This window comes from Styela clava, chromosome 1 (genome assembly GCF_964204865.1).
Source record: "Styela clava chromosome 1, kaStyClav1.hap1.2, whole genome shotgun sequence".
Lineage (NCBI taxonomy): Eukaryota > Metazoa > Chordata > Ascidiacea > Stolidobranchia > Styelidae > Styela > Styela clava.
This window is the reverse complement of record NC_135250.1, coordinates 3,331,229-3,469,948: the sequence shown is the minus strand read 5'-3', so window position 1 is coordinate 3,469,948 and position 138,720 is coordinate 3,331,229. Positions and strand designations below refer to the sequence as shown.

The 138,720-nt window shown below is 34.8% G+C and overlaps 7 protein-coding genes across 12 annotated transcripts; 2 read left to right on the top strand and 5 right to left on the bottom strand.

The window, feature by feature from the left end:
• Window positions 1-41,315: 41,315 nt before the first annotated feature.
• Window positions 41,316-60,678, bottom strand: LOC120344439 (uncharacterized). Its single transcript, XM_039413671.2, has 12 exons — window positions 60,518-60,678; window positions 58,831-58,879; window positions 58,504-58,597; window positions 53,913-53,990; window positions 53,264-53,340; window positions 52,500-52,763; window positions 51,063-51,206; window positions 50,551-50,651; window positions 49,703-49,918; window positions 47,140-48,682; window positions 46,247-46,406; window positions 41,316-45,857 (listed from the first exon to the last, which is right to left on the bottom strand). The coding sequence occupies exons 1-12, from the start codon at window positions 60,592-60,594 to the stop codon at window positions 45,820-45,822; spliced, it is 2,841 nt and encodes a 946-aa protein (XP_039269605.2). The 5' UTR covers window positions 60,595-60,678; the 3' UTR covers window positions 41,316-45,819.
• A 3,320-nt stretch (window positions 60,679-63,998) lies between these two features.
• LOC120344601 (uncharacterized) lies at window positions 63,999-68,967 on the bottom strand. Its single transcript, XM_039413899.2, has 3 exons — window positions 68,502-68,967; window positions 67,535-67,696; window positions 63,999-67,021 (listed from the first exon to the last, which is right to left on the bottom strand). The coding sequence occupies exons 1-3, from the start codon at window positions 68,519-68,521 to the stop codon at window positions 66,397-66,399; spliced, it is 807 nt and encodes a 268-aa protein (XP_039269833.2). The 5' UTR covers window positions 68,522-68,967; the 3' UTR covers window positions 63,999-66,396.
• A 1,081-nt stretch (window positions 68,968-70,048) lies between these two features.
• LOC120348558 (uncharacterized) lies at window positions 70,049-84,616 on the bottom strand. Its single transcript, XM_078116606.1, has 15 exons — window positions 84,470-84,616; window positions 83,204-83,243; window positions 82,642-82,708; window positions 81,769-81,854; window positions 80,942-81,040; window positions 80,068-80,140; window positions 79,500-79,603; window positions 78,705-78,818; window positions 78,205-78,306; window positions 77,279-77,368; window positions 76,518-76,718; window positions 75,144-75,284; window positions 74,657-74,760; window positions 73,598-73,801; window positions 70,049-72,773 (listed from the first exon to the last, which is right to left on the bottom strand). The coding sequence occupies exons 1-15, from the start codon at window positions 84,544-84,546 to the stop codon at window positions 72,071-72,073; spliced, it is 2,205 nt and encodes a 734-aa protein (XP_077972732.1). The 5' UTR covers window positions 84,547-84,616; the 3' UTR covers window positions 70,049-72,070.
• Window positions 84,617-86,730: 2,114 nt separating this feature from the next.
• Window positions 86,731-101,054, bottom strand: LOC120348466 (uncharacterized). 2 transcript variants are annotated; one of them, XM_078116596.1, is made up of 12 exons: window positions 100,864-101,054; window positions 100,281-100,332; window positions 99,396-99,480; window positions 98,384-98,463; window positions 97,505-97,603; window positions 96,628-96,705; window positions 94,829-94,939; window positions 93,688-93,900; window positions 92,413-92,550; window positions 91,632-91,732; window positions 91,073-91,273; window positions 86,731-90,523 (listed from the first exon to the last, which is right to left on the bottom strand). In XM_078116596.1, the coding sequence occupies exons 1-12, from the start codon at window positions 100,917-100,919 to the stop codon at window positions 89,344-89,346; spliced, it is 2,394 nt and encodes a 797-aa protein (XP_077972722.1). In that variant the 5' UTR covers window positions 100,920-101,054; the 3' UTR covers window positions 86,731-89,343. The 2 variants fall into 2 exon arrangements, with proteins under 2 accessions (XP_077972722.1, XP_039274525.2); XM_039418591.2 differs by having other exon boundaries at window positions 98,384-98,460.
• A 3,298-nt stretch (window positions 101,055-104,352) lies between these two features.
• Window positions 104,353-108,019, top strand: LOC120341553 (atlastin-3-like). Its single transcript, XM_078114259.1, has 9 exons — window positions 104,353-104,422; window positions 104,699-104,889; window positions 105,461-105,532; window positions 105,862-106,002; window positions 106,263-106,418; window positions 106,716-106,772; window positions 107,023-107,224; window positions 107,522-107,706; window positions 107,960-108,019. Exons 1-9 carry the CDS (start codon window positions 104,353-104,355, stop codon window positions 108,017-108,019), a joined length of 1,134 nt encoding a protein of 377 aa, XP_077970385.1.
• LOC144427400 (uncharacterized) lies at window positions 107,526-122,465 on the top strand. 2 transcript variants are annotated; one of them, XM_078116588.1, is made up of 21 exons: window positions 107,526-107,706; window positions 107,960-108,031; window positions 108,422-108,622; window positions 109,075-109,149; window positions 109,426-109,644; window positions 109,924-109,995; window positions 110,294-110,401; window positions 110,918-110,998; window positions 111,275-111,346; window positions 111,825-111,925; window positions 112,449-112,575; window positions 113,055-113,120; window positions 113,935-114,038; window positions 114,190-114,298; window positions 115,599-115,652; window positions 116,017-116,126; window positions 116,636-116,750; window positions 117,420-117,491; window positions 117,861-118,058; window positions 118,486-118,557; window positions 118,973-122,465. In XM_078116588.1, exons 2-21 carry the CDS (start codon window positions 108,023-108,025, stop codon window positions 119,240-119,242), a joined length of 2,235 nt encoding a protein of 744 aa, XP_077972714.1. In that variant the 5' UTR covers window positions 107,526-107,706; window positions 107,960-108,022; the 3' UTR covers window positions 119,243-122,465. The 2 variants fall into 2 exon arrangements, with proteins under 2 accessions (XP_077972714.1, XP_077972710.1); XM_078116584.1 differs by having other exon boundaries at window positions 107,960-108,141.
• Window positions 122,294-137,673, bottom strand: LOC120341562 (uncharacterized). 4 transcript variants are annotated; one of them, XM_078116574.1, is made up of 11 exons: window positions 137,498-137,673; window positions 136,221-136,257; window positions 135,444-135,531; window positions 134,112-134,252; window positions 133,189-133,323; window positions 132,993-133,081; window positions 132,293-132,535; window positions 129,279-129,431; window positions 128,822-128,925; window positions 127,938-128,159; window positions 122,294-127,618 (listed from the first exon to the last, which is right to left on the bottom strand). In XM_078116574.1, exons 1-11 carry the CDS (start codon window positions 137,623-137,625, stop codon window positions 125,341-125,343), a joined length of 3,618 nt encoding a protein of 1,205 aa, XP_077972700.1. In that variant the 5' UTR covers window positions 137,626-137,673; the 3' UTR covers window positions 122,294-125,340. The 4 variants fall into 4 exon arrangements, with proteins under 4 accessions (XP_077972700.1, XP_077972695.1, XP_077972697.1 ...); XM_078116569.1 differs by having other exon boundaries at window positions 133,189-133,330; window positions 134,113-134,252; XM_078116571.1 differs by having other exon boundaries at window positions 133,189-133,330; window positions 134,113-134,252; window positions 135,444-135,528.
• Window positions 137,674-138,720: the final 1,047 nt, after the last annotated feature.

Sequence of the window (138,720 nt, the reverse complement as noted above, 5' to 3'; positions counted from 1 at the left end):
ATGAGTAACGTTCACCGCAGATGATGGCTAGTATAATATTTGGCATATCGAAATTTGTGTATTACATTTAGTGACAAACATACAACATGTTAGTGAGGTCGATCAAACAAGAATCCTGAATCCCATCAATGCCGGTATTTTAACAGAACGAAAGATCTCCTGAACACTTAACGCAGGCCACGCAAGTTCTCTCGGAATCTCACGCACGGTCGTCACTCAACCGTATAACCAGTCTTGAGGCGGGCAATCATATTTTGTGACGACGACCTGCTGGCATGTCTTCTTCCTTTTTGCAGCTTCTGTTTTGAAATTTGTATCATATATCCGTACCGGTACCGTGATCTATGGGTGGATGAAATGGACTATGAAGTTAAATATTGTGAACTACTTGTGTAACAGACAATAAAATCAGCCAGTTGCCGTAAATTATTGTAATTTCTAACGGTAACTATTGCTTCATTGAGATAGTCTTTTTGCGTGGGTTGTGGGTTATTGCTGCGTTTCAGTGAAACAATAACTGGCCAGAGTGGGCATAGGCTTATGTGGGTGGTGTGTTTAATATTATTTCTTACCTTTCAGAGTTTTTTAGTATACAACGTGATTACTGAAATAGAAAGGACAATGTGGTTTTCGTCTGTTGAAATTGAGGCACTTGTTGCAACACCGTGTTTGTGGATTACTCTCAGAGTGTCACGACACAAACTAAAACAGCAGCGTGAAAAATTATTTCGAACAAGGTGTGTACAAAGTATGGAAGTTTATAAAAACTACAGAATCCTATAAGTACAGTTAATGACAGGTTTACTGGTGAGACAGCAAAATTTTCCATCATACTCTTAATCAAGGCTACCAAAATCAATAATTTACATTATAGAAAATTCATTCAGAATATACCCAGTACCAGTACATTTCGAAATGGCTGACGGTTAAAGTGTTGTCTTCCGAGCTAGGATTTTAAAGATCATTGAACGTACTTGGACTTTGCTGCCTATGTCCTAGACCGGTGGTTCTCAACCTTTTTTCTTCCGTGGCCCATTTTTATTGCCCAAAAATTCTTGTGGCCCGTTAACTTTTTATTACAAAAAAAATCAAGATCTTTCTGTGAAAATGGACACTTTCACGTTTATAATTACAATGATAATTACCACTCAGTAACAGAAAACAGCATCGGCATTGATTGCTGTTACAATTGAAAATAAATATTGTGATATGAATAAATCTATCTGTGGCCCAGCAGTGGGCCGCGCCCCACTGGTTGAGAATGAGTGTTCTAGACCAGTGTTTTTCAACCTTGATTACCGTGGTATACCTTTTACAATTTTTCAAGAGCTATGTATACCTTACAAATACCAATGTTTATCCAAGCCCTTGCCTAAATAAACATTTTTAAATTTCAAGCACAGATTGTACTGCAATATCATCATGCAATCATAGTGTCCGCAAGTTATAAACGTTGTAATTCGACAGCCTTATCGTCAACGGGAATAATGTTCAACGTAAATCAAGCAACATGCATGGCAGCCAAAATCACCAACCCAGAAACGTGCCTGCATTATCTATATAATTTGTGATGTAACAATATGCTTAAGTCAGTTATTTGCGTAAATAACAATTTAAATTTCATGTGCGCCCCATTTGCATTGTTGTTTCCGCATGAATGTTTTATAATTTATTATATTACAGTTTAGAATCCCCGACTTAGGCTGTATACCCCTCGTATACCCTTTATCCGTTGTATACCCAAATTATGGTCCGGTATACACTTGGGTATACTGTATACCCGGTTGAAGAGCACTGTTCCAGACAGACTGAGCAGGCCATACCTTTTAATTTGGTATTTATAGGTGAATTCAGTCAATATTACGGGAAGTGTAAGAACTGATAGTCAGATTGAGAATGAATGCCGAATGGTATGACATATAGTCAAATTCCCCCCAAAAAAAGGTTTCCATGTAAAGGAAAGATCAAAATACTGGAGGACAACCCTTGGAGATTGATTACAGAAAAATATCCTTATTGAGAGTCTGAGAGCTAAGGCAATCGCGGGCATACCGGGTACGGCGTCAGTCAAAAGCTACCTTTGTAGGTTGAAAAGTTGTGATTTTTCTGCAAATCAGTTTTACAACGTAATATGACTTTCGTAGCAATGATTATTAGCATATGAATTAATTTTCAGATCCTGCTGAAACATCCTCTCTTTCCATGCAAAGTTTTCCAGTCTATTCATGTGATACGAAAAATTGTTAGGTAAGTTGTGTTCAATTATTCATCTTATGTCAGTTATTCTGTTAACTGCATATAACGTTAATCGATACCTATTTTAATTTGATACAGGTCAAATAATTGCATCTTCCGATCCATTTGCAACAGATTTTACATTGCATGAAGAGCGAGGGGATCAAAGCGCTGGTAAGTTTTTGTGAAATAAGATAGTTAGATAACTTAAAAAACTGAAATTGGCATTTTAGAATTCGACTTGTATAAAGGACATTTACAGAGGTTCTATTAGTGTTTTTTTTAATACGGCAAAAAATATTGTCATTTACTAGGTTCTGTCTTCCATTTGCAACATACGAGACCCGCTTTTTTTCTGGATATTTGGATTTTAATGACTGTATTCCCTCCATCTGCCCGGACTCTTTAAAGTATGGCGCAATGAATACAAAGTCGCTAATCTCTAATTATATTTATTAAATCAATCGGCATATTTTGCATTTCAAATCAAAACATTTAAAAATGATAATATTGAAATCAAGCACTAGGCATAAAAAGTAATTAGTAAACATTCTTTACAGCAGCAACAGGGTGAAAATATCTGGACACATAGTACCGTTATCGATACTCTTATTGAACTATAAATGGAACTTTAACAAATAGTAACATTAAAACGATTTCATCCGCCTCAGAAAGAACACGGAAAAAATTGAAATTATTAGTTTTTGATGCATTAATAACTGCCGAAATTTTGAAAATGTTTAGTCCAGTAGTTAACAGAAAGGCAAATATACAAAACATAAACACTTTTGACTATAACAATAAAATAGCATACGATTTCGTGTCCATCTAAAGCGGTGCAAAAATCGTATAATCATATATATACGTTCATTAGAAAATGTTAAATTTCTATATAAAATCGTAAATGGATTTTACATAAAGGAGATGGTTACAAACAGAGCCCTTCTTCTTTTAATCACGTATGTGTTTATTCACATCTATTATGCTGATCGCTGTTTAATTTTCTGCATGACCCAACCCATGGGGGTAGGGAATTTGTTGACGCAAAATAAGACCGGAATGTCCATACACTGTCGTGTGTTCTGTGTCATTATTAGGATTGTGTATTTTGAATCGGATATTCGAATCGAATAGTAAGTTATTCAAATCGAATTTTCCGCCCATGGTCGAGGTGAATTTTCCAATGTTTTTCTTTTATTAAAGTCATGTTTTTTCAACGCAATTCTGACATATGACTTTTTTTTGTAGCGAGTTATTGATAAAACTGAGAGCTCCTAGTTATCTCTGTGAAAAGACTGTAGATAAACTGAGTGATGTATTCTTTGTTTTCAGTCATTCATTTGTTGACAGAACCAATTACAATAAAAAGTCGCATACAGTTATATATCTCCCAAGGTTCCATTACATTTGAACCCACGTACATTTGAACCCATGACAATTGCACCTGTATGCTATTGCACCTATGGAATTTTTTTTGTTTCACGGATAGTTAAACCCATACTAACCCTAACCCATGGGTTTTAGCACCCGCATATAGATTGAACTCTTGGATATACGCGTGGGTTCAAATGTACATGGGTTCAAATGTACGGTCACCATCTCCCAAGTATTCGAGATTTGATTCAAAAAAACATTCGATTCTAAAAATCATCAGGTATTCGGAAATGCCCCTCTACTCAATATATGGATTTAAATGTTGGGTGAGAGTGGGAAAAATTGAAACAAGTGTGGTTGGTTCCATCAAAGCTTAGGTGACTGGGCTAAAGTTATATGAGGGCACACATGTCGGGTAATATGCGATTTCTTCTGGCGAGATGAGGCACGCCGTTCATGTATGCTGTTCCCAGATTGTCAAACACATCGCATCCGTCTAGAATGTTGTAGATTTGCTCATCTGTGAATGTGAAATGTAGAAGAGCTTCATTGCAGTCATTAACAACTTCGTCGTCCGCAAGCACCACATTATGATTCACGATTGCCATCAACAATTTGATAATATTTATCACGGTGTTTCCATCGAACAGTTGCAGAAACCATGGGTGGTTCCTGATGAAATACTTGACCAAGCGAAACTTTACTTTCCTCATGAAATTCTGATCATTTTCATAACTCTTTAGCAGATTTTTCTGAAATTCTTCCTTCAAGTTACCGAGTTGGTCCGTGATATCCTCGTTCCCGCTAACAAGGTGCATTTCCCAATACAAATTTCCATCGGTGTATCTAAAATGCAGAAAAGCTTCATTGCATGCTTTAACTTTTCCGGCTTCTTGACTTTTCATCAAGTTTTTTATAACAGTCAATATGCGCACAACCTGATCGTTGTTCGCATCATTTCTTTGGTTACCTTGATTTTCAACATTTTGTGAGTTGTTATTAAACTCGACTGTCGTGAAAAGGTGCAGAAGTTTTGGATGATTTAAGATAGCGTGTTCGATAAGCTCTGAGTTTTCAAACAATTTCAAGGCATCTTCGCTGAATAGGTACTCTACAAAATCATAAAATAATCTTGAAGCAATGGGATGGGAGCATTTCCACAGCAAATTCAAAAACGATGCATAACTTTGAGCGGTATTCTTCAAATTAAAGGACTCGGTTTCCCAGCTTTTCCAAATTCCGTATCCAGTAAACACGCTTTGCAAGAAGCAAGTGATAGTATAAAATACAGAGAAGGGTAGTAGACGTTTGGCAACACTATACGAGCAGAAGAAAGAATCATGCACATGCAGAGAATGAGCGATATAAGAAAAGTCTTCTTCTGGTAGTCTACACTCTGAATGATGAAAATCGTTTGCCAGTTTATTTGAAACAAAACAGAAGATAATTGAGGTTGTCAAGCTGAAAGCCAAAAGAACGAAATTCCGTATTGAATAGTACCACCATATGTTCACAAGTAAATTACTTTTGTATGTCCAAAGTCGTAGATACACATCTCTAATTTTATTTGCCCTTTCCCGGTCTTCGCCATCCTTATTGAGAAATAACGAGACACCCTTCAGCTCATTCAACGATGTATGGAGACCATTTATCGTTTCTTCAGCTTTGGAATAAGTGCGAAATGCATCAACAATTTCTGGTTTGTGAAGCCATAGCACAGCGGATAGATTAATTACGAGACACAGTGCGAGAGACAATATTCCTGAATCCATTATGTACCAACTCATAGTGTTAGTACAGTAGATATTGACAAAATTTGCCTCGGTAGCCGTGAAAGTTATAGAATTTGTCTGATTTGGTGGTTCTCTTGGTAGACATCCTATTTGTGGTGGAGACACAAAGTAAAGCATAGTAAGAGAAGATATTATGCTCGCCACAAAGCAGCCTCCCCGAAATTTTTCCCACCACGGTTTCATGCTACATTGATCCATCAAATCTTGCAGTATAAAAACAGCACTGCTTAAAGCCGGAGATGCCATATTAAATGCTTTGTAGATGGTAAAATATTCAACTAGGTGATTTCCCTATGAAGCAAATTCAAAACTTTCACGTAAACAGACGCGTCTGGCATCGCGATTGGCGCCCCGTGCTTAGCGTTAGGAATACGGTTAATATCGAATCTCTGAGTGAGTTCGCAAGTTTGAATACAGAGCGCGATGATTTTATGCGAAAGGATTGCTGAATTGCAGGGTTGGTTACAGCTTCCTCCACCATCGAGTCGATGCACGTAAAACAAATAACTTTAAAACTATTCTCATACCTAACATGGACTGGTAGCCGTAGTTCGCCATTTGTTTATTTACAGCTTTATCGACTTTCCTATCCCCCTGGGCCTGGATGAATCTTATTATTGAGAAGATATTATATACGTTCCCCGCTCTCTGTCTCATCCAGCATTGGAGAGACAGCGAGTCACTATTCAATAGCTCCGTGACATCTCTGTGAAAAGACTGTAGTCCCCTAGCCGCCAGAGAGAATTGACGTTAAAATTAAAGAAAATTACAGTAAAATCACACACCGACAATTACAACAATAGGAGACTAAAATACCCGATTTTTTAAATTTCAATTATATATTAAAACCTCCGGTGCCTCTACTCAATAACCGGCTATGGTTTTCCGCCACTTTCCTTGTCCCAGTAGAAGTATGTTCCTACTTTTGTAATTTCATTCTTACTCTCTGAATGATAACATAAAATCATTTCTAAATACTAACGCAAACTCCCAAGTGAATAAGTAATCTGGTACTGATAGTCATCGTGATATACGAACGGATATCGACAGTAGTATAACACGGATATATTTACTTTGAATAATTGGAAGTAGGCTTGCACGTAATTGACAAAAATCAATTCCGTAATTACGGCCAAATCGATTACGTAATGACCCCGTAATTGCGATATTTTTTCACGCATTTAAACCTATCATAACAACCAATTTAATCCACTTCTATTCCGAATGGGACATCGAAGTTTGGTGTCCATATTCCCGGCAGTACTATACGCCGGCGACAGATATTAAAGACAAATATCAAGAAGTGAATTCAAAATGATTTTATTCTGATTTTTATCTTTTGTATTAGCTTTGATTTATTTCAACCACTTTATCACCAAATTTTATGCGATCAATTCTATCATTACCAACACTGGTAATATATTTAAGAAACGATAGTTCACTTTTTTAAAATCGTATTAACGTATTAATACGACTTTCGTATTAAATAAAAATTCCGGGTTGCTAATTTATTAATCAACTACAAGCGTATTCTCTCGTTTGATTATACTTTCGCTTGCCTCGCTACGAAGACTTGTTATTTCACCGTTTTTTTTTTACAATATCCGACTTTACTACTTAGTTAGCATTTTATAATAATTACTGATGCCGACTTATTGACGATATTCCGAATTCCATGCTTCATTTTACATTAATTCATCTCGCGGCCTAAAAGTTATAACATTATTTGCGATAAATTTTGATCAAATATTAATTATTTGCGCATTATTTAAAATACCGTACTTTTATGACATGCTTCTTCCGAAAATACAAAGTTATATCGCAAAACAATGCATTTTGTGACATTTATTATGAAAATATTAATTTATTTTTCTAACTCAAGTCGACAATCCTATTCGCCAAGATTGACACAAGTTTGGTCGAGTGCCGGTGGTATTCGAGTCGACGATAAATCAAAATAAGTTGCCGCATTTGGTAAAGACAGGTAATCCTATTTGGCCGACATATTGCGAGGCATTGTGAAAAAAAAAAATATTGAGCAATGCCAAGTCCGGACAGATATATAACGATAAAATCGGTAACAGAACATCAAGATTTTGTAATAGAAAATGGATCTCTGGTCGGCACGCGGAGGAATTTTGTCCTTAAATTTAGTCGATTTTGGCACGCGAGCCGAAAAAGGTTGCCCACCCCTGCACTAGACTAACACTGACAGTCCCCGAGCTCGTAATAGAACGAAAACAAAGAAAATCGAAATAAAATTATTGCCTAACAAACACCTGGTACGCATACTTCGAGAGTACCGGTAATTCTATCGGCCAGAACGTTTTCGACCCAAACTACAAGAAAGAGTATGAAATATTAGGTCAAAATTATTGTTTGGGTTAAACTTTTGCAATAGACAACACCAGACATTCCAAACTGGAATTTAGATCAAAGTTAGTATTTATTAAAAAATCATTTCTCCCGAAAATGCCTATTTTGAGTATTGAAATTTGACATTTTTGTTGTCAAACTGTGTTCCTGTTAAAAAGAATAAAGTCAGATTATTGTCGTATGGTCTCCATGTTGAGTAGATATATATAGAATGTTTAATTTAAATCAAATTTAATACCATGGGATGGAGTACGACACTAGCAACGGATGGCAATGTCCGAAGAAACTATGCCTTTGTCTAGGTGAATTTACAATTTATTCGAACCCGTCTCCCACCTCCGATTTAAAATATTCTTTTATCTTGACTGCGGATTCAGTCCCCAGGCTGGCAGGCTGATGAAAACTCCGGCCACGATTTCAGCTCCAAACTCCCGAGGAAATCAAAATTTGCACAATAAAACTTTTGGCGCATGTGAGTGTTTTTGCAGACTGTTAGGAGTGCCAAGTCAACTTGATTATTTGGAGCTCCCGAAGTATGTTCATCAAGATGGCGCACAACCTGAGCATAGTATGTGTACCAGGTTAGTTTACAGGTTGTGCGCCATCTTGGTGCACATACTTCGGGATCACCGAATATTTTAAAATTACTGTAGATAATTACAATTATCAAAATGTCTGAAGTCTGAAAATTCGATTCGAGCAAAATCAAAATACGACACCAATACAACTCTGCCTTCCATAGCATTCCCCACGGAAAGCGTGTCTTTTGATACCTTTAAAAATGAACTTATGATAATTATTCTTACTGCCATTCCCAGTCAGGCAACATTATCAAGGCTTTTTCTGTTTTATAGTGCTTTAGCTTTATCTAAATCTATTTTGCATTTTATCTTGAGGCGTTTCTAGCCAAATATCATTGATGGTAGTTGGTAGGGGGATAAATAGACTGTTTAACCTATCCTAGAATCCCATTTCTTGGTGATTTTTCAAAATCTCATCAACAAAATATCTATTTCATAGATAATTTATTGCAGATTCGAGAAGTACATAACCCAAAATCAAAAATGTTGTTAATCAAATTATTACGTTTCGATATCAATAATAGATCTAAAAAATCTTAAAGAAATATTTTATAGCACATTAGGGTTGGGCATTTTCGAATACCTGATGATTTCAGAATCGAATCAAATATTTTTTTTCGAACAGAATCTCGAATATTTGAAAGATATAAAATTATATGTAACTTTTTTATTGTATTAAATCCTCCAGAGACATAAATTACTGAAAACATAGAATCAACACTCAGGCAGGTTGCTGAGCGTTCACACACAATACAAACATGTTTCATCAACTCACTACAAAAAAAGGAGTCATAGGTCATAATTGCGTTGAAAAAAGTATGCTTCAATAAAAAAGATATTAAGAAATTCACTTCGACCATTGGCGAAAATTATAAAAAACAAGATGGTGGCGATTCGAAATTTTTCTCTGAACCGATTCGAATAATTAAATAGATTGCAATTAGGTAAAGCCTTCCACACGGGTTTGATCAGCCAACAAATATATATTTTGGCGGATATGTCCAGATTGAAATCGATATACGTGACAACAACAGTTTCAAGATCTTTGGCTACCGAAAATGAATATATTGGGCAAGTAAAACCGAACGTGGCGGCTTATGGTCCTTTGCAAAATTGTAGTTTCTAACCTGAGGTTTCACTTGCTTATTTGATACTTCAGAGTTTCAATTAGAATGAGGGTGTTAAGACTTTTTGCTCGCGTTACATAATTGAAATATCATATAAAAAATACAAGCTGAACCGGTAAGAACGATCTAAGTGGTTCTCAACCTTTTTAAGACGCGCCCCATTTTTAAAATTTGTTAAGTCTCGCGCCCCACCTCAAAAATAATTAGTTTCAGGCCCCCCTCAAAAAATTGTCTACGCGCCTCACCGTTTGAGAACCACTGATCTAACGGATAGTACGAGTACTTTGCATCGATAAATCAAGCAAAAGATGACAATGTAGGATTAGCACATGCGGAAATAAAGCTATATATTGATTTCAATTTATATGGATAACTATTTCTAGTTGTCAGAAAACTCAATCTTTCTTATTAAAAACTACTTAGATCATACATCAGAAATAAACTAGCATTTCGATTTTGAATATGATCGGTCAGCTTCAATATTTTTGTAGTGTCCAGGTTCACCATGAGATTTGGGGGGGCAAAGTTTCTTTCTTGATACAATATGCTCAAGAAAATCAGGGAAGTCATTAGAACTAATAGGACGGGAACTACAATATAGGAAGTTCATGAACGTAATGAAAGGATCATAAACTTTTTTACCTTTTTCATTACCTTGTTTACAACATCCACAATTGCACGATTTAACTATGGGTATGATAATAAAGACTAATTCCAACCCAAGTGTGATAGAGAAAAATACAAAAAAGGGCCTGAGTCCCTTTGCAATTGAATAGGAACAGAAGTAGTGCTGGTGATTGCTAAGAAACTGAGATACTTCACAGAAATCTTCCTCGGCGATGCTCCTCATACATCCACTTTGTGCCATATATAGTTCCTAATAAACATCCGGCAGTTAACGCGAGCATCAAACTACAACGAAAGATGTACCACATGTTTGGTGTCATTTTGATATTACATGGACAACAGTAGCACAACTTGCTCTCGCGATGATACCTCCATATTTTCAAACAAACATTTTGTAAACGCGTTTCGTTTTCGGTAAGATCTCTGCTTCCATCGAATAACTAACTCTTCCTTTACCTCTTCTTTCAAATCTTCTAAGGTTTTGATACGATCTCCCCACTTTGATTCCGTGAGTTTATTCAACTCAACTTCAATATGTTTGTAAGTGTTGAAAGCACGCTTCACTTCGGGAATTGCATTCCAGAAATGAGCAGTTATGAACAATACAACCACGGCACAGACTGGGAGAATCCCATATATAGTAATCAATTTGACCTCATGAGCACAATATGTGTTGACGAAATCCGACGCAGAAAAGGCAGACTCGCTGTTATTCGAATTCACCGGCGAACAGTGAGGTATGCTTGTTTGAGTGACCAAGTACATCATGAATAGTGAAGATGCAACACTCAATATTGCGAAAAACCCACGCCATTCTTCCCACCACGGACTCAAACCAAATTGAGCCATGAGGCCATTGAAAAAGAAATGATGAAGTTGTGCAACTGCAACCATCATTATAAACACTATCAACTCTGATATAAGACTGAAATGAGAAATATATTCGCGAATGATTGAATGTACTAAACTATACAGCTATCTCCATATCATTCACTTCTGACATGCAATAGAAAGAACTATTCATCCCTCTGAGAGATCCCTCTAATTAACGGTAAGGGTCATGTTTACGACAACATGATTGGGGCACGTCTACAAATAAAATGTAAAATCTTTATTCAAACTTTGAAAATTTTGTCGCGATATAAGAAGCAAGAATCTCGAAGCTGTTAAATCTGACTATCTTATAGTAGACAATGAGTAAATATATCAGCGATGGGCTTTTTATTTTCTGTCCTTTTCTCTCAACGTGTAAGGAAAATTATACTGCCTTTTTAACTTTTTGAGCCCTAAACTCAGACAGAAAGAGTAGCAATAGCATAGCTTCAGCAAACCACAGAATATTCATAAGTTTACCTATGTGACAGTGATTGACAATGTCAGTTGAAACAATTCAATAGCAGAATACAAGAGAGCGAGGCTCAAATATATGGACACGAAGCAGTATGCAATCTATCCCAGGAGATTGCCGTCGGCGGCTTCGTAACTGACGCAAACGTTAAGCCAAAACGTACAGCAAATTTCACTACTAACGCAAACTTAGCTGTCATAAACGGTCGCAATTTTGATGACGTCATCGCAAAAAGAAAATGAATCCCATAGAGCCCACAGTAATTTTTACACATACAGACGTTTTCTGAGTGTGGAAACCTACCTGTTATTGGTGATTTCTATGCAAAATTCACCTCTTCCTAAAAGCGGAGACAACCGAGAAAAATATTATGTGAATTGCTCAAAGCAGCATGCGCATACCTAAAAACGAAAGCAAAACTATAATCGAAGCGCAGACAACGATAGTTGGAAAGAATGCAAAAGCCAACTTTTGATTCTTCACGAGCATTCATGGAAGCCTAGCTATGTGGACCGGTACTACCGTAAATGTATCATATACCTCAATTCTTACATTTCGCCAGAAATAAGAACAAAATGGCGTAGGCAGATTAACTACTATACAGCAAAACAGCTTTAACTCTTGATAGACTTAGTTGCCAAACTGCATATAACCTAATGACAGAGCAAATTCTAAGCAGAGGCATATATAACCACAATTACTGTACGTGACTTACACTTGTATGCTTGATAAATTAGTAATCCAATGTTAGTCAGTTGCGTGACTCGCAATGTTGTCTTGTTTGGTTAGTTCAGAATAAGGAAAATTCTGCAAACAAATATATCTTGGTAACTAGACAGTAATCAAAGTACAATACCATTATATTGACTTTTGTACAAAGCTTATGGCAGACGCATGTAAATTAAATCTCAATTTCAATGTTATTCTCGGGCTTATTTGGCAAGATTTCCAATTTGATGGAAATTTTATTTTTTATTTTATGACTTTTCAGATATTTACAAATTTAATGACAGTAATACTCGGTATATTTTTCATGAACAAGCTGTGTTCAGATCAGGATCTTGAAGGCGGGAAATAGTTTGCCGACTCAGTCAGAGGCATTGATAATGTTAACTCCTGCTCCAGATTGACAAAAATTAGCATTCGCATTCAATATTACAAAATTTATTGTATGAATTTTTTTTCCTTCCAAGTTCGACTTCCAACTTTTTCAAGTCTGCAACTGTAACTCCGAATCCGGGGAGTTTCAAATGTCTATCCCATTTCCAGGAACTTGAAAATATGCTTCATGCACTGGCGACCAGCAAATTTGCTCCAAGTACATATTAAATATGACAAATTATTTATTATCTTAATGCTTAGGTTAATGCAAACAACAATTGCATAATTTTTATGTTATCAGTAAAATAAACACCAAGATGGCGGACACCGGAACGTAGTATGTGTACCAGGTTAGGCCGAGATTTCAGGTACAAATACTACGGGAGTCATCTGGCTAGTCCCCGTAATAGAACTCTTGATGGAACAAAATAAGAAAAATTGAAATAAAATTATGGCTTAACCCTAACCTGGTATACATAATACGTTCAGGTGTCCACCATCTTGGTTCACATACTCCGAGAGTACCCATTTTCATAATGTAGTCCTTTATGTAAGTGTATTTTGACGGGCGGAGCGAGGTGAATAAATTCAAACGATTCCGGTCTTTTTATAAGTATTCAAACTTCCTCAACACTACCTAACGTCAAATACCTATATGAAAATATTTACAAATGTATTTGCATTGCACATTATTTACATTGAAATGATTTTAAATGATATTCTTTCATGATCAAGCTGTGTTCAGATCAGGACCTTGAAGGCGGGGAATAGTTGATCGACTCAGAGGCATTCATAATATTAACTACTGCTCCAGATTGACAAAAATTAGTATTTGTATCCAATACGGTATTACAAAATTTGCTGTATGAATTTTTTTTCCTAATTTTCCAAATACAACTTCTAACTTTTCAAGTCTGCAACTATAACTCCCAATCTGGGGAGTTTCAAATTTCGATCCCAGTTACAGAAACTTGAAAATATGACACACGTACTGGCGACTCGCAAATTTGCGCAAAGTTCATATTGAATAAAGTATTAAAATTGACAAATTATTTATTAGCTTAATGGTTATTATTGTAAATCAATTTGCTCCTGATCAATTTGTGCCATAAATCTTGATGGTTTTCCAAACCCAGAGTTTTTTTCCAGCATATAGACTTTTCCTTACAAACAATCATTAGACATGCAACTGATTTAAAGCGGCAGTAAACCAAGCTCTCTCCTGAATGGTCAACGATGTTAATTCATAGCAATGATGTCGTACATATCTTCTCTCGCTGGAATTTTTGGTTAATGTTCGAGTATTCGGTAAGGTGCTTAACTCGCAAACAACAATAACATAATATTTATGTTATCAATAAAATAACCCAATGCTAGCCAGTCTTGTTTGGTTGGTTTATGATAAGGACGATTCTTGGAAACAGATATTACTTTTAATACAAAGCTAATGTTCGGATGTAAAATAGGGTTGTCATAATTTCAGGTACAAATACTACGGGAGTCACTTGGCTAGCCCCCGAACTCGTAATAGAACTAAACTAAGGAAAATTGGAATAAAATTATGGCATAGACCTAACCCTAACCAGGTACACATACTACGTGCTACTACAAGTACTACACATACCAAATACTTCCGGTGTCCGCCATCTTGGTTCACATACTTCCGGAGTACCCATTGTCATAATGCAGCCTTTTATTTAAGTTTATTTTGACGAACTGAGGGAGGTGAATAAATTCTAACAAAGACTCGAAAACAAACTACTAATTTAAGGTAATGTTTTGACGTCGTTCAAACCTAGTGATAAATGACATGACTTTACAAAGCATTTTTGAAAAATTTAATATTAATTTTTATTAGTCTGATCAAATCCATCGGAATGCTTTACTTTGAATTTAGACGCCGATGTTTGAATTGGTGGTTATAAACATGGCGCTGTGAAACATTTCATTGGTGGTTAAAAAACCTTTCATTGGTGGTTATAACCCATGGCGTCAAAGTTACCGTTGTAGATCAATATATCCCTGTAAACAAAATCTACTTTATTTTTTCATAAATCTCGATAGTTTACCAAACCCAAAGAATTTCTTTCCATCATATGGCCCAACTCTTACAAATAATCAATACACATGAAAATGTTTATTATTTATCACCTTCCATAACTACGCTAATTAAAACTTTAACTTTAACGGTTATAGAATCGAAATTCAGTCGCTTAACTTGGCAGGGTTGTGGCAACAATATTTTTGATTTTGGTCAAATTGGAACAAAAAGAGCTGACGATATAACATACGATCCATTGAACTACCTATGCATAGACAGAACCTGACAGACACTCATTTGACAACAAAATATTTTTAGTCAAACTATATTGATTATAGAAGTTTATTGCACGCAAAATATTTTGCTTATTGAAAATACTATTGCACAAGTTTATTAAACTCAAAAATTCTAAAAACAATACTATTATTGCTCATGCGAGATTATATAAAAGTCAGTAACCAGAAAGCTAATTGAAAATACAAAAAAATTTTAAAAGAATTTCATTGCAATTTGGTCATTGGCGAGAAATCATTTTCGAATCCTGATCTTTACTGCATTTGTTAAATAAAACACACAATAATCAAACTTAGAGAAAACATAGTGATTTGTTTTTAAACATTAAATCGTCAAACTATTAGTTAAAGAAAAAGAATTTTTTTAACCTACACGTTATGTTAACGTTATATCAACGTTATGTTAGGTCAATTTGAACCTGCTGCAGTAACAACTGGTTTTGTTCTTCCTAGTTATTTCCCGAAGGCAAGTTTGCTGCATTAGGTTGGACATTCTCATTTGACGATGCGGCCTGTGACTCGTGGTGACTTCCCATAGGTAAGTTTATCAGGTCGGACATTCCGATTGGACGATGTGACCTGTAGTTACTACTTGGGTGCGGGTGTGCTTTGCTCAGATTCTTAAGCTTTTCACAACTTTGCAGTCTCGTGTAGATTTCATCTTTTGTGAATTTAAAATGTAGAAGAGCTTCATTGCAGTCCTTAACAACTTCGTCGTCCGCAAGCTCAACGCCATTTCCCACGATCGCCATCAATAGTTCAATTATCTTTGCTACGGTATTTCCATCAAACCGGCTCAGAAACCATGGGTGCTTTCTAATAAAATATTCAATCAAGTCAAACTTTCTTCTGCCCATAAAATTCTGAGTATCTATGTATTCTTTTATCAGATTTTTCTTGAATTCTTTTTTCAAGTTACCTAGTTGGCCACTAAGAACAATGTTCTCGCTAACAAGGTGTTCGAACATATTGTTCATTTCCCAATACAAATTTTCATCGGTGAATATAAAATGCAGAAGAGCTTCATTGCAAGCTTTAATATTTTCGATATCTGCAGTTGCCAATAAGTCTTTTATAACAGACACTATGAGCTTAACTTGATCGGTCGCACCGTACGTGTTTTCTTGGTTAGCTTGAATTCCTACGTTCTGAGCGTTGACTTCAACGGTCGCATCGCCTGTGTTTTCTTGATTTTCTGCGTTCTGAGCGTTGACTTCAGCTGTCGCATCGCCTGTGGATTTGATCACGTGCGCTGCGATCCACAGGCGCGTCGCTAAAATTCCCCCGAAAAAAGCCCTAGTGTTATATTTCGTAAGAAAAATGAATTACCCCTGCCTCACTTTCGGGGACACACGGTATGCGCAATGTTCCCGATCAAACCTCGCAACAAGATAAGCAAATAAACTGAATTTAATCTACATGAAAAAACAGAAACTTATAACATTTTGTATTGAAGGAAAAAACATTAGTGAATTATTTCAATTTTGAAACACGTGATATTCTAGGTTTATTGATACGGAAGGGAACACTGGAATTCTCGAATCCTAGGATTTCTAACGGATCAAATAGTGTGCCCAATAGCAAATTTATTACGTAGGCATTACGTCATGCACTCAAAATGTTATGTGATATCTTAACAACAAGACATCACATACATTTTCAAATAGTAATAGTTACATGTATCTAACTTATTATCACATTCGACTGCAGTCTGATAGTTAGTCACGAGTCATGGGGAACACAAATATACAACATCGCTCGTTTCACCAAAGTGTAGGCCAAATGCACCTGGGGGAATTTTGGAGATTTTGTCGACAAAATAAGAATAATATTACAATTTTAGCTTTCATATGACTATATTACCGGCCAACTGAGAAGACTCGCTTGATAATCATATGAATATACCTCAGTTCTTACAGAGTTTCAATTAACACATAGGTAAAATTATGAGAATTAGAGTAGATTAATATTATTGCAACTGAGGGCGAGGACTGACGTTTTTCGTCGGCGGTGAACTTATGAGAGAAAAGTATTGTTGCGCTGTGTTTTGAGTGAGTTGCTTTCCACGAGCGGAGATTTCAAGTCGTAAATTGGAAGAGTATAATGGCTGAATTGATAATTATTAATATATTCTTTTAAAATAGTATTGTATATAGAACAACATGGCATCTTCAGCATTGAGGTCTACTGAATTACTTCACATAAACGATTTGATGGATGATTGTAAGCTGAAACCATGGTGGGAAGCGTTACGCTCAACTCTCTTCTTAGCTGGGGTTTCCGCAGCTATAGTTATGGAATTCTTACTGTTTCCTCCCAAAATTGCGTGCCTACCTAAAAACAGCAATGAAACTATCTTGTATGAATTCGAATTTGATTTTGTCAATTTATATTGTTTGAACGAAGTCAGCTGGCTCATATTGTATGCGGGTATCGTTGCGCTTTGGGCTTGTTTGGGAACAAACTTGGTAGCCTCTATATGGTTATACAAACCAAAAGTCATAGATGCTTTTCGGACATTCACAGAGGCAAAAAAAATTATCAGAAGCATGCATATGACTTTGAATGATCTCAAAGAAATTGGAGTTGTTCCGAACGATAATGATAATGAAAGTGCAAGAAAAATTAGAAAAACACTGCACCAGTTGTGGACATGTAACAGCAAGCTAAACATTTGGAAATGGTATGCGATTCCCAGAGTTATTCTTTTTTTGACCACATTAGGAGTAGGAATATGGTACATCCTAATCGGGGTTAACCTGTATAAGGATTCCCATCACGTCAGTTGCTCTTTACATGATCAGAAATTCCTGGACGTTACTATAGTATACAGCATCGAGATTTTTTCTGTATCTACCGTGTCGCCAAACAGCTGCATCCATTTGTATTTTTTTATGCATGCTCATGTTTCGGCCAAGCTATATGCACCGCGTGCGCCCTTGTGAAATGTTGCAGGCGTTGGCGAAAATCGAAATTGAAGAAATCTAATAGTAGTGCACTGTTCCTAAATGGGCTCTACAAAGATTCGCATCCTATTGCATCAAGATTGTTTTACGACTTAGTGAAGTTTCTGTTCAGTGAAGAGGCCGTGAAACATTTCGAAGATGAGAATTCAAGATTGCTAGATCATGCAATCAATAATGACCCTGAACTTCTAAAGTTCTATCAAAAATATAGAAAAGGGAATAGGTCAAATGACGTAGATGAGATGGGCGCGGGAAATAAAATAATTAGAAGGTTCGAATCCATATTAGGAATTGGTCGCGGTGCTGAAAACGGCCATATCACCACCACAACCAGAACCCCTGCCACCGTTGCCTGTGCCTCTGCCATCGCCGGTACCACTACCGCCAGCACCCCCACCCTACTACCATCGCCGGAAGCACTACCACCGCTGACGGCACCACTACTACCATCGCTGACGACACCAAATAACAACAAACCCAATATCAACGGTTCAAGTATATGTAATGCACCGGAAAACATTAAACAGGCATGCAATGAAGCTCTTTCCTATTTCGTGTTTGATGATGAGGCGACCTATCAAAACCTGAAAGACCATGGTTTTCTCAGTAATTTGACCAAAGCATATAAACCAGGGGTCGGCAACCTACGACCGGCTATATTCTATTCGAGAGTGGTAGTGAACGAGAATGTCAAAGTGTAATTTAGTAAACGGTGTTCACTAGAATTTTCTAGTTTTATTATTTTTAATATGGTGAAAAAATTACTCATATTTTTCTATGTAGGAAAATATTTGTAGGAGACTGATTACTCCTCACAATAGACGAACAATAATATTTTCCTATATATATAGTGATGTTAATCATAATAATCATAAAGTCAAAATATTCTCCAAAGAGATTATAAAGTTCTGTGTAACATTAGTGATTGTATTCTTATTTAAAATATGAATTGGAAATTAGTATTCACAAAGATTTTCCGCCAATGACTCAATTGTAATGAAATACTTTTCTTAAATACCCGACATTGACTGATAACCGGACGAGAGGCCGTGTTTCGCCATATGATTAAGCCGTCTTGCCGGTTTTCCTCTTCCCCGGAATAAATATGTAAATCCTATCCTATCCTAATATCTTTCAATTAGCTTGCTGCTAACTCACTATTATAGTATTACATATGAGAAATAATCGTATTGTGAATATGAAATTTTTTTTGAGTGTAATAAACTTCTGTAATCAATATAGTTGAGTGTACTTATTTTTCTGTTGATTACGTGTCTGCCAGGTTCAGTCTATGTATGGGTATTTCAATTGGTTAATTGGTATTCCCGTAGTATGTGTACCAGGTTAGGGTTAGGCCATAATTTAATTCCGATTTTCCTTATTTTTGTTCTATAACGAGTTCGGGGATTGTCTATGTTAGTCAAGTGAATATAGCCCCTGCCCATAGGCTTTAGTCCCTTTACACAACTTGATGTAAAGTAGTCGAACAAAATTAGATACCTCTATATTGGTACACATACTTCCCAAGCGCCGGTCAATTGTTATCTTATCAGCTCCCTTTACGCCCAACATTAAAGATATGGTTGCCACGAGCCCACGACCCTGCCAAGTTTATCCTCAGCCGTTTAGGTATCGTAGTTATGGAAAGTGATAAAAAAAAATAAACATTTTCACGTTCAAGAGATGGTCTCCATATGCTGGAAAGAAAGACTTTTTGTCTGGCAAGCTAGCGAGGTTCAGGAAAGCAAGACGGTAGGCGCCCAGTAGAGATCCCCGCCAATACAAAAGAATCCGCCAGCAATATTGTGCAAAGAAAATAGGGTACTCCCGAAGGATGTGTACCGTTTTCCTTGTTTTAGTTCTATTACGAGATCGGGGGCTGTCAGTGTTAGCCAAGTGAATATATCCCCCTGTTCACAGGTTTCAGTCCTTTACATAAATTGATGCAAAATAGGTCAACAAAATTAGTTACCTCCATATTGGTACTCATACTTCAGGAGCGCCGAAAATTGTACCAAATATGCCAGTTCATTTAGAGAGCTGTTCATATCGTAGTCATCTTTGCGCGAAAGTTATCCTGTGAGTGATAATTGGAACATGTTCGAAAAAATTCCTAGAGATTTTTTCTCAGATTATGGAATATCGAGACGAAAGACGGCTTGTTCAAAAGAGTATTTTATTCCGCATAGGGCAGCATTCTCGGAATTTCAATTTTCGACTTGGCTGACGATCAAATAACTAAATATTATGAAAATATGAAAAATTTCAAACGATCGGCATGTTTTTCCGCTGCTGCCATGGAAACGGAACATTAATTTAGACTTTCGGTACGCACGTGAATAGGGTTGCAATCCCGCAGAAGTCGAAAATAATTTTATGAATGGCTTTGAGCCTATAAAACATGCTATGTCTCCAAGGTCCTGATCTGAACACAGATTGTTTGTGAACGGATACCGAGTATTGTTATTACTGTATTTATAAATATCTTCGGAAGCATAAAAATTTTTGCTCTTTTGAAATCTCTCATATTAATATTTGACGTTGGGTATTAAGCTTTAAGCTGAAACATCGGAGTTACATCTATTTAGCAACGTCACTGTACACATTTATTTCCATATTCAACATTCCGATATTGTCCGATGTGGCCGAGAGTAACATTCAAATTGGGGTATATTTTACATGCGACTGCCATTGAATTTACAATAAAAGTCAATAATGGTCGTGTATGGTGGCCCATCGTTGTCACGTGTAAAATTTAAAAAAAAAATGAAAAAATAAAATGAAAAAGCGAAAATAAAAAAATAGTTGTGAAAAAACATGAAAATAATTGAAAAATAAAAAATAAAAAAAAATTTAAATTAAAAAAAAAAATTGAAAAATAAAACAAACAAAAAAATTAAAAAAAAAATTAAAATTAAAAAAAAAAAAAAAAAAAATTTGAAAAAAAAATTGGATAAAAAGAAAATAAAAAGGTTGACAACGATGGTCCGCCTCGTGGCCCATCGTTGTCACGCGTTTTTATTTTTAGAAAATTTGATGCTGCTTGGGACCAACGTTGTCAGACTTAATCCTACACGCACAAATGTGTTTCCTGGGTTTCTAACTCACTACTGATTTTCATGACCAATATCCAATAAATTCAACATGAAAATGTTCTACAAATTCTCCATTCTACAAGTTCAACCACAAGCAATATATTTATAATAAGGATAAGAGAATATAGAATTGGATACGAAAATTTGTTTTTACGTGTAGAAGGTAATTTAATTGGAAAATGCTGCTTAACTGCTCAGACACTCGTGCGATGCCGGTACGGTATCGTCTGACCGTACCGGTACCCATGCAATCACTCGTGAAAGAATGGGAGATGATGAGTGATTGTATGGCTACCGGTACGGTCTGACGCAAAGCGACTATAACCGACTACCGGTATTTGGTAAGACGGTACGGTACCGGCATCGCGAGTGTCCAGACAACTGAGTAGTTAAGCAGCATTCTCCAATTAAATTACCTTATACACGTAAAAACAAATTTTCCGAATTTTCGTATTCAATTCTATATTCTCTTATCATTATTATAAATATATTACTTCTTGTTGAACTTGTAGCATGGAGAATTTATAGAACATTTTCATATTGAATATTGCTCAAGAAAATCAGTAGTGAGTTTGAAACCCAGGGAACACATTTGTGCGCGTAGGATTATGCCTGACAACGTTGGTCCCAAGCAGAAGCAAATTTTCTAAAAATAAAAACGCGTGACAACGATGGGCCACGAGGCGGACCATCGTTGTCAACCTTTTTATTTTCTTTTTATTCAATTTTTTTTTTTTAATTTTTTTTTTTTTAATTTTTTTTTTTTTTTTTTTCGTTTTTATTTATTTATTTTTTTTTAATTTTAATTTTTTTTTTAATTATTTTTATGTTTTTTTACAAAAAAAATTTTATTATCGGTTTTTTATTTTTATTTTCAATTTTACGCGTGACAACGATGGGCCACCATAGTCGTGTGCTCGATCAATGCTTAATTACCGCGATAAATACGGTATGTTTGCGAAAATATTTCTCATCATGAATTGACCAAATAAGACAACATTGCGAGTTTCGCACCTGACTAGAATTGTGTTTACAATAAAAATGGCAGGTTATGTAATTGTGGATATATTTTTGCAATTACAAACGATCGGCATGTTTTTTCGCTGCTGCCATGGAAACGGATAATCAATTCGGACTTTTGGCGAAACTCACATAAATAGGGTGACAGCATAACCCACGTTATAAATTTCATCCAGATCGGTACAGATGCTATATCTAAACACACAGACAGACACAACGACTGAGAATAAGCGTCTCCTAGAGCGGAGATCCGATAAAAAGTAGATTTTGAGTACATGTACATGTTTTATAACCACCAATGAGAGCATCCGCCTAATTTCGAAGTAAATCATTATCATCATATCATGGGTTGGCCAGACTAATACATATTAATAGTGAATTGTTTGAGAAGTAAAAATCTTCTAAAAATTTTTGTAATTGGTTACTAGGTTTTTATGCCTTTGAAAAATTGGAATGCAATTCCTGAAATTTGAAACTCCCCGGTTGCGTGAGTTGCCAGACTTCGAAAAGTTGTAAGACGGAGTCAAGAGATTAACCTAACAATACAATTATAGCGGTGTCTCAATTATGAGTATCGGTATTGGGATTACATAGAGCAGTAATTTAGCCTCATAGCTATAGCTTGTAAATGTCGAAACACAAATAAAAACTATACCCTAAAAACGGACGTTTGTTTGATAAATTACAGAAGTCGTGAATCCACTGAACATCAGGTAAAGTGAACCGTCATGCACTTTCAGGCGCTACACTCATCCAGCCCGCTAATATCCCGCCGATCCTAATTTGGCCCGCGGCCAATGAAGCTTGGAAACCCCTGATCTATATCATGACTTGTTGAAATAAATGACCGTGGGTCCCACAGGGTATGTTTTGGAAATGACTAGATTCAAGTTTATATTATCAGCGAAAAATCTTAAAATCCTACGACTTTTTCTACTCTTACTCTTGTGGCGTCGTGTGCTGCGTACCTTAATAAAACCAATGGTTCCGACTGGGTCTAGGCAACGCATGCAGAATAAAGAAAATATCTCATTTATGTGGATTTAAGAATTACTAGCTGATCTGTGCAATTTATGTTCATATTACAAGTTGTAATCGTACAACATATCTCTACCAATGGGTAGAACCCGCTGGTCTCCAGCGCAGAATACGTCAATAGACGTCATTTTGTTCCTATTTGTGACAAATCGGACTTTCGAATTGAGTCATTACTTATGTCATGCCAGACCAACTATTCGGGTAGCTACTAGCTAGACTACAATCATAAATGCTAGTAAGGAATAATACTGTCGTTACAAACATCATGCCGGCCTTAATTTGCAATAGAATTTCCATGAGTGGATCCTTAATTAAAATCTAACAAAATCAAACAATGAAAGACTCAAATTTGTCAAACATTTAGGTATATAATGTAATTTAGATTGGTTTGTATAATATGTCATATTCACACCAATCGCGATTCATCAGTGTAGTGTGTGCGTCGTATTTTCAAATGTCTGGAATAGGAATTGAATATGAGGTTCCACACTTTCCACTGTGAGCAAAAGTTAGATGCAACCACTGAAGTACAAATTGCTACTTATTTTAAGAACTACGGCCAGGGATGGCCATTTCCGAATACTAAACTATTCCGAATACATTCTAAAATAATGTTTTCGAATCTGGAATTCCGAATACATTCTAAAATCGAAAATAACACATTTTTGTTTTAGTTGATTAAAACCCAGTAAATTAGGAAATAAGCTTCAATAGAAATATCAGAATAAAGCCACAAACCAACAGTATATGTACACAAAGTTTATAGCTATCGATAAAAAATAATAGCAACTTGTGACACAGTCAGTTCATTAAAATTATTCATTTGTACAAATGACTATATGAAAAGATAGCCAAGAAGTTGACTGACGCTTTTTATCAGTGGTACCATGATATTACGATAATAGTCAAGTCTATTGACAAAAATACTACATGTATTCAGATAATTGTGTATATTTTCTGAGAGTAATAAAATTTATTTGTAATACAGGCAACAACAATCAAAAATCCATTATGCCTTTAAAAATTCTAATATTTAAGTATATTTGTATATTAATTTTTGTGAAACATATTGTTATTATGTGTAACATATTGCTGTGTTTGGAATTAGAAATAAATTAGTAGAGAATAGATGACCACCACTGCCAGCCGCGCAGCCAGGATTTTCGAAATCGGAAATTTCCATTGCCGCCTGTAACGCGCTCGTTAAAAGAGCCGTCTTTTCAGCGTATAATGATCATCCTGTTACGTAAAATATTCAATCCATGACAACTACGAGATTCTAAAATATCTTTATATATTAATTTAATGTGTCCAACGTAATAGCGAAACAATACTATTCGGTCCACGGCGATCTGTGACCTAAAATTACGAGATAAACTGCCTGATGTATTTAATTTTAATACGTGTTTTTGCAATCTTGCCAACTCGTTATCGCCGTAAGAAAAATCTTAAATAATTATATAAAATCCTGTTAAGTGTAGAGTATAATTCATTTCATACAATGAATATACATATAAAATTTAGCAGTAAATTAAAAATTCATATTCATCGCCTCGATTATGCCACCTGTTAAAAGAGTCGACTTTCACAACAAATAATATAACAACGGATATATATTTTTCTGTTGTGCAAAGTGATGAATTCGTGACCGACACGGGCATATTTAAAATGTCTTGCTTTATTAATTTAATTGTCTTCAATTTAACCTGCGGTTGCGTCGACAAAATAAAATCCTCACCAGTCTTATTATATACCATTGCAATCCGCGGTCATAAAAATGAAAACGCGAGGTGAACTGCCCGATTAAATATTGTTTTGATCCGTATTTTGCGGATTCGGCAAATATTTAGATATATATACTTGTTAACAGTGACTTCGCTCGATCGAAATGCTGCCACTCTGATTATTTTTAGATAAAACCGTTCGAAAAATCCATAAATATGCTGTAATATCTCAGAGTAAAATTTATTTCATCACAATAAAATTGATTGGATATACTTTAGATTGATTATATTATATACATCCTCACAACCCGGGAAAAAGTCGCGTTTCAAACCTTGTATCGTGTTAACACGAAAATATTCGACGGCAATTTGAGGTAATGGATAATCAGGCAAATCCCGCCCTCAATTAGTGACGATATGTTTCTAAACGCCGACCAAACATAATGTGTGCCCACGAAATTTTGCAATTTTCACTGCCTAGAAAATCGTTTTTTAAATTTTTGCGGGCCTCAATAAAACTTATATTGTTTACGGTTTTATTTTCAGTATTTTAAATTGCCGCTTTTCAATCAAAAAGTTGCGTTGTCTTTAGAAACTCGCCGCCGATGAACGTATTTACCAGATTCACAATTCCGTGCGCCTACAAAAATAAAATAAATGTTATCGTTATCGTGGAACAAATTTGTGGAAAATTTTCGTTTTAGAGAAAATAACACAATCGTAAAGGCGTTTACGGGCCTAAATAACACGTTACGCTGATGAGTGATGAAAACAATCACGCGCAAGTTTCTATCGAGAATGTTTTCATTCAACGGAAACGTCTTGAAAGCGGCGTGGAAAATGTGTGACGTCACACAAATATCCGATATTCTTATGAACGTGAATTCCGATATTCGAATGACGAGATATTCGAATACATTCGAATACCTAATTCGAATTGGCCATCCCTGACTACGGCATTGAAAATTATGCGTTAGTAGTAAGGTGATAGAGTATAGTGAATGATTTTTTAAATATTCTTTAAGATACAGTAAGAAATAGTATTCTATAAAGAACAGTATGCCATCATCCGAATTAAGTTCGACCAATTATTTTCGAATAGATTTGATGGATGAGTGTAAGCTGAAGCCATGGTGGGAGGCGTTTCGTTCAGTATTTTTCATAGCTGGCGTTTCCGCAGCTGTGGTAATGGCTCTCATCATTAGTATCAAAAGTAAATATACCTTTAATGTACTTTGAACACTGCCTATTTACCCAGAGAAATCGAAACTGTTTGCAGACCTTTTTCTCGTCATGAACTAACCTAAGAAGTCAACATTGTGAGTTATGCAGTTGACTAGCATTTGTTTATAATTTACTCGACATAAAAATGCGAGTTATGCAATCATGGTTATATATTATATGCTTCTGCTTAGAATTCACTCTGTCATTAGGCTTTATACAGTTTTATAGCTCGGTTGACCAAGGTAAAAACTGTTTTGCAGCATAGTCAGTCGCCGCCATTTTGGCGCGGAACTGAGTTATCATAGATAATTGGAAAGAATCTAAAGATAGGTTTTGCATTCACAGCGTAATATCTACTTATCGCTATCTGCGCTCTTCTTAGTTTTTCAGTTTTGCTTTCGTTTTCGGTAAAAGCATGCTGTCTTGAACAATCCATTTATTTTTATCTGGGTATTTGGCAGGCTAGGCTGCGGGATACGAAATTTAATAACGGATTCTCTTTGCATCGAATTCACCGCAGCGTTTTTTTTTTATTTCAAAAAATATATGCAAGCTACTACGTAACCTGCAGTAATATGAAACGCTATACAGAAATCCAATATCGTATTTTACTGTCAATAAATTGCTGAGATTAGGTTTTTCATTCCTACATACAACGCAACGGTTCTTAAGCAATGTCGCTACCGGTTTTGAGTTTAGGTAAAAATGCAGAAAGCACTAACTAGTCTGTACAATGGGCGCACCGGCTAACGTCTTAAGCAAGAACAGGTTCGCGCAAAGATAGATAGATATTTTATTTGAATATTCCATAATGTACACAAATTAAAGATGGAGAATTCTGGAGAGCGAACAAAACCTTTAAAAAAGTTTAAAACATGAAAAAATATCATGTGCCTGTCCACCAGCACACACACACAAAAAAAATTACAAAAAACACAAATACAGTTAAAATCACTACTACTGCCTGCAACTCTAGAAAATTTTTATTATTTTCTGAGAAGATTACTGTGATATTCAACACCATAAGTCTAGGAAATAGTCAATAAGTGGCTGACCTGTCTGCTTTGTTCTTGAGTGAATATACACGAACTAGACTACAAGAGAGCAGAGGCGTGTCGAGGGTGGTGGTATGGTGTTCATGAACACTGTAAAACCTATATTTTGTAAACCTGGAGGGCAGAAAAATAGACAATTTCACCATGAACCTGGAACTATGTTTGAAAACCAGAAAAGCGACTTCTTCCTTCACTTTCTTTACGGAAGAGACCGCAGTACCAGAAGGACACGCTCATGATAGAACCCTCGCTGTTGCTCTAATTCCTCACAATGGTGCATAGCATTTATGAAAACACAATGTTTAGGGTGACTTTTAAAAACCATCCTTGTTTCTTGGGCGACAAGATCTAAACATCTTTTCTTGTATTCATCAATTTGATTGTTTTGGGTGTCAATCATTATTCCAGAGATAAACTTTTGACTACTCAGTGATCTGTTAAAACAATTTTACTGCTACGGGTTGAGTTAGGGGCTGGAAACGCTAGCAAAAAAGCATTGTACATTTTCTTACGCGTTGAGAAACAGGACAAAAAATAAAATGGCGTCATTTGTCTGAATTTTTCACTCTGGAGATGGTCAGATTTAACAATAGTTGCTTTGAAGTTCTTGCTTCCTATATCTTGATCAGAGGCGTAGCCAAAAATTTTCAAAGAGGGGGGTTCTGAAATTTCTATTTGCTAAGTTATATCGAAACAGCTAGCGGGTAGGGCTGGGCATTCCGAATCGAATATGAAATTATTCGAATCGGTTCAGAGCGAAATTTCGAATCGCCGCCATCTTGTTTTTTTTCCTTTTGCCAATGGTCGAGGTAAATTTCTCAGATATTTTCTATTGAAGCCATATGTTTTCAACGATATTCTGAGATATGACTCTTTTCTGTAGTGAGTTATTGATGAAAACGTGTTTTTTATTGTGTGTGAGCGCTCAGCAATCTGCCTGAGCGATGTATTCTGTTTTCAGTAATTTATGTGTCTGGGGAACCTAATACAATAAGAAGGTTACATACAATTTTATATCTCCCAAGTATTCGAGATTCGATTCGAAAAAATTATTCGATTCGATTCTGAAATCATCAGGTATTCGAAAATGCCCAGCCCTACTAGCGGGTTCGTCCGGAATGCGTGTGTTTTCCTTAGTCTTGATGGTCTAAAAAGCGTTTCAAGTTACGAAAATTGCTATGTATGATACAGAAAGATGCTTTTAGTTCGAAGCCCAAAACCACCCCTTAGCTACGCCCCTCGTGATAAAATGTCAAATACAGATTTTACATAGACGCGCCCCGACCATGTGGTCGTAAACATGACTCGCATCTTTGCACCACAACACACAGAACAAAGGGATTTGGCTGTCACCGCCAACAAAATTCCCATAGGTGGTTCTTTCTACATCTACCACATGTCTAAAGTGAAACATATGAAAGTAGTTTTATAGTCTTGGTATAGATGCATTCATTCGGGAATATTCTTCTTATTTCAGTCTCATTTCAGAGTTGATAGTGTTTATAATGACGACGGCTGCTGTTCTTCACTTTCATCATTTCCATTTTAATGGTCTCATGGCTCAATTTGGTTTGAGTCCTTGGTGGGAAGTATGGCGCGGTTTTTTTGCGAGATTGAGTTTAGCATCTGCCCTACTCATGATGTACGTGATCACTCAAACAAGCATACCTCACTGTTCTCCGGTGAATTTCAATAACAGTGAGACTGCCTTTTCTGCGTCGGATTTCGTCAACACATATTGTGCTCATGAGGTCAAATATATTCCAATATTTGGCGTTCTTCCAATCTGTGCTGTTATTGTAATGTTCATGGCTGCTAATTTCTGGAATGCAATTCCAGAAGTGAGTCGTGTTTTCAACATTTACAAACAAATTGAAGATGAGATGAAAAAAATTACGGAACCGAAGCGGGGAGATCGTATTTTGAAAGAATTAAAAAAATGGATAAAATCGGGGCAAAAAAACAGTGAATATAATGATTCATTCGAATCGAAAAAAGAGATGAAGCTGGACTTCTTTGCAAGATCAGAGAGTTTATCTGAATCAGGCGAAATGATAAAGTTGGACCTATTCACGAGAAAAGGGGGTTCGTCCGCTTCGGAAGAAGAAATTAATCTGGGCTTTTTCGCGAGAAGAAACGGTTCGCCCGATTCGAAAGAACTGGAACTGGTATTACTCACCAAAAATGAAGGTCCTTCAGAACCAGAAAATGAAAGAAAGCTGGAAATATTTGCAAAAAAACGCGTTTTACCCATATGGGAAGAAGAAATAAAGAAATTATTCGAAGGAATTGGAGGTTATTTCGATAACAGTATCGATGCGGGAGAAAAAGCGTCAAATTATTGCTGTAGTGGAGGGAGTGTAGCAAAGTGGTACATCTGTCGTTGTGTTTTGATGTGCGTATGTGTTGGCGGAAGTTTAGTAGGTGGTATAGGTGGGACATGGTGGATGTATCAAGATAAACACCATTTCAACTGCAATATATCTGCGGTAGATTTCTCTAATGTATCTGAATATCTTGGAAATCACCAGTCCTTTTTTTGTTCCTATTCACTTGCGAAAGGGCTCAGGCCCTTTTTCATTTTTTTCACAGTCTCACTTGGTTTTGAATTAATCTTTATTATCATAGGCCTTGTGATTGCCTCTATAAAATTATGCAATCGTAAAGAAACGGAAGCTCATGAACCTTTCATTAGATTCATGAACTTTCTTTATTGTAGTTCCCGCCCTGGCAGTTCTAATGACTTTCTCGAAATTCTCGAATATATTATTTACTCTAAAAATGAAAAACTTCGAGAAATAATTGAATCCCCCTCCAGACCCCAACTAAGCCAAAAGCGCTCTGGTGAACTGTGGGGGTCGTCCGGACCATGTGTCAACGTTGAAATTGAGGAGGATTTGCCTCATTACAACCCCGGTACATCTTAAATATATTAATTTCATTTTTAATCATTAGCTTATTTCTTAATTAAACTTATCCCAAGTGATTTTGCCAAAAAATAATAGCGTTGTCTGACAACTAGAAATAGGTGTCAATATCATTGAAGTCAATATATATATAGCATTGCTTCTACATCCGTTAGTCTTACATTGTTAAAGTTTGCATGATTTATCTATGCAAATACTTATACTGTATATCAGTTTTTGGACACGTAGTGGACATAACGATCGTTTTGTTGTTATGTTGTTCTTGTTCTTTGTATCGTTTCGAAAAAATCGATTTTTCTTCGATTACTGGACCAATTACTTTTTACCAATCACTGAAATTTTCAGTGATTAAAGATAGAATTTTCTTTCAGAAGGCTATCTTTAACCACTGAAATTTTTTGTTTTTGTTTATTTTTCCTTTTATTTTTTGCTATGACGCCATCAAAATTATGTGGCGTTACGTGTCCATATATTTGAGCATAGCTCTCTTGTACTGTTTCAGATTGTATCTTCAATTTGATTTAGGATTATTAATATATTGATTTTTACTTTTGATATGAATAAGAAGTCTGCACAATCAAATGAAGCCCCCGCTAATATATACCTCCAAAGCTCAAAATAAGAAAACCGGTTGTTATCCAGGTAAGGTTTGGGTTAGAAATGCGAATTGCGGTGGAAATTCAAATATTCGAATCATTTCTAACCCTAACCCCAACTGAATAATCACTAATTTGTTATTTTGAAACGTGCCGGGAGTGTTTTTCTCAAATCTCACATTTTAACATCAGTGGCGAGTACAAAAAATGCATAATATTTTACAAAAATACCGTAATCTCCGTTTTGTATTATGTGTCAAATTTAGGTACTTTTGCATAGAAATTGGCAGGGGGGACTGGGGTTGTCACTGTGTATAATTTCAATCTAAACATTCTCGACAAAATATATTTAATGTTGATATATCAAACAAATGCAGTCGATTTTCGATTTCTATATTCCGTGCAATCGTTATTATTATAACTTGATCTTCTACAATGATACGTTATGTTTTGAAATGATTATTACAAATTTTTGAGATTTAAATGCTTTGACCAACAACATTGGTGATTTATATCAAATGACATAGTTTTCGAATCTGCAATAAATGATCTCAAAAATAGATACTCTCTATATGTCTTGTAACGATTTTGAAAAATTGGTGAGAATCGACATTATAAGTCGGTGATCGGCAACTTGCGGATCTTTGTTCTCGGGGCACTGGCTTCCGTGAATAAAAGTGGTGTAAGCATGGAGAATTCAATAAAAGGCAGATCATGACGCCATATACTCCTCACTAATTACACATCATATCGGTTCCCAGAGTGAAAGTCGCGAGCGGTAAAAATGGGTTGCAATGAAGAATGGCATATGGCTCTTTCAATGTTAAAGGTTGCCGCCCGTGTTCTAGGTTGAGTAGTCTACTTATCCTTCTACCAAAACTAATATTCAACTAGAAGCGCATCCGAGACAACAATAACAAATCGGGGAAAAATGAGAACCAGAGTGAATAAGTAAAAAATCAAGCGTGGCCTGGATTGTATCACGAATCTTTGAAAATTGAGATTCCGAATTAAAATTATCGGTTGCTAGTTTTAGGTGATAAATAACAAAGAGATAATCTAAAACTGTGTAACTATGGAATTGAGAAAACTAAGAAGGCGCCGTCGCATTGGAGATGCATTTTGAGAAGTTGATAATCGAGGTCAATATTTTCTACAAAAATTCAAAAAAATTTATTATGAAAATTTTAATACTTAGTAGTTCGGAGCTGTACCCGGAGTGAAATATGATTCAACTCGAAGTTAAGAGACAAAGTCAGGCCCCCCATGGCTGCACAAAGGCATAGACAGCCTAAGATCAAATGAGAATACTTGGGACTATTGCCTTATCATCCTTTCAACTTTGATTTTACAACGTATGATAAGGTGCAGTGATCGAGTACTTCTCGTTCGAATTTTACTTTTTTTTCACTGTTTTGTAAACGGAGCTAAAGTCATTTTTCAACATTTTTGGAGTCATCAAAAAGTATTCAAACACTATTCCAAATATTTATAGTCATTTTACTCATACTGCCAAGGAAAATTTTGTTACCAAATATTACAATCTCTTTCATTACTCTAACAAAATCAAGGATACTTTAACTGAAATGTAGTGGTAAAAATTATACATTTTCAAAACCGTAAGCCTTAAAGCTGATTGAAACTTAATTAGACCTAATATTTCATATTAATTATTTCCAGCGAATAAGCAATCTTCTAGTGGTAGGGATGTGCAACCTTTAACAAACCAGGCCCTGATACAAAAATTTGGGTGGACGCGCGTTCGCACAATTTTTCTTTGGGGGCCACAAAATTTTAATATTTTTATTTAGCTTACTCGTAATTCACTATTACATCATTACTATTTTATAATTACATATAAAAAAAATAGCCATTCAAATATGCAAACTTATTTAAGTGCAATAAACTTCTGTAATCAATATAGTTGAGTGTAAATAATTTTGTTAAATGCCTGTCTGTCAGGTTTGGTTATGCATGGGTAGTTAGTTCAATGGATCAAATGTTATATTATCACTTCTCTTTGTCCCAATATGACCAAAATCGAAGATTTTTTTCAAAAAAGGTTGCCATGACCATGCTGAGTTTATCTTCAGGGACTGGATTACCATAAGAAAAACACTATTACGGTGTTAAGTTTGAAGCTGAAACATCGGAGTTACATATATTTAGCGACGTCATTGTACACATAGTCAACATTCCGTTATTGTCTGATGTGGCCGAGAGTAACATTTAAATTAGGGTTTATTTTACATGCGACTGCCGTTGACTTTACCATAAAAGTCAATATAATGGTAGTGTATTATGATCACTGCTTAATTACCGAAAGAAATCTGTTTACAAGAATCTTTTTTTTTGTCATGAATTAACCAAATAAGACAACACTGCTAGTTTCGCATCTGACTAGCATCGTTTATAATAATATAAAAACAAGTTATCTAATTATGAATATATCTCTGCGCATAGAATTTGATTATTCTGACTGACTCGATACGATGGACATTTATGTGCTAATGTACTGGGAAAGTTGGGCGCTCCAGACGTATGTGAATCAAGATGGCGGACACCGGAATGTAGTATGTCTACCAGGTTAGGGCTAGCCATAATTTTATTCAATTTTTCCTATAGTAGTTCTACTACGAGTTCGGGGACTAGCCAAGTGACTCCCGTAGTAATTGAACCTGACATCATGGCCTAACCTTAATCTGGTACACATACTAAGATCCGGTGTCCGCCACCTTGGTTTACATACTACAGGAACAGGATTACCTAAAATTGTACGTAAAACTGGCAGTTTATTTTGGGCGCTGCGCGTCTCGTGGGCATTTTTGCGCGATGGGTATACTATGCTTACTGTAGATAATAATTAATACGATGTTCACTCGTATAAGGCTTCCCCAGTTTATGAAGTATCGAAATGAAAAACGGCTCGCTCGAAAATTTAATCTTCGACTCAATTTACAGGAAAGGGCGAGAAAATTAGAAATTTCTCAACAATGGACGCAATTTTTTTTAACTACTGCCATGGAAACGAAACATCAATCCAGACTTTGGGTGAAATGTATAGTATCAGGGTGATAGGATAACCCACGGCAAACATTTCATCCATATCTGTCCAGCCGTTTGAACGATACAGCTGGGCACACAGACATACATAAAGACTGATAATAAGGGTCTCTTAGTGTGGAGATTCAAGAAACTGTTCTTGCAGCATACTATGTTTTTGCAAGCAGTAATTGCAGTTGCAACATGTCCAAACCAACGGTCGGGGAGGGACCACCACTATTAGCTCTGTGTTAAAAGTCAATATAGTTATAATGTACTTTGATCACTGCCTATTTAGCGAGAGAAATCTGTTTGCAAAAATTCTTATCATGAACTAACCAAAAAAGTCAACATTGTGAGTTATGCAACTGACTAGCAACGGGTTTATTTTACTCTTAACATAAAAATTATGTAATTATTGTTTGCAAGTTATGCATCTTACCTAGGGTTACCATATTTTCGTGACTTCAAAGTGGGACGTCTCCGAAGACTAAGACCGCTTAGCTGTGATTTTTTTAACTTTACATTTTCCGATTTTACTACACAAGCCTACATTTAAAGCCATCCCGGCTGTCTTCATTGACTATATTGTAATCGAGAGTTCATGCGCATATTCTCTGACTAAATATCGGTTTCAGTTCGAAAAATAGAAAGGAATTGACGTTAACGATACAAAATAATTCGAATTTATTTATGTACAGTAAAAAGAAATATGAAAAAGCCTGCGGTTTTCAAGCATTGAGAATTTACTTATTCGCCCAATCATACTTTACTGTATATAACACCTTCATCAAAAATTGTTGTTCAATGTTTAAAGTCAGAGCAGGACCAATCAGTATTGATCTCGTGATGACGGCTTTCGCGTTCTGCTGGCCAGCGCCCTATTGACGTACATGGCTTACAAGTAACCAATTATCCGCTAACAAAACAAACAAAATAACGCATTTACCTTCAGTAAGTAGGCTACAGATACCCTACACAGCAACAACAGTAACGAGAACATGCTAATTGGTAATGTTTGTGTATTATGCTGGCTGGGTAAACGCCAAAGCGGGGCATTTGGATGACAGGTCGGGACAAGACATTAAAAAGCGGGATTGTCCCGCCTAAAACGGGACGTATGGTAAGCCTAACCTTATCAGATACTCAAAGATTAACCAGAAACCTCAGCAAGAGCAGTTTCCAGATATGTGCAAAATCGTTGCTATGCCCCAAAATTTTTTGTTCTTGAACACGAATACTAATTATTGTCAACCAGGGGCAGTAGTTAATATTATGAATGGCTCTGAGTCGTCAAAAACGTTATCCGTCTCGAGGTACCCCAATGTCAACACAATTCGTATATGAAATGCTAATATATAGGGTGTTCATATAGTCCCTGTACAATTTCAATTTTGTTATTAAGTTAGTTCTCAAAATATCTGAACCAGATTTGTTTGTTGTTATCAGTGTTTATTTGAGTTTATACTTCATTATTACACTTGTGAAGCCCAAGAAACTACATATGTTATCGATGAATTTCCTTTGGAATTTTGAAAATTTTTACTTCATGAACACCCGTATCTTATCATGAACTAACCAAACAAGTCAACATTATGAGTTATGTAACTGACTAGCACTGGGTTACACTTGTGGTTTTGTATTCCTCTGCATAGGATTTGCGCTGTCATTAGGTTATAGGCAGTTTGGTAACCAAGTCGATCAAAATAAGGAGTTAAAGCTGTTTTGCCGTGTAGTAGGTAGTCTAAGAGTAAAGTTATATGGTATATTTACTGCTTACTGTCGTACCGTCCGAATAATTAGGCAATAAATGCTTGTAAAGAAGAGTTGACTTATTTGCTACAAAGCTATAGTAATATTATAAATAAATAAAAATAATAAATATTGGTATTCTCGAATATTGTGAACCAAGATGGCGGACACCGGAACGTAGTATGTGTACCAGGTTAGGGCTATGCCATAATTCAGATACAAATACTACGGGAGTCACTTGGTTAGTCCCCGAACTCGTGATAGAACTAAAAGAGGGAAAATTGGAATAAAATTATGGTCTAAGCCTAACCTGGTACACATCTACGTTCCGGTGTCCGCAATAATTTTGGTTCACATACTAATGGAGTACCAGTACCTAAATATGACATATACCGTTGTCTGAGCTTCACCTGATTTTTTCATTTTGATTTCGTTTTGGGTGAGATCATGCTGCTTCGATCTATTCACAAAAAAACCCTCTTTTTCGGGTGTTTTGCTGGGTAGGTTGTTCTTGTAACCAGTGGCCGGATTCAAAATTTTACGATCGAGTACTATTTTGGGTACCCACTTAGTATGTGAACCAGGATGGCGGACAGTCGGACACTGAAACATAGTATTAGCATATATTCCGGTTTCCGCCATTTTGGTTCTCATACTACGGGAGCGTACTATTTTGAATAGAACAGGAACACCAAAACAGATTTTCTCATTTCAGAAAAATGTTAGTTTGTCATACATAAGCTATACATTTAACATGACGCGCTTTCCATAGATCTAATTCTTAACTTTCGAAACGCCAAAGATATCGCTAGTCGTGAACTTCTATGGACGTTATCCACCCCTGGCCGTCAAACGTCCAAAACGAGAACGGTTCACGCGAACCCGTGCGATTCCCTGAATTAGGCCACCACTGGTTGCAACTTTAAAAAATTGTTATCCTTGTCCAAGACTACTGTGATACTCGACACAACAAGTCTATAATCGACTAACCTGTCTACTTTGTTTCTGAGTGAACATCCATACCATGAGAGGTATTGTCCTTACGGTACTCAATCTCATTAATTATAAAGCGTGAGGAAGTCGCTTTCTGGTTTTCAATCATATTTCCACGTCCAGCGTTCATAGATGTATTAGGTTTGTTATTATCTAGGTTTACAAAATAAAGGTTTTGCATTTTACAGTATTTACGAACACCAGACCACCATAGACAGAAAATTTGCTTCTGCTCGCTCAAGGTGAAGCCTTCCATGTTGCTCTTATTCGTCACAATGATGCATACCACTTATGACAAAACAATATGTTGTGACGTTTGAAAACCAATCTTTATTTCTTGGGCGACAAGATCAAAACATATTTTTTTGTATTTATCAATTTGATTGTTTTAAGTGTCGATCATTGTCACATAGACAAGAGAGCTATGCTCAAATATATGGACACGTAGCGCCACATAACTTTGATGACGTCATAGAAAAAATAAAAGTACAGTAATAGCCATCTGGAGAAAAATCTATCTTTAACCACTGAAATCTTCAAAGCAATTAGTCAGGAGGTGGAATAGGGGGGTGCGCATTTCCAATACGTCGATAATATCTTTGTCGACCAATTTGCGACCACCGTGTTTTTGTCTGTCTGATTGCTGTGATGCGGTGCTTTGTTTATAATTTGACGAGTTTTGTTCGAAATACAGAAATAACCGACAGGAAATACATACAGACATGCTGGCTCATTACAAAAAGTTAATTTCACTGCAGGACACTGTAAACAAATATAATTAATGCAACTAGTACTACGTGCCGTACAGGCCACAGGGAGTGTCATAGCTTCCCCAGCTATCGTACCGGTACCACTTTCGCTAAACACGGGAACCATAGTCTACAAGTACTGAAATATATGGAAAGTGAACACCGAGCGCAGCAATAGTTTAACTTAACCTCAAAAACCTTTCGAATTTATTGAGAAATAATTTGAAATACCAACTGATAGACTGATTCGAGTTAATATGGTACCGGTATTATAACAGTAAATACCGCAGTCAACAAATATATGGTCACCAAGCGAAGCTGTAGTTTACCTTCGGTGATAACCTAAGCTGGAAACCGCATACCGGTATATATTACTGTATTAGTCCACTAGCTAAGAAGTTATCGCAAACCGTTGCATTGCCCATACCGGTAACCCCAAACATCTCCATTCCCCACAAACAACTCTTATCAGAGCAAGAATTACGTTCGCTTCTCAGCTGATATGCCGATCGCTATGTCCACTACGTGTCTAATAAACATTTGACTACTCAGTGACCTGCTGAAACAATTCTACTGCTACGGGCTGAGTTAAGGGTCGAAGCGCTAGCAAAAAAGCAGTGTACATTTTCCTCAGAAACTGGACATAAAATGAAATGGCGTTGTTTGTCTGAATGTTCCATCGTTAATATATTTTAAGTTTGAACACGGTTTTAAATTTTTTTGTAGACGCGCCTCAACCATGTTGTTATAAACATGACTCGCAGTATTGGTCCAAATCACACAGAACAGAGGGATCACACTCTCAACTCAACAAAATTCCCATTACAGCAATTCCATAAATGTCACGGAGTGACATTTCACACATTTAATCAATTTTACAATATCAAGGTCTTGGTGGTTTGCTATTTTTAGAATGCCAATTGGTAGCAGTAACACTGATGTATTTACCATAATTCACTTTTCACTTTCAACCAAATTAGGTCAAAATTGGTTATTTGTTTGAAATTACAAAACATTTAAACAAAAAATAGGGATACATTATATTTTTTGTCGTTCTGCTTGTGTCTCCCTCATAATAATATGCTAAACGAGTGCACTAACTTTAATAATCTATATAGTTAAGTAAAAAGCTATGTTGCACAGACAACATGAAACAAACATAATTATTCCACTCCTATATCTGGAATCTTATTGCAGTGACTTAACAAAGTATGGGTAATTCAAAATACAGAATCTGGAGGATCCGTTAATGCAATTCAGTTTAAGAATCTTTGCACCATGCGACGATTTTTGTTATTTGGATTCTAATTTATTAACCATAGAAAAGTATTTTCTTTTGCGTTGAAGTCTCTCTTGTTAGGTAGTACTTGCATCTGCTTGCAAAGCACACATAGAAGCAGTGGGCCCCAAACACAGTACTCTTAGTCTGCACATCCAGAACAAGAAGACAGTGATAAATATGTCCCTGCGAAAACTCGTTATTGCATCATTTTTGCTTTTTCCAGCTTTATGATATAGTTGGCACGTAAAAATAATTATTGGTGACAATGAGTGACGCATTGGCGTTTTCTAATTGGAAGTATCTTCAATTTTTGACAAACATATCATATTTCTTTCACATTTCATGATTTTTCGCATCCTATGAGTTAACCCGATAAATGGATATAAACGAAAATCCAGATGTCGATGTTAAAACTTGAGATTTGATATTGTTTGTGAATTATTTGAATTCACTTACGCCTTTTACAAAAATGTCGAATTATATTGCAAAACGATGCATTTTGCCATATTTATTCTGCCATTCCAACAGATTACATATTTTTTCAATTGTAGTCTACAATAAGTTCGTTCATATTGTTCAAAACCGGCGCATGTTAGGTCAAATATTTTGGTTATCGATAGTTTTAAAAAAGTTCTCTTGAAGTGCTGCCAAAGAACAACAAGCAACTATCAACTGCCAAATTGGTAAATTATTGGGCCCTACCCCCAAAGTGAGGTCTCAGTTTTTGAGGCGAATAGTTATTGAAATATATCAGATAATTAAAATAAAGTTAAAAAATTGTCACGGAGTGACGCGTCACGGAGTGACAACACAAGGCAAATTCCCATCAGCTCTGTTTAGCCCAGTGTTGCCAATAATATACAGTGCAATATTTATATTAAGCACAGATATCAGAGGTAAAACTTAACACATACTTTGGTTGAACAAATAAATTTTAAGGTAACATAAATAGCATGAGAGTTTATGTTACAAAACTGAAGAAAAATAGGCAGAAAATCATCAATTATTCCGCTGAAGAAAAAATAATTATTTTGAGCCGTAAATGTACCTTCTCATGCGTTTTTAAAAACTTCAAGAAATGTCCTACACTTTCTGCAGTTCAATATTTCAATTTGGCAAGATATAAAATTTTTACCAAATTTTCAACTAATTTATGGAATTGTTGCATAGGTGGTTCTTTCTACGTCTACCACATGTCTTGAATGAAACATGTGGAAAGAGTTTTATAGTCTTAGTACATTCAATCATTCGAGGATATATATTTCTCATTTCAGTCTTATATCTGAGTTGCTAGTGTTTAAAATGACGGCGGCTATTCTTCATTTTCATCATTTTCATTTCAATGGCCTCATGGCTGAATATGATTTGAATCCGTGGTGGGAAGTATGGCGTACGTTTTTCGCGAGATTGAGTGTCGCATCTTCACTATTCATGATGTACTTGATCACACAATCAAACATACCTCACTGTTTGCCAGTGAATTCCAATAGCAGCGAGGCTAGCTTTTCTGCATCGGATTTCGTCAACACATATTGCACTCATGAAGTCAAATGGATTGCCGTTTATGGCATCCTTCCATTCTGCGCTGTTATTATAATGTTCATGACAGCTAATTACTGGAATGCAATACCAGGAGTGAAGCGTGCTTTCATCACTTACAAACAAATTGAAGATGAGTTGATAAAACTCATGGAATTAAAGTGGGGAAGTCGTATCAAAACCTTGGAAGAATTGAAAAAAGAGGTAAAGAAAGAGTGGAAGAAGGACGAGTCATTCTCTGATCTTAACGAAAACGAAACGCGTTTACGAAATGTTTGTTTGAGCATATGGAAGTATCATCGCGCGCGCAGGTCGTACTGCTGTTGTCCATCATGTAATATCAGGAAGTGGTACATCTTTCGTTGTTGTTTGATGTTGCTATCCATTGGCTTAAGTTTAGGTGGAAGTGTATTTGGCTCTTGGTTTATGTTTAGTGATAATCACCATTTCAACTGCAACATCGATGAGAAAGATTTTAGAGAAGTATCTCAAAATCTTGACAATCACCAGTACTACTTTTGTTCCTATACACTTGCAAAGGGGCTCAGGCCCTTTTTTGTATTTTTCTCTGGCTCACTTTTTTTTGAATGGTGCTTTGTTACCATAGCTCTTTTCAAATTGTGCAATTGTACATGTTTTAAACGATGCTGTTCTGGATGTTGTGAAAATTGTATTTCTGAAATAAAAATTTATGATCCTTTTATTACGTTCATGAACTTCCTATATCGCAGTTCCCGTCCTGATAGTTCCAATGGCTTTCCTGATTTTCTTGAGCATATTGTATCAAAAAAGAAATCTACCAATGAAGGCGAATCCGAACAACGCCCCGAACCCGGAAATCATTGTTGGAAACTTAAAGACTGCTTTTGCTGCTGCAGCAATAGAAGCCTTGACGGGGAATCGACTCCCTTAACTTCTGTACGTGTTTCTACTTATAATTAAGTACTTATAATTTTACCATTCGATTTTGGCATATATATATATAAGCAATCGTTTTTTATTTTTTGCGTTAACAGTAACATATTTTCGAAATATTATTTCAAGAAATCAATTTACAGGGTGTGCAAAAAGTTTCGCCCGATTTTTATGGTGATAACAATTGTAAGTTTAAATACATTTTATTGTATGAAAAATGAGAACTACAACATTCAACATCTATAACATCCAATGCAATATAAACCTCCTTACAATTGAAAAAAAAATATCATTTGATTATAAAGACTTTAAAGATCGGGTGAAAGTTTTTGGACACGCTGTATATTCCAGTAGAGATCTATCCCAAACATCAAACTAAAAGAGTTGATTTGCGATATATATATATTGTGCAATCGTAATGATTATTACTTAGGCTTTATCAATGATACACTGCTATGAATTGATTCTTACATATTTTTGAGTATTAAATATTTTTATCAAACATTTTTGATTTATTTAGTAATGATGTGGTCTCCGAATCTGCAATAAATGATCTCTGAAACACATATTTTGTAACTGTAATTCTTTATTGTAATTAATAATTCTGTGGCCCTCAAAATCGCTCTGTGGCCAAGCAGTAGACCATGGCCCACTGGTTAAGAACTAAGGACCTAGGTTGATTAATCATGTAACACGGGGGTCGGCAACCTACGGCGCAGAAAAATTTTGAAATGGAATTTTTTAAGATGCAATGAGCGAATAAATCTATATTCTATTAGAGATGTATTACTGCTTGAATTTTATTATAAGATAAGAAGTATCATCCGTTCGGTTTTTAACTTTATAGAGACATGTGCGGCCCGCCAATGATTGCAACCCTTAATTTGGGCCCGCGAGCGATAAAAGGTTGTCGACCCCTGAATTGTAACACAAACGATATTCGACTATCACGTGTCTTTAAAAATTGAGCTTCTGAGTTAGAATTATCCGTTACTACTTTAAATGTAATAAATAGCAATAAGGTGGATCTGAATGTTTGCAGTTCTCCTCGAGCAAAGGCAGTAACTCGGGGTGGGGCGTTCAATTGGATTCGTATATTCAAACTCACCATATTTATTCTGATTTTATTTATTCCGACAACAAAAAGTATTCAAAAAGGCTATTTGGACGTGGTTTTCGCAAGCTAGCTGTTAGGGCGGGCATTATAACGTCATAGCCATAGATAATGAATTGGGCGTATAAGATTGCACGTATAAGATTAAACTATATTAAAAACTCGTTTGTGGGCCACACACCCTTCAAAATTGGCACTTCTCCACGCGCTGCACAATTTTTTCTTGCAGACTGCATTTGGCCCGTGGGCCGTAGGTTGCACACCCCTGTTTTAGAAAAACAATCACAATAAGTGACTGTCATTTAAAAAACATTTATTATTTAATCAGAAAAATCTACTTCGAACAACTCAATATTTCATATTTCAGGCATAATTTATCATTCCAATGTTTTAACAATATGTGAGTCTATATCTGACCGTGAAAAACTATGGTCGGCGGACCAAATCCGGCACGTTGAGGAATTCAATCTGGCCCGCCTGATGCTGACACAACCAAATTAAAATCCAATATGGATGTTTTAGCAAAAAGATAGTTCAAGGAATTTGTTGAAATTGTGATTAAATTTAGTTTGGTACTGTTATTAGTGATGATTATTGGCTCAGCAGCTAACCAACAAACTCTACGAGGGAATATATCAAACAGCTTTCAACAACACCCCCCCCCTCCCAAAAAAAAAAAAAAACGCTTGTGGAGTTGTCTTCCCTTGAACAGACTTCAAAAATTTAGAAAGGCTGAACTGTGTAAAGTGATGGCCAATGGACACAGCTAAGTTGGTAACTCTGTCGCTTAATCATATGCAATGATGGCATGTTGGGGGCGAACCATTGGAAGACATAAAGTGAAATATTGGATCCGGCAGGTAATACAATTCACATAACATAGGTAGAAACATAATAAATCAGAAATGTACAAAATATCATATCAGAAGCGGTTCCCAACTGATGGCCCGTGGCCCCAAAACAGGGCCACAACACTAGGCGCAAAACTGATTTTACTCTTCCCATAACAAGAAAACTCCCCATTTTTCGCTTTGTTTCATTGCTTGATAAAGTTATTTTAAAGTGTGCTTCCACATTGTAGAGCACGAATTGTTTGAAAATAATGGGGTTTGGAACCTACTAATCAAAATAACACTATAAATACCGCTAGAATGACAAACGGGGTCCATGAGTGCTAAAAGCCTCTGGAAGAAAGCCACGAGCCCTGAATAGTTGGGAACCACTGTTATAAAGTTTAAGTTTTAAAAAGATAAAAAATATATGCAATATATAAAATTACCAATTAGTGCAATTATTCATAAAATTGATGAAATTATTAATAAAAACGAGACATCTTTTATCTGCCAATGCGATAGGATGTACTGTAATGTAAAGCCGCAAGACAAGCATTCTAACATGATTTTTTCATCCTTATGTTGACTATGTTATAATGAAGTGGTTAAAATAGTTGGATAAAAATTATGAATTATTGTATCCAAATAAGATCATTCGAAAAAATAGAGCATATATAAAAGTTTAATTTCAATGTGTGAATTTTACACCTTTACCATGGTATATATTGGTATGACTATGGATTTTAGAATAATGTTGACAACGGCATATCACAAATTCTATTTTTTTGTTGGAGAGGGGTATACTAAAAATGATATGATACAAACAATTTCTTTTGGCATACTGAAATATGACACTCAATATACCAATCAAATCAGGAACAGAAATGTCTGGGAAACTAGCAAACCCTAATCATATATAATTGGATTCTCATATTGTTCTCTAAAATTGAGGCACAAAAAATATTTGTAAAAAAATAAGGCTTGTTTCAAAATTGCTGGGTAACTTTGCCATTTAATCATAGGCAATGATGATTTGTTGGAGCCAACGGTAATACAATTCATATAACATAAGTGAAAACATGATAAAATAGAAATGTACAAAATATTATATCTTATTAGTAGCTGTTCTTAACTGTGGGTCGAAATAGCTATCGAAAATGAACCCAAAACAACTGTAATGGTGTATTTTACCTGAAGACGGGTAATAATAAAATCTTCAATGGTAATGTCAAATCCCACTCATCAAAAATGTGTCAAAATTAATTTTGAAGAATGTGTTATCTCAAGTTTCCCGTCTTACTTGTTAATCAAAATAAACTTGTTAATTAAATGCTCAATCTGAATGAATTTCTAGAATCCTACTTCTGTAACATAACTACAATTCAAAGCATAGAAAATATAAAGATTCAAATTACATATAGGTACTAATAACTTGAAATATATAAAATAAATGAAACATAAGAAATATAGATAAGACTAACATTTGATATATTAATGTTCTTACCCTCTATAGAATCGTTTTATGAATCAAGTTGGGTAATATTACCAAAATGATATCATGAATATAATATAGTGCAACAAGAAAACTGTAGAAAAAATGTATTTCTATTTAAATGTTCTTCTCACCGTCGTTGGGTGGTTCACGTAACCGCTGGTCGGTTACGGCTTCCTCCACCACCAAGTCTATGCTTCCGAAAACAAACAATATAGCTGATCCCATACCCGACTTGGAATGGTAACCGGACGAGAGGTCGTGGTTCGCCATATGGATAAGCCGTCTTATCGGCTTTCCCCTCCCCCGGGATAAATATGTAAATCCTATCCTTATCTTATTGAACAAGCACTGATTGAAATTGGAATCATACAACTGCACGCGGATGCACATTGCACCATGTAAACTACGAGTTTCTTAAATTAAAATTGGGATATTTTGAATACTGTCGTTTACAGCAGAAATGTTGTACAGGGTGTCCATAAAGTCTTAAAAAAAACTTTTATAATTGCAAAGGGAACTTATCGATACCTTATATTGTTTTTGTCCTCACAAATGTACTAAATGAAGTGAAAATACTTGAACAATTACTGATCAAAAAAACAACAAACTTGGTTAAGCTACATTAAAACTGACTAATAACAAAATTGAAATTGTAGAGGAACTTTATGGACACCCTGTATACTGTTGTTGACACTTGTTTGAAGCAGTGATAAAATTTTTCAAAAAGCTGAAAAACCACAAAGACTTAAAAGGCTCAGTCCACGGAAATGTAAAATTGTTATGGTTTTAACATACTCAATATGTATATGTGACTCATTTGAATGTGCGTCAAGTAATTTATCAAACATTATTATTTATAGTTCGAAGTAGGCCATATGAGGAATTTAATTTTTATTGAAATCAGACTTCTCATTAAAAAGCAAAGTGTTACCTCTAATATATAACTATGTTACAGTACGAAAAAAAATAAAAGCAACTCTGAACTCTGGCATATAGGCAAACCAAGTCCTAGAAGTTAATCATTTAAAGCTACTAGTTTTCTTAAATAGCATAATCACTGAAACTACTCAATTCTGGAAAATTGAACATAATCAAAATTTCAAACAAGGCATATGAGTAAATAATAAATTTCAATAATAAACAAGGCACATTGTAAAGTCTGTAGGTAAATAGATACATGTTTATAAATAGTTCTTTACAGAATCAGATAACTAGTATGACATTCCATTAATAATGAGTAGAGTTTTTATCAGGCTAAAGACCATGGGTTGAATGTGGGTCTCAGCCTCTGCCTATCATACAATTGATTAAGAAGCTTGCTTCAAGATGGGTGTGAGTTCTTGGACAATAAAAACTAGCAAAATTTGGGTCAAAATATTGATTCTCATAGGGTGTAGTCCTCGTACGAAAAATAAAAAGCATTTTAACATTTTCTTATCGTATTGGTACTGAAAATTTGAAATTGATTGGCCATTAGTTGTGGGATTTCTCACAACATTTTGCAAAATGAGTCTTTGTTTGAGAGAATAGGAAACCGAAATGCTCTGCGTCATATTCAGTAATCTTAGGGAATCCATGGTGGATGAACTGGAACTCTCTTTCCTGCAAATGTATGAAAGGACATCAGTGAATTATCACAAAATATAATGAGTACAAATATAGCAGAGGGTTGAGATTTTTCATATTTATATCAGGGGTGAGAGGAAAGTTGACAAGTTTGCTTGATCATGAGCTGACCCTACAACTCATCATTTCTGTACCAGACCAGAAGCTCAAAACCCTCCGACACCATGAAATTTATCAGTTTTCCTCTACTTTGTTTTCCTATTTATACAAACAGAGAGGGGAAAAAAGCGGAAGGTCATTTGGTAAACCAGATGCTACAAGAGGCCATAGTTTTTAGTCCAATACACATTTTGATACCCTTGCTTTTTCTGGTATCAATATAAAAAATTCTAACAAATAAAATTTGAAAAAAATGGTCTACTTACTTGGAGAGAATTTCTTTATTTTGTTTGAAGTTGGTGAAATTTTGGTTGCGCTCCTTGGAGTTGACTGATGTCCTTTCTTTTGGATCTTGACAACTTCTGAGTATGATTTTTTGTGCTTAGTCTGCGGTGGTTGATTCACTTCTTCTAATGCAGGTTGACTCTATATAAACAAAGATAATATGGTTAACATTTTAAATCTTATTAAGAGCTCCTGAAGTATGTGCACCATGATGACGCTCAACCTGAACATAGTATGTATACCAGGTTAGGGTTTAGCTGGTGCGCCATCTTGGTGCACATACTTCGGGAGCGGCTCTTATTAGGTATTGGTAGTCTTCCTGAAACGTTTTTCAGATGTGAAATCAAGTTGACAAGTGAGTAAAATCAAAGTCTACCCTCCATTTTATGTATCTGAAACAAAATAATTGGCTTACAATTCTCATACCAGACAGGGATTGGTAACTAGATAAAAGGGTTGTGGTATGCCATAGGAAAAAGGAAGGTTTGATTTTAGTGCAGATAACCGAGGCTAACATGAATTGAATAAGTATAGGCTATGCCTCAGGTGAACATTACAATTCCAGAACATGTTAGTCTGCGTGGTATCAGTGGCTGATGGCCTAGAGCAGACATGAGCAAACTACGGCCCGCGGGCCAAATCCGTCCCATTGGGTAGTTCAATCTGGCTCGCCAGATGCTGCCACAACCAAACTAAAACCACGAGACTCATTGTTTTCCACTTTTGCTTTTGTAACAGTGTAAATATTCTTCAAAAAATTTAACTTTTCAGGTCACACTTACATGGCCTGCCAGTCTAGGTAGCAAAATTTATGGCCCTCGGTCCAAAAACCAAGCCCACCCCTGGTCTAGAGCCTTGTTTTTTTCATACTAACCTTTTTGAGTGTGATATTCGTTGATTTTGGAGGATCTGATATCGACTGATGTCGTGGCATGACTGGAATCACATCTTTTAGTTCCTCTATCTCACTGAGTTGTTTGTCAATGGGAGAAAAGATTGGTTCAGCATTGACAGATGTGTTCCTTGTACTAATGCCTGAACAGAATCCACTCGATATTGCGGAAGGTCTTCCAGGTATGTGGTCAGAGGTTCTAGACTCAGCTTGGTTGCTTATACTGGCCCATGCTTGGTTTCCGAGTGCTTCTTCGGGGGCTGAAGTTTCGCCCAAATATTCGAACAATTCGTCACAGTCTTCACCATTGCCATTGACGGGATTCAGCATATGCTGATCATCCTCTTCAAGCATAGCCAAACTCACTTCTTGTCTATTTTCCTTCTTTTCTGAATCTTTTTCTGTCGAATTTATGCTAACCTGACTCCATAAATTCTTCAACAACAAGGGGTAACTTGAAAAAGCAGATTTGAATGCTGATCTCTGAATGGTCTGGGTGTAAGTAGGATGGGACTGTTCTGTAGTTAGGTTAATATCGTTCTCTGATGTCGAAATTGATCGCTGTTTTTTGAGTGGCTTTTTCTTCTGTTGGGTTTGTTCTAAGTGGTGTAGAGAACTGGAACGTTTGTGGGGTTGAATATTCGTATCTGTGATTGATTGTAGTGGAATCCCAACATTTGATTTTGTCACTGCATTGGATGTAGCTTGAATTTGGGAAGGTGAGATCATTGTTGGATTTGTCACAAATCGATGATTTCCATGAGATGGAATATCTGGCCTTGGTGAGATTGTCGCATATGGTTGCCCAGCATTAGTAGAGTTTGCTTCTTCTGTGAGTGATAAAACATCTTGACTATGTGGTCTTTCTATTTCATATGGGTACATGGGATAACTGTTTTGGCCTTCTTGGATAGAAGTGACCATTGTTTCATTACCAACTGTTGTCTTAGCATGGCTATTGTGAGTATGTGAATCTGGTGGATGGTTTTGTGTCATCCATGTTCCCATTGGCTTTGTCTCATTAACCTCTGCCCGAGTGAACACTCTTTCTGGCCTATTTGGTGTAGGATTAACATCAATGCTTTGAAGAGGGTGAAACAATGGTTGTTGCGCTACAAAAAGAATTTCTTGTTGTTGAGGATCAAGATGTTGCAAAGGTTGACGAAGGTTCATTATTGGCTGTGTGGGTGAAACTGCACTCAGGGAATTACTTTCATGGGATGCTCGCTCTAATGTATTAATGTTCTGAATTCCAATCCCACTGTTTACTGTTATGTTAACGTTTCGGGGCTCTCTCCTCACAGGATTGGTCTCATAGTGAACACGAGACGTTTTGAAAAGTGAGATTTCTGCAAGGTCAGCATTTATTGCAATACTCGAATCTGTGATTGGGTTCTGATTCTCCGAATATAGAGTGAATATGCAAGCTTGAGAAATAACTTCAGCATCCATTTGTACAATATCGAATGCGGGGGATGTTTCAAGTCCTCTGCTATCAAGCTTAACCATCAAATTGTATCCATTTCTGTAAAATAGTAATAAAATAAGGTGTCATTAGGTTATCAATTTAATCAGCCACAGATGAATAGATTCGGATTGGAAAAGCACATGTGAAAGAAAAGAGAAAGGTTAAGAAGAAGACTAGGCCTAGGCAAACCATGATCTGTTAGTTGGTTGCCAGTCAAGCAAAAGTGCTTTTATATGAACAAATAGCTGGCTACCAAATACTATACCCGTCATTGACAGGTAACTAGACGAAAGCCCACGGTACGCTTCATGGTCAAGAAGTCTTATAAACTTCCTCTTTCCCAAGATAAATATAAAAAATCCTAGATATTGAGGTCAAAAGAATTTGTATGAAGGAATGAAATTTTCCCGCACAAGAGTATCTCTTGGGTCGTGATGAATCACCACATTCACTTGTCTTAAATCACAAAATTTAGTCACCATTTTGAAATTTGTGAAGTTTGCTTACAATGAATCTTACCATATACGAATGCAAGTTGTCGCAATTGCTTTTTGAACTTATATTTTATAATATACAGTTAGTGCATGATTCGGCATGATAAAATAATAATGGGGCATAATAAAATAATAATGGGGTATCTTGTAAAATGAATGATGTAATTATTTGAATCAAGGAATTATTTATAATTCACATGATGCCACACTATGTAGTGCCAACTTATTTGTCTCAGTGCACAGATTTGCTTAGCGATTGGTGAATCCTGCCAGGATAATATTTGCTTGTCATCTGATTACCTGTTTTGATGCTGATAAGATGTTTTCTAAATTCGAATCATTTTACATAACAGCTGGTTATTTAAGGCAGGGGTGTGCAACCTGCGGCCCACCGGCCAAATGCCACCCACAGGAAAAAAATGTGCGCCGGTGGAGAAGTGCCAATTTTGAATGATATGTGGCCCATGAAACGAGTTGACGTGTGAGTAATGAGGTTGTGCGCAGCCAACAACGCATGTCATAAGATCAATAACCTAAAGTTTTGTTTCTTGCAGTAATATTACAATACAAGAGTTCAGCTTACTTTAAATTAAAATACTGGCTTGGGTGAATCCTTCTATACCCATCTTGCTCCATTTCCAGTCTGATTTGCTCGTTGGTGTTTGGTGTATCAGTGAACACTCTGAAGTAAATCTTTTTCTTCCAGTTTGGTAAATTGAGGGAGTCTTGGACGCTGAGTGAATAACTCAGCCGTGTAGACATTATCTGTCTTTGGCATGAGTTGCAAACTGCACGGATCCTAGAAACAAAATTTTATGAATGGGATGAAATCAAAATTTGCTATAAAAATGTAAATCACAAACTCTCATACATTCAACAAAATTTCAGAATTGCATTATAAAGCATATATCTTGTTCATAAATGCTTATGCCAAATTTGAAGAAGCCCTGTTAAAGAACTATGATAACATTCTTAGTTTTTACAAGTAAGTCAACAATTCAAAATATTTTGTGAATATCATTTATTATTTACTGGGTTGTATCATTATTTCCTATACTTAATTGTCTTCTTAAGCTAGAGATTTTGCGTTTCACTCAGTGATCCTGTGTTTACAGACATAATTGAGGCATACGAGACTATCTGAAACCATAATAGGACCCGTGTTAAATCGCTTTGAAAATCACAAATTGTATCAGCCTTAACCAAAAAAAATATTGGTCCCTTCAAAAAAATAGTAACAAGAACTGCTTGTTCAAAGCACGGACAAAACAATTGTAGACAGAGAAAATTTCTCCTACTCAAAAGTTTTGTTCATTAAAACACGGGTATGAGTAACAAACTTCCCACAAGATGCATATTAACTTGAATACCGAGTCTTCTGTTTCTCACAAACAAAACTAATTCAATAACTGCTCAAAATCAATTTCTTACCCACAAAACTGATTGCACAAAAACTTGATCATTCCTTTATGGAATTTCACATCTCGAATTTTCAACCAGTTCTGTGGAATACAATGCTCTGTTCTTTCGATCTGAAACCATAATTGCAACTAAGCTTCAGAAAGAACAAATATAAGTTGGTTCAAAATAAACTTGCAAATTCTTTTACTAGAACTGCCAAAGCCTATATTTATGTATATATACTGTTTAAAAGACCTTGAGCACACTAAAGGGGCTTCGAAACTGAAATTAAGATGAAGACTGAGTTTTTTATAACAATAAGCAGGGTGTCGAGGGTCTCGTAACAGATCCCTTGGACTGAGATAGGAACCTAGTATGGGTGTAAAGGTCAAAGTTGATATTTTCACTGGTTTCAAATCAAGAGTCTGAATTTTAACCCTCTCCGGGCCAGTTTTCAGGATTCTAAACTCAGAACTCTAAGAAGTTGAAATCGGAGAGGATGGCATGTGTTTCTATTAATAAATTAAAAATAATTTCGGTACCTCCACAGCTACTGGGTCCTTCTTGTTGGTGGCACTGTATGGGGTACGTAGCTGAACATCAACTGGTCTCTGGAACTTCATCTCATCAGCTGATGTGAAATAAACTTCTGGTGTCATGAAGAATTTTCCATTCTCTGTAAAATTCTATAAACAAAATACATTTTTGTGAACATGGTGCATTATTTGGACCGGAATAATGGAAGCCATTAGACTTACAAAGACGGCTAACGGTGGAAAATCATGACAGAGCGGTAATTATGTGAATAACAAGGCAATGATGTGAAATCCCATCCCAAGTTCTATGCCTTCCAAACACAGAGTGTAATGAATTAGTTAGGACAGGGTGGTCCAAACCCAGGCCCGCGGGCCACGTGTGGCCCGCCACTTCATTATCTGTGGCCCGCATCACATTCAGAGAGTAATCAAAAAATCGCATTTCGTGTTGTTTCTTCATAAAATTAATCAAAAAAAGCTTTTGACGTATTGGCATCACTATTGTCACTGAATTAAATAGTGTTATGGATAGCTGGGGAAACTAGCGAAGTTGAATGATGTGCTTGATGGTCTAAATTGTTATCTGGCTTTTTAACATTTTGGTCAGGAAGATAATATGCAAACAATATAGGCATCATAGAAAACTAAAAATCGAATGCAGAATCTATTAGCCTAGAATGGCTATGCCTGATAACTATGTGTTTGCACAATAAAGGTGTTTGTTTTGTATTGCACTGTTTACCTATTCTTGGCACTATTGTGGCCCGCGAACAATGCAAAAATAATTTTGTGGCCCGCAGAGCCGGCAACCACCCTGAGTTAAGCAATGCCGAACCAGAAAAATACCAGTTATTCTGAATAATAGTTGGAAAGAAGGGTTTACATATTTATCCCGGGGGAGAGGAAAGCCGATAAAAAGCTTAATCCTATGGAGAACCGCGGCCTCTCGTCCGGTTACCGGTCCAGGTCGGGTATGGGATTAGTTAGCCAGTTATTTGTTTTCAGAAACATGGACTTGATGGTGGAGGAAGCCGTAACCGACCAGCGGTTACGTGAACCCCCCTACGGCGGCGAGGAGTCCAGCAATCCTCTCGCACATGATTATCCCCGCATGGGATTCGAACCTGCGAACACACGAAGGGTAATCAGAGATGCGGTGGCGAGCGTGGCGATTGATTTGCCTACAACCTAATGTATATAAAATTGTATTTGAATATTCAGAAAGTGACTCATATGCCTGTGCAGATGACCAGTCAAAATCATAAAACATCTTTATAGGTCACAAATAGTTTTATCACTAATACCAAAATATCTACCACCCCTCCCTCCATCTAAATAAAAAAGCTAGGGATCATACTGGTTTCTGGGACCTTGATTGGTGCAAAATGAATGATCAGGAAGAATAAAAAAAAGTATTACCGGTAACTGAACCAATAGGCTTACCATCCATCTATATTTTGGCTCCACTGTGATCAAAATCGCTCTTGAAACTGCCTGATACGGAAAGAATAAGCGACAGAATGGGGATTCAACAACACCGCCATACTGGTCCAATGTGAAAGTAAAAGATTCTGTCGCTTTCTCCGTTGCAAAAATTTTGCGATTCTGGGCATCTTGGTCAAGTTTGTGAAGGTTGTTGGGTGGATGAACAGCAATTGATAATGGTGGTTCTTCCACAGCAGTGTTGCCAGATATTGGTAAAGATACCTGTGAAAAATATATAGATGGCATAATAAATTTAAGCATACTGGCATCTGGTCCAAATCGAGGTATGTGTACCAGGTTAGGGTTAGGCCATAATTTTATTCCAATTTTTCTTATTTTAGCTCTATTATGAGTTCGGGGACTAGCCAAGTGACTCCCGTAGTATTTGTACTTGAACTTATGGTCTAACCCTAACTTCATACACATACTACATTCCGGTGTCCAGCATCTTGGTTCACATACTACAAGAGTACCTTTCAATGGAATAACTTGAGGGAACTTTTTAAAGTCTTATGAAGAGTATGGAAATCATAGTACTTTCTATTAGGGCTCACAGGATTCATAAAATGTTTATATACTTTAAATTAAAAAAAATTCTTGTAAAAAATGCAATCTTGGCCCAGAGAAAAGACCTGAAATCTTCTCTTCTTCGAAAAACCCTCACAGCACCATATCGATCTCTGATAACCAGTATGGGAAAACAAACTTTTTTTAGCACAAACCTTCGCTGCTTTCTCTTCTTTGTTATTGCTCTCTAATCTTGTTGCACCTTTTGTGACATTGAGTTTGTTGTCAGCAACTGTGAATAAATAAATACTCTTCATTTGGGTAGGCAGAGTACTCAATGAAAATGCAACAAATAACGCTTACCGGTAAATAAATTCTGGCAGGGCAAGAAACACTGGCCACAGCCAGGAAAAAGCTTGGGATCAAATGACTTACATAAGTACATTATTACTTGTGAATCATATATCCCCAAGCATGGAGGTAGAGGCTATGGAGTCGAACAAAAGTTTTTTTCAAAAGCCATTCAAAGAACCTCAAAAACTATGGTGGGAATTTTTCCACTCTTACTCCCAAATTTAGAAAGTAGGATAATAGATGACTCTGGCTTTAATTCTAATATGAGCCATACAATGTTGAACTATGACTGACTACAAAGACTATGGAAGCAGCTCTAAAGAATTCAGTCAACTCTAAATAAATGAAATGGCACTAGAAATAAAATTTCGACCCATCAATATTTCACACTAAAAAAGAGTGATATTATCATATAATTGAGTAACGTTTTAATAACTACTGTTCCTTTCTCTGCTCTGTGCTATGGATCTCTGTAAACACCGACCACAAGATTCGAGTCATTTTACTCACCATGAAATAAAGATGCTTTCAAGTCAGTAACAGCTGATGATTGGCTATGTGGAGTTACATCTTGTTTTGTTGCTTTTTCTGCATTAAAACAATTTATATTAAATATTGTCAGAGTTGGGGTTTTTTGATTTGTTACTCGAATCAAAAAGTTTCAATATTAAATTCTTGAGAACATGGAAATGACAGGAGTTGTGAGGGACAGATTACTACGCCATCGGGTCCACAACACACCTTATGGATTGTGTGAATCTTGGTTTTGTTCACCAACCGAATTGGGTACTCCCGAAGTATGCGCACCAAGATGGCGCACAACCTGAACCCTAACCCGCTATACATACTATGTTCAGGATGTGCACCATCTTGGTGCACATACTTCTGGAGCTCCCTTAATTGTAATCAAATTCTGGTGATATATTTTAAGCACAATAAATTAATTAGTTAATGAGTATGAGTCGACAGCAATCAATAAAGTAAAGTTACCAGAATTCACTATCAAGTAAACAACTCACTCAGAGGTGAATTTGCAAACTACCATGTATATAGGATGTCCATAACGCCCCCTTACAATTTTAATTTTGTTATGAAGTCAGTTCTCAGTTTATCTTTGTTGTTTTTTGATCAATAATTGTTCAAGTATTTCACCCTAATTTAATACATCTGTGAGGGCCAAAACAATATATGGTATCAATAAATACTTTCTCAATAAAATTTTAAGACTGTATGGACACCTTATTATGGCAGAAAAATAAACTATTATGTGTTATTTACTTTTTTTTTAAGTGGTTATTATTTTATATTTAGAAATCATGTTATGTACTATTTTTGACATACAAAAATGTCTCCACAAAAGAGTAAATCTTGATATAGAAAACTATTATTCTCAGTTGATTGAGAAAATATTCTTTCATATATTCTTTACCTACAAGTGAGAGCTTGCCCTTATTTGGAAATGACTTTCAGTCACAGTTCAAAATTTTCTAAGATTTGATACAACATGCGTCAGTATACAAGGTTTCACAATTCTAAAAATATTGATTTCGGTCTAGTTGGAAAATTTCCAGTGCACCACTTTTCTGAGAAGGGAAACTGAGAATATAGTTTCACCACAAACCAATTACCAAGAAAATAAAATACATGAACATAATTAAGACCAAGGTGATAAATAGAAAAAAAATGGTACTCCCATAGTATGTGTTAGGGTCAGGCCATAATTTTATTCCGATTTTCGTTAATTTAGTTCTATTACGAGTTCGGCGACTGTCTGTGTTAGCTCAGTGAATATACCCCCTGCCCATAGGTTTTAGTCCCATTACACAACTTGATGTTAAGTAGGCGAACAAAATTATTTACCCCCACATTGGTACACATACTTCTGGAGCGCCAAAATTTTTTTATGTCAGTACAATGATAGGAAAATCTAATAAGATAGTGAAAAAAAAGGAATAATCAAGATCTATTGTCTAGTTGCCAGTCTAGATTGAGTATGAAATAGCCGACTGCTTATTATCCACAAATCAATTATTATATGACTGAGGATGCTCTAGTCTACCCCCTACCTACCGGTAACTAGATATTGTTGCGTATACACCCGCGACAGCAATCATATGACACAATATTATCATGAACAATATTTTTAGCTTAAACCCTAGTAATCCATGGTACAATGCTGAAGATGATGTCCTAGTTAATAACAGTCATAGAATTCTTGCTGAGATTAATATCAACTATTTGACGCAAAGAGCATATTCTACCAATTTCCTTAAAAAATTCACTTTTTTTTATTTGCATTTATCTTAACTTTGTATGTCATTTTAGAAATTACAACCCGCCCTGGGTATGAGAAAATAGTTTGTCATTAAATTGTTTTGTAAGGATTTCCTACCGTTACAGACAATTTCGTTCATATATATAAATGACTACTTTACTGATAGCAAAGGTGTCAAACCACTCCTAAAAATTTGAAACTGTATGATCACTGTATGATAAACATTTGTGCACATTTGCTTTAATTCACTGTATTTTTAAAAATTATAAATCGCGCTCCTGAAGTGTGTGTACCACTATGGAGGTAACTAACTATGTTCACCTACTTTACAACAAGTTGTGTAAAGGGACTGAGGCCTATGGGCAGGGGATATATTGTCTGTGGCAGACAGTCCCCAAACTCGTATTAGAACTGTAGTAAGGAAAATCGGAATAAAATTACGGTCTAACAATACCGAAAAATCAATTAACAAACAATGAGATTGCTAAAATATACGTATGGTCACGATTCAACTATAAATAAACTTTAATTCAAAATGAATCAAACTGACTTCCAGACTTGCCAACAAAACCAAAGATCATATTACGGTAATGGCATTTCATGCACTATTAATCAAGAACTAACAATGGTTGCTGTTAGCCAAATTTAATAACAAGAAATTTGAAACTTCCGCATAGAATTGTATGCCATAAATGCTATGTTCCTCAGGATAAGCTCGACTCTGGGGTATAATATAACAGAGTAGTATAAAAATTTAGGTCTGAATATCAATAAAATTTGCTACTATATTGCAACAAGATGGAGTTTTGTATGGGTGTATATGGGCTGCAAAATGGGACAACTTAAAATTCTAATTATTTTTAATATTGATTTATAGAATGTAAATTTACTATCTGATATATTTAAGCTAAGAGAAATAGAATAAATGATGTAAAAAATTCTTTATCCATTATGCAAAGAAAAAATTTATTATTAATTGGAGGATTAACTGACCTCAACAATTTAATAAAAAGTGTATTATTTCATACTACTGAATCAGTAAAATTAATAAATACTTCAGTTGCTAAATATGCTGCTGATTCGCATAATGATATGAAGCAGATTACGCACAACTGCATTGGCATTGACGCAATATAAATATAAATTGAATAATCATCAATGCCTTTTGCCAAGGACACATGACTGTTGATGATACAATAAACCGTACATAAATGCCAATTTGCATAGGTCAAAAATAACACAAAGCTGCAGCAAAAAAGCAGTTAAAATTTGAAATTAGGCAATGGTGGGATTCGAAATTTTAAGAGTACTCTTTTGTCTCAAACTTCTTAAAACAGATTCTCCACAAAAGGGCACGAACAGGTTCACTGACTATCACGTCATTACAAAAATGAGTTCGCAAGAACCCCCAAATTTCACCACTGAGAGTGGGTACTATTGTTCACTTATTTACAATACACAAAGTTAGAATAAAAAATTGCAATAAATATACTTGTTATCATATTATCCTATTATTATATAAATATAGTATTAAACGGTAATGTGGTCGAATTGATTGTAATACGATTGCGGCTTTAATTAATGATTGTATAGGAGGATACATTGTAAATCGATTTACGTTGTGTAATAACATGAAAAGTACACAAAGAGATGGAAAATTACAACACGTTCATTGCAATCGATCAATAAATTTCAATTACATTATAGAAGGAAATGTAAAATGGCTTTTGCTCAGCAACAATAATTAAACTAGAATATCGGTTAGAAGACTTATCGATCGAAGGTTAGGGGATCCCCCAAAACAGTGGTCTTACTCCATAGTGACACTGTGTGTCCCATCACTAATTAATTAATAACTCGCTAATTATAAGAAATAATCCATCCAAAATCAATAGGCTTCTGGTCCGACATATGATGAATGCACATGCAAAATTTGGAGCAGATTCAACCTCGCTTTCGTGAGATATCGCGTGCATCTAACACACAGACACACAGACAGACAAATATCTATCAACATACTTACCGAACTTAAGATTGATAAGTAATAAATCTTGATTGCCATATTCCTAATCATAATTCAAATATTTTTCTAAACTATAGCAACTCAAGAGCAATATAGACTACCGTAATTTTTTTATAGGATTTTGCTCTCATCAAAGCCACAATCACTCAACCAGAAAAGAACAAAATTGGAATCAGTGGGAAGGGGAACGCAACCACTGAAGTTACAGAAACTACTTAGAAATTATCTATAATTACAAACTTGAATGTATGGACACAAAGACATCTGACTATGTCATCCAAAAATTACATCACTACAATGTCACAGCGACGAAATAAGGCCTGTAAAAAGTATACGGATTGTCAACCAAAACGCGCAGACGATCACCCGAAATCAAGCAAGCTATTTGTCTCGTTTGCTCGTTGTAACGATTTTGATATGAGAGAGATTGCTGGTGTTAGCAAGTTCGTTATCGTCAACGGAGATGCCATTTAGGCAATCGTAGCTTTTCTTTGGCAAGCTCTATGATGTGATTGTGACATCGTAGTGACGTAATTTTTGTATGCCGTAGCAACGTGGGGGTTAAGAATAACATATGCAAAAATGTTTGTGCCACGCAAAGTAGAAGTACTTACGGCATTTAGTGAACATGCGCCCAATAATGGCATCATAGGCACAGGCAAGCAACGATTAATGTGAGACTTCAAGCAGTTCAATACCAACAAAGATCAGTGGTGGGGAATTCCACATAACAGAAATACTCTGAAACATTTTAGCATAAACAAACAATCCCAAATTTTTTTATTAAAAAAAGAAATCCTTACCTCTGTGTGAATCTCTACTTTTATTCTTCTTCTTATGAAAGTCAGATTTTTTCTTTTTCTTGGGTACATTGTTGTTAATGTTGATAATAGTTGCCTGAAATGATAATTCCAATTTCAAGTCATGGAAATAAAATTAATTTTGATTTATCCAAATCTTTGGTTGATAGATTAATAGATTTATTCGGCATGGCAGGTTGAAAACAAATATGCCAAGATCTCATGTCAATTTCAGTCACTCAAAATATGGGAATGCTTATACAAAACCCAAGTTCGAGTTAGAGGCCATATATCATTTGAACAACAATACTCTAAATTAATTTGACTTACTTCAACACTGTTTCTTTGCTTGATGTTTTGAACTACATTGCAGAGAATCCTAAGAAAAAGAAAAAAAGGTAAGGTACATGAAAAATCAAGAAAAACTTCAAAGTAGATCAACATATAACACATAGTACAACATATATGACAATAGATAATGATATAACAACAAAATAGAGGGAAAATAGGGCTTTCAAAGTCAAGAGATTATTTTATGAAGTTTGGTTTGAAGCATTTGAGATCCCAGGCCCTTATATGTACTCCAATTCCAAATAGTTTTAAAATAGACAAAATCTCAAAATGTCTAAAATTCATGGTCAGCATTTGTGAATAAAAATAGCACGACCCAATGCAGTGTACTGCTAATAAGAAGCATATTGCAATTAAAATTTTGCAGAATAAATTTTTGCATGTACAATAATGTTAAAAAACATTGGGAAAAAAATTAATAAAAATTTTAAAGGACAAAAATCTAGTATAATTTACATATAGCGGCATAATTTTATTACAAAAATATAAATAATGTGTATTTGCAATAAAAATTAGGTTTAAAACATATTTTCTTTCATTACACTTATTGAATCAAACTTATTTTATAACCAGGTACTTTTTGTAAAAATTCACAATCATTGCCTAAGGCCTGATTAAATCTTTATCAATAGGCCTAACAAAATTTGACATTTAAAAAAAGTGATAACAATGATGTTTGTTCTTTTTTAAGATTATTTTAAGCGATTTTGTTTGTCACTACTGCATTGAAGAGAGCTTACTTTATATGGTAGTAAATAATCCAAAATAAAGTCTCTCACCACACAAAAATGCTTTTTGTTATAAAATTCAATTCAGCAAAAAATTGCTTGTTCAAGTAAAAATTAGTCATATAAAAATGCCTTCTCGATTGTCAACTGATAATCTATAGATCAAATTAATATAAAACGACCACATTCAACATGGATCAATCCCGCCCGCATTTTACAGTCAAAATACTCAGTTCATATAATGAAAAGCGAACAACTCTGTAGTTGGTTGGACGTTTCTGTACCCAAACTGTTAACTGGGAGAGCAGTCATAATTTTTTATTTGATTCAATCATTCTGAATATGCTTTTATTCTTTAGAATAAATACGAAGAACAGGGACAGATCATGCGTAAAAGAGGTCCTAAGCACTTAAGACTTTGGCGCCCTATATGAAAAAAATAGTAATAGTAAAACTGGTGAATTTTTTGGATTAGTTCTCATTCCTACAAACATTTATTTATTTTAAAATGATATTTGTAAACAAATTCAACCGGGCCAATATTGAGGTTTGTGTCATCTGATCAAATTATTTCATTTAACACCGAGGCATCAACCTAAATTTGCTATAAAAAATTTTGTGGTATCGCTTTCTTTTGGTGTCCTAACAGCCTAAGGACATGCTTATTTTGCTTAATTGTGAATCCAGCCTTGATGAAGAATCAAAATTCAATGAGCGAGTATTTCAATTTTTTTAGAATGATCTCATATCAATCCTATGAAGACAATCCAGCAAATTTCACTGTTTCTATCTAGAAAAAATTATTTAAATATGTCATTTTCAATTTTTTCTTTTTCCATATTCTCACAATATCATGATAATGCTGTAAAAAATTCCACTATATTCCTACACAGAAAAAATGATTCATAAATATTTCATTCAATAATTGCAGTACTTACCATGGAGAAATAATAGGACATTTTAAAAACAGCACAACAGCGATGGCAAATATTCCTGCAGCAATTTCCACTAGCATGATGGCCTAAAATTATGCGATTGTGAAATTTTTGGTGTTACATAATCATTGCCCTATATATACTACCTATTCTGGAAAGTATTGTAAAAACAAAACATTATATAAGGTGAAAATTGAACCATTTATTCTTTGCTATTTCAAATACTTTAACATAAACAAGAGAATAGGAAAAGAAGAATAAGACATTCAAAATGAAGAGTAGTAATACCCTAACGGCCTAACCTAAAACGATGTTTAATTAAAACGCAAAAAGACTGATAAAATCGGGGCACACAAAAGATCGAAACACTATCAATTCATTTAAAAACTGTCAGTAGTACCGAAGGATGCAAATGATACTCACTAAACTATAAAACAAAAGGAACTTAACATATATCTATTACAAATATTTTGAAATTGGAATATAACTTTTTTATTTTTCACTTTTCAAATATTTGTCAATGAAACTTGAATAATATCAAACGCATTTTAAATCTATCTCTGCTTAAACCTTCTTACACTAAATACTGTACAATGGGTACACAGGTTATGCTTCTCAGTGGAACGGCGTGCACGTTGTCTCGCTATGTAGTGTGTAGTGATTGCTCAGCTATTAGATTAGACTAAATTGGGAAAAAATATAGAAGCTATTATATTAGACTGAATTGGGAAAAAATATAGAAAAAAATAAACATGGTTCTTATCTCGCATTTCCATCACATGGCATGTAATCTATTTTCAGTCACGAGGCGCGAAAAGAATGTTCCTCAATAGGATATAGTTTTAATTTCTCTGATATTATTAAACATAGACAATATGGGTAAAATATGAAAATAACTAAATATAATACCAATAATATAATATCTCATGTTAATCCCGCAAATATTTTATGAACCATGATTCGATCTCAAAATATAACTAGCTGGATGGGAACACACTTGAAATCGTGAAAGCTAAAATTTTCGGTGATTCCCCTGGTGTGTATGGAAGGGAAAGTGCTTCAAATTGTCTATTGTCAGTGGCGCAATAATCTGCTTTATTCACTGTCGCTTCATTGCTGGCTTAAAAAAGCCACATCGTGTGATACCACGACTGGGAAAAAAGGTCACAGAGTTTACCTGGAGCAGGAGAGAAAGCCTACAATGACGGCAGAAGCTCGAAAAATATTAACTTCGCATTAACCCGTTCGTATTTGTCATACTTTGTAAGTTGCGAGAGAAAAATTCAAACAGAATTTCGCCCTTCCCCCAACCCCGTGGTAAATATCAATTTTTCCGGTTATATGCAATTAAAATTCCACGCGCGCCAATGGCTAATCAACAAACAGACGCCCTTCATACACCCCCGTTTTTAAACTACATTTTATTTCGTCGATTGGAGATTTATATGCCATTTAAATTTCCCTTGTCATAAAACATCACATGCGTTTCACTGACTTCATTCATAGCTCCAAATTTCGAAAGTGTCCTGATATCACTACTAACTTTGAAAAAGAAAACATAAACAAACCTTTAAAAATTGAATATTCACCAACTTGCCTCAATTATGGAATATAAACCCGGTGGTATTTATCATGATCTGTAAAATTTGAGAGAAATTCAAACATAACTTGGCTCTTTTAACCCCCGTAGTAAATACCAATTTCGCCAGTTGAAAAATACTATATGCCTATTAACTCCCGCGAGTCATAGAGCCGCCAATGAGCTTTTATATTCGCGACTGATGTTTCCCTGTCAACGGTCTAACAAACAGACACTGCCCCTCATACACCCCCGTTTTTGGAATGTATTTTTCTTCGCCGATAGGAGATTTATATGCCATTTGAATTTCCGATGTCATAAAAACATCCCCTGACTTTTACTGAGTTCATTCATAGCTTTTAAATTCCAACAATGTCCTTATATCACTAATAGCTTTGGGAGTGCAAACATAAACAAAGCTTTAAAAAAGAAAAAAATATTCACCAACTTTCACCCAATTATGGAATATGAACTCCGCATTAATTCGTTTGTTCGTGTCATAATTTGTAAGATTCGAGAGAAATCCAAATAGGCCTTTTCCACACCCCCGTAGTAAATAACAATTTTGCCGGTTGAAAAATACTATATGCCTGTTTAACTTACATGTGTAATGGAGCCGTCAATGATTTTTTATATTCGCGACTGATGTTTCCCTATCAACGGTTCAACAAACAGACACTGCCCTCCATACACCCCCATTTTTTAATGTATTTTTCTTCGCCGATTGGAGATTTATGTGCCATTTAAATTTCCGATTTATTAAACATTACCTGGATTTCATTGACTTCATTTATAGCTTTTAATCCCAACAGTGTCCCGATAGTACTACTGACTTTGGAAAAGAAAACACTTGAACCTTTAAAAAATAAAAGCGATATTCAAAAACTTTTTCTCAATTATACAATATAAACTTCGAATTACCTATCAACTTCCACGAGTCATAAGGCCGTCAATGAGTTTTTATATTCGCGACTGATGCTTCCCTGTCAACGGTCCAACAAACAGACACTGCCCCTCATACACCCCCGTTTTTGGAATGTATTCCAATTTCGCCGATTGGAGATTTATATGCCATATATTTTCCCTTGTTATAATACATCACATGGCTTTGATCGACTTCGGGATATACTTTGGGAAAGCAAACATGAACAAACCTTTAAAAATTGAAGATTATATTCACGACTTATTTCTTTTTCTCAGTTATTCCCAACATATGGCATATTATGTAAACATCGTATTTGACTTCAAATTGCATTTAATTCAAGCAAAAGCATTTCTTAATACGAATACACTTCAAATTATCCGACAAAATGTTAATTGTAAAATATATTAACTAAACTGAAATTCAGACTTCAGAAGCAATTGAAAGGGCAGTTGAAATGACGATCAGAAACAACTAAATTTTAAAGTGGAGCATCTGCAAGAATAATATAGCGCGTCCATAAAGTAAATTTTTTAAAAATGTAATGGGAATTTATCGATATCATATATTGTTTAGGCCAGTGATCACCAAAGTGTGGGTCGCGACCCCAGGTGCGGTCGCCTTAAATATTTATGGGGTCGCAGAGTGTCCGGCAATGTTTTCTTCTGTTATTATTTTATTGTGTGTGTGATGTCTTGGATATTACCAAATTGTCAGTAGACAAAAATATTACTGTTTATTTCAAATTAAACGTCAGTATAACACAGTTTTAACTATAGGCTACATTTCACACGAATAATAAGCATGCACCCAAGAGGCAATTACGAGAAAGTAATTATGACATGTTGATCACAAATGGGTTCGTGTGGAAAAGAATGAGCTGATTGATACACAACAGTGTGCAGTCTACACTTCACTAGGCCGACTAGCGATATTCTGAATTAGAGTGATATCTCTATAATAAGACTATTATGTAACGACAATAATTTAAATTTTAAAGTAAACAGTTGTTATGTTTTCACTGAAATGGACTATGACCGTTGCGTTTGCTTTATTGTTTGCTAAGTTTCACAAATAGCTGATTAAACATCAAAGAATGGGTCATGTGATCAATCTTTATTTAAAGCTTGGTTTAACATTACGGTTTAACCGAAATAAAGTGCCAACCGAAATGCGTTGTTGGTCAAAAAGTTCTATCGATAAGAAGCTTAAGCTACCTTATGCCACAATCTCAAAAGCTCTGCGAAGAGAAGCAATCGGGTAAATGAGTGATCAGTTTTTATTGGTTTTTGGGGGCGCCAATGCTCATCATACGTCATAATTTTTTGAAATGGGGTCGCGTCTTGAAAAGTTTGAAGACCACTGGTTTAGGCCATCACAGATGTATGGAATGAAGTAAAAATACTTGAACAATTGCTGAATAAAAAACAACAGACCTGGTTAAGATATATTGAGAACTGACTTTATAACAAAATTGAAATTGTAATGGAACTTTATGGACAATTACGACGAGAATACCAGGATCATATGTTTAAACAATTGTTTTACATTGTCATACATGACAAATACCCTAATTGATTGAAATTATTCGAATATTCATTTAATTTTCCTTATTATTTTCTCGTTGATAAAACATTCGTTATTTCACAAAGATGCAGTTAGATAAGACAGATTTTGTATATGCATGAGATGACATGACATTATGCTAGACAAATAAACCGGACGGAAATTTAAAATAATTTATCATTACAAAGTAACGTTTGTAACAATTTACAACTAATTTGTGTTAAAATGTACAAAGAACACAATTGTATAAGATCAATATGAAGAAGGGAATTTAAAAGCAGAACAGTGCAAGAAATTTACGATTTGGTCAAAATTTGAAGATAGATAATGCAGTGATATCACTGGTGCAAACAAATTAACGATACTGGATTAAAATTTGAAGGTAAATAGGCACAATATTATTAAAACTCATAGCAATACAGTAAATAAAATAATTCATTTTTGTTACTAGTAATTCATAACACACTATTAATAATACTAAGCAATACATTACGTTTTTTATTTAGAAAACAGCTTGTGTTTTGGAATGGCTGACCAGTTGCTTTGTGTCCCAGATTCATAAACTTCAGAAATTTTCATTTTAGTCACAATCAAGTTTGAAAACAGCCTATTATTGCCCTACAAAAAGCACTTGCAAAATTGACTTCAAAGCAGAATATACATGATTCAAACTTGGTCTGGACTTGGGCTAATGATATTACAATTTTTTCAGTAACACAAGCAGTGCAAAAATTCAAAGAAAACTACATCACATAAATTGAATAAAACCATGATTTAATATCAACTTAGCAGAAATATAAATGTTCACAATTATCCGGAAAATTAAAAAAGACAACTTACGGTAGTTACAGTTTAATGTATTGGTCAGTCATGAGTCAAGGCTTCAGTACCAGTTCAAGCCAACTATGGAAATAGTTTATAATAATATAGGAATTACCGTTCATATTACTGAACCATTTAGATCAGGGGTTCCCAAACCGCGGCCCGCATAACGATTTAAAATGGCCCGCCGAGCTTGAGTGAAATAGTGTGGAAGTTAGTGCAACAGATTTTGTTTCACCTTTTTGCATTCTAGATAGCGCCAAGTGTTATGCCATTATCACACTTTAAGCACGTGTTTTTATCGCAACAATTCAATTAAAGCGTTATCTCAGTTATTCGTACCGGTATTATGATTACATAGGGCAGTAATTTAGTTATGAACTATAAAAGCTTAGACATGCCACGCACTTTCGGGCGCTACACTCTTCCGGCCCGCGAACATCCCTCCGCTTCAAATTTTGGCCCGCGGTCAATTAAGTTTGGGAACCCCTGATTTAGATGAATCCATAATAGTAAAATTATAAATATAGAAGTCAGGCAGTGTATGCAACTTCATGTACTAAATGGGCAGTGAATTATCTATTTTGATTTCACAAACAGATAAAGAAACGTATAGAAAGATTTTTCAAATTGCCCTTGTATGGAGCAATTACATTAGTGATAAAAATTCAGTAAAACCTAATTATTTCACTTATGGAAAAATTATTTTATCCCTAAACAAATAAGCGTGCTCCCGAAGTATGTGAACCAAGATGGGGAGAACTAGAAGGTAGTATATGAACCAGTTTAGGGTTAGGCCCTAATTTTCCCTATCTTAGTTCTATTACGAGTTCGACTTCTAGCCAAGTGAGTGACTCCCGTAGTAATTGTACTTGAAACTATGGCCCAACCCTAACCAGGTACACATACTACATTCTGGTGTCCGCCATCTTGGTTCACATATCTTGGAAGTACCCAAATAAGTTCTTTCACTTTGGATCTCTGGACCTATTACTACAATTCTTGTCCTACATAAATGTCTCCTTCAATCTCATCATCGAAATCATCAAATTTTAATTCGGAGAATTTTTGATCAATGCCAGAAAGATTGCTATCTTGATTATAAGCTGAAGCCCGAGGCCTCTGAGTGAGAATTGGGGAAGCTGTTTGCGAAACAAACTCCTGCCCATAACTTCTAACTGCAGAACCCAATGAACTCCCAACAGAGCCAATGAAAGCACTTCCAGGTGACATGATGCCAGAATCCGGTGTTCGGTCATTAGACGAAGCACATCCCGGCAATTCATCAAGCTCTGGCCATTTTGATGGACTTCCTTCTGATGCAGTGTGATAACTTTCGTTAGTCGATGAATCATTATCAATAACCAATAACTGGTTATTTTCAGAATTTTTTCCATTAATTGAAAATTTGTAGCCTTCCACACAATCTTCTTTCGATCTTTTTAACCAAACTTTCAACTCACATGTTTCTTGTATTGAAGGCTCAAGATACGATACCTCAATAGGATCAAAGATTTCATAATTAGCAAAGCGAATGGTATTCCAATTCATAGTAACAGGTTTAGTTCCCACAGAAAACCCCTTTGCTTCAATCTCTATAGTAATCGTATCTTCCAGTCTGCCAAAAATATAAAACAATGTTGAGAAATTTTTTTCTCAGTTCGGCCATTGTTTAAAAAATATAGAAATTTATCAATTCTCCTTAATGTTATAGGTTATTACTTTTAAAAATTAAAGATAGAGGACGTGCTACGCCATGTGATTAAGCCACCGTATCAGGTTTTCTCTTCTCCAGGATAAATATGTGAATCCTATCCTATCTAAAGTCAAAAAGAAGCTCTACATGGGTATACAACAACAGTTGTATATGATTCGCTATGTTCCATAATATAAATGCTTAGCTTAAGGAATCAAATAGAATTTGATTTTGAACTTTGAAAAATTGTCATTTTGAGCAAATAAATTTGCACAGCAAAATTTCTGAATTTCGTATAAAAACACCATATCATTGTCTCTCATTACATTTCTTGCATTAATAACAATTTTGAAATATGTTTAATACGCATTTACTCCTGCATGTTCCAAAAGTGACATATTATAACTAATGCAATTTGAGTATTTCATCGCTTACCCCAAGTTGAATTCTCGAAATCCACCCCACTGTAAATTATGTTCACGTAAGGATTCCAACAATTTTTCTTCAAATTCACCATGGAATGCTGCTACATACACTTTGAATGGAGTAGGTGGTTGAAGTTTTTCATATGTCAGAGTCCAAAATATTCGTTCGGGCCTAATAAAAAGATTCAAATATAGCAAAAATGGTATAGATAGATAAATAATAGATTATACAGACATGGCAAGATAGCACATAAATATTCATTTAGTGAATAGTTAGATAATGACTGCCAGAAACCAGTACCATTTGGTATGATTTGATTTCAACCAACTGGCAGGCTGATGGAAATAGAGTCAACAAGGCAGCGCTGTCACTTGCTCATTGACATAGTAAATATTCTATTCAGTCATGCCCCAATTATTTCTATTTTGACAGACTAAAACAAACAACTAGGAAATTCCAGGAAATTGACATAACAAACCAGGTAATCGTAATGAGATTTAAGGGGTGTTTCGCGTAGGTTGGTTGGTCGCCGTAGGTTGGTTCACATAAACGCTGGTCTGTTACGGCTTCCTCCACAAACACTGTTTCTACCACTAATTTTCTTCATACAGGCAGCAGTTTAGAATATGTTCACGTGACAGCAAAAAATCATCTTTTTACAGCATTCAGGCATTGGTGGTGGTGTGGCACATCATGCTAAGTGATAATACACTCGCCACTGCACCTCTGATTCCCTTGGGTGGGTTCGCAGATTCGAATCCCATGCGGTATACTGTGATAGTTTTGTTTCAAAGAGATTGCTGGACTCGGAGATCGAGGTTGACTAAGGACTTTACGCCAACTGTGCTTCTCGTCTTGTCGACTTTCCTCTCCCCCAAGATACATAGGTAAATCCTATTGGTTCGACCAAACTGAGCTATAACCATATCTGTATAGGCCTGAGCCACTACTTGATTAGTATAATCTTTATACAAACCTTCCATTATTGTCTCCCATTTCAAAAAGATTTTTCCACTTTTACGTCTTAAATTAAAAACTGAAAATAACTGTTCAGAAGTTTAGGTTAAGAAAATTAAATAATCTGGCATATATTTGATAGGTATCTTTCCTAGGTCTAGTATAGTTTAGTACCACAAGTACTTCCAGTGGGCGTAGCACAACGAATTTTGCATATGTTTTTCCTAACCCCCACCTGCTGACCTGACTATGCCATCCAAAAATTACGTCACTACGACGTCACCACCACGTCATAGGGCTTGCCAAAGTATAATTAAGATCGCCCGAAATGGCATATGCGCCGCCAATAACGAACTCGCTAATGCCGGCGATCTCTCTCCTATCGTGATCGTTGTGGCGAGAAAACGAGAGGAATAGCTTGCACGATTTTGGGTGATCTGGTGATCGTCTGCGCGTTTGATACGACCATCCGCATACTTTGGTGGGCCTTATTATGCCACTGTGACGTCGAAATGTCGTAATTTTTCGGTTACGTAGTTAGGTGAGGGTTAGGATTGACATATGCAAAAATTGTTGCGCCAGGCCAACTAAAAGTACCTACATGTGGTACTAAACTATACCAGACCCTCTTTCTTTTCTGCCTTTATCAGGAGATGCTGTCTAATCCATTGAGTGTTTGAAAGTTTATTAAATTTGCAATTTTAATACATATAGAAATAGGTTGTGTTACAATGTTCAGGTGTTAGCAAACTTCTGAGCAGTTACCCTACGAGAGTTATCTTACTGCAGTACTGAAGCACCGTCACATACCGGTAACTGGCGAATCCTGCTTACAAGTTAATCTCATGCCAGTAAGGACGTACAATATCCGAATCACACATAAAGATGTTGCTGACACCGTATTCATTAAGTCCCTAACAACACTTAGCGTTAAATAATCCTTCCGCACGAAAGACGGAATTGTAATTGAAGGCCATTTACCAAGTTTGAATTTCGCGGCGTCACATCATGACCTTTAACCTTAATTACGTCGTATGCGTGACGCAATTTTTAAGTTCAATCTAGATTTCGTTTAATTCGTGATTTTTCATAAATCAAAATTCCGATATAGTAATATAAATATTTCCGGTATGACATATTTTGATGAGATAGTTGTCGCGGCGTGGCTTACCTAAAAAAACTAGCTAATCCCATTCCCGACATGGAATGGTAACCGGACGAGAGGCTGTGGTTCATCATATGGTTAAGCAGTCTTCGATACAGACGATAAGACGTCTTAACCATATGGCAAACCACGGCCTCTCGTCCGGTATGGAGGAAGTCATAACCGACCGGTTACAGCAACCACCCAGCGACCGAGATGAGTCCAGCAATTCTCACGCACATGACCATCCCTGCGTGGGATTCGAACCTGCGAACACACGCAGAGTAATCAGAGGTGCGGTGGCAAGTGTATTCCTAACGCTTAGCATGATGAGCCAATCCACCATGTGAGTAACCCTCTTTAAAATAAACATATAAACTCACTCCAATAATATGATTGAATTATATATTATATTGTAGTCATGTAGTGCACACATCATAAGGAATAATTGAACTCATAGAATATACACAAACGTATAAAGTATTTTTACAATTTTGATTCCATCTCATTGGCGTTGGAATCTATTTGGTGAGTGACCCAAATCAAGAAGATCGCTTTGACAATATATTATTTTGTTGATAACCCGGTAGATTAATATATTCACTTCAATTATTGTTTTAAAATGCACAGTACAAATTTTGACCCCTGTATGCATTATAGCTCCAAGGCACCTGGGCGCTCCAGAAACGTGTATACCAATATGATGGAGGTAACTAATTTTTTTCACCTATTTTACATTTTCGCCTAAGTTGTGTAAAGGGACGGAAGCCTATGGGCAGGGGGTATATTTACTTGGCTAACACAGACAGTCCTGAACTCTTAAGAGAACTAAAATGAGGAAAATCGGAATTTCATTATCACAAGAAAATCTGTAAAAAAAAGTTTTTTGTTGATGACAAAAACACTATTATGTACAAATTACAGATTGTATTGAAAATTATATATGAAAAATCTAAAACATAAATAAGTACAAGCAGTTATTGAAGAATTATGAAAAGATTGAATATTCAGATGTTCCATTTTAGCATGCAACATTGGTTTGCTAGTTTATATTTATATGAAAATAACATATGAAATTTGAGCTTATGACATGTAAAAGGCTTCAAGGAGCATCTGTGAATACTATTTGGTTGTTCTCGATTTCTCTATATTTTAGTATTTTTTTTTTTTTCACAACCTGAACTTTCGAATGTGTAATATAATTATTATGTTGATGAATATTTGCAATAAAAAAATGCTGATGTATATGGATCAATGCTCTTTATATCAATCGAAATTATAGGCCAAAGTCCTGTCAAAAACATGTTTTCCAAGATTCTAAAATCACAGTATTTTCTGCAAAATTCACAAATATACGATGGCCTACGGATTGATCTCATAATCAAATCCTGTACCCCTCACCTTACTCAGAGTGTAATAAATTTAGTGAATCAATAGGATTCAAGTCCTTACCAATAGTAGAAGACTCTCACATATTGTGAGATATCAATAGAAGTTGGTAGTGAATTTGTTCAGTGCAAAAGTTGTGAATAAGTTTCGCAACAAAGTTCATTATTTGTGGGAAATTTTACAGAATGGAATATTGATAAGAATATTTTAAAATTAAAATGATAACATGATAAAGCCAGAAAAAAATATTTATTAATTTAAAAATCTATCATAATTGTGATGAATAATATACCATTTAAAATTATTCAATCAAAATCTAAGGCATTTGATGAAAACAAATAATATAGATATTTAAACATTTCGTAAAATCAAAATATTTTTTCGATGTCTGGTATTTGCAATACATAACTTTTTTTTATAGACCAATAAAATTCCTAGTATTTATATAATCAAAATTTCAAGTTTTAATAAATGGAACATATTATGTTTATAAAAAGCTACCTTAACAAAGGAATTAATTTAGTGAATATATATTAGAAACTACCAAGAACCATATACAATAATTAAATATGCAAAAACAATGTTGATGAAATTTTGACTCAAACTAACGCCTACCCCTTCCACACACATTATTATTTTGAGCTCGACAGCCAGAGAATATTGTCATTTCCATTTTAGTACGTGACAAATTTGACATTAATAAACAACAGCTACAAATTGTTATATTCAGTAGTTCTTACACTACTAGTAAAAACATACAATAACCTCACTTTCGCTACATGAAATGGAAAAAAAAGAATATGTAAACCAGTTTGTAGGTTAGCTGTTGGAATTAGGTGGACAAAATTTAAATTCCTGAATTACCGAATTATCACACCACGAACATAAGATGGCATAAGGCACTTTGAGTTATAAGTCTAATTTTCAGTTGCCTGGGGAGATGTTTAAAAAAATACAAATACATGTGGATATATGCTAAAAAGTCTGGTCAGTGGTCTGTATATCTAAATTCCTAGTTGCACATGCTTCAATGTGCAGATGGAAGCATCTAATATCTAGCTATTAGAAAACCCTTTCTCATCACACATCATGGAGTCACGATCTTCCTTTGCGATTGTCTCAACTCGGGTAGAATTTGGGGTGCTTTGGGCTAATGGGGACAAAGAAAAACTTTGACTTTCGTTGGAGAGACTAGCGAAACCGCCATCATCTTCACTTATAGTAGCTTCTGATTTTGGTACAGTAGCAATACTTGCATCATCCACATCGTAATCCGTAACCATTATATCATCACCATCCTCTTGTTGTACCGGTGGTTGCTCATTCTCCATTGATGGATGGCTGAATTCTTCATGAATTGGAAGATTGGGTGCAGATGGTGATTGGGTAACTGATTCATATCCTGATGAGGCTTGACTTATTTGGTGGTGAAAACCTCTGCCACATGTTGGATTGTTGATCGAAAGTCCAGTTGAACTATCGTGTGCGTTAACAACTACATTAGGAGCAAGTGCTTCATAGAGCCATTCCATATAAAAGTGCTTTTGTATAACCTGATACGTAGCATGATTTTGGCAATGCATGGCCATGATTTCGTATTCAATGGGTGAATCGTCCACTTCCTGGCATTTCATGATTTTGAATTGATAGGACTCTGTGAACCTTGAACCCCACTTCTCCACTAGGTTTGGGCGTTGATTATTGGCATGAATTTGGACGCCTTCGCAATTCATGCGGAGTTGTAAATTGTAGTTGTATCTAAGTAGAAACAAACAAATTACTCAAGATAAAATAAATCCAACTAGAAAAATGCTATGCCGATGATAAATAAAGCACAACCAGGTCAGCGAAATGATTTCATTTGTCAACGTTTGAATTTCTATTCTGAAAAACTTCATCAGGGCATGATACGGAAAACACACTATCGTTTAGCTAGCTTGTGCTTTATTTATCATCGACATGAATATACCTGGTTGCAATCATACGCTTGAAAAATACTAGTTCTCAACTCAGATTATTTGGGATACTTTGGCTAACGGTTGAACCATTTGACTAAACAACGTTGGAATCGCAGATTACTTATCTTTGGCTTAATTCGCCTCCCCCAACCTCACCCAGGATGTATAAATTGGATTCATAATTTGAGAGGAAAAATTCTGATTCTTCCAAATAAAAAAAAGTTCTTAAAACATCTCTAGATATCATTGGCTACTTGTATATAGCCCTGTTCAGAGCAAAAGGCACGACAAAGCATCATACAAATTTACCATCTCACAGATCAGATTTCCTTTGTAACATAGGATCAGTGGTTCCCAAACTGTTTGTCTGTGCTGTGCCAAATTATCAGGAAAAAACTCAAGACGCGATTCTTTGAAACACCAAAAAATAGACTCAAATTCCCCTGAACTCGGTTCAGAATATATATAAACTGCATTTTGTGGGATTGCAACAATTAGTATCTACATTAACTGACAATAAAAGCATGAAACCTAATGTAGAACAGCTGGAACTAGTCCCTGGAGCAGTGTAAGGGCGATTATCTTCTTAATTGAACTTATATTAAATATATAATTAAATCCCACCTGATTGCAAATCCTTCTGGATCAATCACGGTGTCTCTTTCGCTAAGATATTGCCTGTTGTCTGCCTTAGCGTGAGGACAATCTTCAAATATCAACCAGTGTAAGAAGCGAGTTTCCTGGTTTCTGGGTTGTCGAACGTAAGCCGCAGAATAGTAATGTCTTTGCATGTTTTGAAACTGGGTCTCATCTGCTACAATGCTGTAACTGTGATAAAAAGAGTTCTATAGCTTGGTGGTTGACAAAAATGTTATGTCATATGATGTTTGCCTTAAAACAACTCATTTTTTCAGCTCGGTTTGCAGGTTTGATATAGACAAGAGTACATCATGTTGGTTAGATACCGATTACTATACTCTACCTCATAATGTTCAACTTGTCATATATTCTCATTCCTAACTGTATTATAGGCTGTGGTTAAGTCATCTTGTTATCTATATATCGTTAATTGAATGAAATATGGTAATTTTGTTCATGTTGTCGCGGCCCCAAAATAGTAGAAAGACTTGGAATTCAACTACCATTAGCTACTTGCATTTTATTAGATGCCCATAACTTAACTCAGTGAAGAAGTTTTTTTTTTTGTCACATTGGATCAAAATATTTTTCTGACTTTGATCAAAATATCATTAAGCTCAGCAAGTGTGCATCGTGCTTGTCACTGCATCTCAAAATATCCTGGTGGATAGTTCTGTGGGAGAGGATTGCTGGACTCCTCAACACCGTAGGGTAGTATACTTAACTATTGGTCAGTTTCCTTTTATCATAAACTCCATCTATCGAAAACAAATAGCTAATCAACTATTCTCATACTTGACATAGGATGGTAACTGGACAAACGGTCGTGGTTGGCCAAATGTATTAGCCACCTCATCGGCCTTCCTCTTTTTAGATCAGGGTGGGCAAGGTTTTTGGATTAGGGGCCAATCAAGTAGACCAGATTGAATTACCCAACGAGTCTGATTTGGCCCGCGGGTAAGTTTGCCCTATGTCAGCCTTAGATCCTGTGAATTATTATAAATCTTAATGCAGATTTCTGTTTATGCAATGTTAACAACTCACCCACAAAAATGTTTGCATTCAAAGGTTATAAATCTCTCATTGCCATGATCCAATTTTTGAATGTGATTCTCAAATAGTGTTTGGGAATCTTTTCTCCAGATTACCTGAGAATAGAGCACAAATAATTTTTCATTCACGCAATCTGCATCGTTTCTAAATTGTTTTGAGCATGTCCGAGGTAAAAATATTTTATGTTAAGCTTCTATTATAATCTTAATTTATGTTGAACTTGTAATCTAAATGAATTCAAATATTCAATTCACCTTGGGCATTTGACGGCTGAAATAAATGCATTCAGTCATCTTAGTTTTAGGCTTTGTGAAATCTGTCATTGATAAAATGCTTCTAAGGGCCAAATAAAATGTCACCATGAAGTGGAGATTTAGCCCACGAGTCATGTTTGGATATTCCCTTTTTTCAGTGTAGTTTAAAAATTGGAAATCATCCCGCCATGACATAATAACGCTGTATGATCTAAACTATTCACCTGTACTGGAATCTTTTTGTCAGAATCTGCAGCAGTATAAGTTGTATGAATTGATACCATCACATTTTTTTGGAACAACATTTTGTTTTCCGAGGTGAAGTTTATGATAGGAGAGATAAACATTTTTCCAAGAATGGTAGTCTGTAGACAAAAATACAGTGATCAAAAAGTGACAACTTGGTGATGTGGCGCATCTTGCTAAGCATTAGGAATACGCTCGCCATCGCACCTCTGATTACCATGTGTTGGTTCGCAGGTTCGAATCCCATGCAAAGTTAATTATGTGCGAGAAGATTGCTGGACGAGAGGCTGTGGTTCCGCATATGATTAGTCCATCTTATCGGCCTTCCTATCCCCCAGGATAAATATGTAAATCCTATCCTATCCAAAAAGGTAACACATATCGACTGCTAGTAATAAAGATTTGTTTTGACTCTACCATCAACATGCAAGCGATTCATCATTGAATTTGATTTTTCAAATTCACTCCAGAGGTAAGGAAAGGTGACAAGACGACTTGAAGATATGGTGAACCACAGTATTTTTCAGTAACTAAACCAAGACAGACTTTGCCTCACAGTATTTTATAAGCAACCAAACTGAGTGAAACTTTGGAAAAGTTTGCAACTTTCTCATACCAAACTCACAATTTATTTTGGCGAAAAAGGTCATAACTGACCAGTCTGCAAGTCCATGGCAGGTAATTATCCCCAGCAACTACCAATCAATTTAAAGTTTAATGTCAGAATGTTGCTGTAACGTCGCCAATGCACCACCATGGTGTACATTAGATAAGATGTAAATATTTATACCAGAGAAAAGGAAGCTGATTAGGCGACTTAATCGACCACAGTCTCTCGTCCGGTTTCAGATTTCATGTAGTGTCTGGGATTAGTTAGTCATTTACTTATTTTCTGAAGCATGGACATGATGGTGAAGGAAGTCATAAGCGAACAGCGGTTACGTGAACCCCCCTATGGGGCTGAGGAGTCCAGCAATCCTCTTGCAGATAATTATCTCCGCATGGGATTCGAACCTGCAAAACAACGCAGGGTAGGCCTTAGCTGTGCATTTGCCGTGGTTACCTCACTTGATGGTGCTTGGAGTCTATTTTTATATTAACGAGAGTCTCTGGATTTCCCAAAAATTCCCTGGAAACTTGAACGCTCCCAATATTCAAATTTATTATTGTAAATATTTTGCTTTTATATTTATTTTCAATGGAAAAATAAATTACTGATTACTGTGTAATCAGAGGTGCATTGGCAAGCGAATTCATAACATTTACCACGATGCACCACACTGTCAATTTTTCTGAACATTGCTCTCTTGTTTTTAACTATTGCATATCAATAGTCAAAGATTATATCTCACCGTTATGTCGTACTCCGGTTGCATCCTAATAGTTATAGATTCTTCTGTGGCACCAGGTGCAAAATGTAGCTTACAATAGGGAGAAGATACATTGCAGCCTCGTTCATCCACTGTAAAACTGAACATCTCGATTGGGGACTCGATGATGATTTGTGGAATTTTAACAATTTCAACATCTGAACTCTTTTGTAATGACAATGCCTGAAATGCAATTAAAAAATGAGATTAGAATAGGATAAGATTTTCATATTTATCCAAGGGAAAGAGAGTTAATATGGCAACCCAATAGTATGACAAACTGCATCTCCTCATCTGCTTACCAACATGCCAGATATTTACTCAGTTATATTTGTTTCAGATGCATAGACTTGCTAGTTGAGGAAGGTGGAACCAACTAGCCTGTCAACTATTTTAGTCAGTCAGTCAGTAGTTTATTTTTCACCAAAATGATCAAACACTTGATGCAAACAAAAACTAGGGAAAAACATGAGAATGGCGTTTCATGGTGAAGGATGGCACGAAAAAAACAATAAATGTCCTATCTTTGACGTCGAAGAATCTAACAATCCACTCGCTCATAATGTTCTCCCACAGATTTCATATGAATACTGAGTTATCACAGATGCAATTAAAGCGTGTTCCTATGTGAATATTCGGGCTGTTGACTTTGATGACAGTGTCTGTCTCAATCTAGTTTATACCTACTGGTATATCAAATACAGATTTATATCTGTCACTTTAAATTTATATCAGATGCTCACTTGTGGCTTTGTTGAGATATCTGGTGATGGTGTTTTTGATTTCTTGCTCGTTTCATTCTTTGAGTTATTGTTTTCAACATTCCTTACATCCTGGAATAGGTTTAGAAAATTAGAATATATGATACCGTATTTTCCGACGAATAAGTCTACCCGGTAAATAAGACGAGGCCCGTTTTTAAGCCTGAAAAAATGGGTTTTTGCATATAACCTGCCAATAAGACGGGCAGTGAAAACGCCTCAACATCGGAATTTCAAATTATCATGCAGAGACATTTAAGCGGTCGCCGCGTTTGCGCATTGGTTAAAATAGCCTATAATGATTTTTCTTGTAGCGTGATATTCAATCTATAACAACTAAGAGAATTCAAACTGTCATTCAATTTCAATCTAATTGTGTTCAACCTAACACGCGATTGCATCCACCATATAAGAACATTACCGATCTAAAATAACACGGCAATGATGAGGATGTGGGGATGCTATCTCCGAAGGTATTTTGTATTTTATGGTACAAATAAATTGAATAATAAGGCGACACCAAACAAATTATCATAATCGCCTAATAAGACGACCCAAAGACCCAAAATCAGGCCAAAAATTAGGGGCTAGAAAAGAGACTTATTCGCCGGGAAATACGGTATTTACGATAAGTAAAATTTAATATGATATAGCTTTTGGAAACTGATCAATTATTTCTTGTAAAGACAGTTAAACTACTTAGACCAGTGGTTCGCGAACATTTTAAGCCCCATTTTCAGAATTAGTCAAATCTCGCTCCCCCAACCCACCTCAAAAATACCTAGCAAACAATAAGCTAGAAATAACAGATAATAAGGCGAAAGTATATTTTATTCAAAAATACAACAAACAACATTCTGTCCTAATAAAAATACTTGATACCAATATCTTATATGAATAGAAAATACCTTTGGCACAGTTTTGGAAGAGTCTTCTAGAAAGGCTTTAACTCCATTCTTGTCTTTTCTGAAAGCCTGTTTTGTAACATTTGGCTCTTTATCTCCCGAAAACTATAAAATAGAACATTTGGGTGAAAAATTTCTAACTAAACAAGTTAACACAAACGATAAATTTAAATAAAAACAATTTTATCACTTTTGAATGGAAATTGATTAAGGTTTGCAACCAGGCGCTCTAGAAATATGGGAACCAAGATGACAGACACCGGAACATAGCAGGTGTACCAGGTTAGGCTATAATTTTATTCTAATTTTCCTTATTTTAATTCTATTATGAGTTCGGGGACAAGCCAAGTGACTTCCATAATATTTGTACCTGAAATTCTGAGCTATCCCTAACCTGGTACACAAAATACGTTCCGGTGTCCAACATTTTGGTTCACATACTACAGGAGTACTCTAAAATCTTTGCAGTCAATAGTTTAGATTACATAAATCACCAAAATTACCTTTCTATCTTCAGTTTTACTGTAAGGTGGAGGTTGATCATGAGTAACACTGGATTTTGCTACACTCCTTTGCCCTACCAATGTTGTGTCATCTTCACTCGTGACACCTTCATTCTGTTCGAAAAAACATAAAATTATGTTTGAATTATTTAAGCCTAGAAATAAACAAATGTGTAGCATTGCAGGTGCATGGAAATTTTAGACAGAAACTACCCAATTGATATAGTGTTGAAAATGGTAATTTTCATAGCCATCAGTTTTTTTTTTAAATAATACTGAATAGACAAACAAATGTAATGTGTGCAGAGAAGAGTAAAAGGTTTAGGGTGTTATTCATATTTAAAATATCCAAGATAGTGCTGTATACCCCTGGCCCCCTTTTTGCATGCATAGACTTGATGGTGTGGGAAGTCATAACCACCCAGCAACCTCAGTTACATTAAGCACCCAACAACGACAGGTCCAGCAATTGCCTCACACATAATTATTTCCCACAAGATTTGAACTGGAAAACGCATACAGGGTGCGATGGCAAGTGCATTCTTTAATTGGCATTTAGCACCAACTAATTGCTAATAAGGCTGTGAAACATAGTGGACTGAACTGTTCACCCTTAAAGGTCTTTTCATTCAATGGCCGGTATCTTCCTATACCATCGACAAGCATAAACCAAGGCTTGAACTAAAATAAACTGAACCATGCAATACCCTTGAGCTATTTAACTTAGTAAGATGAATTATTAATTACTCTCTTTCCCAATATAAATACAAACTCATTTCTTAATATCAATATTACCTGTCTCACTTGATAACCAAGGTCTTCATGCTCCTCAAAATTGCCACCCAATTGAAATTCAATCTGTTCCTTGGTTTCATTTTTTTCGTGCGGTAAATGCCCTTCTGTGATTAGATATATTTAATATTACTAGACAATTCTTTTGTTCTAATTTTAAAACCTTCATTTTTGATAAGTCTTGGTCTTAACTCATCATTTTACTATTTTATGGATTGAGAATATTTCATTTTTGTTATAGAAAATATTTTTTGTTGTAAGGAAAATAAACAATGATGAAGGCTTAGCATATTTTGATTCAAGTGTGATAGTAAAAAATAGAAGTGTTGTAGCGCATAGTGCTAGGCATTAGGAATACGCTCACCACCACACCTCTAATTATCCTGCATGGGTTCACAGGTTCGAATCCTGTACGGGAATATGCTTGACTCCTCGCTACCGTAGGGTGAATGAAATAACCGCTTCCCGGGATAAATATGTAAATCTTCTCTATGTTTTCCAAGTGAGCAAACTTTTTCAAATGCTTAAAATCAGACACTTAGGAAGACGTTTTAGAGAATGGCAATAATACCTTTGTCATGCACATCCCCTTCTTTGTCATTATTCCTGTCAGAAGGGTAGTCGTGGTCATGAACATACTGAATCTGTAAATAAATTTTTATTTATTAACTCAAAAAACTGTCATGAAAATATACAGAGATGGGGTACATGCTCAAAAATTTATCGGTCTAAGACACAAGTATAACAGCAGTTTAGTACTACTGCATTATATGAGGACATCAGGCACCAAGTTCTGGTGGGAAAGAATTGGAGTAAGGTCTAAATTGCCAGTTGATATGTTTATTATAATAAATTCTACAAAACATGCAAAGATTTGATTGAGACATACAACTGCAATCTGACAATTCATACACAAGGAGAAATATAACTGGGCTGGGATCAATTATAACAATTTCTTGCAACCGCAGTGGTTCATATGATACTGTTGGCCATTCTAAAAATCAATCTACGAGGTCTATTTTTATTTGAAAATTGAAAGGTAATTAGGATAGGATTTCCATATTTATTCTGGGGAAGAGAAAAGCCGAACAGATAGCTAAATCATATGGCATAGACCAATTTCTCGTCCGGATACTAGTACATATCAGGTATGGGATTATTTAGCCAGGCATTTTTTCTAGATGCATGGACTTATTAGTGGAAGAAGCCATTATGTATGCCACTCTACGGCAGCAAAGAGTCTAGCAATGCTCTTGTACGTGATTATCTCAAATGAGATTCTACGCTGCAAACCCACACAGCGTAATCAGAATTGTGATGGAAAGTGAGCATTGACATAGCAAGTATAATATTTGTTTCAAAACTTTTTCAATATACATGTTTTGAATACCCTAGATTGAGTCGAAAGTTAAAAGTGTTGAAAATATTAAAAATAACACAATCACCTGTGCAATATCATTTTTACTGTAAGGTGGAGGATGGTCACGAGTGGCATCAGTGTTTGCTACACTTCTTTGCCTCAGTAATGTTGCGCCACCTTTGCTCTGTTGGAGAAAATTGAAGTAAAACAGTTATTTTTTCAAAATACATGGCATTAAAGGTGCAGGAAGCTGTAACTGGCCAACTGTTGAATGTTAACCAACATCGAGGAGTCCAGCCATCCTCTCACACAGTATTATCCCCAACAAGATTAAAACCTTATGACCCACTCAAAGTAATCAGATATGGCAAATATATTTCTAAAGCTTAGCGCAATGTGCCAACCGCATAATGTGCCAATCACCAAGATAAACAAACAAGGGGATGTGAAACATAGATGGCTCAACTATTCGCCATTATGACTCTTTTCATTCAGTCTCTGTGATTTTTTAATGCCAACAATGAGCATAAATCTAAGAAATTGGCCAATGCAAGACGTTTCAGATATTCAAATTGGCAAGATGAATTATTTGATGATATGGTTGACTTTGTGCCCTTTCTCCAAAGAAGAACAAGTACAAACTATATTCTAATGACTACCAAGTACCAACCTTTTTAATATTATTGTTAATTTGGTAAATTACTTGATAAATGAGGACCTTTTCAAATAAAACAAGTTAATGTGGTTGCGAATATGTGGTCCCTACTAAAGAATGTTTCTCAAAAAAGCTCTACACAAAAATTGCCCAGAAGTCAGAACGTAAATTAACTTCCCAATGCATGAATAATCCACTCAAAAACATACAGAGTCAAATGTCCCAATGCTGTAAATTAAATCTTACTATTAACTTACGTGGCGATGATAATCTTCATGTCTTGCGATATTGTCGTCACATTGAGATTCATGCTTTTCAGTTTTTCCGTGCTGAAAATCTTTTCCTGTGAGTATATACATCTGGGTGTACTTGAAAATTATTTTACATACTAGTGCGCAGCTCAGATTTTCTCCTTTTTTCTGGGGGCCCAAACACGTCAATGAGAGAGAGTGCACATTTTTGTGGAATTGAGAAAAAACGACTAAAATTGTATCAATAGAAATAGAGCATTGGTGCTTAACTGACAGAGCAAAATGTAATGGTTATCGGGTGGTAATATGAAAAAAACCTCATTTTATTGATAAAAATTGGCCTTGGTATATTCGCCGAGTTGATTTAGTAGCCAGAACATAAAGTATTTCAATTGCTTTGAAAGCAAACTCAACAATAGACAATAGGCTTTTTTTGTCATGCAAGAAATCACAACACAAATTCATAACAAAATTTTTTTTGGGCATTACAGTAACGGATTTCATTGCAATTGACAGGAAGGACCAAACATGGTCATCATCAGTCTATGACACCAACATTTAAAATGAGTCAAAAATAAAAATTGAAATAAAAAAAAACAATAAACACAGAGAGAAACTTAGTCATTTAAAAATTTTACCAACAAGGTAGGGATTGATATAAATCTGCATATATTATTTGAGAGAGAGAAATAAAATAACATGAAAGTCAGGGAAAATTCAATCAAGACACAGTAGTTCTAAAAATAGTTCACCATGTCATTCAGCTCTGCATGTGTACAATTGCAGCGATGAAATTTTTATCTATTGTCATATGCAACATTAAATCGAGCGATCATTTTTATTTAATAAAAGAAAATAAATAAACCTTTGTTACAATACCTTGGTCATTCACGTCGACTTCTTTGTCATCTTTTTTATCAGAAGGGTAATTGTAAATATGGTAACTCTTAATTTGAAAATGTTTCAAATATGAAAAAATGAATGAAAATACTAAATTTCAAATTCATTTATTAATTGAAAAAAGTTCAGAAGTATGTGTACCAGTACCAATATGGAGGTAACTAATTTTGTTCGCCCATTTTACATCAAGTTGTGTAAGTGGACTAAAACCTATGACTTGGCTAACAAAGACAATAATAATAGAACTAAAATAAGGAAAATCGGAATAAAATTATGGCCTGACCCTAACCTGATACACATACTACGGGAGTAACGACAAAACAACATTACTAGGCAACGGCTAGTGCAAGGTATGAAGCTACAATAGTTAGGTATGCCCTGGGCGAAGTAGTGGCGTGGGATTTGAAGACAAGTCTTTAGCTTGCCATGCCAGCATAGTTAAATCCAAGCCATTAACCACTAGGCCACCCATTATAAAATTAAAATTTGATAAAAAAATTATACTGTTATATCAGTTGTGAACAGTCAGTCGTTAACTTACTGTGTTGTGAATGTTTTGCGGTCTGATCATGAACACCAACCTGTGATATACAAAATTGAATTTTTAATGGAAGTAATTAAAATTAATGATATATAATAATTTGGTTGCTAAAAGAAGCTGTAACCTAACAGCCGGAAAGCAAACTACTCACAAGATTCAAACCGACAGATTCATATAGACCAGGGGTGTGCAACCTTTGATGCAGGAGGGTCGCATATAAAAAAAACGGGTGAAACCGCAGGCGGCACCTTTATTTAACATAGGCTTTCTAGTAGTTGCAGGCACAAAAATTTAGGGCATTGTAACTTCATAGGCATAGATAATAATTGGACTCAGGGACAGGTATCACAATGCAAAGGGATTGAAATCATTCGTATGTACATGAGTAAACGAAATTAAAAACTCGCTTCGCGGGCTACCCACAATTCGAGATTGGCACTTCTTCGCAGGCCGTAAAATTTTTGCTTGTGGGCCGCAGGTTACACACCCCTGATATAGGTAATCAGCGTAGTGATGAAAGGCTTGTTCCAAACACTTAGCATAAAGCATCTTTACTAAGGCAGCAAGATCAAGCCTCTGTATGAGTGGCGACCTGGATACCTATTCATTGCAGGGTGGTTCATGTGACTACTTGTTGGTTGCGGCTTATCCCACTAACAAGTGCATGCGTCTCGTATAATGGAATACTAAGTAGTCCCATATCAGACCTGAACTCGTAAACGAACAAGGAGCCATACTTTGCCATGCCCCATGTTAGTTTGCTTGTATTTTTTAATTGTTCTTTTATAATAATGTTCCCTACAGAGATCACATGATATGCCTATGTCCAAAATGTAGATATTAAGTAGCAAATTACGAACTAGTAATGTTTTAACACATACAAAAACAAATGAATGGTATTTGTAATAAAGATTTTTCAGATGAGAAAAATGTAATTAACGCATGGCATTTGTTAAAAAAAGCTGGAAGCGTCACATCTTGCCAAAAATTCAAAATATACAATTCATATGTCAAAAGAAACTACTTACAACTTTACAGGGTGTCCATAAAGTCCCTTTACAATTTCAATTTTGTTATGAAGTCATTTTTCAACATATGTTAACCAAGTTTGTTTTTTAATTAGTAATAGTTTAAGTGTTTACACTTCATACATCCGTGTGAGGGCCAAATCAATATATGGTATCGATAAATTCTCTTTGCAATTTGAAAAAGTGTTAGGACTTTATGGACACTTTATATATTAATAGTGAAATAAAAATTACTTACAATAAAATGAGGCATACAATGATAATCAGTCCAGCAACAAGCAAGGTTGAGTTGGGTAATGAGTTCAGCAACTCCATGGTTATGTTTGTCTCTATTTGTAGGCCTACATTTTAGGATATATACTTGTCTATTACTTGCCTATATCTGAACACTATTTAGATATAATTTTTAGAACTTCATACATGAAAGGCAAAGTACTTTGTTTCTACAAATAAAAAAAGTGAGGGGAGCTATCTATGAAAAATACAATGTAAATAATTCAGCAGTGGTTTCAGTTTGCTGGTTTGGGTATAGTTAAACTCTATGTGTATTTGTATATCATTTTTGTATATTATTTTAAATATTATGACTAATAAAAGCGGTGCTTCAGAAGTACCAATATGTAGGTAACTAATCTTGTTCACCTATTTTAGATCAAGTTGTGAAAGGGACTAAAACCTATGGACAGGGGGATATTCACTTGGCTAACACAGACAGTCCCCAAAATCGTAATAGAACTAAAATGAGAGAAAATCGGAATAAAATTATGGCCTAACCCTAACCTGTTACACATACTACGAGAGCACCATAAAGGCAAGGGAAAATTTGCACAGTGTTTTGATATAACAAAAGTTTTTGTCCCTGTTATACTTTTGCACATTGAGTCTTCTGGGTCGGTAATAACAGTTAACCCTGATTTAATGTTTTGTGGATTTATGGCAAAAATTACTTGGGTGAGCGAACACGTAACGCTTCTCTTAACAATACCTTTCAATCTAAAATCTGTATGTTTCAAACCTTACTTAAGGTTTTGTTTGCTCTCCCGATTCCATAAGCAGTTTTATTTCTTGTTTATCAATTATATTAACATCTATTATTCCGATGACAGGGTTATGGAGTCGAAATAACTTGAACCCATAATCTACTTTATTTTAAATAAAGTAAGAAATTGTTTAGGTCATTCAAACCTGAAAATCCCCTCAAAACATATTAGTACAGTAGTAAGTCTCCGTAAATCAGTGGCTGCTTGTTGAGCAACTTGTTCAGAGCAAGAACAAGAGGATGTCTTCAAAAAATTTCAATTCATATGGCGCCTCTGTGTACAGCTATAATTACACTGAACAAAAATTATTTGCATAAAACAAAAGCAGGCAAACTCGGAATTTATATCAACTTTCTAAATACAGTTAGTAACGTATTACCAGTATTACTTCGTCTTAATTCATTTCCAATTCAGATAAGACTTTCTTGTACATACAAATATCAGAATATATGCTTGAGCAATACCACAATAAGTACAATAACATATGCGAATACTTGAGTTGTCTTCATGGTTTTTCTTTTGTGATTAATTCACAAAAATATTTTCCTGCCATACCTGTTTAACACACAGCTCTCTGGAACCCTACTCATTTAAATTTGATAAATTGTGGCCGTCAATTTCAGCCAGCCGACAATCTGAAATTTTACCGGTTGCCTTTGGCTGTGCATACAGTTCCTCATTTATAGTCACGAGTCACGAGACATTTCTCCCAAACATAACAGAAAGGCGGGCGATAAATTTCTTCGATGGAAAAGTCAGACGCCATTTGTTTGTTAAGCTTGTGCCAAAGCCTAACCATGTATTGAAATGAATATCGCATTATCCGCATAATAATAAGCTAGCGTTCCTTGTGCATTTTTTTTTTTCACTTTTTTGTGATAGAAATAATTTATTCAGAATAGCATAATCTTTTTCCGCCGAATTAGCAAGTATATTTGTAAGCTTTCGCTAGATCATAATTGTACTTCTTCAGACAAAACAAGATATCTCAATCAAACAGTGAATAAAACATTATTATTGCTACTTCGTGAAAATAGATTATGGTATTCTTAATTATTTCCAAAATATTACGTCTTACCAGCATCGTTGTGACAACAAACACATACGGCCCGAAGTATGAAGTAAACGAGAAGAAAGGACTTGCAGTTTTGTGCACAATACCCTAATAACTCTTATTTATAATATTCGTATTATTATTACTCCTGTCACTTAGTACCAGAAGACATTTAAATGAGGTTTATTCCACTATATAAAATATACCTCATATATAGCGGATTATCTAACCTGAAGAAACCCAGACTTAAGAAGCAGTGCGTGGTTTTTGCTGTTTGATTAAAATTTCAAACTGACGACGATCCTCTACAAAGACAACGTGATCGTTGAATTCGGTGTTTTTTCCTTATATCTTTCTGCTATATGCCTACCATCGCCTGCCTTACCTTATATAAAAAATAATTCATAGACAATTTTCCTCATTTATTTTCAGTAATTTGAGTAAAAGCGATTAATGAGTATTAAAGATAAAAACTTAGCCAATAAGAATAGCCAATAGTGATAGCCAATAACAGAAAACGAGTCCAATATCAAAGTTTAAAAATGAACCATTTTTAAATGCGGTTTTCGGGATAACTGGGAGGAATATACGAATAGTTATAGGAGAGTTTGAATATCTTTGGTTAACACATGATTTGTCGAATAAAAATAATTCCAAAACTTTCATTAGCATTATCTATTAAACAATGATAAAAATTTGCCAATGTATCCTTAAACTGGGCCACTCTCGAGCAATACGTGAAATTACCAAACGTTTATCATAAGTCTTATACTTACAAGCGTACTTTTTTATCATTGATAATGTTCAATGTACATAATAGATAAGTTAGAATTAAGTTAAAAAGTTGAACTTTGGCAGGAATTATTCGATTCTAAAAATTTTCAAAAATCAATTTTGACTGAGCACCTCTAGCAAAAATAATATGAGATACAGGATAAATAAGATTGGCAAAGCTCAATGAAACATATAGATCAAAATAATTAGAAGTATTGACTAAATATCAATATTTTTATTCAGAATTTGCAAGTTCTGATCTCTTTGGAGAAATTTTGAGCAAAAAAAGCATATTTATCGAATTAAACACAAAATTGCTATAATACAAAATTACAAAGGCGAGCCAGTGTTGGGCACAAAAATGAAACAAAATTGCTCTTGGTGGCACTTTGATTTGGAGCATGGCGATGAGAAGCCAATACCATGCTCTGAGTTGGAATATAAAACTTATGCTTTATAACAGGGGTTCCCAAAGTTGACCGACCGTGGGCCAAAATTAGAAGCTGAGGATTTTTGTGGGCCAGAAGGGGATAGCGCCCGCAAAGGCCTGATAGTGGTACTGTTATGTATAATCGAGATACCGAATTGTCAGGTACTAAACTGAATTTTTGCCAATATACACATTCTTAAACTGTGATAAGGGCTTATAAATTGGCGATATCTAGAATATAAAAAAAAAAGTTAAAAGTGTTAACGAAAAAAGTGCTGAACTATTTCACTTAAGTTCGGCGGGCCATATTAAATCGTTACACAGGCTGCGATTGGCCGGGGACCGCGGTTTGGGAACTACAGCTTCATAAGAAGTAGTATTAATGATACTCATGAATGGCACCAAACGAAATTGGGCCCAAGCAGAATAATCAGCAGTTTATTTTTCACCATACTGAAAGTACATATTGTATATAGAGAATGAAGTAGAAAATTGCCATTCCGGGTGATAAGAGATGCGATAAACCAGTACTGGTACCATTGTATCATCTAGCAACACCTGTAATAGAGTTTAACATTAAATTATGGGTGGAACAACCGGACATCACATAGCAATAAAATTTGGTGTATGATAATGTTTAAGCGACCGGGTGATTCCAGTATTGCTCGTTTAACTAGCCAAGCACTGGCGGGGCAGTCAAAAGTAGATTGCGACATCTTAAGAGTTCATAGAACTTACTCAGTTTATATTTGAAAAAGTACAGTAGCTAAAAACTAAAAAGTCACTTATTCAACAAATACATTTGAAAGTTTGATTATATAAAAATAAAATTGAGAGATGAAACAATGCTTTCCAAACACTCGGTGTTATACAAATATAAACAATTTCAATTCACAAAAAAATAGGACCAAATTTATACAGATTATTTCATTTTTTGAGTACAAAAACTAATATGAAAATAGCACAAACCACTTGAATTGAGCTGAAAATATGAGGGTGAAAAGATTTAAAAAATGGGATAATTAATGCTTTCACTACACGCACAACTAGAATAGAGAGTATTGCTCGAAAATATAGTTTATACAATTTATCCAAACAAAATTACATTTGAAACTGAGTTGAAAAATGACAAAGTTCAATGATGATGAAAAATAGACATAAAACATCCACATGCTTCTAGATCAGGGGTGGGTAATTACTTTCCTAAGTGGGCCACTCACAGATAATAGACTTGGTACTGGGCACAGAGGTTGAAAACACAATATGAAACTATAAATGAAAAACAGTTTATTTACAAACAACTGGCGACCATAACAATCGCCTGCCTGCTCGTTTCAACCACTGATGTAATGCAATAGGTATCTGTTACAGGAGAAAAAAAATTTCAGAAGGCACAAGTGGGCCCACCCTGTTCTAAATAGTCATGAGCCAACCCTCAACAAATCAATTTCAAATTTCCAGTGATTCAAAAAGAAAGAACTTGATAGGAGGCCAATACTTTGATTATTTCATTTTTTCTGAGGTGTACGTACAGGGACCAATATTCAAGCTCAAATTTCACCATTATCTTTTCACAAGAACACTTACATATGACATTCGATGAATGATAGAATGATGCAAGCAAGGAGTTGAAATTGGTTTTGAGGGTTGAAACTAAAATGTCGCCATTTCAGTCTTTTACATCAAGCTTTCCAACAGGACTTTTAGCTTTAGTTCACTGTAAAATATTAATAACATTGGCGAGTGGATGTGCCCCCCTAATCTTGACGGCATATGATGGTATAGTAACCTCACTCTAAGAAAATGATCCTTCTCTAATTGGAAAAACTTTTTGCTGATTCAATAGATGAGGCTGAGGAGGAACAGCTGTTGTCAGCAATCACTTCCGAGCACTCGTCCTCTAGAGAATCCGGGTCAGATAGAGAACTATTTCTGCTTCCATCTCTAATTTCCACTTCTTCTTGCACCTCTTCACTAACTCGTTGCTGATTGTTTTCCAATATACTCTGCTGCTCTTGGACTCCTGTTGGTATGTCTGAATCTGCTTCAGGAAGTTGGAGTTTTTCATCAACAGTACGACCACTTATTGATTGCCCAACTAGTTCATCTTTGGATGTTGGGTGTGCTAAACTTTGTGAGCTTCGTTCTGATGAAGCTATGGATGCTGAAGTAGCAGCAGCTTCAGGAAATAGACTTTTATTGGTGGGAGACTCATCTCTTTCTAAGACTTGAGCATTTGTATTTGGAAAAATGCTCGAAGATTCTTGGCTGTTAGACGCCATTTCGCCAAAAGACCAATCCAACTCTTCTAATGAATCTTCGGTTGAAGCATCTTCTGGTCGATTATTTTCTGCGAGTGAGTTGGGTGCATCTCCTGCCCTTGAAACTCTTGCCGGTGTGCTGTGAGCAGAAGGGCGTGGAGTTTCGTTCATAGACTCGAAGACACTATCTTGTCGATCAGGACTCTTGGGAGATGTTTCAACAGACTCTTCCTCAATGAAACTTTCCAAACCTGAATCTTGCCTTCTAGCTGAACTTCGACCTTCCCTGAAACTTTCAGAAAAAGTTCTAGCCGAAACAGGTGGAGATCCATACCCAGATGATGCATCACTTACATTGGACATCTGATGCTGAACACTTTGTTGCTGTCCAGTTGCACAAGCACCTTCTGGAAGCGAATTGAAGCTGATGCCAGTAGCTCTATCCCCAAGCACATTTATAGTGTGAGGCATAGTAGTGGGAATTTTGGCCCAATGCAGTAAAAAGTGATTTTCTTTGATTTTAATATGAGGACCATTACGGTTGTGAATCCCGAAGATTTTGTATTTGACTTGGAGATGCACATCTTCTCTTCCCGATCTATTTTCTAGTTCGAATTGACTTGTTTCATCAACTCTACTTCCCCACATATTGGTCAGGGAATAATCTTTGTGATTTTCATTACTTGTTTTTATGTCGCCATTTTCTATCCTCATTTGTAATGTATGGTCATATCTGGAAGAACAAAAGAGAAGATAGTATATGATTATGAAATTTAGCCATTAACACTAGTGCCTTGAAATTGCGCAATTCTCAAAAAATTTGCACAAACTGTCATTTGTTCGCAAAAATAGCCTGGTGGAAAAGCAACATAAGACACAATTTTCCAAAAAAAATTCCCCAGGTTTAGAGTAAAACAATGAGCCTGTGTTGCAGATTTCACATCTCGGATTCAAATCATACGCCTCCAACCCACTCTAATAATTAACTGGGTAGAGAATGCCGCACCAGATATTTCCGTTTTTTTAAATAACAGTAGATCCTTACATATCATTAGATATCAGCGGTTGCCTTTATTTGTTCAAAGCAGAAGGCGTGAATGAGCATTGTATAAAAAAGACTTCTGAAATATGGAAGAAACTTGAAGAGACCAATGAAAAGGATGTGAAAATGATAGAAATAATAGTCTTTCAGAAAACACTTTATATGTAATAATTGAATCGCACCTCAACTTGTGTCCACCAATAAATGTTTAATCTTAGTCAATAAAGATTTGTAACTTACGGCACAACAAAGCTCTCTGGATCAATTACAACTTTTTTATCCTTCAAATATGTGCACTTTTGTTCAAAAAGCAGTGGACAATCTTGAAAAAGTTTCCAGTGAAATATTCGAGTGGCTGTTGCTGGTTCACGAACATAGCCAGCAAAAAAATAGTAACGACTCATGTCATGAAAATCCTTTTGTTCAGCCGAGACACAGTGCCTGAAATTTAATATAATGGTGTGTTAATGCTAGAAATCACCAAGGTGTCATGAAGCTCTTCATATATTTTAATCATATCAACATATCATTGAAGTTTTTTCTGTTCAAATTTAATAACTATCCTTCCAGATAGGTTACACAATAGAAACAAACTTATTCAAACAGACTCAATAGACTCTCTTAACTTCAAGCGCTTGAAAAAGTCACTCAAGTCGAATCAATGAATTGTGTTAACCCAACACTAGAACAAATTATTTGGCATCACAAGAAATTTTTCTTGTAAAATATAATGGTACTTTCTACTAACAGTAATTATCAATTCATTTGAAACTTTTCTATTTATCATTTTTTTACTCACCCACAGAAGTGTCGTGCAGTAAACGAAATAAATTTTTCATGGTACAAATTCGACTTTTGAATACAACGCAAGGGCATAGAACGATTTTCTCTCCACAGGATCTAAATGTAAAGTAAAATTATTTTTTACATACTTAAATAAAATTACAACTACGATAAATTAATGCAAAATAGCATAATGATACGCATTAAGAATAAGCTTGCCATCTCACCTCTAATTACCAGTGCATGCTAGAATACTGTGAGAGGATAATTATGTGCGAGAAGGTGGCTAGTCAGTTACAGCCTCCTTCCGCCATCAAGTCTATGCATCTCAAACAAACAGCTTGGTGACTATTCTCAAACGGACAAGAGTCCGTCGCTCATCATATGATTTAGCTGTCTTACCACCTTTCCTCTCAGCCGGGATAAATATCAAAATCCTATCCTACCACTTGTGATAGTTTACTTTTACCATCTGTGCATATGTGCCTTTTAGGACATTTATTTCAGAGGAGAGAAAAGCCAATAAAGCTGCTTAATCATATGTCGAACCACAGCCTCTTGCCTGGTTATCAAGTTATGACAGGTATGGAAAAGTAAACCAGTTATTTGTTTCAAATGTATGAACTTGATTGTGAAGAAAGCCGCAACAGACCAGCAGTTATGTGAAATACCCTGCAACAAAAACAGCAATTTTCTTGCAGATAATATTTTCTCACAGAATTCGAACTTGTGCTGTGTAGGGTAATCGGAGGTGGCAAACTCACTAAAAATTGATTCCAAATATTAGCCTTACATACTTTAACCGGTATTTTCTTTTTTCCGCTGCAAGTATATCCTGTTCGAAGAGATATTTTGATGTCTTCTGCAAATTCTATTTTTTTGTCTGTTTTGAAGTCAACATATGGTGTGATGAGAACTTCTTTTTCTGAAGGAGACTGAGTATGAAAGTATAAGCAGGTTAACATTGTGTATTTGTTGGTGGATGAGAAATACTTTTAAGCTTTCAGCATAATTTTTCATACAACCTTTTCAGGCGCTCCAAAAGTGTGCATACCAATATGGAGGCAGTAAAGCAGTATATTAAGGAAGAAATGCCCTGGTATACTATGGGAGCACCTATTTTCATGTCTTTCACTCCAAACAAAACTCTGTACAGGCAGTCTCTTATTTGAAAGAAGATACTATTTTTTTAACGGACCAAAAATTTTCTGGTTCTACAATTGCCTATCAAATTTATTAAACTCTAGGTGAGTGAGTTGGTGTTTATGGGCGTAACAGATTTTAGGGGTCGCACAGAGTGCACCAATTTCACACAATTACTGTTTAGAGTTATTGAATTGAATATTTTAAAAAGTGTAGCCAGCTCAAAAGTTTGTGGAAGTCATGATATAAATCAACATGAGTTTGCAAAATGGATTAACCACACTTATCACACATCCCCCCCTTCGATTTAAAATTGTGGCTCTTGTTCTGAACAACTGAGTTTGCCAATGCTGTGAGATTTTAAATTCTCATTCGTAAACATATCTGCAATTATTCATTTACCATGTTGAGTGTGTTATGATAATTTGAGGTAACACAGTATTTCTCGGTTGTGATTAGAAATGATATCAGGACAACAAATTTTTGTTTCACTTTGGACAAGATTATTATATTTTAAACTCTGCAATGATGCAAAAATTTGCCCCAAAAAAGCTGAAAAAAGCAGGACAGAAATATAGAAAAGCTTCCAAAATTTTTAAGAAGGTTTAAACTAACAGCATAAAAGTATTGCATATGTAATCTCAGAGCTTCCGAAGTATGTTCACCAAGATGGCGCACAACCTGAACATAGTATGTGTATCAGGTTAGGGTTCAGGTTGTGCACCATCTTGGTGCACTCACTTCGGGAGCGCCGTATCTCACCTTCCTTGTGACATGGAATATATGTAAAAAAAATATACTGAAACTTTGTCCAAACAGGATGAGATATTTTCCAATTTGTGTGTTGGTATTTTAACCTAATGTCCCTTTACTGATATATCAAACATGCGATACATATTAGTGAATATCATTTAATAAGAACCACTCACATGCATCTTGTAATTGGGTTCCATTGTAACCTTCAATGGCTCATCAACAGCACCTGGTGGAAATTCAAGATGGCAATACGGTGCTTTTACTCTGCGGCCTTTTCTTCCAACAACAAATCCCCACGGTTTTATCACTTCATCTGTTTTGCATTCAATATCTTCTGGCTCAGCTATTCCTAGATCAGATGAAGCTTCAACTACCATTTTCCCAACCTGAAATTAATCAAAATTTGAATATTTAATATGAAATTATTAGGGCCAGAACAGGGGTGGGCAAGCTTTTTGGGCCAGGGGCCCATCTGAAAACAATGACCATCCTGCCAAAACTAAATTTAATCACAATCTCAACAAATTCTTCAAGTTATTCTTTAGTTAAAACACCAAAATTTGGTTTTAGTTTGGTTGTGGCGGCTTCAGGCGGGCAAGATTGAATTACTCAATGGGCCGGATTTGGCTTGCGGGCCGTAGTTTTCCGATAACAGACTAGAACATTTTTTCACAAACACTTTTTCTTTGGAACCCTGGTATTTTACTAAAATTGACATTTTTTTCTAATCATTTCAAGTCTTATCAATATTTTTAATATTTAAAATTAGGGCTCCACCACACTATAAACATTCCAAACTATTTGTTGAATCAATTTTGACAGTTTTGACTTGGCAATTTGAAAAAGAAGTACAGAATGCAAAAAAATAAATAAAAAATAAACTAGTTAGCACTCATGGAATTTCTTCAGGTTTATTTTAGGAACTTCAAAATTTTGTGAAATCCAATTTGGCAATCGGTGTGCTAGAATGGAGGCGCCCCAGTAGCATGTGCACCAAGATGGCGGACACCGGCATGTAGTATATGTGCCAGGTTAGGTATAGGCCATAATTTTATTCCAATTTTCCATATTTTAGTTCTATTATGAGTTCAGAGACTAGCAGATTGACTCCCGTAGTCTTTGAACCTGAAATTATGGCCTAACCCTAACCTAGTATACATACTACATTCCGGTGTCATGCAAGGTCACACTTTGTCACAACTATGAGATTTCAAGTTTGAAAGTTTGATTAGAATGAAATGCTGAGCTGTATAATCCATTAATAATAAACACTTGCTAAATATTTGCTTCATTAGAAAGATTTTAAAGATTAACCTGTGTTGGGGATTTGTCTTGCTGCTCAGAAGATTTTGAAGTGAGCATATCTGTCTCAACTTTGGCAGATTCAATACAGATTTGCTTGTCAGAATCAGGTGGTGTCATTGCCTGTGAAATTATTAAAAAATCTGTAAAATAAATGTCTTTTTGACGTTTAATGAAAACTTGACTAGAATTAAAATTAGTTATGTTCGATATATTTAATTCAAAAACATTATGTTACACAAATTGCATATGACTTCACTGACACTTAAAAAAAAAACGGAAAATAAGGAATATGTGAATAACACCTGTAACAATGGCAATTGGTAAAAGACTTGAAACGAAAGCTTCAAACTGTAGTTCGGTTAATTGATTTCCGAAACTTTTCTCAAATTATATCTTAACTAAGTGAGGCATAAGTATAAAAGTTAAACCATTTTTTATGATACAATTAATAGGACCTTATATACAAATTAATAAAATTTTGTAGTATTTTTGAATTTATACAAAATAGTGAAATAGATTTTTATTTTCAAAGTGTACTATGTATCACAGGCAATGTATGCTATAGCCCATAAAGAAGTTGAGAATACAGTTTCCTATCAGGGACTTTTCCCAGGAGTATTGTTTAAACATAGGCATACAAAAGTTGTGTCATATTACACTGGTTAATATTTGAACAAAGTCAGGTGATCTGATATGGTCTGTTGTACAAAGCAAATTGAACAGACATGGCACGACAATAACTCCCGCTGTTTATATATATACCATACATGAACCAGTGTATTTAATTCAAACTAGACAGAATTTCGTAACACAAAGGATTTAAAATGTATTCTAAATGTGTATTCATGATTATACAACCATAAAGGTTAACAAAGTACATATAATTCTGGATACATTTCAAAATAGTATTTTTAAAATGAAATTTAGGATCATTTAACAGATGACATACATCATTCCCTTATATATTAACAACGATATAATTTTATAGTCTATTTATGTTCGGTTCTTCTATATTCTATGTCACAAGTGAGATTGCCTAGGTTATTTTTCATGTTTTTAACTTCTTTTGATGTTTTATCAACTTTCATGAATTTCTGTCCTGTCTTGTGTATGGTAATTTTCCTACCAATGTGGAATTAAAACTCAATTTGATAGAAGCTGAATAGTTGAGATAAACACCCTTTATCTTAATATTTTATTTTTATAGCATATAGACGTTAAAGTACATGTTATGCCAGCCAAATGCCTATAATTATAAAGTGTCAAATCATATATTTATCATATCAAATTTTTGAATGAACATTCAACTTTGTAGAATGCTGGCTCTAAACAACATGCACATTAAGTAGTAAAACAATGAAGCCCATTTTATGACTGAAGTCCAGATGTCGACGTCTCTTATTATAAGGGGCATATGGAAATACTCTGAATTTTTTCTCAACACCATATATTTACTATAAAGAATGGTCCCCCCTGTAGTGTGTGTAACAGGTTAGGCAATAGTTTTATTCCGATTCTCCTTATTTTTAGTTCTATTACGAGTTCGGGGACTGTCTGTGTAAGCCGAATGAATATACACACTTTACGCATCTTGATGTAAAGTGGGCGACCAAAATTAATACCGCCATATTGATACACACACTTCTGCAGCGCCGGGGGAATATCACCAATTTCAAACATTCGACTTGTTTTGAATAACCCTGTCTGTGAACACTGCACACATGATTCAATGCAGTGGTGAAATAATGGCCTTCCTTATGTGTCAACAAAATTCGTTTTGTTAGGAAAAATTATCAAATACTTCTTACCTTTAGCGGTGAGAACTGGGTTAACTCGGGTTTTTTCTTTTTATCTTCTACACGAGATGAAGTACTGAAAACTCGATCCTATGAAATGAAAAATAAGTTTGAGTTCAGTAAGTCAAGTCATATTCACTATATAATCTTATGAACAAATGATACAAAGGAAAATTTATGCTGATACAACACAATTTTAAATAATTAGAGCATTTTTGTACTATTTTTTACAAGCTTTTTACTTTAAAAAAGGCTCTTTACAAGCATACATTGGAATGTAAGGTGCTGTTATATTTTTGGATGGGTTAAAATTTCTCGGATTGGGCATTGCCTACACAAGTTATTACACTCAGAGTAATGTGGTAGACATAGCGTTTGAAAATAGGATTTTTACCCTACAATCCCAAAAAATAGGTCCTACATTTTAAACCCATTGGCCATCACGCATATCCTGGCAGTCACACAATAGAATTATAATTTGTCTTCCATCTTTATTACTAAGTTTATATGATTATGATATGATACACCATGAATAAGAGGGATTTGGGATTTGAATCCGAAAATACAAAAAACCTGATATGCCTTGTATCTTTATTTATAGGCTTGTTGTATGATACTATGTACTTTTTATCGAATTTATTACACCCTGAATAAGGTGCTGGGTTAGGCGATAATTTTATTCCAATTTTCCTTATTTTAGTTCTGTTACGAGTTCGGGGACTCCCTAGACCGTAGTATTTGAACCTAAAATTATGGCCCAACCCTAACCTGGTACACATACTACGTTCCGGTGTTCGCCATCTTGGTTCACATACTACGAGAGTACCCAATATTCTTCTATTTTTAATAATTTTACTTGTCTGGTACTTTAAACAATTTATAATTCAACCTTATTTGGTTCTTCTTCTGAAGGTTCTGAAATTGTTCCTTTATGCCGTCTTCGTAGGCCTGATGTTCCTTCGTTTTGACATTTTGCCTTTGTGCCGACCTGTCAAAAAAATTAAAAATTAGTAATCTCAGGTGATTGCATTTAAACTTGCCCACAATCAACAAAAGAAACAAAGCCTTAAACAAGAAATCACTAATAATTTGTTTTTGTTTATGAAACAATTATTATCACCTTTCACTCTAAACAGGGTAAACAAGTTTCAATACCAGGGTTGGGCAAACTACGGCCCGCGGGACAAATCTAGCCCGATCATAGTATAATTTTTATAGTTTCTCCAGATCAAAGTATAATTTTTATAGTTTCTCCAGATTAAAGTATAATTTTTTCAGACAAAGTGGGTTATAACTTCATAAAACCCTTAACCTTAACCATAAACCTTTCAACCCGAAAGGCAAAACTTAGAAAAAATTGGGTACACACGTAGTGTGTGTACCAGGTTAGGGTTACGCCATAATTTTATTCCGATTTTCCTTATTTGAGTTCTATTGCGAGTTTGGGGACTGTCTGTGTTAGCCAAGTGAATATATCCCCATAGGTTTCAGTCCTTTTAATAACTTGATGTAAAGTAGGCGAACAAAATTAGTTACCGGTACCTCCATATTGGTACACGCACTTTCTGACCACAAAAAATTATTTTGGGGAAAATGAGGAAAAAATATATCCTCTAACTTTTTATTAAGGATGTCACTTCACTGGTGAATATCATTTCAAATTTCAATTAGAAACACAGTTTAAAAGCATTCATTTATTTATTTTCAACATTTGACTCTTTATCCTGAAACCTTTGTTCTATTTTATCTTATTTTTAACAGATTTTACCTCAAATGGGGTTTCTTCAATTTCTTCTGAATCTTTGTCATCTTCATCTATCTTTGAGGACTTTTCTTGGTTATCATCTGCTTATTAATAAAGAAATGAATTATTTATTATGTTATTAATTCTATTAAACATTTTTCTCTCAGGTAGTTAAGGTGTGGTTGCAAGTTAGAATCCTGTGGAGATGAATATATGCCGAAAGACTATTAAATTTCCAAATCACATGAAATAGTTCATATGGCTATTGGTTGGCTATTTTGCTAGCTATATTCAAGTATCTACAACTTTTAATATATATAGTGTCCATAAAGCCCTAACATTTTTTTTTAATTGCAAAGAGATTATATCAATACTATATATTGGCTATCACAGATGTATTAAATGAAGTACAAATACTTAAACAATTACTGAATAAAAAACAACAAACCTGGTTAAGATATATTGGGAACTGACTTCATAACAAAATTGAAATTGTAAAGGGACCTTATGGACACACCGTATAGTGTTAGTTATTCTCATATACATTTTGAATTGACAGCTTAGTCTGCCGCTTATTTAAACTTTTCTCCTAAAATATGTACAATATAATATAACTTCATAAGCATAAATCTTAAATGATTAACAAACAGGTCAGTTATTCCCATAACGAGTCTCAACAGAATAGGACTTTATGGCACACAATATGGTAAACTGTCTGATCGAACATTGGCTATCCTCACACATGTTAATATAAAATACCAAATTTTTATGCCTGCAACTAGATAATCTATGTTAAATAAAATGTGCAGCCTGCGGTTTCACCCAGTTATTTCTATCTGGCCCTCCTGTATTATAGGTTGCACAGTGCACACCCCTGCTATAAAGTGGCAGACACCGTGATATTGGTATCATGTGTATATAATTCCCCCTTGTGATTTATTTAGAATTGTAGTGAAGTTAAACCAGATGCAAAATATTCCTTCCCCATCTCAAAATTTGTTATGAATGGTTTACAAAATGAAATTTTTGATTGTACCTGGATCATTATTTTGTCCATCTTGAATGAGAGTACTTGAAGATGGGTGTTGATTCACAATGACATTCCCATGCACATCTCCGATCTAAAATCAATACAAAAACTCAGTTTTATCATGCTAAGATGTAACTATCACTTCACAATCCTTAATGATATAATTTACATACTATAGTTATATGCATTCAGTGGTGCTTACACATATAGTCAATTTTTGATAATTCTGGTGTCCATGACCTTTCATTAGGTTGTATATAAAATAGTAATACATCATCTGTATGTAAAACCCTGATTGTCAATTCTAGAGATGTAAGAATGGAATTGGTGTCAAATCAGTTTTATGAAAAAGTTTGTGCTAAAATGTACATACAATTCTCAATAATATAATGTTTATAGCTATTTCCACTTCAAAGGCTGCTCACACCTATAGTTAATTTTTGATAATTTCTGTATCTATGGCCTTTCATTGAATTATATATATAATAGTAATACAGTATTTGTGAATAAGATAAATAAAACAACAATTGTCAACAATTCTCAGACATAGCAACATCCACTTCTATAGATGTAAGAATGCGGAATGGTATAGATGTCCAGTCAGTTTTATAATAAAATTTCTGCTGAAATATAACTACAATTCCTAAAAATATAATTTGTACAGATATTTTCACTTCAGTGGTCGTTCACACATATACTTAATATAGTATGTATAAATAAATGAAATATAAATCCAATTGTGACCCAATTTTGAACCTAGCAATATTTATTTACAAAGAGAGAATGGTATTGGCTATAAAAGCACATCATTGCCCTGGTCCCACTGATAAAGCTGTAAAACAAACTGAAAAGCTATTCCTATTATTCCTATGTTACTATATTTTTACTTACATTTACTGGGGCATGTCCCACCAAGTTTTGATGCCTCTCACAATATAGCAAGCTGAAAAATATAAGTTGAACAAGTTAATTGCAAACAAATTCTTGATAAACAAAATGTTACTTAATTTTGAGGCTGCAGGGGGGAAGAGGGTATTAGAATGTTTAACTCTTTTTCACTTAACAAGTTGAAATTCTTGAGTTTACTTAAACACCATGACCACCAACTCATCCAGTATGTAATGAATTGAATAGTGCATTGCCAAAACAAAAAATTATGGCGCTTAAACAGTCAAATTATAATTGTAAAAATCGTAACACTTTTGTTAAAACTGTCTTAACATGTAGGTTAAGCCACCTCCTCCAGACTGCAATGAATTGAATATTTCATTTGCCAAAACTAGAGATTTGATCTTTAGAACATATCAGCGTAAATTGATTAATTTACCTATCAAACAAATTATTGTGCTCAAAAAATACAAGGTCCATACAAATCAGCATATTCAGATATTGATAGATGCTTGTCTATAGCCTTTTCAAAGCAACATTTAAAAAATTTCTCATAAAATGACAACACATATTAACTAATACTTACAATAATAGTAAAAATACTACAGCAAGTACTGCTATAACTTCAATAGCTAGAGTCATTTTGAATCTGTTTGGAATATTGCATTACATATTCTTCATCAACACTGTAACTGTAACATGGTTGCAATTATGAAAGATCTATCTATTCAGCCTTTATTTTAAAATCTCCATCAAACACACAAATTAAAAATATGGAATTCTGGAAAGAGAGCAAAATCTTTAAAGAAAATTAAAGCATAATAAATATCATATGCTCACCTTACTATGTAAAATTTGTTATTAACCAAAATTCTGAACCACTCAATACAATCACAATTTTACTATGAGAATCACAAGTGTGATAAGTCTGTAAGTTAAATTAACCTAATACCCCACTTCACTGTGTTTATCCTATGTTGTTTAAAACTTCTACTAACCTAACTCAAGACAAATGGGCAAACTGTCTGTAGTTTTAATTGGTAATTCAATCTGGCCAGTATGATGCTGCCACAACCAAACTAAAACAAAATTAAATGTTGAGATTGCAATTAAATTTTGTTTTGGCAAGTGGCTCATTGTTTTCTACTTCTGCTTTTGTAACACTGTAACTATTGTTCATAAAATGTAACTCTTTACGTCACACTTACATGGCCACCAGTGTCTGAGTGTAGGTAGACAACAATTCTGGCCCCTGATTCAAAAACCTTGTCCATCCCTGCTCAAGACCTTATGTATGATATACACTTTATACAGAAACAAAGAAAACAGAGCGACAAAAATGTGGTAGGCAAATGGCATGATAAAATCCACTTTTCTGTTAACAAAATCAAATCCAATTGGCATATTGTAACTGCAATGTTACGAGGGAAAATCTGTGTTCTCGATCTCCGCCTTAAACATCTCACGCTGAGGTGTAACAAATTTTAATTGGATAATGCTAATCCTGATACATTTTTGCTGATTCCACAATCAGGTTTTATTTAATTGTTTTCATCAATCATGTAATCGCCTCTTATGCTGGTTATGCTGTCGAAATAAACGTATCTAACTTATCTTATCTATATTTCTGCCATTATAAAACATAGTTGCTGACTTAGTAGATAGATATCTGTTCACGCAAACGCGCCAATAAAGCCAAAGCGGCTATAGTAGGAACACCGCGCTATATTGAGCGTGAAAGAATAATATGATACGTTAAGGTCACAAATGCCGCCGTAGCTTTCGAGAGTTACTAGGGGAAAAGGGTTAACGCGAGTCATTACAACCAGCTACACTTATAGACATTTCCTGAAGTCTGCTATACGAGAGACTGATCTTTTATTCGGCCGTTCGTATGAGAGTATGACGGGTTCGTATGAGGTGAATACGGGTATTGTAGGCATAGAAACGTTTGGACATAAACATGTAATTCAAAATTCCCTGATTTAATCAGTTTTTATCTGTGTTATTCTCGAGTTTTTTATCGCCTAATATGCTTATTATGGAATGCAAGTGAAACTTAAAAACTTGTATGAATGTATGTATGTTTATTTGCCTTAAAAAATGTAACACCATTCGCTTATTAATATTTAAACGGTATAACAGAGACGGAATACATGTTTAAAACTTATAACTTTTAACTACAATGGTGGCTGCAAAATCATATTTGGTGTAATTGAAATTTCCGTTTCTCTGTGCTGGCCTACATGCTCGGCACTTTTTGGCAATCTCTGCTGCAAGATTCGTAACAAAAATGGTGCAATATCGATGCTTTTAGGTTGGTTACGAGAAATTACTCCTCTGTGGCCGATCTTGTATTCATTTTCATCAATTATATACTTCGGCAAGCATCACGTTCTAGTAAATTTCAATCACCAGAAATATAATTTGAATAATCACTTATCTCAAAAGCCAACTAAAATTTACAATTTTGTTCAACAGTCGCCGGGTAATTGTTTGTCCCGCGCATGGTCGATTTTACAATTTTCACAAAATTTATTTTCCATTGCTCTACGACATCGAGCATTCGAGTAAAGAAAACTAGAATTATATCAATTTGAAATATTAATTTTGTCTATATTAAATGACTTAGCAAGGAGGAGCAGAGACCGTTCAAGCGATTGCAAGAGGACAAATTCTTTGGGCATATTTATCATACACAAGGCCCACATGTCAATCTTCAGAGATGGGAATGTACGATGCGCCCATATCTAGGTAGATATGGCGGTTACATATAAAGAAGTAAGTATTGCAGAAAATAGTAGCCAAGCAATTCAAACATTATTTCAGAAACCTGAAGATTAATAAAACATTGGAAGTTCTCATATTTGAATATTAGATTTTATTCCCAAGCAACGGCGTTGTTATTTGATAGCTATCTTTGTTAAAAGTAGACGACAGAGTGTTACCCACACAATGAAATGAGAAACCGGTATGGATTATTCAAATTACTTATGAGAAGTTGTCAAAATTAGCGTGTGTTGCAAACCTTCCAAAGATATTTAAACTGCCTTCACAAACATTGTAAAAATTGGTGGCCATTCAAAAAGTTTGTTCAAATAATATTACTTTTTGTTTAATTTTCACAAGCGCTTTTTTATAGTGTATTGTGAAACACTGAGAAGTTGTTCATATGGTTCTGTTATCTGTAACTTAGAAAGGAATGTATCATGTGATGGAGAGGGTTCATAGATTATTTCTGTGCCAGTTTCATAATTTGCAGTAGCTTTACAGGTTAGGACTGTATGTTGTTTGGTTTGGATAAAAATAATTGTAGATGTGAACATGGAAAACAGGCATGTAGCCTGTTTTGGGGGTCGAAACCCCCCGTTTGAAATGCAAAAAAAATAATAGCATCATTCTGTATGAAAACACCCATTTTTCGCTCGCACCCGCTAGCTGTTTCAATCTAACATGGAAATTAAAATTTCGGAACCCCCCCTTTGAAAATTTCTGGCTACGCTCCAGGTGGAAAACATTATTTAGTTCAAAATCAAACAAGTGAAGTTATTTAGAAGGTGAATGATATTGAAACCAAGAGTTTTGAGATTTTCACGTCACACATTTGCTCTAAACAAGACTACATATACATATATAAACATTTTCTACCAAGTTCATCAGTATCTCCCCATCACTGATGTGGATTACCTGATATGATATCACAGCATTTGTGAAATAATTAATTTTTTTTCTTTTCAGTTTCGTTATCAAAATTATCAGTCATCACAATTTACAGTCAAATTATTTATCTCTTAAAAGTGTTTAATTAGCTATATAAGTACGGCTTTGTTTTCATGAGGTTCTTTGGCAGTAAAGATGTCAAGTAAAAGTAAGTTTGAAATTTTTTCCGTTAACTAATTTTTTCATAACAACTCTTGGTGAACTGAGGTATGTTTGTGTGTGAGTAACTTCAACAAATCATATCTTATTCAGGTTTCTGCAGTCATACAATGCTTAACAGTAAGTTTCATCATGTAATTGCAATTAAGTTGCTAAAACAAGGCTCAATGTCTGATGCATTATACTATCATTAGGAATGGTTTTTCAAGCTGGAAGTTCTATGAATATTGATTATGCACAAAGAGAGTTCTCAACTCCTCTCAGATGTAACAATTCATCATATTTTTAGAGTATGAAAGTACAGCTTAAATATTTATACACTGGGTAATATCTATCACTGTGAAAGCTAACTTTGGTAGAGCATGCATAATTGTTCAAAATGGCTCCATACAGCTAAAAAGACATGTTTATTACTCTATTTTTTTGATATAATAACTGTATTTGGTTGGCTAAATAACAAATCTCCCTCTTTCTCTCTGTAATCATTAAACGCTGTTGATCGAATTTTAGAATATGTATTTATGTATTTCTATTATTTTCAGGTAAAGAAGCAATTTGTATAGCCTCTGTCACAAAGGATGGAAAGTTTCTCCTGAATATGAACAATGTGAATCTTCTTTTGAATATACTAGCAGACAAAAAAGATGTAGCAATCATCTCAATGGCTGGTGCATTTAGAACTGGGAAGTCTTTCATGTTGAACATATTTCTGCAATATCTAAGAGGGGAAGGGGTATGTAGGATAGGTTAAAACATTCAAAAAGTATCAAAACTTTTAAAACGCTCTTGAGTAAGAGTAGACACTTCTTTTATTTATTTTGAACATGGGAGTCTGAGAGTCAGAACTCCTGCTTTTTGTGATTTATAATAATTTTTGAGCTTTTTGTGCCTTCAATCAGAACAAGAATCTAAAACTCATGTATAAACAGTATAGTTACTTTGACGTACTAGCCCAGTGGTTCTCAAACTTTTTGAAAAAAAATTCCATGACGGACCCCTCGCAATTTTTTTTATTGACTTCCGGCCTTGTGCAGAAAAAAAAAAACATTAAAAGATCACAATAAAAAATCAATGCCGTATAGCGAAAAACATCGAAACGAACAAACCCCAGTGGAACAAAATGTGCACTTGTTTCGTTGTAAAACAGCCTTTAAAAACGAACCGGCATAACTTCACAAACTGCCCTAGTGCATACTGTAACTCCCTCATATACCAACAAACATGCAAAAAAGCAGTATCAGCTACATTTCTGCAGTTAGTTAACTTGTATTGACAGCAATTGAACTATCTCTATGATATCACAGGCTCACAGCTCTGTGACATCACAATGGGGCAGCGTGATCGAAACAGTAAGGGAGGAACTAGTGTCTCCAGCAGTGATTGAATAGCAGCAAAAGGCGACAAATGTGTATTTGCAAATTTAAGCACTTAATTTTTGTATTATCAAGCTATGAGCCATAGAACAGATTTTATTCGCGGACACTCTAAAAGGGCTTCACGGACCCCAAAAGGTCCGCGGACCCTACTTTGGGAACCACTGACTAGTCACTTCGCAGGTTTAGAAACAAGGCTGTCTCGGGCTGGGGAGTATATAGAATAACAAAAAATTATATTCAAGTTGTTGTGTTCTCCTATTTTTAATATGAGCATTCGTACAGACTGAAACACTATAAAATATTTTTGAGTGAGATCTATCTCTGTTCAGTGGCAAAATGAAAATTGGTTTGGACCCGAAGACAAGAAACTTCAAGATGGATTTCATTGGGAAAGAGGAATGATGGGACTTACTAAAGGAATAAATGTTTGGCCTGAGATATTCGATGTACCATTAGAGAATGGAAAAGGGGTAAAAATAATGAATTTAGTTTGATTGATAGCAGTTCGAGCTTCTGTCAATGTTGGGTATGAGTATAATTATCAGTTATTTGTTTTAGCTCCAAGTCCAAAATCTTCTTGCACAAAATTATCAACCTACAGGACTTGGACCTGTGACTGACAATTGTGTTTCTACAATCTAGTACAATATTCTAACCATCAAGCTATTGCAGGAAAGATCGGGTTCGCATCACAGGGATAATTATAAATAATTCCTTACTCTAATTTTAGATATCTGTAATGATTGTTGACACCCAAGGTCTACACGATGAACAGTGTACAGAGGATACAGATCATAAAATAATGATGCTGAGTACCCTGCTTTCTTCTCATCAAATTCTCAACTGTTCGAATAAAATAGAGCAAAGAGACCTGGAATTTTTGCATGTAAACTAAAAAATTAGTTTAGTTTTAATTTTAATGCATCAAATCAATCATTTAAAATTAAAGTAATGTATCTTATATTTTATATAAACATTCCAATTAGGGGGGTTAATCAATTTTAGTACCTCACCCTAATTTCAAGATTCAAAAAAAAAACTAACACTTTAGGCTTAGTTATTTGTATAAACTGACTAATTTTAGGGAACAAGGGTTTTCAAGTTTTCAATGTACACTTGATTGCATCTTGCTATTGTAAACGAGAGTTATCCAAGCTATAATATTTATTTGATTGTTTTTCAGACATCAGTGGAATATGCAAAAGCAATTGCTCAAAAGAAAGGGGAACATCCTTTTCAGGTTGGATATATTTTATGGCACAATCTTTTTTTCAGATGTGTGCATTGTATGCTTGAGTTATAATTATGTCAAATTTTCTATACTGATTCCACTAACAGGAGTCAATTTTTTTAAAACACAGTCAGTCAGTTAGAATCATTGATGTTATCAAGTGGTATTTGGAAACCAAAACAACAGCGGGTTTCAAATATTTGCTTTCAAGATTTTTGTTCAATACATAGAGCTAACCCAGTGTTTTTATATATTGCAGGCAATTACTTTTCTGGTTCGAGATTGGAATTACAATCATGAATTCGAATTTGGTGAAAAGGGGGGTTATGAGTTTGCCGATAGATCTTTAAAAAAACTTCCAGCAAATTTACCAGAACCGGTTAAGGAAGTGAAACAATCAATTGCCATCACCTTTGAAAATGTGTATGGATTTTTGATGCCTCTACCAAAAAAGGAAGTCCGTGGAGAGCTGGAATCTTCTTTCTGGAATCTTTCAGTTTTTTTTATCATACGCAGTTGCTCCAACCTCCAAGCAGAGTTAGATTCAAAAAGACATCGCAAGGGGATCTTATTATCTTGGTGTAATAATGAAATAACTTTGAGAACATTAAAAATCATTCTGAAAACAATGTAAGGGAAACTCTAAAACTGTTTTTTGAAGTAATAGGTTGGACATTTTGATTTTGTTTTATGGCATGTGTACTCCTTTTTCTCTGTTGAATATGACATCTCAAATGAATATTTTTTCTTTTGTTTAGAGATTAGAGGGAAATTTCGAAAATATGCTTGCCAATTGACAGAGAAGATTTTGCATCCAAAGAACCTAATAGCAAAAAAAATGTGCGGAAAACTAATGTCCACAAATAGTTTTCTTGGCCTTGTAGTAGAAACTAGCAAACTGTTTGAGAGTGGCAACTTGCCTCCTGTAGAAAAAATGATCAAAGTAAGTATAATTTCATCATGAAGAGAGATTTTTTAGGATAAGCCAGTGAGAGGAATATAGGTCAGTTACTTAAAGTGGAAAGAATACTAATAGGGGAATTTCAAAGAAATACTTACACAATAGGAGCTGTATAAATAGGCAGTATTACGAGGACTCAAGTCATTGACTGGATCTGAGTTGGACTCAATTCAGTTACGATGATTTTTAATGGAATAAATATTTATTATTTTTACAATGATTTTTTGTATTTTAGTGCTATGGAAAAGCTGACAACATAGCTGTTTTGATTCAAGCTGTTTCAATGTATACGTAACAAATGAATGAGGTATCTGTGTAAAGTTATTTTTTGGGATGACTTGCTTCATGGTTGAGGTGTTGAAAGTCACACATCTTGGGTTCAAATCCCATATACACCATCTTGGAGTTATAAATTGGGTAGGCAATGTCGAACCGGTCCTAAGGGTCCTTACAATAAAAAGTATCTCTGTACATATTGAATGATAGTAGTGGATGTTTGCACAGGACCTCGTTTAAAGCGATAGGTGTGTATAAACGTACAGCCCAAAACTATGACCAAGCTCAAGTGCTCTTCAATTTTGAAAATATACATCTTGTGAAATTTTATAAAGAGAGGCAAAGGTCATACAAAATAATCCCAGATCACAAGTTAACTCAAATTTTATTCTATTTTTCATGTTTTATCTTATGTTTTCAGCGTATCAGCAAACTTGGCAAAATCTTCTCAGAAAATGAGGTGATGCACTGCCAGAAAAACTCACTCCAACAAGTTTACGAGTTATTTTCTCAAAAGTCATCAATAGTTTTTGAAGAGGAAAGAAGTAAAGTCTGGAAGCGTATCCAGGAAGATTGTGAAAATTATACTAATTCGGTGATTGTAGAAAATGAAGAGAATAAAGTAAGTACATTTTGAGTCATCATATAAGGCTTTTTTAATGTAAAATTTCATAGGAAAGCACAACCAAAAATTAATTAATACAGTACTCTGTGATTTATCCAAGTAAGTTCAATCAATCAACTCTGATAGTCTGGCAGTTCAGCTAAGAAACAAAACAAAAATCCATTGGGTTAAAAAAAAAGTAATATGGATGGCATATTACATATAAATGTTTGATGGTGAAATATGATCTATTATATTTAAGATTGGTAATAAAAGTTCAAATTGACGGAATGCACAGAAATATATTTGTGTTAGTGTGCAACAAGACTCTTGAATCACTTAAAATAGTTATCTATAATCTTGCTATAGCATATGTATATTATATGCATACAGATCCAACGGCATCATTGTGTAACATTCAATGGTTACTGATTGAGGTGATATGCGTTGAATTGTTTTTATATTTTCAGCGTCAAATTAAACAAGAAATTTATAAAATATCAGAAAAACTCGAAGAACTGTATGAGCAAAAGATAAATGATCTGGTGAGTCAATTGTGTACTTAGGACAATACTGTTTCATTCTTGGGGGGAAGAAAGTTGGTAAGATGGGAGGTGATAATTTACAGGTGGCTTTTTTGCTTTTTTGCCAAAATAAATATAAACATCTGATCCTTTCTTATCTTCATTGGTAGAAAATTGTTTTTAACCAGTTCTTATGCTGCTGATATAGGTTTTCAATGGGATGTTGTTCTCTGAGTTGTTGAAGTAATTTTTGAGTACCGTTATAGCGGATTTGATTTTATATATCATATTTTGTAGAACATCTCAGCAATGTCAGAGAAAGATCTGGAAGCCAAACTCACTGAATATTGCAAAGAAGCTGTGCAGAAGTACAACGAAAAGACCGAGGATTGGAAAGATTTTTTTCCAGATGTCCTTAATAAAATGGATCGAAGGCTGGTGAATAAATTATCTGAGCGTTCCGAACGTTCAAAAGAAAAAAAGGAGATGGAGGAAAGAAGCAAGAAACTTGCGCAGGTGTGTCATTTTGTACATGACTGATTGATTGTTTTGTGAACGTCACTGTGACTATGCAGATATCATTAATCCATCCATATATATTAGCCATGCAGATTTCGAACATATGAGCCTACTGAATGGAATTATTTGTGCAGTATCAGGTTGTTTGTTCCTGATGTTCATATGCTTCGCTAACCATTTTCATAAAATTGCTGCTGCTCCATTTATAATAGAATGAGATGATTTATATGGACTACAGTATCTAATCCATTTCTCATGTTTGTTTTTAATTTCTAGAAAGAAGAAATGTTGAATATTCAAAGTGCTGTTCGTGAAGTTGAAATTGAATTTGAAAAAGAAAAAGCAGAGGTAAACTCCCTCCCTCCTCCCCACGCCCCTGTTCCATGGCCAATCCATAAGCATCTCTGTGTCAGGGATAAACCTGTATATATATATATACCTTTTAGCATATTAGTGGTTGTACACAACTCCCCTGCTAATACTATTTAGATTTATATTTAAGGGTCGTGACTTTGCTCTAGGTGTATATTAAAATGAAAGAATTTGTTTCAATGATAATTGCCAATGTTGAAATACAGTTAAGACTTCACACCTACATATTTTCACTACTTTACTGTATTATTAATAAAAAAAATCTTGTTTTCAGATTTTAGAGGAATATCACACAAACATTTCCAAGAAACTAGAGAGAAAGATGTTCAACCAAATGAAAATTTTTGAAGGAAAGTGTAGTGCTATTAAAAATCGGACCAAGGTAGGTATTTGAATAGTTTGAAGGATGTGCTTGGTTGTGATGGGATCTAGCCAATATAGATCCCTGTTTGTACATTGAGACAGTCTGAACATGCGGTATTACTAATTAATCCATTATATGACCATCCAAGAAAAATGGCACGCAGTGAGTGACTCACCGTGCTAAGCGGTTAATGATATCTGAATATAAATTTTGAAAGTTGGTGCGTCTAAATTTAAGATAAGAAGTCAGACAAACGCTTTATGTACAACCGAGTAACAGTCCTAAACACTGTATTTTTAAGATTTACATTTAAATGCTAAATGTGAAAATCACATTCAGCTAACCCCAACTAGGCCATCCCCTTCTAAGTATAAATTGATAAACTTTATTATTGGCCAGAAAAACTAACTCACTTGAGATTGAGTTGAAAGCTACTATTAGATAGAAAATGCGATTTAACGAACAAAATAGAAACTACATTTATAAATAGAAAGTCTATCTCGATATATCAAAGAAAAATTGCTTCATATTTAGGTTGGACACTTCGAAGAAAAACTTTTGGGAACTTTGAGAGAATCTATCGTATTGGCTGAGATTGAAAACACAAAGACTGAAGTAAGAAATTAAGTACCAGGCAATAATTGCTTAGACAAGCATTCACTGATATGAAAATATATATTATTTTTTTCGTAAAGGTGTTATACTTTTGTTTCAATGTTAAACACACTCTATAACTAACACCCTGGGTGAAATGATGGCTTATGATCATGGGAAATAAAACAACTGACGCAAACCGAGTTAGATTTAATACTTTAATATCGAAACTGTCATGCACCCAAGACTACTGGAACATTGGACAAATTATTTATTATCTATATTTATTGCTCATAGGAAAAACTTACATCGGTATACAGAGAGATAACAAAAGCTGCTTGCAAAGAGTATGAAAGAATAATGGAAGAGGTATTCAATTTAGAAATATAAAATCGTGAAATGGAAACAATGACTTCTCTTCTATAGCTAACATTTGGTTAATCATTCAACAATTGCTAATACATGAGTTTTCACTCAATCCATTTTGCCAAAACAAACTAATGGTCTTTGTATCCATTTGTTTGTGCATTGTTATTTGTTCATCAAGATTAATCTTAATTCTGAATTCATGGCTCGGTTGTGTGTATCGTAAGGATAAGATTTATATGTCAATCCCGAGGGAGAGGAAAACTGTTAAGACGGCTCAAACATATGGCAAAACACAGCCTCTCGTTCAGTTAACAGACCGGAGGATTGCTGGACTCGTTGCCGCCATATAGTGGTTCACGTAACCGCTGGTCGATTACGGCCTTTACCATCATGTCCATACATTTGAAACAAATAACTTTCTAACTAATCCCATATCCCCAGGATAAATATGTTAATCCCTAATTAATAATTTTGTCAGTGTCTCTTGGAAGGCCCTGTTGGTAAAGACAAGCTGTCTCAACATCATGAAAATTGTAAATCCTGTGCACGGAAAATATTCGATGACAAGGTCAAGACAATGTGAGTGTAGATTGGATTTAATTTTACTATTTTGCAGCCGTCCTAGATGTAATTAATTACCTTTGTTTTGTTGTCACCTTTGTTATTATGTCAATATTAGTGAAGTTCGGAATAAAATGTCTATTTTATTATCTGGCTGTATTAAAAAAATGCTTTTTATGTAAACTTTATTATTCAGCCAAGAAGCAATTTCTATTGAGCAACTATGATTGTTTAATTATTGCAACTTAAATGTTCATAGTTCATATTTGTGTTCTCCCCCTTTTTTGCTTACATAATATAGTTTAATATTTAACCAAATTTACTATTTGATTGAATTGTTGTATTATATTTTTCCCAAAAATAAAGTTGTAATTTTGGAAATTTTCAAAAATCGTTTTTATTTCGTCATTCAGTTTCAATAGTATTTAAAATAATTAATGTTATGTATAGTGAGGTGTTTGAAAATATCAATTATCTGGCAAAATATTTGGTTGTATTGTAATTAAAACTAAAGAATTTTTAATCAAAAATTTAACTTTAGGAAAATCCATTTGGGACAACAAGCTATAGAAAAATTCATACAGGAGTTGAATGGAAGCATTCAGAAAAAATATATTGATGGTTTTAAGAAGGCAAATGAAATGAATTTGGCTCTGAAACAGGAAAAGGTAAATAGAGACACTCCTATGTGGAAAAATGTGAATATCGCTTATCCTTATAATAATAAAACTGCCAGTCAAAGCGGTGAAAAATTTAACCCAGCGACAGGAACAAAAAAACATGTAAAATATGTATTTTTGCCCATGTGAGACATAAACTTTCGGATTATGATTTTATGCTTGATGGAAAAAAAGGGCCACACTAAATTACTTGGCAGGCAACTTTATGACCAGGTGGCCACCTGTTGCACACACCGGCTGTAAAACATTTCCTACTTTAAGGTCTTCTACAAGCTGCTTTAAATATCTCAGTGTCTGTCACCTATTCTTATCTATAAATTCAACTAACATAATTTAGTGACAGAACATGAGCATTGACTATAGTTCCACTGTCCTTAATTGAGGTTGGTAATATTTGATTTCTAATATGACAGGAATTCAGTTTTTTGTCGAGTTGATTGCTTATTAATATTTTATCTGCTATTTAGGATTCAGCTGAATGTGTTGGACATATGAAATCTGTTTTGGACAAGTATACCAAAGAATTGAATGAGGTGTGCAGTGTTTAAAATTTCATTAACTAGCTTATTTTATAAAATGATATAGTATACCTAATTCACTTTTCATCTTTCCTGCGTTCTGCATCAAAAGTTTATATTGTTATCTTCTTGTTTTTAAATGGTATGTGAGCATCAAGTAAATCTAACTAACAATAAGAAAGAAAATTTACTTTAAAAACAATGTTTTACTTTTAAAACAAATCATTTATAAATTTTTGGTTCGACAAATTTATGAGGTTTATTTTATTCTTGTTTGGGATATGTAGTGTAGTTGCAATTCATTAAGTACCTCCCAACTGCTCATCTTCTTAGTGCAACTATGCTAATGGCTTATATATCTTGACTTTTTTCATTGGTCAATTGATTGTTTTGCCCAAATACAGCAGTAGCTGGCTTTTTCTGAGTGACTTGAGAGTTTAATGATTAAACATTGTCTTATAGCTGTGTGTTTCGATTCTTCTTCAAATATTTGCAGGTTCTGAAGTATGTGGCTGTTTGTATTTTATGAAATGCTTCCCTTTATTTCTAACAAAGAAGGTAGTAATAAGTATTGACGTAAAGCCAACTTAACATTCTGAGTGAAATGGTTCGATTTTTAATCCCTGATTTTATTTTGTGGAACTTGTTTTGGTTTAATCGTGAATGCATAGAAAAGTCAATTAGATATAACATATGTTTATCTTACTTCATAAGATCAGATTTTGTGGTATTTTATTAAATATCTATCTATTTGATTTTTTCCATTTAGTCCAATGAAACTTGCTTTGAACTTTATTATGTTTAGTAAAAAATTTGAAATGTTTTTAAGCTGCTGGCAAATGGAGCTTATTTTGAAGATGAAGAACTGAAATTAAGGCATGATATTCGTGAGAAAAGGTTGATCGAGGAATTTATGGAGTTAATTGCTGATCTGTAAGTTTTATTTTGATATATGCATATATTTACTGTCGTGGAGACAAAAATTAGTAATAACATGAGGATTGTTTTCTTAAATTGTTGCTCAAATTTACTTTTACAAGATATACCGCAATGTGAATTTTTACATGTATTTTTGCTTTTTCAGCTCAGAAAGACAAAAATTTATTGAATCATTGAAGGAACAGATACAAGCGAAGTTCTTGCAATTTAAAACCACGAATAGTGATAATCGCCATAAAGCATTAGAAAATCAGGGGAAATCTAGATAATAGGATTGTGTAATGCTAAGAGAAACTGGTTTCTGTCACCTTGGTAAAATTCAGATCAATCACCATTGGTCAGTAATGGCTTCTTGCAACAAAACATATCTTCTTCTATCTTATAGCTTTTTCATGTCTTAACAAAATGGAAGTGATAATCTGTAGAACAGGGGTTCCCAACCGCCTGTCTGCGGACCGGTGCCGGACGGCGAAGCTTTTTCGCCAGTATGTGGGAATTTTGGTTGTTATGTTGTTTTTATGCGGTCTCAATCGCTTTACCGAAAGCGGTTGCAATTGGTGCGCAATTTCTCTTCCGCCGTCACATTACGACGTCCTTCGCGACATCTTGGCGCCAAGTAATCACACTTCTCGCTTTTTCGGCTCTGATTCATTGCGAATGCGCTCCTTCAAATCTCGCAAGATTCGGAAGCCACGGTTATTTTTTCTGTTCTGCGTGCTTTTCCTGAATAATATGACCATTCATATATAACGTTATGCATATTTCTTCGTTTAAACCAGAAAACAGTCAAGAACAGTATAATATTCCAGTAAGATATGAACTTGTTGGACTTTGCAGGTGGTCACGAGACGGGCAAAAAAGCATGGGCCACAGAGATATTTTCCAGTATTTTGAGCATACATGGTACGATTTCTAACCTGGTGCCAAGTTTCCAACCAAATTCATTTTGTTTGAGGCGTCGATCAATTGCAGAGGGATTAATATGATGAACCCGAAGAAAAAGAAAAAGCTTGATTAAAATTGTGATTCTACTTTACAGTCCAGATTTAAAAAAGAATCACTGTCATAATTTTGGATATCTCTTGATAACGCATACCCACCTCTAAGCAATCGAGCAATCAAACTGTTGTTCGTATTTTCAACCAGTTACTGCGTTATGCGAAAAAACATTTCCATAACTAGCTTCAATTAGAACGAAGCAGAGAAATCAGCTGCACGACGCTGCAGAGGTAGTGTTGCAGAAACTTTTTTGAGGCCTCGTTTGCAATTCTATATTGGAAACGAAACAGCAGCTCACTTGATTTAATTTTGTTTGTACATGATTTGGCATGTACATGTTTTTTATGTGAGATGTTTTATGCGTGCCTTTCTTACGCATAATGGGTGCCCAGCACTGTATTTAATTGCGCAAATATATGGTATTATTTAACGTTTCACCCATTTCAATTTTTGGCTGATTTTTTCTCTCTTTCGTAATAATTATGAAATCCTTCCCCGTGAACTTCGTACCTTTTTCAAGGAAATTCAATTTTAGTTTTCCCTCTTATATTCCAGAAACGGGAGCTCATCAAGACTGCTGTGCACCAATATACAGATTCTAGGGAACAGGTATTTTATTTCTATTATAACTGAAGAATGTGCCAACAGGATTATAAAATTTTTATACAGATATGAAATGAAGGTCCTTTTAAAAATAGTTTCATTCCAAAGGTGGTTTCCAAAGTTGCTTGTAACTTGTGATAAAACCTAAATATCTTACATGTCCTAGTGGGATTCAAATCCTTGGTTAATGAAGGAAATTACTATACCTCGCATACTCCCTGGAAAAGTAAACTTGATTATGCTTTTTTCCAAACTTTCTTGTATGGTAAAATCTTTATGTATCTTCTTTCTCATGATGGAGGTGAATACTCTTGGATGGTGAAGGAACCCCTAACCATTCTCTCTCCTAATAATGAGTATTTTTCAACAGCTTACCATGAACAACATCATTGAACAAGAAATCATTGAAGATGAAAGCTTGGAAGAGAAGCATATTGAATTTAAAAACAAAGCATTGGAAACTTTATCCAACAATTCAGTGTATGTTAATTCAAGTTAATTTTATTCAACAAAACTGAATTCGGTATATTTCAGATAAAAACTAATCAGAAGATTAGGATTGTTGTTTATCTGTTGGGACAAGAAAAGCCTTCTCATTTAATTGAAATTTTGATATTTGGGCCTCTTCATAAGCTACTGAAACACTTACTAAATATTACTTGATTAATCATTTCACTTTGTGTGTCTTGATTTTGAAAATATTGATTAATCTTCACTGTGACGTGTGGTCATCAATTGAAAATAGGCATTTACCATACCATGTGTAACTACTATTATTAGAAACGAGAGGATGAAATAAGCTCAATATTCAGTTAATTTTCATTTAAAGCAGATAAAAACCAAGGATCTGAACTTTCACTTAAAAGAAAAAAGCAGGGTACAAATTTTTGACAAAGATTACTCATATCACAGTAGTTGCAAAGGACCTCTGGCATGAAATATACATACAACCAAAAAATGTTAATTTTACGGAAAAAACATTCTTACAGGATCGAAAATGATGATTTGAAAGATGTGAAACAAACATTAGACAATATACATTTGCGAATCAAAGCAATGAACAACAGTGCCAGAGAAAAGGAGAAGTTCAAAGCGGATAAACAGGTCACTTGTCACAGAATAACAAAAAATCTCTTCAAAAGTTTTTCAAAAATTTTCATGAAACAGGGGAATGGATTAAACATATAACTTAACCATATGGAAAACATATGGGCTCTAATTCGATACCAGTTTGGGTGCATTGAATGGTGAACAGTGTATGTCATAACTAAACATAAATTATAGAAACTTCCCTACATTGACGAGGATCTTAGATTCTTCTATATCAGAGTTTCCGAAACTTTTTTTCACCCTCGGCGCATAAATATCAGGGAAAAAAATCACGGCACAATGAAAAAAAAACTCATTTTTAAATTGTTAATGTGTATTTTAACGCTTTTTAAAGTTTGTTAACATGTAGGCCTAAGGAACAAAGAGTCAACTCTTCTTCCTCATCTCTGCCTGATTTTCCTTTAAAATGCTAAATAAATCACTCATAGATGCTAAACTTGATTTAGTAGATAAATAAACTGCAGCTCGCGAAATTAAACCAATGGGACTTCATTTCTCTGTAATCAGGGTGGAAAAAAACTGTCGCTTATATTCTACATAGTGATTAGGTAAACGTAGACGATGTGATTCTGGATTAGACAATTTATTTTAGTTTTCAACATGATGGGTAAACACAAGAAAATATTACTTTACGTTATCTGCATAATATAAAATTTTATTCAGAAATTACATCTGGAGATACTTAAAACAAAAAAAGATGACTGCAGAAATGAGTTTATTGGGGAAATCAGCAAGGTAATTTTAATAGCTTTTTTTTACAATGCTAGCATTATTCAATCCTATAGCGTGACTTTTGGTGAGTGCGTGTTTACAATGTGATGATTTTTATGTCCTATTAAAGTTCTAATCTTCTTGTCTCAAAGCTACATTTAGTTTTGTCATGCTTGTATATTTTATCGCACTCACTATAATGGATACCGTAGACAACATCATTCTTCTTACTGACAGTAATGTGAATGATAGTGTGACAAGGGGAAAATTCCAACAATCCTCTTGTACAAATTAACGTTCATGTAATTCGAAGCAACTAACCCATACAGAGTAATCATGACTATAATTAGCACAATGCACCAACCAACTGCAATCAATATTCATGTATTACAGCATGGCAAAGAGTACAAAGAAAATTTTGAAACTATTTGTCGTGATACCAAAGAAAAAATCCTGGAAAAGTTTGATGATGCAGTTGAACATCTGAAAGAAAATGTCTCAGAGGAAGATTTAAAAAATACAAAGAAAGATTTGAAACTTGAGATAAACAAAAAAATTGAAATAGCAAGGGTGGACAACATTGAAAATCAGGTCAGTTGTAGTGATGCCAGACATAAATTATAGGTGAATATAAAATTAGAACATTCAAGCTGGTATTTTGATTGGCCAAACGCGCATATTTTTTGATTCGAGACAAATATTTTACTCGAATCGGAGCGAATATTATTGCACAATCCTGAATCTGGCTAATGGAATGCGACCTACCTGAGAGAGTAGGGTATTTCCAAAGTTAGTGAGGCTAGTGTTTTCGACTTAAGTCACTATTTACTGAAGACCTGAATTGGACCCATGCTAAACAAACAGATTTAGCAGTGATTGACTCTACTCAAACTCGAGACTTAGATTACTTGTGACAAGGTTTGGAAACTTGTACCTTAACTGATACTCACATTGTTAGGTTTTATTAGAATGAATATCACTGAAAACCACTTTTGTAGTCGTAGTTATGTATTTTCAGGCACGTGAAAAAAGGAATATGGAGATCATTGTCAGCTTTCTCAAGATATCTCTTCGTTCTGAGTTAAATAAGGTTGGTAGATAGTCTTTGGGCCTCTGATTACTTGCTTTCTATCATACAGAAAATTTTCCATCATTGGTTGAATACCTGGTGCATTGCGTGGACTTTAGCAACTCATGTATTCTGTCTATGATTAATTCGCGGGGATGGGGATGATGAAAGAGAATTGCTGCATGCATATTTTGATGCATGGCTAGATTATTGTGACCACTGGCTTTCAGACTTCCCACTCTACCAAAGTCTATGAATCTGGAACCTTTATTAGCTGTTGAGCCATTTTCAACCTAACCAAGCATGCTGTAGCTGCCTTATAATAAAAGGATCTTATTATTTTGACTCTTCTTGAAATAAAATCTCACCCCATAATTTGCTTTTTTAGTACGTATTTTTTTTTGTTGGTTAAAATTTTTACTTTGTTTTGATACAGTATATGAAGAAGCACTACATAAAGCCGAGTAGCTTAGATGAGATAGAAGAAGATTTTTTGAATAGAATCAAACGAATGCCAATAGATAATAAAGTAAGAGAGAAGCTGATTTGTGCAATCAAAAAAGAAACAGAAGAAGCGAGGGAACAAAACATGAAGAATGAAGGATTTAGAATTTTCACACTTGATTATGACCATATTATAAAAGAGCTGACAAAATTTCTATCGGACCTATTTCATAGGATCAAGACGGTATGCTTACTTGCTTAAGTTTTTACCCAACTCGTAATTGAATTTTTTATCATTTATAATTAACAATTGTTCGGGAATTATAATGAGATTTGTTATGACATCATTTCAACATTGACAGCCTATTACGTCATATGTCTCATCCAAATCCGCATGAAATTTCATATTTGAGTAAGTTAATCTATATCTAGTGTTTTGATGGAATTATATCCTGTCATCTGTACCTATTATTTCTCATATTTATTCCCGCTCTTCCAATGTTCAATCCACTATTAACCCAAATTTTTGTAAAAATGAATTTTGTAAAATTTGTGACCCAAGGATGTGCTCGTAGTAATTGAATGACGAATATGAAACAATCATTTTTACATAAGATGTATTTTATTGAGGAAATTAGCTCAAAGTGTGGAAGCTACGCTTTTTATTCTGTAGTACTTCCAACATAAAATAAAACTAGTAGCGTTTGTTTTTGTTAAAAAAGCTCGCGACCCAAAGGTTGGAAAACACTGGTTTAGCTAACAGATCTACCATAAAATTTGAACCTTGGTTGCCACTGCTTGATAACCAGCTTTGATTCCCCTGCATTGTCTCTTCTCCAGTAAAATTATGTACTCGACATTTTTGTGTATTTCAGTACATGTATCATTTATTATTTTGCTTTCTGGAAAAAATAAACTTGACTATGACACTGGGTAGCTTGATGGCGGTGGTGCTTTTATGGGTGCTGGTCGAATATCGAGTTCTGTGGCATTCAGAACTTTAAGCAATAGATCTATGTTCACTTCAATTCGTGCATAACTTTTTATTTTTACCCTTAGAATAAATCATTACACTAGAGACCCTAATATTGCTCCATCATTTTTATGTGTATCGTTACCAGTTAAAACTAGATATATGTATGCAGTTTTATAAAATTGCTTTTGATTGTAGTATGTTCAACCTTTCTAATGTTATTAAATTTTGTTAATAAACCCTTTGCTAATTTATATGTGCTTGTATGTAAACAGAATCCGATGATATGTTTTAGTAACTAAGATTTTTATTGTATTTCTATATGAATACTTTCAATGATATAACCCCTGGTTGTGTATATTGTCAATTGTTTGTAGCAATTTTTTGTTATTCTTATCTCTGAATTTACTATAATAAAACAAATTCTGAGCTTTTTTTTATAGTCCTATCTATATTTCTATTTTGATTTATCTATGCCCATTACCCATCAAAACAAGATAATCTGCTAGTCATGACAGCTTTGATGATTAAACCATCTTTCGTCTCTATAAAGTCGTTGTTGTTCAATTTTAATGTCATTTAAGTGAGATTTGGGAAAATTCTTGAAAAAGGTTAAAAACTAAACAGTCCAGACAAAATATATTGCATAATAATTGAGTAATAATCATTTCACATTAACGTAAATGTAAGTAAATGACAACATAAAGGAAGAACTTTTTTACGTATGCTGCGTCAAAAAAAGCCTTGGCCCCTTGTCAGAACATCATTTTTGGTCTGAATGGATTTACTTGCCCAATAAATCGTTTCAGGTGCATGGATATAGAAGAAATATGGGTACTCCTAATGCGTACCTAGATGACAAATAACGGAACGTAGTATGTTTACCAGGTTAGGCTTAGGCCATAATTTCAGGTACAAATACTACGGGAGTCACTTGGCTAGTCCCCGAACTCGTAATAGAACTAAAATCAGGAAAATTGGAATAAAATTATGGCCTAACCCCAAATGTGGTACACATACTACGTTCCGGCGCCTGCCGTCTTGGTACACATACTTCAGCAGTACCGAAATATGTAATCTACTTGTACTGATTTTTCCAATTTGTCTTGCTTATAAATAATAAAGCCATTTAGTTTGATGTTATAGTGTTGTTTATATTTATTTGTAGTATAGAGGAAAAAAATTCATTAATTTAGTACGCTTTTGAACAATTAACCATGGTGTGTCTTTTTTTAAATATTGTATGTGACTGTTCTTCACTGGCTGGACTTGATTAACTGACGAATGTAGTGCACAAAAATGCATTAAAGGGTGGTTCCTATATATTAGTTTTTTGTACAATTTCATGTATCATTTATTAGATTTCTTATTGTCTGAAATATTTATGAGCTTTGAGCAAATCTGTGACGCAAATATATCGTATATACATTTATATATTCTATTGATATTTAGGTTTTTTATCCAAGTTTTACAGTGTCTGAGTTTGACATTTTTTAATTGTTGTTGAAGTTTGAATTGTATTTTGGATTTGGACTTCTCTGCATCTATTATTTGATGGCAGAATTTTATTGATTTTGATGTATGAGTCTGAGTTTGATGGTGAACCCTTAATTACTTCTACGATGATGAAGAAAATTTATTTAACACTTGAATTCTTGCATGTGTATGATTGTACCCAGGAATTTTAATAATCTAAGACGCTTTGTATAATTTTGTGTTCTCTCTATTATATGTTACATATTACCTTTTTATTCTGTCACTCTGTATCTTTATCATTATAGCTGTACAGGTCACGAATAATGAGGCTTTTACGCAAATGAGCAGAGGTGGAAGAAATAACCGACTTAGCGCGTAAGGGGTCTAAAATGACAGTCCCAAGTACTGGTTCCGTCAAACGCTCAGTTTCTTGTGCATTTAAGTCATTATCATGTTGTTTGGTTTCACATATTCATTGCACTACATCTAGTATCTATTCAAATTCTTTCTCATTTTCATTATTTTACAAAGTAAGTTCTAAAATGTTTTCAGCTCAAATTATTTTTCAAATTCTTCCACTTTACTATGCACTTCTGAGACCAAAACTAAATATTAAATAATAAACATATTCAATTCAGCTTTTAAACCATTTTTTAAAATGAAAATACCTTAAAAATATATCATGTTACGGATATATGCTAAAATACTTTTTATTCTCATTTTCAAACTGTCCAATTCACCCCCAGAATAAGATAATTAGCTAGTCATTATTACCGTAGCTTTGCTTATCAAATTATATTTCTTCTCTGGAAGTGCTGATTTGTATTGGTATTCACTGTATATATGTATATAAATGGTTTACAATTGTAACAATTAATAATTATGTTCAACTTATTTCACTAATCTTTGAGTAAATTTACATATTGTACTTCTAATTCAATTACCAGTCAAGGATGTATATACATTCATTTAGTGGTGTTTGATATAGCTAACTCTAAATTGATTAAGAATAATAAAGCAACATTGTGTGATTTTATAGTGTTTTTTTTTGCTAGATTCTAAATTTGCAGTATATGGATTAAATTAGCAGTAGAGGTTACGCGAGACTGACTCCCAATCCTTCATCAATGCCTTTGCAATAGTGAATCTGTATGCGTATAATGCAAGGATGCTGTAGCAGGAATAAAAATACCATACTATGCGATTCAAAGAGTCCTGCTGCATTCACAATTGTTGTAAACTGCTTGTCTGAGAAATGCTACAGAAATACATTTGTGTTAGTGTGCAGCAGAACTCTTGAATTGCATGGTATGATATAGATTAGTGTTGGAGTTTGAGTGAGTACTGGATGATTCGAGATATTGCTTCAATTTCACATAAATATATTGTGTTGTGTAACTAGTTGGGTAAAGTAATTACAGTTGAAATCCTGAGCACAACCAGAACTTTACAACACTAAAGCTAATTTTGTGCAAGTTTATAGAAATGCAACCATCTTGGATTAATAAATTACTGTTGAGAAAAAGTTGAATAGTGCAGGTTACATTGTAAGGACATTTTCAAAGGGCATCAACCAACAACCATGGGGGTGGCCTCCTAACCTTGCATTTTCGCAGGCAGGAAAAGCCAATTGTGAAATCTACCATTTTTAACATACTGGGATAAGTTTTTTGGGGATGAAGAGTATCCCAAAAAAACTTTCGCAAGCATTGATATAATCCTTCCCCACCCTCACAAACAACACAGCCCCATTTCAAATTATATATCAGGTCTAACTATTTCGTTGACGCACGCTTGGGATCTACGGCCGTATGCCCATCACCTATAAGAATATGTTTATTTCAACTCCATAATCAGCATAATAGACGATAAAGTATTTGATAACACAAATAAAACTGATTATAGAATCGGGAGAGCAAACAAAACCACAAGTAAGGTTTGAAACGTACAGATTTTAGATGGAAAGGTATTGATAAAAGAAGTAGTGCATGTTTGCTCACCAAAAGTATTAAAACTAATTAAGGCACGCATGCACACACACACACAATCACCGATATATGATAAGATCGTAAGAGCAAAAAACGAGATATAAAATCAATTACTAAGTAAAAAAGAAAAATATGAAAACAGATAAATGAAAAAAAAAATTTTTTGCCACACCATATAAATAATTTATGAGGATTGTCAAGTTGGATAACGAATTAGCCAACAGGAGTTATATACTGTGGAAGAAAAAACATTCTTCAAAGGATATCGTCAAGCTGATTATAGTTGGAGTCACCTAATGCCAAATCAGATTTGCCAAGTTGGATAAAGACCAAGTTGGACCTCACCAAGGGTGTATTATAAATTGGGTAGGCATAGCAACCCCGAAACGATGTTGGCGTTCATATATAAAAGCTCCTTATATACAGGGTGGCCCAAAAGTAGGTATACAGTTATTAAACTATTTTATATGCTTTGAAGCTACTTGCAGTTCACTTTATATTATTTGTTAAGTACCACAAAAATTGCTTATTTTTTAAGATAATAAATCTAGTGTGAATTTTACATTAGTTTTCTAGCTGCTTGGAAGGTAATAAAAAATAAATAAAATAACTGTATACCTTATTTTGGGCCACCCTGTTTATCAGCGTATGCCTGTACAAAGCCTTGTTTGAAGCAAATAGCATAATAATATATATTTTTTTATAGCATTCAAGCCTTAAGCACCATCACTGAAAATCAACCAAGCTCTCACCATCCTTCCATTTTAATCAATTTGATAGCTTAAGCAAAGAAAACACTGATCGGTGAATATATGACCAACATAAGGCTTAAGCAAAGAAAACACGATTGATTAAACCACTGATCGGTGAATATATGACCAACGTAAGAGCTGCGAGTGCCATAGGTAATCTAACAAGCCCAAAATATCGATGACCCAGGTTGCTGAAATGGACAGTTCGATCAACGATTGCTACAAAACCAACAAAAGCAAAACCATTATTAAACGTTTGCCAATCCAGGTGAAGCAACTGCAATTAAATATATAACAGTTCAATGATACTTATAAACAGTCCACGATGCGAACAATTTTGACACCCATACACACCGAATATGTGATGCGAATGGTAAAACAACACCAGAAAACAGGTGCAAATTACTAATTTAGTACCCTTTTGAACAAATAACAAGGTAATTGGACGCATGCAGAGCACAAAAATGCATTGCACGTGACGCCGAAATATAGGGCAAGAAAATGTAAACATTTAAAGTTTGAAATCCAATCCCAAAGACCGAGATTCGCATTAGATTGATCGTTTACAACGTAACACCTTATATGCTTCCATCCGATACCTAGAAGCCTTCTCAAATAAAATTGATTCACAGTCAATTTTTCAACATTGGAACGAAGTATTCAATGTATCAGAATATTGATAGATAGAAAATGAGAGAGAAGCAAAAGATAACAAGATATGACAATAGAGTCAAATATCCAAGATTAAAATATTACGGTAATTCATTTTGAAATATACATGCGTTTTTGGAATATTGCCAGTCAGCACAAATTCAGGTTTTGAAATACCCAATATGGCACAACCATAATAATTACAATAAAAATTACAATAAACCCAGCGCATAATGCGGCCGTGTGATTTTTGCATACTGTATTTCTCTATCCAAATTTAGAAGACTGAACGTTTCCAAATAAAAGTCTCTATCCAAATTTAGAAGACTAAACGTTTCCAAATAAAAGTATGATATTGTTGTATATTAGACCGATCTACTGATACTGCATGTGAGTAGAAGAAAGAAAGATGTTGCCAGAATCACCCATTTCGGGTTCCCTTGGAACTCAATCATGGATTTTGTTACACACAGCTCAAGCTGTCATAATTGCACATTTACATTTTTGCGAAGATCGCTACTTACAAATGTTGAAATAGGTATTTTATTTTGTCTTTGTTATTCAAACTGCATGATCGTCGTCTTTTTATGGGCTCATGTTTTACAGCATCACCACTCGGACGAAAACTATCAGGTAAAATTTGTGATTTCATTGAGATGTTTGAATTATTCTGATTCAATGCTGATGTATTGTAAGAATGTCTTCGTATCCTCTTTTTACATTTCATGTTTGCTTTTATGAATTCTAAATCTGACTTTACTTCCAGTTCTCTCTCCATTGTCTGTATTGATGTCAAAGTATCATATTTTAACGTAGGGTATCTTGGAAAACTGGAATTTCTTCTTCTTCTATGTGTTGAGGGCGTAGTATTCACTTTTGGCGTAAAAGAATATTTTGTAGTTGGTAAGACTAGTAATGGAACGTTGAAAGATGTTTCATCACTTTCATATGATTGCTCGAAACCAGAATCAGTTAGTTTTGATTCATTTTTTAGATAGTTTGAACGAAAAGAATTTATAACATCACTAGATATAGAAGAGATAGTCTCAATATCGCCATCATCTGATTTCTCGGCATTGCAGTTTAACGATTCCTGTTCAGAGGTCAGGTCAAGAAAATTATCATCATTGATCAATATTTTTGGCAAATTTGATCGGTTTGGAGTTGATGTCAAATTTGGTTTGGATTGAATTGTCTTATCGCTTTGGATTTTTGCAAGTTCTTGAACTTGGAATTTCGAGTCTTTGCCAGTTCTATGAGATTTGAAATAATTGTTGTTATTTTGATCAAGCTCTGTTCGTGAAATCGAAACAAGTTCTACTACATCAACAGTGGAGCAAAGAAGATCACTAGGATATGGAACTGGTGCGCCGAATTTGTGTTGGTTGCTTGTGGTGTTTCCTAGTTCTTTCTCGGTAGTATGCTCGGTCGTTGAGGTATCTGAAAAGCTAGTTCTTCTTGAGGATGACTGATAAATTTTCCCTATTCTGCCAGACTCCCAGTCGTTCGATAAGGAGGATGGAAAATTAGCACTAGAAAATTCCACTAGTGGAGCACGGGCACCAAATTTTAATTCATCATTTGTACTATGAGAATCCATATTGCCAGCTAGAGTATTTGACATCATCAAAGTCATTTTGGATTGCTCACTTGCGACATCTACATATACATCGTCTCTCTGAGGTATGTTCAAGTCCTTCAATTTTGGATGAGCAGACCCAGTGAGGATGACCTCAGCATCTTCATTTCTCTTAAGCAACTGTTCAGAAGACACAGTGGTTATAATGTCAATAGCACCTCTTGGAGTAATACCTTTGGCATTGAACATATCTATATCTGACCTTTTAGAGAAGTCATTTACGCTCCATGGATGTGATCCAGAAGCGGTCAAATCCAACTTTGCATCATCCATATTTTTGTTTATTTTGCTACTTCCAATATTAGCGGTTTTTATATTGGTAAATTTTTTAGCACCAGTTGTACTAATATCAAATACGGCAGGCCTTGTATTGCCAGACCTATTACTGCTCTCTTTGGGACAATCAGCTCCATTAAGTCCAATGTTATTGATATGAGCACCATCAGACATTTTGGGACCAGTTAAATCGTCCTGAAGAAAATCTTCATTAATTTCAGGTTTTGGCAATTTTTCATCCAAAGACCATTCCTCTTTGTTGTCAGAAATTTCTGTCAATTTTGCAGTACCTCCTTCTTCACTGTCGTCAGATTCACTATCTAGTATGACACCTGTTGCAGGTTTGATCAACTCCGAACAAAATGACTTTTCGCTCTCAGAGTTGGTGAATTCAATGCATTTGTTCTCATTTGTGTGTTGGATACTTCTTAAAAGACTTGTTGAGGGAATGGCTTCCTGTATTTGTGCCATACGAGGGGGGGCAATACAATTTTTTACTAGTGTTAAATGGTTATGAGTGCTGATGTTAGTTATTGCCTCCATATTTTCATTTTGATTTAATGTTACCTCATTTGTTTGCATACCGACTGCACCCTTTTCGACATTGAAAATCAAGTTAGGGGTTGGCGGTTTCTCGAGTTTCGTGCATTTTGCTGTCCATCGAAATGAAGTCGGTGTGATTTGAGGTTCACAATGTTCTTCACCTACAGTTAATTTCAACTTGATTGTAGTACCAAGAGGGAATGGTTTATTCTCTGTTTGTTTTCCCAAACAAAGTGGGAATACTCTTCGAACTTTTCTCTTGAAATTGGGTATTTTGATTTCATCCTCAGCCTTTTTTACTTTATCACCAACTATGCTGACAATTATTTTTGATTTCTCCCTGTAAAACACGAATTTGAATTGTTTTCAGAAAGGAAGACTAAAACGAAAAAATCGGATATAAAAAAGAAATCAAAATGGTAAGCACAGCAAATATGCACCACTCATGCCACACTAAGAGTATTTAAAACGGTGGCAAATTAACTTTTTTATTGTTAACCAAGGTGGGTAAAATACCCGATGGAAATTTGGAATAAACAAAACTTTTTTTTTATTATCGTAAACAGCCACCTTGTGTTGAGAGTATTTAGGCGGGAGCACAAATCCGGAAAAATTGAAGAACTGCTGCACCCAATCAAGAAAAGCTATCAATAACTAACCTGACTGAGATATTCTGAGTACTTATAACTGGTTCAAAAGTGTCGACCAGAGATTTGATTTCTTCTTGTATTTGGCGAGAAGTTTCTAAGTTATCACTGTAAACCCAAAGCTCGAAATTTTGTTGATTTGGGTCCTCGATATCCGTTGGCCTCTTGACGAAAAGAGCATAATTCAAAGGAATAAGCAAAGAGTCATAGTTCAGAGTTGAAACAACACGATACCTTGGAGAAAATAAAGGAAATGATTAGATAATCAGCTGAAAAGTAGACTATTATCATAATTTTTATGACTAGAAATTTAAAAAGCAGGCGTTATACCAAAATAATATAATCTTTAATGGGTTATCCCAATAAGCTTTAACGTTTTGCCGCATTTTGCAGGGGGAAAGAATAATTTACAGGAAATTAGTACAGCATCAATATGGATAAAGAAACACTGTCAGTGCATCTCTGCTTTGAATCAATTGGACATCTGTATTGACATGCCAACAGATATGCTTCCAAAACCTTGTTGGGAGTAAAATATGAATTATAAAAAGTTGTGATACAAACAAGAGTATCTCAAACCTGAATACATCATCAAGTCAATGCATCCACAACAAATAACTGGCTAAATAACCCGATCCCCAACATGAATTGGTAACTGAACAAGAGACCGTGGTTCGCATATAATCAAGTCATCTCGTCGGCTTTTCTCTCTTAAGGAAAAAATGAAAATCCCTTCTAAACAAGTATGCTAAATCAGAGTTGTGGAGTCATACAAGCAATACAGACATGCAAAAGATGCTGCTGGTTCAGGAACTTGTAAAAAGTGAATTAATGCCTTCCCTGGGACAAATATAAAAAAAAAGTCACCATAAATTCTACACTATGCATGAGCTTACCCTCCAGGCTCCGAGCACAAAAATTCAATAAATTTGCCAGGATAGAATGGAACGGTTTCATAATATTCCCACTGGATTACAGAAATACTTTTTGTCTTCTGAACCTGAAATAATAATTTGAAAAAACTTAAAACAAAACCGATAGCTTTCTTGATAAAACTCATACATAGGGTAATTGAGAATTGAATGAATTCATAGACACAAATGGCTAAAATTGTACGATTGCTAATTGCGCTTTGCGAGGGGTTACAAAAGACTCAATGAGTCATCTATTCAGCAACCTTAGTAGCTGAATTAATGCAGTGAATATGGCAACAGAATTATACTCTATTCAACATTTCCTCAAAAAATACAATGCATGGGTTTACACACTGGTCAATTTGACTGTAACCAATCATTTTGTATTTTTAACAGTTATTTTCCTTTTTTTCTTAATTAAAAAAAAAATTGAACATACCGTCACATCAACAATTTTATGCGGATCCTTGTTAATGAGTTTGGCATCCAGCTTAACATGTAACGGCGGGTCAAAATGAATAGGACTGCCCAGGCTCCATATATGAAGAGCAGCAGTAAGAAATATCAATTCATTTTCACCTCTGCGTTGTTTCTAAAACAGATAAAAAGTTGAATTGTTCGTCTTTTTTTAAGTTCATTATATTTATGATGATCACATAAGTAACAATGAAGGAATTTATAAATAAAGCAGAAAAAAAAGATTGCCGGGGTAGCCTTCGGTATACATTCCATTGTAATCTACAGAAATTTGCATGTCAATTTATTTTGGTTTAAAAACCGAACAAACCAGATGTCAAGTAAGATCAAAAATAATATCTTGAAACCTTTTAGTTAGACAATTATTAGCAATAATATTTCCACTGGATGTAGACCACTAACAACACCAGAGACATGCACATAGATCACATATCACACAAGCACTCACTTTGGTAATATCATCACAGGTTCAGTACAGGCTCACCAAAGTCCACCCAGAAAATCCACCAGAAAAGGAGGGCATAATAAATATGTAGTAGGTTGCAGAAAACCAAAAAAAATTTAATAACAAATAAAAGTAATAGCCATTTAATAAAGTGTCTCATCTACGAGTGATTTGACAGCAATTGTTCTAGTACATATAAGAAACAAAATCTCAATAATAATTTAACAAAAACTTTCAAGTCCCATTTAAAAACTTTCTAATCATGTTTTTTATTATGCATGACTAGTAGTATTTGGTATGAGTATGTAGATTGTTCTGGAATGAAAACCTTTCGTTGCATTCTCTCTGTGAAAGATCATAATGCGTAGTCTTATTGCTGGACTTTTGGTGCCCACGGGAAGGTGCATGTAATCTCTAGTTGCCACAACTTCCACCAAGTCCATACATCTGGTAAAATTAACTACGGGAGGTAACATTTAACATAACCAACTTGGACTGATAACCAGACAACAGGTTACCATCCGTCATTTCATACCGGCTTACCGGCTTCCTTTACCTCAAATAATGAAAACACAACCATATGACTTTCCTCTCCCCCGGGATAAATATGTAAATCATATTCTATCCTATATACATAATAAGCACCCACGGCTCTAAGATGTTATTCTGCTGATTTCTCAAAAATGTTGTGTGTACAAGTAAGACAAGCGCAAGTCCTAATATTTTTAAAAAAATAATTATTATTTTTAAATTCATTTAAACTTTTCATTATTGACAAAATGTAAAATATTAATATCAATGCACAGTAAAGCAAGATATGATATTTGAGTCAGGTGGAAATATAAACTTTTTGATCCTTTTGATTCCTGCTATCACTATGATGTGGTATGGTTCACTTAACATAGAAGGCTTAAAAAGGGAAGTAGTTCGTCACATGCTAATCCAATAAGACATTGTTAAATTTCACTATGCTCATCCACAAACCAAATCTAACAAAGAAACAAGAAAATCACAACCTATATGCACAGATGCATGTCAATTTGTACTGTCGTTTTAGTTGAGTGATTAAGATGTGTCATAAATAGGAGGCGTGTCTAAGCGAACAACCCTTTATGACCAATAACTCAACTTTATAATAAGTGGAAAATTACAGTAAAATTTCCACAAGATTGGGACAGGAAATTGGTGTCGAATTACATCACTCTCATACATCGTCTAGGCCAAAACGCACCTTCATGATCAAATAAACACTGCTGTATGATCAAAGTCCGAAGTTACAGTTTTCATCGCGGATTCATATTAAATGTTCAACAACGAGCTAAATAAGGATTGCCAGCCATATTAATATTAAGGTATGTACGGTAATCATAATAACCACACACAATTGACTGAAAAAATGCTACCTCGAGCATACATTCTCAAAGTGCTCCATACAAAGCCCCAGGGCTCTGTGAGAGAAACCTAGAGGCTCCGCGAGCTATTCGTTTACTTATTAAAATACCGACTTGGCTAATTTTGAGACTATTCAAAGAAGCAATAATGGCATTAATAATATTTGACAATGGTAGCATCGAAATTTTGCAACAACGCGGCAATTCAAATATGACATTATCTATCAGTTTCAATAGATAACGCCATATTTCAGTTACCACCTTGCTGCCATAATTCAACGCTCTTGATATGTTTGTCAAATTTACAACTTTAATATAGTTTATCTGTGAAATTTAGATTTATTTGTAGCTTGTATTAAATACAAAGTAGCAAATACATCAGGGTTATTAAATAAAGTGATTTTAAGTTACTCAGCAACATTAAACGATGAGTAACAATGTATTTTTTCGTTTTCATTTGTATAAATTATTGTGGGGCTTCATAAATAATAGTCAACCACGGGCTTCATAACACTAAAAGTTTAAGAACCCCTGACCTAGAAAAACATTAAATACTTTTCATAACAAACTCATCAAATTTTGACCAGTTGCCTTTTAGGAACAGAGATGTTTACAAATACGTTACAGAATATATATATTCTTAACTTTCACACTATTGTGACTTAACTTGGGAAAGGCCATGGAACAATATTTTGTGGGTACGATGGCCTTGTAGTAGCATTGGTACTCCCATAGTATGTGTCAATTTGGGTCAGGCCATAATTTTATTCCAATTTTCCTTTTTTTAGTTCTTTTATGAGTTTGGGAACTAGCCATGTGACTCCTGTAGTATTTGTACCTGAAACTATGGCCTAACCCTAACCTGGTACACATACTACGTTTTAGTGTCTGCCATCTTGGTTCACATACTACAGAGTACTGTAGCACTGGCTTTAACTAAGTTGGCATCTCAGATTCAGATCCCATACTCACCACCTCACCCAGGGTGTAGCAAATTGAGTAGGCAATTTTGAATCTGGAAGCTCCCTATACTCCCAGAAAACTCAGGACCTTACGTATCAGTGGTCAGTGGCCTTACAGAGCCTTTTCAGAGTAAAATCAGTGACAAATGTGATATAAAACGAAATGTTTGCTACCAACCTGTCTATTACAAATAGCAATATTCAACTTCATATCCTCTTCTCTCGAGTCACTGGATGGAATATTAATGCGACATGTAGGAAGATTGATTTTGCCTCCTCTCCTTAGAACTGTTCCAAACACATGACCAGGTTTCAGGTATTCAACATCTATTTTGTGCAACTTCGGAGACTGTGGAATGCGGCATAATTGTTGGTTGATTCTTGTTTTGCTTTGCCGTTTTTGTTTTATTTTTTCTTTCACCTGGTTTGGAATTTTCCAAATTAATCATGAATCTTTAAACTACTTATAAAATATTCTTGGTGTGCAAAGTAATTTGGGCAAACAACAAAACGATCCATAGGTCCACTTCATGTCAAGTAAGCAAACGGATTTTAAAAATATGACCCGTCCAAATGAACCTGATTTTTGGGGCATCCTGCTCAGTGTTACAATGGGCTAAACATCACAACTTCGTGTACCCTCCATGAAAATTATATACAAGAAGTTTCCTGTATGTGTTTCTGTATGTAATGGCATATTTATTACAGCCATCCAAAGCCATGCATATGGAAATAATGAATAATTAGTAAAGTATTCCCCCACTCTATCTGAACTCGAGAAAGGACAAGGCACCATGGTTCACCATATTATTTAGTCCTTACATCGACATCCCTCTCTCATATAATGAATACGAAATCCTTATTCTTGCCATACTTACCGGTACATGATTTCCTTCTCCAGCACTACTCGATATGTCACCAAACTCTCCCCCACTGCTGGTCTTTGAAGAGTGACGTTTACGTGGGACTGTTAATGAAGCATATATTACATATGGTCAACTTTGATATTAAGCCTATCCTTTAGTCTATCTTATCGCACACAGAATGCACACAGAATATTGTTTAACTTCAAACCTCTAAGATATTTTAATGATGTAGATGGTTGTCCTTGGATTTCATTTCTCCATGTTGCATCCTGAGATTTTGTAGCAATAACTTCCTGCATGACATCAGGAAGTTTTTCAACAGGGCCATTTTGTGTTGTTTTTTCTGGAACCGTGAGAAAAAAAGTTAGCTATTTTGCTCCGAGAAATATAAAAGTGTATTCAATATTAAATGCAGTTAATTCCATATAGACTGGGAGACGACAATGCAATAAAATGTTAATGAAATCAGCCACAACTGAATTCAGCCGAAATTTCCTGTGGTGAATTTTCCGGAAACGATATATATATTATAAAGATGTTTATGTGACTGTATTCGATTTTTAGCATTCCAAAATGATCTCCATGCCCCTTGCAGTAATTTATAATGGTGTCTCATAAAATTTCAAGTTTTTATTGAAGCCTCTGACATATTAGGTTTGGCCACATGTGAACATCTTAAGCGGAGGTTTCATGTACTGATCTTAATCCATGTGTATCTAGCAGCAATTTAGCAACTGGATTAGTGTAACAATATTCTGGCCGGTCACACACTATTGATTTGAATGCAAGGATAAGGGGCAACAATATACAAGTGGACAAGAACAAAAATAAAAATCATTAAATGAGGAACGCATAGAAAAGCAAGCGCAAAAATACAAGACACACACTTGAATTGAAGAAATTTATTTTATGCTTAAAATCCTGTTTGTGGCTGTACCCAAAAGGTATATTAATCTACGACTTTTTTCACAAATCATATCTCTAGAATGTGTTCCAAATGCCCTGGTTTCTGCTATTTATTTTTTTCCCTGGGGGGTTAACGCTTTATTCTATCATATCGAACATAGAATGCATACTTTATTCTATCATATCGAACATAGAATGCATACACAATATTGTGTAATTTCAAACCTCCAAGATACTTGGATGATGTAGATGGTTGTTCTTGAATTTCTTTTCTTCTTGTTGCATCTGGGAATTTTGTACTGTTTACATTTTTCTTGACTTCAGGAAGTTTCTCAACAGGACCATTTGGTGTCGCTTTATCTTGAGCTGTGAGAGAGAGAGAGAAAACATAATGATGATATCACAAATATATAATAAAACAATGCATAATGCAGTTTTCGGTATAGGACTGGGTGATAACGATACGACCAAAAACGGGCATCTGAGTCAGTTACCACCCAATTCAAATACTTGAATAAATGGCGCGGCGGTGTGGCTCAACGGGCTAAGCGTTAGGAATTCGCTCGCCACCGCACCTCTAATTACTCTGCGTGGGTTCGCAGGTTCGAATCCCATGCAGGGATGGTTATGTGCGAGAGGATTGCTGGACTCCTCGCCGTCGTTGGGTGGTTCACGTAACCGCTGGTCAGTTACGGCTTCATCCACCACCAAGTCCATGCTTCCGAAAAAACAAACAATATAACTAATCCCATACCCGACTTGGAATGGCAACCGGACGAGAGGCTGTGGTTCGCCATATGGATAAGCCGTCTTATCGGCTTTCCTCTCCCCCGGGATAATATGTAAATCCTATCCTAAATTGAAAGGGGTTCTGTTACAATATGAACTCTCAGTATATGTAAATATATATATATATATATAAACTATATACCTTATATACAGAAATAATCTGATTAGAACAAGGATAGGGAATTAACCAAATAAATTTTCAAATTCATTGAATTCATCTTTGTGGATGTAAATTTGGTATATAGGATTAAATAAAATTAAACATTCATTAGGAAAACCACCAACAATAAATACGAAGAAAAAGAGGATTTTAGGTTGATACATTTTTCAAGTCTAGAAATATATATTGTACGCATGACAGTGAAAAACAGTATTTGTTCCTCATTTTTGATTGAATAGAGATTACATCAATTTGATAGTAAGAGAAAGTTTATTATGGAAAATGCAAATGACTATTCAATAATAAATAAAGTATGATGCAGTTGCTATCAGTATCAAATTGGAGATGCCAATATAACCAAATGCCATGCTACTATCAGCCTAATAACTCATGAGGGTAGCAAATAAGGGGTGTCTAAACAATTGGATCATAGTAAATGGATTCTAAGATATCTGAGATCAGCCTTTAGCTGAATTGATTGGAATAGGATTGCATTGGAATGAAATAGATATTGTTATAATATATTGAGTTGTAAAAAATACCTTCATTTTTAAATAAACTCTAACAATTTAGACAAAGATTAAACATAATACTTGAGTAATAACCACCTTTATGATTTTTTTTGTCATTTTTCTTGTTCACTGGCGAAGATGAGATCGTGCTTGGTTTGGACAGTGGTTTCTGTGGACTTGTCTTCTGAATGAAACATTCACATTTTTTCAAAACTTTTTTAGAGATTTAGGGTTTGATTACCTATTTTAAATTAATAACATATTGTTAAGAAGAAAAACAAATTATTTAAAGAAAAACCATAAATCTCAATATTGAATAAAAAAAAACAATATTGTGAGTGTACTGTGTAGTATCTGTGATAACACAGTGGCTCATTATTATTATAACCTTAGGGTGCCCATTACCAGTGTATAAGAGGCTTCGGTCATTGACTTGACTCGAGTTGGACTTTAATATCAATCAAAAAATACCTATTATGAGATAAGACAACCCTGATGTTAAATGGAATAGTAATTAAATGAAAGATATCTAGTAATGATCTCTAATAATTGACATTAGTTGGCTAATTTGCAAAATTCATATGATATTTACCATCAATATCAGTAATTTCGAAACTCTCCACCCCAATCTGTCGAATTAGATATTAGAACCTTAGGTGTCGCTGCTCGATAACCAGATTTTGTTCCCCGCGGCTCCCCTTTCCCAGTAATGTAAATATCATTTTTTCCTTATTTTTTGCATGAATTTTGACTTTAACAGTTGGAAAAAATAAACTTGACTTGGAAAGATAAAATCTGAGTATTGGGCTTCCCGAATGACCCGTTCAGAGAGATAGAGAGCACTTGAAACTCTCATTAATTAGGAATTCTTACCTTCGCTATGTTCAATTTGGAATTTGTCTCTTGACTTCTGAAATTTTTAAAGAAACAGAAAATAGTTTATACACAGATTTTTGAAGGGTTCATAAAATGATGAAAGAGGAGATAATGAAAAAACATTAATAAATACAACAAAAAAACATTTTGCATTTTAAGAAAAAAATATATCTAATGCAAGGGTACTCAACTTAAAAGTTAAATTGGACTTTCATTGGGGTAAACTTAGAATAGAAAGTAAATGGTCAAATGTGGGTGCTGACTAAATAGCAGATAGCTGCATCTTCTGTTACACAATTTATGATATTATTATACTTCTTCTACTGCAGAGATACTGCCATGCCTAGCACCATTTTCATATTTAACTCACAGCACACTATAACAGCCAGTATACACAGTTGAGGAGGTAAATTTGATGTCTGAACTGTCCCAAGAGGGAAATGAGAGAATAAAGGTTGGAAACCACTTTTCTAATGCTGCTGTTGTCAGATTATATTCACAGAACTCATAGTACAGATAGGATTAGATAGAATCACCTCTGCATATGTGTAATAGGGTGACCGTACATTTGAACCCACGTACATTTGAACCCATGTGTATATCCACGGGTTCAATCTATATGCGGGTGCTAAAACCCATGGGTTGGGGTTAGTATGGGTTTAACTATCCGTGAAACAAAAAAAAATCCATAGGTGCAATAGCATACAGGTGCAATTGTCATGGGTTCAAATGTACGTGGGTTCAAATGTGAAGGAACCGTGTAATAGAAATGGGGACGAAGTAAAGACTGGCATATGGATAGTAAATATTCTATTGTACTAAACTTTGTTGGTTTCTTGGGTCAGAAATATACATTGTTCAAACTTTACCAAACCCGGGATAGTAAATTGGATAAAGTATGGCACACAAGAAAAATTCTGACACAAAATATTTTTGTATGTATTAGTAGATGCTTTCGATTGACAATAAAAATTTTGTCTAAAAAATTTTGTGTCCCACTTTTCCCACATGTTGCTTAATTGCCCCAATTGCTTTTCATATGAATACTTTCCCCTTCTGCCAAATTTTTATATCTATCCTAACCATGGACATACCATAAATTCCACTCTATATGCTTACTTCAACAATAAGTTCTATAATATATCTACTTTCCAAAATTACTTCAACTATTCGTCAAATAATATATATCTACAAGTGTGCTTAAAAAGGACAAGAGTAGGACAAGCAAGACAAAACATTTTTTTGGCACCTGTAGATATTATAAACCATCTTACCTTCTTTTAAAAATCTTATTGCACAAAAGATAGAGGACAAAAATGACTGCAATTGTAAAAAGTGCAATAGTCACAAGTGCAAGGATGGATTCGAATGGAAACATTTTATAAATATGAATAAAAAACATAAATACTATATATATTTATATATATATATACTTTATTTATATAAAAACAAAAACATCTGCAATGCAAAAGTGAAAGAAAAAGATCATTTTGTTCTATCTCAAAATGGTCAGGTCAAATTTAATAGCTCAAAACTAAGTAAATGAATATGGCTTAATAGAATCAATTAGGTAACAAATTCAATCTACTTGGGCTTTACTACGAACGATGAAAATATGGGTATTATCTTGTTATTTCCCACCAATATTTTAGGTTAGCTTAGGGCAGTAGGGCCTCATTTTTTGATGATCAACTAAGAAATCTAACTGAATCTAATCAGAATCATAGCAAAAAGTTCAGCATTTTAGTGAATAACAGGATATTGCTAAATTTCAAATTATTCTTAACTAATTTACTTTTTGTACATAACTCACTACACTACTAACAGTGGTGGCATTCAAAATTTAAAAACAGATTTTTTTTTGTAACAAACCCACTAACAGCGAGTTACCCCATTTTAAAAAAACCATGCCAAACTATAGCTCTAATACCAAGATGGGTTTCTTTAATTACCACCACATTCCAAGAAGGAAGGCGTTTGCGTGAACCAACTGAATCCAACCACTGACTACTAATTTTATTCACACCCAAGCTGTAGAAGCTAAGTTTTCATTAGCTTCCATTAAAATTTCAAGTGGAATGTTGTAAACCTTTTTTAAATTGTCGCCTCATTGGTGCCACACCATGCATATCAAACAACGGTGTATAAATTGTAACCTGAAATTTATAATAGAAACTAGCAACTGTCAATTAGGCGTAAAACACATGTAATTAAGCCATCATTCGTTGATACATCACAGTTCTATCTCGTTATAAATTATCATACGACTTTATATCCATTCTCCCAAGAGACTTCGAGTCCGGTCGAGACGGTCGAGTCCGATTCGTCAGACTAAGACAATTTTATTGCGTTATTTCTAGAATTCTATATTCGTAACAACGAAGCAGCAATCACCTTTGCTAACAAGTCACTACACAAATATGATTACCGTATCATACTAAACCATTTATGCGACTCAGGGAGTCATTTCATTGTATTGTTGTCCTATTACTTCCCT

Bases quoted from the DNA above. Each gene is read 5' to 3' on its own strand.
- LOC120344439 (XM_039413671.2), bottom strand. From the start codon at position 60,594: ATGCTAGTGGAAATTGCTGCAGGAATATTTGCCATCGCTGTTGTGCTG. The intron at 52,764-53,263 runs GTTTGTGCTAAA...TATTTTTCACAG, and splicing joins AAGAAGAGAAAGCAGCGAAG to GTATCTTTACCAATATCTGG. The intron at 51,207-52,499 runs GTAAGCCTATTG...TTTTGTTTATAG, and splicing joins AGCCAAAATATAGATGGATG to AATTTTACAGAGAATGGAAA.
- LOC120344601 (XM_039413899.2), bottom strand. From the start codon at position 68,521: ATGGGAGACAATAATGGAAG. The intron at 67,697-68,501 runs GTTTGTATAAAG...TCTTTTTATTAG, and splicing joins ATGGGAGACAATAATGGAAG to GCCCGAACGAATATTTTGGA. The intron at 67,022-67,534 runs GTAAGCGATGAA...TATTTTTGGCAG, and splicing joins TTTCGAGAATTCAACTTGGG to ACTGGAAGATACGATTACTA.
- LOC120348558 (XM_078116606.1), bottom strand. From the start codon at position 84,546: ATGGAGTTGCTGAACTCATTACCCAACTCAACCTTGCTTGTTGCTGGA. The intron at 82,709-83,203 runs GTAAGTTAACGA...TTTCAAATTAAG, and splicing joins CGCAAAACATTCACAACACA to AGTTACCATATTTACAATTA. The intron at 78,307-78,704 runs GTAATTTTGGTG...TCTATTTTATAG, and splicing joins GTAAAACTGAAGATAGAAAG to TTTTCGGGAGATAAAGAGCC.
- LOC120348466 (XM_078116596.1), bottom strand. From the start codon at position 100,919: ATGACTCTAGCTATTGAAGTTATAGCAGTACTTGCTGTAGTATTTTTA. The intron at 100,333-100,863 runs GTAAGTATTAGT...TATATTTTTCAG, and splicing joins GTAGTATTTTTACTATTATT to CTTGCTATATTGTGAGAGGC. The intron at 90,524-91,072 runs GTAAGTTACAAA...TTGTTCTTCCAG, and splicing joins CCAGAGAGCTTTGTTGTGCC to ATATGACCATACATTACAAA.
- LOC120341553 (XM_078114259.1), top strand. From the start codon at position 104,353: ATGGTTTTTCAAGCTGGAAGTTCTATGAATATTGATTATGCACAAAGA. The intron at 106,003-106,262 runs GTAAAAATAATG...CTCTAATTTTAG, and splicing joins CATTAGAGAATGGAAAAGGG to ATATCTGTAATGATTGTTGA. The intron at 106,773-107,022 runs GTTGGATATATT...TATATATTGCAG, and splicing joins AAGGGGAACATCCTTTTCAG to GCAATTACTTTTCTGGTTCG.
- LOC144427400 (XM_078116584.1), top strand. From the start codon at position 108,058: ATGACTTGCTTCATGGTTGAGGTGTTGAAAGTCACACATCTTGGGTTC. The intron at 113,121-113,934 runs GTGTGCAGTGTT...AATGTTTTTAAG, and splicing joins ATACCAAAGAATTGAATGAG to CTGCTGGCAAATGGAGCTTA. The intron at 116,751-117,419 runs GTCACTTGTCAC...AATTTTATTCAG, and splicing joins AGTTCAAAGCGGATAAACAG to AAATTACATCTGGAGATACT.
- LOC120341562 (XM_078116569.1), bottom strand. From the start codon at position 137,625: ATGTTTTTTATTCATATTTATAAAATGTTTCCATTCGAATCCATCCTT. The intron at 135,532-136,220 runs GTAAGAATTCCT...TGTTTCATTCAG, and splicing joins CCAAATTGAACATAGCGAAG to AAGACAAGTCCACAGAAACC. The intron at 128,160-128,821 runs GTAAGCTCATGC...ATTTTCTCCAAG, and splicing joins TTGTGCTCGGAGCCTGGAGG to GTATCGTGTTGTTTCAACTC.